We start from the raw sequence: 144,179 nt of genomic DNA on the forward strand, positions 1-144,179 counted from the left end.
TTTTTCAATATTTTCTCAATTTTCTTATAAACTCAAACTTATTAAATGTTTAGAATTTGATATTTAATTTTTCTTTTTTATAAATCCATGTAATACATGAGTCTCACACCTAGTAAATTGAATATATAAGTCCAGGGTCTAAATTGCTATTTTCAGAAAATTACTTTTGTAAAAGGGAATTGGGTTTGGGGTTAAATACGTCAGCATGTCTAACTCGACGGACCAATTATGCCATTTAATAATCGGATCTAATGTCTCATTCTCAGCGACGCAACGTACAGGCTTGTCTTCTTCCCCATTTTGGACCTGCGATTTGAGATACCACCGAAAGAGAACTGATCGTAGCCCTAAATACTTATCCCCTTTGTCCGTTAAAAGCATCCCCTGATCTCTCTGAGAGCCCCAAAACCGAGTAAAAACGAAGTGAAAGTGAGGGTGCCGGAGTTAGGGTTTTCGAAAAAATATAGCTTCCAAGCTCGTTTCTTCGACTTTCCAGCCAGCCCAAGGTACGTTTGAGCTTCCCTTCGACCCTAGTAACACCCTTTTATCGTTCCCGAAGATGTGGAGGCCGGAGCAGCCTCCGACGACCCTCAAACCGCCGGAAAAACGCAATAACGAGATTTTTCATTCTAATCCGTTTTCAGTTGAGTTGGACGAGTTCTAGACCTTGTTGGTTCTTGTTAAAGTTGTCTTTTAGTCCCCTTAATACTTAAAAACAAGTATGTACAGCTAGAACCAATAAAATCACTTTAAAAAGTCTTGAAAACTTCTCATACATACATATAACGGGATTTTTGTAATGGATTAGTTGATTAGGTCTTGATACCTAGGACCAAGAAGCAACATTTTTACTTGATTTTGTCCTAAAACCCCACAAACCGAAGAGCTACATTTTGTGAAGGCTTTTGGTCCGTGAAATCAGATTTTCAAATAAGGTTTTACTGGTAAAACATAGCCTACATCATGTCTTACAAGTTTGGTTGGGTGTGAGTGTTTAAAACAATAAATAAGCTTTAGTTTAGTGTTATGTATGTGCTTGTCTTTATTTGGTGTGTGTAAACCTAAGAATATGTTTGAATCACACATACCCTCATATATGTATAAAAAGATGAATGGTAAAGAGATGTTAAAATGGAGCAAAGGATAATAAAGATGTTAAGTAATATAATATCAACCTAATTGTGTATTAGTAATATGTAAAAATGTTCAAATACTAAGAAACCCATGTGAATGATTACTAGGAAGCTAAAGGTTGGTAAGTTAATATATTATGTTGAAAAACGTGTAAAAAAATACTTAACACTTCACGAAGTAAACACATTGTTAAATAACTAAGTTAAAATGATGAACATATATATTATTAAAAGTGAGTAAAATGGCCATATAAACCTTAATATGTAAACAATAGTGTTTAATGATAAAAGTTAAAGAAAAAGTAATGCATATGAATAATATGATGAGATAAGAGTGGAACGTATACTTACTAAAATCAAACAAAAAATATAAGTATCTGAGATTAAGAGTATATAAAGTAATGAATTAATGCTTATATAATCATTTACGAAAAGGTGTGCGTACGACATTATAGTACATGAATGTTTCTGAAAGTAAAAGTATAAATAAAATACAATATACATATTATCAAGTAACGATTCAAGATACGATCTAAATAGAGTTATTGATATGTGATGTATGTGTTCAGAGATGTAGAAGTTCATCTAGCTCATGTCAGCAGTGTTATTCAAATGACTTGTTATCAGTGGTCATGTTAGCTGATTCCTTTGTGGATTCTTGTGTGAGAGAGTTGGATGCTAGATTTATATGAGTTTTCTCACTATGCTATGTGTGACATTATATGTCCTTTGTGTGGTAGGATGTCTGTGTGTACTGTTATTGTATGGATTTCTGATTAGACTAAATTAGTCTTTTGTTATGATAATTGGATGCTCTTATGGGTGGTTGGCCAAGAGCTTTTAGGCCTAATGGGAGGATGGCTGGGAGTTTGCATGTCAGTTGGGGGTTGGCTATGTATCCTTCTTGCCTATTGAGGTGTTGAGTGTGAGCCCATGGTTGTATACATTGTATGTGTGATGAAATATATATGTTATATTGAGAACTCACTAAACTTTGTGTTTACTCTTTAAAGTTAAATATTTTTTAGGTTGTTCTGGTGAGAAAGGGAAGGGTGCCATGTAACTATACTCACATCTATGTTTTGTTTTGAGATTTCCCATGCACTCTTATTTTGTTTTTTATGATGTTTGAAACAAATGGATATTGATGTTCTTTTTATGAAAATGATTTTTTGGTTGATTTTATTTAAAAAAAAACTTGGTTAAAAATTTAGGACGTTACAACATGATTGTGACACTTTGGTGATATGCCTATTCGTGACAATAACTTTTTTACACTTTTTTCTCGGGTTTAAATTAAAGGGAAAAAAGGAACTAAGAGAATGGAGAGAAACTTTTCTTTATAATCATCTCATTTTGAAGAGATAGATTTTGAAAGAAAAAGTTTTACTTTCCTTCTTAAATTAAATTAAAAAAAAAGAAAATCGTTGTTTTTTATTTTCTTTCCCTTAAAAAAAAACTAAAAAAATATTTCTACACATCTTAAAAAAAACTAAAAACACATTTTCTTCCTCCTTAAAGAAATTAAAAAAAAAAAAACTCATTTGATTTATTTTGTCTTTGATATCTTTTCCTTAAAAAAAAACTCAAAAACAATATCTTCTATATCTTTCCGTTCCTTAAAAAAAAAAAAAGACATCTTTCATTTCCTTCCCCTAAAAAAACCTCTCTCGTTTCCTTCTCCTAAAAAAAAATATTAATAAAAAAAAGGGAAAATGACTTATATGGGTAACTATGTTTCAAAATCGTTCAAAAAATATCATTCAAGTTTGGTGTGTCCAAAAAACACCATCCAAGTAAAGCATTTGTACAAAAAACACCAACGAAATACATTATTTGTTCAAATTTGACCTTTGGTAACCGGCAATTACCGATAAAAAATAAGTAAAGGAAAAAAAACAATAGGAAAATGACTCAAAGAGGTAACTATGTTTCAAAATCGTTCAAAAAACATCATCCAAGTTTGGTATGTTCAAAAAACACCATCCAAGTAAACTTTTTGTACAAAAAACACCAACAAACTATATGTTTTGTTCAAATATTACCCACCGGTAACTGGTTCTTACAGGTTAAATGATAACTTGACTTAACTATTATGACATGGCATAATAATGATTGACAAAACAATAAATGATATTTCCTCCTTTAAAAACCGATTTAGGGTTTCTTCATGAACGAATGACTTGTTCTTCTCCTATGATTGCTCGTCTTCTTCTAAAGTGATGATCTCGAACTCAAGTCCAAAACCCTAACTCTTAACTTAAGGCAAAAAGGGCTCCTTTACCCCTGCCTCAATGGGCCTCCCTCCCCCTAAGGCCCAAATCCATAAAAAGCCCAAAAGGGCATCTAAGCCCAACTACAAGGCATCTAAGGCCTAATATGGCCCAAGAACCCCCAACATAGCCTTAAGCCCAAAAAATGACCTGCTACAATCAGGTGGGCCCGAGGCCTAACTTAAACAAGTCTGTGCATAGTCCCATCATTTGTTGAAGCCTCTGCGATCCGGATGTCGAGCCAGTACGCCCGACATACTCCTAGCGTACGCCCAACATACTCGGCTAGGGTCAAGGAGCCCTTTTTGCCTTAAGTTAAGAATTAGGGGTCATGTTGGGGTTCTTGGGCCATATTAGGCCTTAGATGCCTTGTAGTTGGGCTTGGATGCCTTTTTGGGCTTTTTATGGATTTGGGCCTTAGGGGGAGGGAGGCCCATTGAGGCAGGGGTAAAGGAGCCCTTTTTGCCTTAAGTTAAGAGTTAGGGTTTTGGACTTGAGTTCGAGATCATCACTTTAGAAGAAGACGAACAATCATAGGAGAAGAACAAGTCATTCGTTCATGAAGAAACCCTAAATCGGTTTTTAAAGGAGGAAATATCATTTATTGTTTTGTCAATCATTATTATGCCATGTCATAATAGTTAAGTCAAGTTATCATTTAATCTGTAAGAACCAGTTACCGGTGGGTAATATTTGAACAAAACATATAGTTTGTTGGTGTTTTTTGTACAAAAAGTTTACTTGGATGATGTTTTTTGAACATACCAAACTTGGATGATGTTTTTTGAACGATTTTGAAACATAGTTACCTCTTTGAGTCATTTTCCTAAAAAAAACTCAATAACATCATCTTCCTTTCCTTAAAAAAAACTCAAAAAAGGTGGTAAATATTGAATTGAGGGGTCTATCTAGATACTTAAAAGTTAAAACCTAAAAGAAAAGATCCAAAAAAAAAACAAAGAAGAAACCTCCACCAGTTATTGCTGATGAACAGGATTAAAAATCACCCGTAAGAGAAAGAGAGGGCAAAGTGTGTGTTCAAGAAGCTGCAAGAATGGTGGCACACTTGGGTGTCATCTCCTTCTCCTCTTCTTGTCATCTCCTTCATTCTTCTCCCCAGTTATCTCTCTGTCTGCATAAACCCATAGTCAGTAAGTATCATTTCAATAAAAATATCAAGATTCTCCCTCTTAATTTTTTAACTTTTTATTTATAGTAGCAAAAGGTTCAATCTTTAAGCCTTCTGAAACTAGACCCATTTTCAATTTCATGAGTGTTTGGACCAAATTGTGTGAAAAAAATAGGATATTGACAGTACCCACCATTAATCTTTAACCCGATGAAAATTTTAATCAAGATTCCGGCTATTCTTCTGGGGTTTTAGCTTATAGCAGCACGAAGTTTTAGTTTTTGAGCCTTTTCGGATCAACCCGATTAAATGCCATGTCTTTTTCAACCAAATCACTGTCAAATTAGGAACGACTTTTATGTTTTAAGGAGATTAACAATTGCCCTCTTAAATCGTGAAGTTTTATTCGATTTTGCATCAAGTTGTTTAGCTTTTGCAATCCTAATAAATTAAGTGAATTTTGAATGTATGTTTGTTTATTGTTCTCTGTTTAGTGATCTTTCTAATTTTAAAATCTCTCTGGTTTTAACTTCGACCAATTTATTGAAATTCTTGTGGGCTTGAGAATTATAAGCATCAACACTTTCACTCATTCATATTACACAAAGATTCAATCTTTGAGCTTTCTAAGATCAGCCCACCATATTTTTTCATGGGTTCTAACTCGTTTCATATGTGAAATACTGAAATATAGTGAATTTTCCACCACATCCCATGTTCTTTTCATCTTGACTACACAATATGATTTAGTCTTCTCTCTAATTCCTCTCCGTTTGGTGTTTTTTTTTTGTTTACCCCCATATGGGGTTCCTCTTCCATTTGAGCTTTACATTTCCATCCAAAACCACTATTTTTTCTGGCATTTTCATAATAATTACGTTTGGCTTGCCAAAAAAAGTCTACTACAATGGATAAAGAAATCGATCACTCTATAATTGGTCTTGAGTTTTATCACCAAATCTTGTAGAAAATTAACATTAAAGTTTTTGCTATTATATAGTGGCAACAGTAAGTACAGATCCAGTAAGAGAATGGATTCTAACAGAAGGAAAAGCAAGTCAAATAACAGGGATTAGTCCTGTTGGTGGTGGTTGCATCAATCTTGCCAGCCGATACACTACTGATGCTGGTTCTTTCTTTGTTAAGACAAACAGGTTACTTAGATATTGATCCGTTCTTATTTTGTTGGCTGTCATTGATAGCTCTACTTTCTCTAAGGGCGATTTTGTCATTTTACTTACAAGTTACAACGATGTTTATACACTTGGTTTTAGGAGTATTGGACCGGAGATGTTTGAAGGAGAGGCTTTGGGGTTAAGTGCAATGTATGAAACAAATTCGATTCGTGTTCCTCAACCATATAAAGTTGGTGCATTGCCAACTGGAGGTTCATATATCATCATGGAGTTCATAGAGTTTGGTTCATCGAGAGGTGATCAGGTAAACACTAAGGGAATGTCTGGTTTGCATAATGTTATTGAAAGGAACAAAAGCTGCCAAAGGAATTGGAATCTGATGCACGCGTTTGGTTGGCAGGAAATGAAACAGAATTTAATGATAAAAGTTGAATAGTTTTCAATTCTCTTATACTTCAAATTTTACTTTTGATTTATTTCGATGTACATATAATGAGGGTATTTTGTTCTTTTAACAAAAAAGGAGGTCTGGAATTTGAAGGAATCTAACGGAATTGAATTCCATCCATTTGGCTACCAAATACACCATGGGATGGAATCTCAAATTCCAATTCTGTCAAATCACATTGAAATCCAGGAACCAAACACGCCCTAAAACTCGCTTTCTTTTCAATAGTGGTTTTCAAATTTTTTTAGGTTTTATTTTAATTTGCTTTTAATTTAGGCTGTACTAGGGAGGAAACTTGCGGAGATGCATAAAGCAGCAAAATCCGATAAAGGATTTGGATTTCATGTCAACAATACCATTGGCAGGCATGTTTACCTCTCTTTTTCTTACACACTTGCTTGTATGGTAATGGTACATATTGAGGTTTTCTATCATACATTGGACTTTTGTACACGAAAATTATTAACTTCCTGTCGAACAACCATACCTCACGTTCACTTCTCTTCTGTTTACATGCACTTGCACTTGCACACATATTGTAGTAGGACGGAGATGAACATAAGTTCATTAAATTTGCTAAACTTATAATATATTATTAAAAACTATATTTGTTTTTTCAATTAAATGCAAGATATAGCAACATACTTTCATTTATTAGTTTATGATAACATTTTTAGTTTCATTTCTCCTGATTACAACATCGTCTTCTCAAATCCTACCTAACAAAGCAATTTTCACTGTCATAAAATAAATGAAAGTAAAGTTGCGAAAATGGACTCATATATTCCCGACAACTTTGTGAGTTAAATATAATAGAGAATTTGATACAAGAATATAAGTGGAGAACTTCCAACCGGAAAAACTCATGGGCATGGGAGAGAAAGATACACCTCGACACTTGTAAAAACTTGCTGAAAAATTTATAGTACAACTTCTTTGTTTGACAAGCCTAAAAGTTGATAAGCCAATGTCATTAATTTTCACTTGACAGTTGACATCTTGCATTTATGCAAAATCAATATCCACGTGTAATCCATGAATCCGCTAACAAAGCAAACATATAATTTTTCTTGGTAACACAAGCGTACCATAAGGATGTCATTGTTGTGTTCCAGCCTCCAAAGCTACAGTAGCCATCATTGTTGACAAAATGAAACCTACGGGACAAGTTTTTCTTCCCACCCTATGATGAACACAATTAATGAAGGCAACTACAATGGTGGCTGCCAAGACTATAAATAGAGACTTCATTCTTCAGTTGGATGCATCCCAAATACAGAGAAACAAATAGTATAACACTTAGAGTGAGAGTGTTAGTGAGAGGGTTGGTTTTTTGTAATAGTTGAGTGTGAGAGTTGCTCCTCCTATTGTAACTCTATTTTAGTGTTTAATAGAAGAATTTTCCAACCCCAACAACTGGTATCAGAGCTTGGTTTGGTGTCCAGGGATTTTTTTCACGAATTTCTCTGTTTTTTCGTCAAAATGTTTTTGTCTCAAAATCGATTTCTGGGTACACCATTAGAAAGGTCTCGTTTCAAGGATTTCGAAAATATATTTTTCGTGATTTTTTGACCATGGGAAGACCTCCAAAACGCCGGTCAAAGATTGGTCAAAGTTGCCGGAAATATCGCCGAAAAACCAGTCGTCGGAGAGGTTTCGCCGGAGAAGACGAGTGACGTCATCATTGACGTCAACGTTTGACCATAGTTTAGAAAAGTTGCATTTTAGCCCCTGAAGTTCCAGAAAATTGCAGAAAGGTCCCTCTGTTTCTCAAAAACAGCAGTTCGGTCCCTGTTGTTCGGAAAATAACTGTTTTGGTCTCTGAAGTTCTGAAAAGTTTCAGAAAGTTCCCTGGTTCGCAGAAACGTTTCAGATTGGCCCCCGTAAGTTCCGAAAATTACAGTTTAGCCTCTATAATTCTGAAAAGTTACAAATTAGCACATAGCTTTTCAAGAAAGTATATTTTGAGCCTGAAAAATTCTACCCCACCATTTTTGACGCTTCCGAATCCAACCGAGAGCTCTGTTTTATCTAATTTTTCCTCGAAATATTTGTAAAATAAATTTGCAATTATTTTCAATGGAATCTACAAGACGATTACGATGGTTCGACTTACGCCCACAAATTACAACATGTGGAAGCCAATGATGGAAGATTTGCTTAATCTGAAAGATTTAGCAGAGCCTATAGAAAAGCAATGCGTCAAACCCGACACGAAGACAGACGAAGTTTGGACGAGAATAAACAGGAAAACGGTGGCACAAATTCGACAGTGGATCGACCACAGTGTTTTTCATCATGTATCTCAAGAGACAGACGCGTACAAACTTTGGGAGAAGCTCGAGAATATGTATCAGGCAAAGACGGCACGCAACAAGACCTTGCTGATGAGGCGCCTTGTAAACCACAAGTTACGAAGTGGTATGTCCATAACCGAGCATACGAGTCAGTTCCAGGATCTCGTAAACCAGCTCGGTGCTGCTGATTGGGTTCTCAAAGACGAGGAACAAGCCATATTGCTCTTGAGTTCTCTACCAGATAATTGAGAGACGCTTGTTGTGAATCTCAACAATTCTGCCCCCGGTGGTAAAGTGACAATGGAGATGGTCACAGACGCCCTAATGAACGAGGAAGCAAGAAGGAAAGAAGCTGGTACAGACCAGTCTTTTGCCCTTGTGTCAGAAAACAAAGAAAGAGGCGGGGGCAGAACTGGAGGCCGAGGTCGAGGTAGAGGTAGACATGGTCAAAGTAGAGGAAGATCCCAAGATCGTGGGGAATCACGAGATCGAGGGAAATCGCGAGAGCGAGGTAAATCTTCAAATACATGGTTCGAAGGCTATTGCAATCATTGTAATTATTATGTCCACAAAAGGAGTGATTGCCGAAGGTTCTAACGAGAGCAGCCCGAGACAAGCCAGAATCCAAGCAGAGAGAATGGTGAAACCATGGTCACCATAACACAAGACGTTGCCCTTGTTACATACGAGGAGGAAGCATGCCTACATGTTGGAACTCATGATGATGAGTGGGTGATTGATAGCGCTGCATCATATCATTCGACTCCAAACCGGGATTTATTCACTACTTATAAACCCGGAGACCATGGTACCGTAAAGATAGGAAACACCAGTTTCTCAAGCATTGCTGGTATTGGTGATGTGCATTTAAAGACCAATGTTGGATGTACATTGGTGTTGAAAGATGTTCGGCATGTCCCAGAGCTGAGAATGAATCTTATCTCAGTTGGAGCTCTTGACGTCCAAGGATATGATAATCAATTCAAAAATGGCACCTGGAAGTTGTTGAAAGGTGTTATGGTTGTTGCAAGGGGACGACTTGATGGTACTCTTTATAAAATCCATGCAAAGCTGCTTCAACCAAGTCTCAATGTTGTTAAAGAAGAGACATCACCAAACTTGTGGCATAGAAGACTAGGCCACATGAGCGAAAAGGGATTGACGACTCTTGCAAAGAAGGAGTCCATTTCAATGGCAAAAGACGTTGCCCTGGATCCCTATGAATACTGTCTATTTGGGAAACAACATAGAGTTTCCTTTAGCTCCACAAGAAAGAACCGCTTTGAGTTGCTGAGCCTTGTCCACTCCGACGTATGTGGACCCATTGAAGTAGAATCTCTTGATGGAAGCCGGTATTTTGTGACATTCATTGACGATGCGTCACGAAAGGTATGGGCATACTGTCTGAGGACGAAGGACCAAGTATCGGACCGCTTCAAAGCTTTTCATGCAATGGTGGAAAGACAAACAGGCAAGTAGTTGAAATGTCTCGGATCAGATAATGGAGGCGAGTACTATTCCCGTGAGTTCTCTACATACTGCACGGAACATGGTATCAGACATGAAAAGACTGTCCCACGAACCCCACAACACAATGGTGTAGCAGAACGGATGAATCACACCATTGTTGAGAAAGTTCGATGCATGCTCAACATGACTAAACTCCCAAAGCCATTCTGGGGTGAAGCTATATTGACATCTTGCTATCTAATAAATAGGTCACCTTCCGCTCTATTGAATTTTGAAGTTCCGGAGAAGATATGGACGGGTAAAGACATATCATATTCTCACTTGAGAGTATTTGGGTGCAAGGCGTTTGCACATGTATCAAGTGAATTGCGGAAGAAGTTGGACCTCAAATCCACTCCATGCATCTTTATTGGATATGGAGATGAAGAGTTTGGGTACAGGCTATGAGACCCAGAACTAAAGAAGGTTATTCGAAGTAGAGATGTGGTTTTCTATGAAAACCAGTATTATGATTTCAAGGCATCGGTTAACAAGCAACAAAGCTCCAAAGTTTCAGATATAATATCTAAAAATAAAGAAGATGTTTCCGCTGAAGAAGTCGATGATGCAGATCAAGAAGGTGTTGAGCAGGGGGAGCTTCCACCCCTGGATAATTCAGATCCAATGCCAGAAGTTGCAAATGAAGGAACTCAATTTCGACGATCCGAACGAGTCCGTGCTCCATCAAGAAGATATGCGACTTCAAACTACATCCTTCTTACTGGTGAGGGGGAGCCAGAGAGCTTTCAAGAAGCTCAATCTCATATTGACAAAGCAAATTGGCAGAAGGCCATGGAAGAAGAAATGAATTCTTTGCAGAAGAATCAAACATATGAGTTGGTAAAACTTCCCAAAGGAAAGAAAGCATTGAAAAACAAGTGGGTTTTCAAATTGAAGAAAGACGACAAGGGAAATACTATGAAGTATAAGGCGAGACTCGTTGTCAAAGGTTTCCAACAAAAAGAAGGAATCGACTTTGATGAAATTTTTTCGCCGGTTGTGAAGATGATGTCTATTAGAGTTGTACTCGGATTAGTTGTCAGTCTAGATCTTGAACTTGAGCAGATGGATGTGAAAACAACCTTTCTCCATGGTGATTTGGATGAAGAAATATACATGGAGCAACCTGATGGCTTTAAAGTCCCAAAGAAAGAGCACCTCGTCTGTAAATTAAAGAAGAGCCTTTATGGTCTTAAGCAAACCCCAAGGCAGTGGTACAAGAAGTTTGATTCATTTATGATGAATCATGAGTATAAGAGAACTGTTGCAGACCATTGTGTCTATCTGAAGAAGTTTCCAGAAGGGAAATTTGTCATCCTTTTGCTCTACGTGGATGATATGTTAAAAGTGAGCCAAGATGCAACGATGATCAACAACTTGAAGAAAGATTTGTCTAAGTTCTTTGATATGAAAGACTTAGGCCAAGCACAACAGATATTGGGCATGAAAATTATCCGTGATAGAAAATCAAGAAAATTGTTCTTATCACAGGAAGAGTATGTTGAACGTGTGATCAAAAGGTTCAACATGGAAAATGCCAAGCCCGTTGGTATGCCCTTGGCTAACCACTTCAAGTTGAGTAAGAAAAATTGTCCATCTTTTGAGAAAGAAAAAGAAAAGATGAAGGCAGTCCCCTATTCCTCAGCCGTAGGAAGTCTTATGTATGCAATGGTGTGTACAAGACCAGATATTGCTCATGCTGTCGGTGTTGTGAGTAGATATCTAGCTAATCCGGGAAAACAACATTGGGAAGCAGTCAAATGGATACTTCGATACCTAAAGGGTAGTTCGAAACTATGTTTATGCTACGGGGGAGCAAAGCCAATCGTGGAAGGTTATACAGATGCCGATATGGCAGGAGATCTTGATAGTAGGAAATCTACATCAAGTTACATTTTTTACTTTGGCAGGGGGAGCTATCTCGTGGCAATCCAAGTTACAGAAGTGTGTCGCACTGTCAACAACAGAAGCCGAGTATATTGCTGCCGTTGAAGCTGGGAAGGAGCTTATATGGATGAAACGGTTTCTTCAAGAATTAGGCTTTCCACAAAAAGAGTACATCATTCATTGCGATAGTCAGAGTGCTATGGACCTGAGTAAGAACTCGATGTACCATTCCCGCACAAAACATATTGATATACGTTATCACTGGCTTAGAGAAGCAATTGAGGGACGAGAATTGAAGTTGTTAAAGATCAACACCAACAACAATCCTGCAGACATGTTGACAAAGGTGGTGACACAAGAGAAACACAGACTATGTGATGACATAGTTGGGATGAGGATTGTTGGACGGAGACCGGAGGGGGAGATTTGTTGTGTTCCAGCCTCCAAAGCTACAGTAGCCATCATTGTTGACAAAATGAAACCTACGGGACAAGTTTTTCTTCCCACCCTATGATGAACACAATTAATGAAGGCAACTACAATGGTAGCTGCCAAGACTATAAATAGAGACTTCATTCTTCAGTTGGATGCATCCCAAATACAGAGAAACAAATAGTATAACACTTAGAGTGAGAGTGTTAGTGAGAGGGTTGATTTTTTGTAATAGTTGAGTGTGAGAGTTGCTCCTCCTATTGTAACTCTATTTTAGTGTTTAATAGAAGAGTTTTCCAACCCCAACAATCATACCTTAAGAAAATCACCATAGTCAATTCGAACAGAGACATTGTTAGCCGAGTTGGAGCTTTTTTTCGAATCCGTTCCACCTCAACAATTTTTATTGACATGCCCTTATTGTCCACATCTCCGACATGGCGACATGTTGTATTTTTCTCAAAGTTTTCTTCTTTCCTATCATGTACATGCAAACCAAACCTTCTGTTGAAGTACACAACCGTTACATTCCCATATATATATATATATATATATATATATATATATATATATATATATATATATGTTAACGACCCCCCCCCCCATGGGGGTTTCGGGGCGGGATTGTCCACCCCCACCCCTAAAATTAAAACGGGATTAACCAACTCGGTTAAATGGTCAAATTTGACTTAAAAAGAAAAAAAATCAAGAATTTCAAGATCAATATTTATATTTTATACTTTATCTAACATATTAACCCTAAAATTAAAGTAAGATATCGGATAAACGAATTGTATATTTTTTCTTCTCTTTCATTATCATCTTCAAGATTTTCATGATTAAAATCTTTACGTTTTTGAAGTAGTTTAACATTCAAACATGTATCTATTTATTGATATTTCACATACTTTGTTATGATTTTTAATAAACTTATGATTTTTTATATATATAATTTCCCCACAATTTTTTTATTTATAAAATACCATATCCGAGTACTTCGTGCCTAGGCCGAGTACTCGCTATTCCCCAGTCGACCGAACGAGTACCGAGTAGCGAGTTCCGCAACGTTAGACTACATATTTCCCAAACATCAGGATATACTTCATGTGCTCATAGAAGATGACAAGGATATTATGAGTCGCTTTATTTTACCTTCGTCTCCGAACTCAACTCTAATAGGCTTCGATTTTGAAACTATATTATCAAGAACATTTGCATAATCATACATAAAGTATAAATTACTCTGAGGTATAAAATTATTAAATTGAAAAATGACGTATTTGGATAATTTTTAGAAAAACTCTAATATATCATTATTTTACATGAGATATTTATTGTCGAATCGGATTCAAACACTAAACCCTAATATCCTTCACCCTAGTATAAATTCTTTTTCATAAATAGTAATGTCATGCAAATTTCGGTATACTCTCTAATTTTTCTGATTCAAATGATGATGTCAGTAAAGGTTTACAACACCATCCTCATGCTTTTAATACTCTTATTAGCCACAAAAAGAGAGGAAAATGCTAAAAACGGAGAGGAAAATGTCGTAAACCAGTGTACCAACAGTACACCATGGAGAAACCTCCATCGATAACCAGAACCATATGTTGATTTTTACGATCGTATGATCGCCTATTGCTACTGCGGGTTTATGCTGGTTTACCTTGCATTTCTGGGATCTTATGCTTGCTTGATAGCGACTCCACATTTCCTTGTGATATACCGGCTACTTGCGGTACTCATCATTCTCAAGGTATTTACCTTTATCACGTTCATGGCTGCTTATAGGTCAGCTCTAGATGATTACATATCTCGGATCGTGAATGTTATTCATCTACTATTTGGTTGCTCACAGGTTAGCTCTATATAATAATGTTCATGGCTAATAGTTTATGGTTGGTCTAATGTTAGACCATTCATGAAAGAGGTAGATTTAGTCTTCTGCACAATTTTGGCCGCCACTCAAGTGATGTCTTACATAGCCGGTATAACTATTAATATTGGTCACGAGTATATGAAAACCTTCGGAGTTCTCGTTGCTTGATTACGCTTCTTGTTTCCTTCTATGGACTTGGAACTTCAGTGTTTATTCATTATTCATTGATGAAAAATCATAGAAAATGTATGTTGTCCGGTTATAGGAAGTTGTTTTTGATCGTTATGACTTATCTATTTTTCATTAGTTTGATAAGGAAGTTAGGAAATGAGTCGGATACTAATTATGTTAAGAGACATTATGGATCAAAATACTCATTGAAAGTATAGGCATGAGGTTTTATTTCTTGCTTCTTAATAGTTTCAACAAATTCTCTGTTGAAGCTATTAAGAGGCATGGAGTAAAATCTCATGCTCATACTTTCAAGGAGTATTTTGATCTTCAATGTCTCTCAACATAATTAGTCGCCGACTAATTTCCTAACTTTGTTATCAAACCAATGAAACTTCGATAAGTTATAACAAAAACATCCTATAACCGAACAATGTACATTTGGTATGATTTTTCATCGGTGAATAAACACCGTAGTTCCAGGTCCATAGAAGGAAAAAAGAAGCGTAATCAAGGAATAAGAACTCTTTGAAGGTTTCCATATACTCAAGACCAATACTAATAATTATACTAGCTATGTACGACAACATTTAAATAACGACTGAAATTGTGTAAAAAACTAGATCTACGTCTCTCATGAATGGTCTAACATGACTCCAACCGAAACTTTTAGTTGCATAACAAATAGATGAACAACATTGATAATTTGTTATATGTAATCATATAGAGCTAACCTGTGAGCAACCATGAACGTGACTACGGTAAATACCTTGAGAATGATGAGTCCTCGGTTTATCACAAGGAAATATAAATCCGCCATCAAGCAAGCATAAGATCCCAGAAATGCAAAGTAACTACGATAAACCCGCAGTAGCGATAGACAAGCATACGATCACAAAAACCTGGTTCAATCGATAGGTTTCTCCGAGGCGCACAGTTGGTACACCTGTTTTCGGCATTTTCCTCTCTGTTTTGCCATTTTCCTCTCCTTTCGTGCATAATAAGAGTATGAAAAGAATGAGGATGATGCTTAAATCCTTTACCAACATTGTCATTTAAATTAGAAAAGGTAAAGAGGGTATATCGAATGTAGCAAAATTTGCGTGACGTTACTGTTCATGAAAGAATTTTTTAAATAGGGTGAAAAATATTAGGGTTTAATGTCTGAATCTGATTGGACAATAAATATCTCATGTAAATAATGATATATTACAGCTTTTCTAAAAATTATTCCAAATACACCATTTATCGATTTTTTAGTTTTGATTAATTTAAACATTCGAAAAAACAATCATATAAATTGTCTAACATAATATATAAAATTAAATATATAGAATCAAACAATAACGAATAAAATATAAACCTAAGCAAATCTAGTTTTTTCCGAATATATTTTTCATGATTTAAATATTAGAATCAATATCATAATCCAATTAAAGTTAAATAGTTAATCATAAACATTTCCTTAGTGATATTTGTGTTCCAAACTTCTATTTGTTTTTTTTTTTAGTTTATTCATTTTAGACATATAAGTGAATATAACCATTATCAGTTTTACACAACATTAAAGCTATTTTTTCCCCGAACATCTTAGAGTGCGTTTGGTTGTGGAAAATTTTCTAGTTTTCTATGAAAATTTTCAAATGAAAATGAAAATTTTGAAAACGCGTTTGGTTGATTCAGTTTTCAAAAAACTTCTAAGAAAATGAAAATTTTCTATTTTCCAAGTTGTATGTAAATTAGAAAATTGATTTCCAAAGTTTTCCAAATTTCTATGATGTCAAATGAAAAACTCCACCGGTTCCAACCAAACTCTTTTTCTAAATTTTTCATTGAAAACTGAAATGAAAACTCAACTCTATTTTCTGAAAACATTTTCTTGGAAAATGAAAACAATCTTCCACAACCAAACGCACCATTAATGTCGGTTTTAAGCAACTTGATTGTTGTAGTTTTAATAACCGCAAGTCTTGGCATGTAGCACACCGCAGATAAACACATGGACATCAGATTGGGTTGAGTTTTACTCTGAGCATCGCCTGGCCTTTCAACTTAAGTTAGCACAACAACAATTTGGCGATTCGGCTATATACGAAAAAGGTTTGTGATCTGAAATTAATTCCCGAGGTTCAAGAAAATAATTAATTTGCATATTGACTTTTTGAATTCAAACCAACTATTTCAAGCACCAACTCGAGGTGCGTTCTTGCAATTATCTTTCTGCAAAGAAAAGGATGTTAACTTCACAAAACTTATTAACAATTGCTTCGAACAATATATCTTGTTTTTGCAATGGTTCAAGCTTTTATGATCTTTCTTTTGATCTAAATACAGGACAAAGATTAGTGAAAAATCTTGGAGCTTTGTTTGAAGATGTAACGATCGAGCCTTGTTTATTACATGGAGATTTATGGAGTGGGAATATCAGTTCAGACAAGAATGGGGAGCCTGTTATACTCGATCCCGCTTGTTACTGTAAGTACTCATTTTGATTCCAAAGTTCCATTTTTAATCACACCCTCTTCCATTTCACATATGGACCTTCTTTCTCTTATTTTGTAAATTTATTTTCTTGAATGTTACATAGATGGACATAATGAAGCAGAGTTTGGAATGTCATGGTGTGCTGGATTTGGAGGATCTTTCTACAACGCCTATTTTGAGGTACATACCTACATTTATCTTTTCTGCTTAATGACTTAAACCGATCATATTCAAAATCCAATATCTATCTTTCCCGTATATGAAATTATAATACACTGACCACTTTAGCAGAGCCATTTACAACAAATTTGATTGGTTTGTTCTATGATGGACAAGTGTGGTATTTGACCATTGCCTCTTGTGTTGCCTTTTAGGTGATGCCAAAGCAAGCAGGATTTGAGAAAAGGAGAGATGCTTATTTGTTGTATCATTACTTGAACCATTACAATCTCTTTGGTTCCGGTTACCGATCATCGGCTATGTCCATCATTGATGATTACCTTCGGATCTTAAAAGCTTAATTAGGGGATGCCAATATGGACAACTGAGGTATTTGTCAATCTGTATCTCTTTATGATATGGTATGATACTAAATCAATTAGTATGAATCAAATTTTAGTGTATTTCCATGCTGGTAAAAAAAAAAAAATTAAAGAAAAAAAGATGTTTGGGTTAAAAAGATACTAAAAAAAGAATACATGAATACATGATAAGTAGATAGCCTTACTCTTCAAGTTCCCAAGAAAAACAACGCATTGTTCAACAACATGACATCAGCTGAACTCAAAAAACAAAGAAATCATGTTGGCGATGTATGAATATAGTTTGATTTAAAAAACCATACTGTATAATTTATAAACAATAAAACGTTGTTTAGGTCTGTTTAACATCCATATAACAAGACCGTGATGATTAAAAAGGTCATCTTTCCCAAAAAGAAAGTCCTTTTCTTGCACATTGAATGAAAATCATGTTTAAAACGATTTCACATGTGTAGTTTAACCCATAATGTAATACCGGTAAAAGGTAATTTAGAAGTAGTAGCACTACACTATTAACACTACACTACACTAGTAACACGTTCTCATATCCAGTTTCAACAACAGCCGGCCAAAACTTGTTTTAGACAAAATTGCAAGTTTGGTTCCTGTGGTTTGTCACAAATTGTAAGTTTGGTCTAAAATGTTTTGGAGTTGCACATGTGGTCCAAAAGGTTTCATTTGTTGTGAATTGGTCCAAAGGCTTAACAACCGTTTATGACCTCCGTTTAGGTGAGGGTAAATTTGTCAATTTACATATTCTTCTTAATATCTAATTAATTTAATAGCCCCTAATTAAATGATACCTACCGCCAAATGCTAATTAGATTTTTGTCGATTCCATCTCCTGTCACTTTCACCTTTCATTGCGCACATAAAAAGCCCCAATCTCAAAGTTACGGTTTTTTGTTCTAATTAGAGATTCACTTAGTGTATGAACATACCAATGTGAAATTTAAGTCGCTTAGACAAACCGTTCAACGCAAATGTGGCTTATGGTATGTTTTTTCGTATTTGCTTCGTACATTACATCGTTTCTCTGTGAAATAATGTTTATGAACTTGTTTTTTATTTGAAGATGGCAACCTAACATTGTTTACCATCGAGCTATACCATGGGGGTGAGTTCACCAAGTTTCCTGATGTTAGAGTACATTGAGGGAAGAGTTAACTATGTGGACATGGTGGATATAGACGAGTTTTCAATTCATGAGTTGGATGCCATGATGAGAGGGTTAAGGTACAGTGTTCCTCCAATAATTTACTATCACTTCCTTGTGCCCGGTGGAGACTTTCACTTTGGTCTTCAGCCTTTAGGCAATGATGATGATTTACACAATTTTTCCCGATATGTGAGCGATCATAAACTCATGAGGGTATATACCGAACACGACAAGGCAAAGTTACTTACCTACTTTATGAATCCTAAACCTGTTAGGAAGGTAACTATTGTACAAATGGATGAAATAGATGAAAATGATGATAATGAAAACCCCATAGACGAGGTACAACCATTAACAAGCCCACCTAGATCATCCCTTGTTTTAGAAGAACCATTGCCAACTCCAATATCCCCCGAGTATAATATGATAACGATTTCGAATAAGGACAAAAGGGATGTCATCTTGTAGTAAGAGATTGAGCCTGGATTATGATTATGATGTTGATGTTAGTATTATAGAAGATAGAGAGGAAGAGCTTATAGCAAATGACTTTATTGAGACAGCTAGTGAATTTGATATTGGTTTGTACCCCAAAAAATATTACAATCAAATACTAAAAATGATCAAGTTGAAGTGGAAACACATGCTCAAGTTGAAGTGGAAGAACATGATATTGCCGATGTTAGTGAACATGGACATGAGGCCGACATGGAAGATTACTTGGTTAATGACATGTATGATTACATGGAGATTGAAATGGAAGTTAACACTGAAGGTAACATAGAAAATGACATGAAAGATGGGAGCAAATATGATGGGGGAGATTAGAGTGAGGAAAGTGATTAGGTGGACGAGGACAATATCATTCCTGAAGTTGAAGTTGGTATGAGGGATTTCTATATGAGCATTGACACTGATGCAGAGTTTATAGAGAAAAGACTAACGGATAACATGGAGAATAATGGAGATCAAGACTATGAAGAGTTGGATGTAATTGACAATGAGGAATGGGATTCAGTGGGTGATGATTCTGATAGGGGTAAGAAGGGAAGAAAAGTTATAAAAGAACTATGTAAGGAAACAAGGTGTTCTTTAGGAGAAGTTCATAAAGCTACTTTTCATATAGGACACAAATACAAAAGTAAAAAAGAGTTGAAAGAAAAGATTCAACAACATGCATCGAAAACGAGGAAGAATCATTTTGTAAAAAGATGATAAACAAAGGTTGAGGGCCATATGCAAAGGAAAAGTAATATTTACTGATGTTAAAATGGATGGACCTACCACTAGAAAGAAAAATAAGGACAAAAGCAAAAGTAGGGACAAAGTTGAGTTGTCTTGTCCTTGGGTTATACAAGCTTTGACAAAAACATTGGAAGAAAGTTAGTATGTGAAACATTTATGCCTAAATACCAGAAAAGTAAGATCTGCCATAACAAAGTTCCTATCTAAAGAAATTATGATCTAGTGGAATCTAGCCCAACTGTGCCAACCAAAGTTGTACAAGAACAACTACAAAAAAGTATCAGGTTAGCTTTTTTAAAGACAAGATATTTAGGGCTATAGCAGATGCCAAAAAACATGTGCTTAGGGATTACACAAAGCAGTATGATGTGCTGAGAAATTACATACTAGAGTTGCAGTCCACAAATCCAGACACTATTGTGAAGTTAGAAATGGTTTCAGAACCAAATCTTGTAAATGAAACTTCAAGGTGTTTTCATAGAATCTATGTTTGCTTAGGTGTAATGAAAAAGGGTTTCAAAGCACGCCTTAGGGATTTTATTGGTTTAGACGAGGCATATAACGACCCAGATTTTCTAACATCTAATCTAAGGGATATGTTAGAGTTTTATCTAACAAGTGCGAAATTCTACTCAGATTAAAACATTTACATCGTAGGACAAATCATGGGTTTACAATAAAAATCTAACTATTTACATGAACAAGGAAATACATAAATAGCATCCTATTATCTAAGTCGTGTCTTTGTGCTTGTCTCCTATTCTGGTACCACAATTGCTGCTATTTGAACCTGCAAAACATAAATCTTTACAACATCAAACACAATGTGTTTGGTGAGTTATTCTTTTATATTTTCTTATCTTTATCTTCCTTCTCTTTCTCATACTCTGTCATCTAACTTTTTCTCTAATAGCAGACATTATTATTCTTTCTTCTTTCTCATTTTTCTGATACTCTATCATCTAACTCTTTCATTTAGTTCTACTACTACTTTTCTCTCTATTACTCTTTTATGTTGATCCCACTCAACATATCATCATCTGTATTAAGCCACATCAAATACAAAATCATATGTTCTATCCATGAGAAAAGTTTACATGTACTAGTATCCAAAAGTTATTAAGGTTGTGTTCGTTACATTGAACATGATTAGACTAAACGAGATGAGACAAGCTTTTGAGGGCTATTTTTCATGAAGAGTACAAGGAGGGCATTCATCTCTTTTACACATATGAGAAAACGAGAGTGAGGCCATGTTCCATTTTAATATTTCGTTCCATTGACATCAATCATAATATAACTTGTCATGTCATGTTTTTGCTCAACAAACGGGGCTAATAGTTATGTGGTGAAATGTCATTATTGTACTCTAAAACGCCGATAATTATGATGTTAATGATGCGAGAGTAATCATCATTGTTACATATTTACATAGCAAATCAATCTTTAAGCTTTCTAAGATCAGCCCACCATTTTTTTCATGCGTTTTAACGTGTTTTATATGTGAAATACTGGATTTGCCACCACCCCATGTTTTGATCATGACTATTGATTGTGCAATTTGGTTTAGTTTTCTTTTAATCCCTCAGAGTGTATGGTTGTTTTTAGCGAAATCTCCGATAAAGTCCCAATATTTTAGGTCAGTTTACGGTTTAATCCCAACATTTATTTTTTGAACAGAAAAATCCCGATTATCTAATTTTATACGATAATTTGTCATTTTCTATTGAAAAAAAAATTGTTTCGTTAATTTGGAAAAAATATAAAATAATGGGGACTTTTATATTCAAAAAATAAAAGTTAAGATTAAATCGTAAACTGACCTAAAATATTAAAATTTTATCGGAAATTTCCTTGTTTTTATCGATGGGGTTTCCTATTCCATGTGAGCTTTATATCACCCAAAACAACTTATTTTGTTGGCATTTTCTAAAGAGATATGGTTAGTTTGCAACAAAAAGTCAACTAGGATGGTTCAAGAAGTGGATCATGACACAACAGAAGTACGCAACACGAAAAGTATTTAGGGTTTCACAAAAGACATTTTAATAAATCTAAAGGATAGTTTCAAAGGTTTAAATTGAAGTTTTATATAGGTTGGAACAAAATTTGACATGTATTGCCAAAATTTCAAAAATTAAAATCGATGGAAATTTACAGATATTAATTTACCTAATCAATTACTTGATTTAAGGAAATCATGGATTTTATAGCTAAATTAAATAACTCAAAACGTGAAATAATCCAAAATTGGTGGAATACTAAAAATGAAGGGCCAAACAATGAAATTGGGGTTGACGGGTGGGGCAAACCGCAATTGTTCTGTTGCGAGAAACGGTTCATATAGAGTGGACCTGGTAACCATAATGGATAAAAAGTGATGTGGTTTGAATTAAGTTGAGCCTTTTCCCACCATCTTGTCCCTCTACCATTTATCCATAAACGGTGCAACATCTCAAAAATTATAAGTAAAAATTTTATTTTTAATTCAACTCAAACATCATCAAAATATCATATCAACCATTTAAAAGTATGTCATAGTAAAATAGTTATCAGAGAACAATTCCTAAATCATTAAAGTGCGGAAAAACATGGATGGATGCGCTGCGATCAAGTTGGGCCTTTCCCTTTCGAACTGGAAGTACCTGAAACACTAACTTAAACCGTAAGCACAAAGCATAGTGAGTTCCTCAAATACCACATACCATACATATCATACTTACATCATATACACATATCATAGCAAAACATGCACGGGTCTATTTCACCTTTGAGTCCCTTCTGACTCTCTGAATCCCTTCTGACTCACTGAGTCCCTTCCGACTCATTCGGTATCTTTCAACCGGTACGGGTCTATTTCACTCCCTACAACTAAGCATACAGTCATACCAACAAGAGTCACAAAGACAACAAGCTCATACATACATATCAGTAAGTGTCACAAAGATCACTACTATCCTACTACATAATCCAGTGGATCGAGATTAGTGCCTTCGACCTACAAGTACAGTGAGGAGACCCACCTCAGTCTGAAGGTAGACAAATAACACTCCCGGGCTACTGCTACCACGACTCCTCACACTAAACATTCCAAATTAACCTTAATAAATAATCAAGGTAATAACCCATATAAGGTACAGATTACCAACTAACATGCTTAAAGGGTAAAAGACAATTTTACCCTTCCTTTAATGGGCCCATCAACCCATGGCCCAAGCCCAACATATCTAAGGCTTAACAAGACCCAAGAGACCTAAGGCCCAACAGTGACTCAAAACCTAAGGCCCAACAATGGCCCAAAAAATCTAAAGCCCAAAAAGGGGTCCTGGTGAGTACGCTAAGCGTACCACCCATGTACGCCCGACGTACAACTTACACCACAAAGGAAAAACGGGGGCTCAGACGCGAACACTCAGCGTACACTTACGTACACACCGCGTACGGTCCAGGTTACCAAAACCTCATTAAGCATGTAATTTAAGTCCAAACGTCCAATTTGCAGATCTAGCTCTTAGGGAATGTCTTAAACGATAAATTCATCAACTTGATGCCTTTGCATGGCTCGAAGAGACCCAATGTAACATTCGGACTTTCAGGTATATTATTGTGTGATTAATCTTGAGATTCATGGAGTGACTCGGCGAGTTGTGAGTCCAACTCGTCGAGTAGAGTCGAGTGTCCACGTGGGATTAATGAATGGACTCGACGAGTCAGAAAGCCGACTTGCCGAGTAGGTGCTGGGCAGAGAAACCCTAATTTCCCGGGGTTGGGGCCTATATAAGGGAACTTATAGCCCCATTTGCGCCTCACCAGTCACCCTACTTCCTTGAGAGAAACCATAATCGTCCATTTGAGCTAGAGAGTGAGAAATAGGCTAATCTTGTGGATTTTAGTGCATTGTTGAAGGAGAAATGGAGAGCATCAAAGCTTGGTTCAAGAGGAGGCTTTGAATCTAGAGGTTTTTCAGAGTTTTACTTCAGTTGGAGGTAAAAAGATGCTAACTTGGTCATCTCCTTCTGAAGATTTTGGTTTAGGGGAGTTTCTAGGGTTTCTCCCATTCTTTTTGGTGTCATTGTGATCTTTGAGCATGATTGAGGTTGAAACCTCAGATCTGAGTTGTAGGAGGCCTTGTGAGCCCAAAGACCCGAACTTTATTGAGTTAGAGACAAGACCTTGAGCATGTAACCTTTATTAGAACTTGTATTGGCATTATGGAGCAAGTATGCCATGCATGAACGTAAAGATCGAAGCTTTACGTGACATTCGAGCCTTGGGAGGCTAGATCTAGAGTTTAGGGTAGTAGATCTGCCTTAAAACGTCTGAATAAGAAAACAGACTGAAGGGACTCGCCGAGTCCATGAACTGACTCGACGAGTCGGTTAGGGTTGTCCCGATGAGTTTGATCATGTGATAACTCGGCAAGTTGGGGGTCAACTCGACGAGCTGAGCTGGAGTTTCTTGAAACTTCAAAGGAAAAGAGGGAACTCGACGAGTTGCATGAGTGCACTCGACGAGTCGGGTCAAGCAAGGACTGTTGACTCGAGTTTGACTTCTAGTTGGTCAAACTTGAGTAATGGAGACCATTGAAGGGTAAAATGGTCTTTTACCCACTTCCGGAGTTAGAGAGAGAAAGAGTAACCTTTGGTTTACTTAGATTTGAGAATCGAGTAAATATTAGAAAATATTTACCCTATGTGTTAGGCGGCGGCTAGTTCGAGATTCGAGTAGAGGAATAATTGCTTGCGTGCCTCGAGGTGAGTCTTCTCACTATACTTTACCATGAGTGGTATTTGTGTGTGACTGAGATGTCTTATGTGTTTATCTGTGTATTGCGATATCCTGCATTATTTCTTTGTGATTTATGCTGTGTATTACTCAGAGCTTATAGAGTTAGGACCGGAGGGTCCATCAGAGTTGTAGGACTAGAGGGTCCCACTGAGACACATTGACCGGAGGGTCTTACAGAGCTATAGCCTCGAGTGGCTAATATGTTGTATGTGGTATTTTGGGGAACTCACTAAGCTTCGTTCTTACCGTGTTATGTGTTATGTGTTTCAGGTTCTTATCAGAATCGCGGGAAGGCGCCGGCTCGACTGTACGCACATCTGAGTAGAGATATATTATTGGAGGATCCTGGATTTGTGATAAACAACTTTTGAAATATGTTGATAAATTGATACTTGTGATTTTTGAGCAAATGTGGCATGTGTTTTATTGTGTTTTTAAATGAAAATTTTATTTGAAAATTTACGGTGTTACAAGTTGGTATCAGAGCCAGGTTTCGATCCTGGGACCTGTGGGTTATCCGAATCCCTTCAAACCAAGGCTCTGATACCAACTTGTAACACCGTAAATTTTCAAATAAATTTTTCTAAAATGAGAAAGAGTTTAAGAGAAAACAAGTTGGAGCAGTGTGTACAATCAGCTAGAGCCCGAACGGTGATTTCCCAAAATACCCTTACTTTTGTGCTATGAGATATTTATGAGATATTATGCATGCTAGAGATAGGCTAGGTGATGTGTAAAAATTCACTCTAGTCTTAAATTTATAAGGTCGAAATTACCGATGCTAGAATTTACTACACGACTTAGGCAAGTGTACCTAATTGTAATTGTAATATAGCAATGGTAAGAACGGATGTCGAACACTTGGGGAAACGAGTATGATTTACGTTTAGACTATTTGTCGCTAATTAACTTAAAATATAAGAAACTTGGGGGAATTTTTAGTAACGAGACAAATAATGAGAATTTTAACAATTAAAGTGTAAAAACAAATATAGAACAAGAATTGGTTTTTAAGAATCAAGAATGATAAGGATGCTTTCACTTAGATTTAATTCCACCTTTTAGTAATGAATGATTTATATTAAGTGCAATGGATATTATTAGTTATTTACCGATTTCTAAAATTGGTTAAAAATCATGATCTAATTTTTACCGTTTTGATAATAAAAATAATTAAAAACAATTGTCATGCAATTAACAATTTTATTAACAATATTTAATTCGTATCATGCAAACATTTGATCAAACTATTAATTTTAGTGGTCGTAAAACTAATAGGAATCGTAAGTTGGTCATACGATACAAAATATACATGTTAAATTTTTAGTATTTTATTTTGCCTAATCCTAGGATTTTGTCCATCACTAGTCATAAATATCAATGGTCATGAAAAATTTATGATTCAAGATAATATATTTAAATTGATCCTTTAAAAATATTAACTTAGTTATAGGAAAATTTATTACAAAAATTCAACGTATAAAAATAAATGATCAAATATGCATGATAAAATAAATAACAATTAGTATCCGAATAATATAAATTAAATCATATTTTCAAGGTTTCATTATCCAAGTGAAAGCAAAGGGAATTTTAGCCCATAATTAAAGTTACAACATATATAGAAAACATATTGAGAATGTTAAACATTTCGATAAAACAAACCCGATGTAGTCCCTAATGCCACTGCAATCTTCAATTCCTTAGCTCTTTGACTCTTGAATCCCCAATTGTAGAAAATTGGTTCAAAGGTTGGAAGAAATTTGTGTATCAAAATGCATAATTGCAATGTCTTCTCTTTTCTTCCTCCCTTTTTGTGGTGAAAAATGGTGGTATTTATAGTAAAAATGGGAAGAATTAAATACCAAAAAGAAATAAATTGAGATTGGATCTAATGAAAAAGAATTCAAAAGAATTAAAAAGATGGGAATAAATGGTTGGAAAGTTTAAAGGTGGTGAATTATTGAGTATTGGTTGGAAAGGAATGGGTTTAGAATAGGAAAAAGTGGAGAAAAAATGGTTAAAAATGGAATGGAATCGGAATTGGCAAATCTGGTACTCAAAACGACGTCGTTTAGGCATGAATAGTACCGATCGGATTTTGGGTCGAAACCGGTTCAAGGCGCGGACCTTGATGTGAGACGAAAAGGATCGGAGTTCGGGTCGGATCGGGCACGGATCTGGGCGTGGATCGGATCAGGTGACGTTACGGATGACGTCACAGGCTAAAAAAAAGCGCGGATCTAAACCGGTTCGGATCTCTGGGTCGGGTCGGTAACATCGGATCTTTCTGTGAGGGAATTTGGACGTGGGGCGGCCGGGTCGGATTCGGTTCGGGTTTTCCGGATCTGGGTCGCGAGAATGGATCAGGGCTTCGGGTTTGGGCTCCTGGTTTGGGCTCCGGGTTTTGGGCTCCGAATTTTGTTTCTTTTCTATTTTTTTTTCTTTTTCCAATTTAAATTAAATTAAATTAATTTAATTAATATAAATTATTTAGAAATTAAATAATTAATTCCCAATAATTTATTTTAACTAAACCTCATTAATTAATTTAAATTCTTTTTTTTTTATATATTTTTATTTTGTTTTCTCGTCTTTCCAACACGGCTATTTTTGAATTCTTTGACTTTTTGATCTCGTTTTTCTTCGTGTAATTTCTTTCACTTCTTTTTGCGGATTTTTGCACATTTTCTTCTCCTTTTTCTTCAGAAATGATTTTTAGCTGTAAAATGGAATTTCAAACTTTATAAGTACCTTTTATCTTAAATCATACCAAAATATAGCTAAAAATACATAAATATCGCTCGAAATATATGTATAATTATTGCGATATCACTAGGTATTTCATATTTTAGGACTAGAGTTGCCTGATTTGTGATGCCTTAGCCTAGGAGTTGCTGCTATCTGTGATGTGCTTTTGAGTATGTGTTGAGTAAGAGTATCTAGCAGGAATCACCTAGAGAGAGAGTTCTGAGTCGAGAGATAATCTAGGAGAGATACCTAGATGAGCATTTAAGGAGTCTACTGAAAAGAGTAGTTAGATACCTCAAAAGGTAGGATTGCCTGAGTCGGCGATGTCTTTGAGTTGTGAATAGAGCAAGAGGAATTATATGCCAGAGTGGCCTTATGTTTCATTGGAGGTTATTCGATACCCGAATGTTGCTTGCTTCGTGCTTTGTGGAACTCTTGATGATGGGAGTCAGCTACTAAGTGGATATGACAATATTTATGAGGTAGATGGTTGGCATCATGAGGAGTTCCCCAGCAGCTGATGGCAGAGGAGTGTGAGAACCTAGGAAGAGCCTAGGGAGTGACTTTAGTCAGATGAGTATGCTGATAAGAGGGGAGTTTTCGCTGGAGAGCGACCAGGTATAACGGGATTGGTGATCGGGAAGGTTGAGCAGCTACTTAGGAAATCTGGGACGATCCGTGTGGAAAGTATGGGTAGATGTGGCAGGTAGTATGGGCCCGTACTACTGAATGCAGAGGACCCATACTCGAAACAGGGAAAATTTCCAAAGGTTCTAAGTAGCAGATTGAGAAGAAAGATAACATAGTTCGAGTACCATGATTCGTAGCAGATTGAGAAGAGAGATAACATGGTTCGAGTACCATGATTCGTAGCAGATTGAGAAGAGAGATAACATGATTCGAGTACCATGATTCATAGCAGATTGAGAAGAGATATAACATGGTTCGAGTACCATGATTCGTAGCAGATTGAGAGGAGATAACATGGTTTGGTTACCATGATTCGTAGCAGATTGAGAGTTGATCACATGGTTCGAGTACCATGATTTTTGGCGGTTAGTGCTTCTGGTTTTACCAGTTATCCCGTTGTGATTGATTAGACCGAGATCAGATGTGATAGCGTGTGGGCCCGAGGGCCATGTCGAGCGAGTTTTTAATGAAGCCTACCTTGAGAGCGAAATCGAGTTAGTTTCTGAGAGATTTATTTGGTGAAATGCCAGCTGGAGTCGCAAAACTCAGGGATGAGTAGAGGTGATGCTTATTGGAGGATCGCGGTCTGAGTTGAGCAATCGACCGATAGATGAGACGTCACCTTCTGAGACAAGAGTTGCGCTGTCACCATTTCTGGGAGAGGCGAAGGAGATAAGAGTTTCCGGTTTCAGAGTTGGAGGTAAACCCCGTGGGGTAGCATAGGGTTGCAACCTTTCACCAGAGTATTTGGGTAGTATGTTTGCTGCGAGGTAGTCCTTAGGCCACGATAGAACTATTAGTGGAGACTGAGATGAGGACAAGGAGATGCCTTAGTCGAGTCAAGTATGTTTTTAGCAGCGGTTCCAAGTGATCAAGAGGAGTATATTGGGGCAGTGGCCCTCGTCGTTATGTTGTGTATCGACCATAAGAGTGAGGTCTCGTGCTTTGATGATGATTTCCGTATTGGGAGGCTGGTCGAGGAGTCAGAGGCGAGGTGGGTAATATTGCATTATTTCCGGACCAAGAGACAGGATTATTTCGGAACAGTTTGGGTATCCGGCGGTGTGTCGGTCTGAGGCTTCGAGATGACTAGAGACAGTCACGTCGAGAGGATTCTGAGATTTTTGTTTGAGTTGCGGGATATTTGAATTTGCTTGGTTTCCATCGGGAAGATCATTGATGTGACTACGTGGTACGTTCCAAGAGTTAAGTATGATGTACCAGGTGAGACAGTCTGTGGAATAGACTGTTGGTATGCCAATTGGTGATGGTTTGAACCCTGAGTGGGGGAGAACTGAATACTTTATTGAGAGTATCAGAGATTTATTCAAGAGCAGTTAGAGGACTGTATATAGTGACCTGCGGTATGGATACATGAGACCAGGGTTATTGGTGGTCGAGGCGAGGTGCAGAGCGAGATAATGCATGTTGTACGTGTTCAGGAAAGGATGAGTGTCTCCATGGCAGGTGGCCGTTGGTCAGAAACCTTGTGGTGGTGAGGGATTCTTCAAGGTTGTAATGGTAAATTCGAGGTGGTTGGCTCGTAAGGATAGTTTCGGCAGTTGAGAATTTCTGGTTCAATGTATGGGTTGTGATTGGGCAACCAACTTCAGGGTCAGTATGTGTATTCTTGCATAGGTTTTGAGCAATAGAGGAGGGAGGTTCGGATTGTCGTCAACGTGTTCTGAGTCATTGACGATTCCTCCGTGTTTCAATTGAGAGTCAGAATAATCCGAAGTTACGAGTTGTGCGAGAGGAAGATCGGTGGTGGAGTGGAGATATTGTGAGATTCTGGATGGATACATTGCGGTATCCGAGTATGATGCCATGGGTGGCGGATCAGTGGTTGAGGCAAGACATCGTGAGATGCTGTGATGGTGTACCGAGGTACCCGAGTGATTTATTGTACCAGTGGGAACCCAACAGTTAATTGTCGTCGGAGTGGGACTGTCTAAGGGTGTATCTGTGCTGAGAAGAGTGCCTTGCCTACAAGAACTTACATCAGAAGTGGTGGTGCATAAACTGAGTGGGTGTGTGCACTTATCTACGTTGGGTTGTGGGGCATGAGTTAGTGAACTCAGTGTAGTGATGACTTGGTGATGAGATTTTGAAGTGATGAGAGAGCGAGTGGATCCGAGTGGGGGTAATCACTTAGGATTATCGGGGAAAAACCATGGAGTGAGCCTATGGCGATTCAGTGAGTAAGAGAGTGTTGTAAGACTACGGGGAGCCGTAGCATCCATGAGTCGGTGAGAGAAAGAGTATCGTGTGACTGCGGAGAGCCGCATCATACATGAGTCAGAGAAAGGGGTATCGTGATACTGCGGGGAGCCGTGGTATTCACTAGCTAGCGAGAGAGTATCGTGATATTGCGGGGGAGCCGTGGTATTCACTAGTCATCGAGAGAGTGTCGTGATACTGCGGGGGGCCGTAGTATTCACTGGTTAAAGGGAGAGTGTTGTGATACTGCGGGGAGCCGTAGTATTCACGAGTCAGTGAGAAAGTGTCATAGGCCTGCGGGGAGCCGTAGCCTTCACGGGATAGTGAGAGGGAATGTTATGATACTACGAGGAGCCATATTATTCGCTAGTCAGAGCATGACGCAGAAGAGTTTTAGGCTTGGGTAGCCTTATTCTTTGAGTTTTAGGGAACCTGGAGGTCGGACCAGGGGCGAGACTGGGGTCTCCTTAATGATCGGGAATCGTTATATTCTGAGTTAAGATGTGGTTATCGCAATCAGAAGGAATTGGAGAAGTGATGTATGCGTGAGTTGCGGGTCATGGGTCGTGAGTTGAGTGTTTCATTGGGACGAGTGGTTCCAATTCTGAGTCGGACCAGAATCTCGAGTTAGAGTTTGGCTCTAGTGATGTATTGAGTAGGCGAAAGGAGATTCCAGATCCAGAGAAGGGGTTCCATGTTGAGGGGCATTGTTTGTCATTTGATGACCTAGGCCTGAGTGGATCAGTTCGTTGGTACAGGACGTATCGCGAGATGCATGGAACCAATGAGTAGTAGACGACAGAGGTCGGGGTAAGATGATCTTCAGTTAGGATTGTAGTAATCGCTCAGGGTAAAGCGGACATCGTGACTTCTGTGTCACACTGGGCCGAGATAGTTAGTGTGGGAAGGAAGTCAGTGAGACATGTTAAGGTATGCAATGGGTAACCTTTGGAGGTTCAACTGCTAGGTCGGGAGATGACCTGGTGCTCAGTGTTGAAAGGGATATTGGAGAAGGGAGCTGGGGTTTATGATTGTTAGATGTCAGAGGATAATTCCGAACAAACATGATCATTGTATTATGTCTGAGGACAGGGTGTTGAGAGTTCATTGTTCAGATGGGTTTTGATTGCAGTACAGTGGATGGGCCCCTGGTGTGATGTGATCCTTTCATTCTTTGGAGTATGATCTGAATTGTTTAGCACGTCTGGTATGAGTGATCGGTAGTCAATTTTTGGGCATTGACTTGTTTTATCAGCCGCAACGAGAAAATCAGAGGGGCAGTGAGTTGTTAGGGTCTGTTATTCGGGGAGCGAATAGCATGTTGATATCTTGAGAAAGCGGTCTGGCAGTGAGACAGGCCACTAGAGTTTCCAGATGCTGGAAAGTCAGAAGGGTTATTGTAGCAGCAGATGGGTCTATCCTTCTCTGAGTGGCAGTTCCTGTTTGGATTTAGGTGTCCATGGAGGGAGATAGTTGTGTGGTATGAGATCCTTTCGGTGGTGATTTTCGGTTATTGGGTTCGACCTATGTGTTGTTGAGGAGCGATTTCGAGGGCGAAATCTAATACAAGTGGGAGAGAATTGTAACATCCGGACTTTCAGGTATATTATTGTGTGATTAATCTTGAGATTTATGGAGTGACTCGGCGAGTTGTGAGTCCAACTCGTCGAGTAGAGTCGAGTGTCCACTTGGGATTAATGAATGGACTCGACGAGTCAGAAAGCCGATTCGCCGAGTAGGTGCTGGGCAGAGAAACCCTAATTTCCTGGGGTTGGGGCCTATATAAGGGAACTTATAGCCCCATTTGCACCTCACCAGTCACCCTACTTCCTTGAGAGAAACCCTAATCGTCCATTTGAGCTAGAGAGTGAGAAAGAGGCTAATCTTGTGGATTTTAGTGCATTGTTGAAGGAGAAGTGGAGAGCATCGAAGCTTGGTTCAAGAGGAGGCTTTAGATCTAGAGGTTTTTCAGAGTTTTGCTTCAGTTGGAGGTAAAAAGATGCTAACTTGGTCATCTCCTTATGAAGATTTTGGTTTAGGGGTGTTTCTAGGGTTTCTCCCATTCTTTTTGGTGTCATTATGATCTTTGAGCATGATTGAGGTTGAAACCTCAGATCTGAGTTGTAGGAGGCCTTGTGAGACCAAAGACCGGAACTTTATTGAGTTAGAGACAAGACCTTGAGCATGTAACCTTTATTCGAACTTGTATTGGCATTATGGAGCAAGTATGCCATGCATGAACGTAAAGATCGAAGCTTTACGTGACATTCGAGCCTTGGGAGGCTAGATCTAGAGTTTAGGGTAGTAGATCTGCCTTAAAACATCTGAATGAGAAAACAGACTGAAGGGACTCGCCGAGTCCATGAACTGACTCGACGAGTCGGTTAGGGTTGTCCCGATGAGTTTGATCATGCGATAACTCAGCGAGTTGGGGGTCAACTCGACGAGCTGAGCTGGAATTTCTTGAGACTTCCAAGGAAAAGAGGGGACTCGACGAGTTGCATGAGTGCTGTCGACGAGTTGGGTCAAGCAAGGACTGTTGACTCGAGTTTGACTTCTAGTTGGTCAAACCTGAGTAATAGAGACCATTGAAGGGTAAAATGGTCTTTTACCCACTTCCGGAGTTAGAGAGAGAAAGAGTAACCTTTGGTTTACTTAGATTTGAGAATCGAGTATTAATTAGAGAATATTTACCCTATGTGTTAGGCGGCGGCTAGTTCGAGATTCGAGTACAGGGATAATTGATTGCGTGCCTCGAGGTGAGTCTTCTCACTATACTTTACCATGAGTGGTATTTATGTGTGACTGAGATGTCTTATGTGCTTATCTGTGTATTGCGATATCCTGCATTATTTCTTTGTTATTTATGCTGTGTATTACTCAGAGCTTATAGAGTTAGGACCGGAGGGTCCACAGAGTTAGGACTGGAGGGTCCATCAGAGTTGTGGGACTGGAGGGTCCCACTGAGACACATTGACCGGAGGGTCTTACAGAGCTATAGCCTCGAGTGGCTAATATGTTGTATGTGGTATGTTGGGGAACTCACTAAGCTTCGTGCTTACCGTGTTATGTGTTATGTGTTTCAGGTTCTTATCAGGATCGCGGGAAGGCGCCGGGTCGATTGTACACATATCTGAGTAGAGATATATTATTGGAGGATCCTGGATTTGTGATAAACAACTTTTGAAATATGTTGATAAATTGATACTTGTAATTTTTGAGCAAATGTGGCATGTGTTTTATTGTGTTTTTAAATGAAAATTTTATTTGAAAATTTACGGTGTTACACCCAACATGCTTATCTAACATTCTAACTTCATATAAAGGCTATCAACTCAGTGATGGTTGAGCTTAACCCATCAAGATGCCATTTTTATGACTCTACAACTCTAGAAACACTAAGAAATGACCATAACATGTTATGGAGTAACTCCTACTCACAAGAACCAAACCAAGGGACTAAAACAAGCCAATATAATCCCCAAATCTAGATCTATGCTAAGGAGTCATAAAGTTTGAAGATTTATACCTCCAAAATCTTGCAACGGTGAAGAGAGTGTTGGATCTTCAAGCTCTAAGCAAACCAATCTTCCTCCAATGAGCTCTTCTTCTTCTAGATGCACCAAACATACACCAAAACACACATACAAGGATCAAATCTCTCAAAAATGGGTTAGGGTTTCGAGATAATGCTTTTGGGGACAATGGAGGCTGGTAATGAGAGAACCTTGGGGCATAAAGTACTTAAATAGGGTCCAAACCCAAAAATTTAGGGTTCACCCCTGGCTTACGTATGCCTATCGTACCAGGCAGGTTGACCTCGTGTCCAAGCTTCATAAGGTACGCCCTAAGGACTAGATTACGCCCAACGTACTTAACCTCAATGCACCACAAATTAATATTTAAAAATTCAAGAACTTTACCTAGGAACCCGGGTGTTACAAACGGTTAGCTAAGTCATTCAGATATCATTGATTAGTCTTGTTCGTATTGGTTACTTTTCTATCGACTTATGTCAAGATTTCATATGTAGCTTGATTAGCTTTATTACCAATTTTGTCATTTTATGTGGGGATAAATGTAGAAAATAGCAGCATACTTTCATTTATTTATGTATTATAATATCCTGATTTCAAGTAATTCTATTACATCACTATAAAACCACTTCTACAACTATGAATAACAAAGATTTATAGATCTCACATCTACTTACAATTGTAGGAATATACTAATCAATTTCATGGATTATTAGAAACTAACTTATCGGATTCATATTGAAACTCATCCTCAGTTTCTAGCCCTAAACTCATAATGGCGAGAAGTAGATTATTTTCAATTCAATAATTTTCTATTGAATGGGACATTATTGTACATCTATAAACAAGTAACAGATGAAAGAAATTATTTAGCATCTCCTTCCAATACTCATTAAAAGCGAGTTGTTGTGTCAGAAGAAGGATAGCTATACTGATTCGGTATACTTTAAAGACGCCCTTGGTACATTATTGACGATCTCATAAAGATTTTTTAAGTGAATTTCTATTTACTGGTCCAATCTTTTACGAAATCGATCCCCTTTTTTATTGTACAAGACTATGTGGAGCTCAACATGTTTGGAAGCACAGGAGGACGTTCTTTTGTTGATATTATTACCAATATTCTATTGGGTCATTCGTAGCATTACTATACCTCCCATATTTATTGCACGTTATTCGTCAGTAGTGGTTTAGCTTACGATGTGTTTGGAAGCCCTCGACTAAACAAGTAGTTCACAGAAAACCAAGGAATTCCATTAATCACCAGCCGTTTTGATTCTTTAGAACAACTCGATGAATTTAGTAGATCTTTTTAGGAGGCTTCAATGACCATTAATCGAACCTATCCAAATTTTACAGTGCAATGGTTGACTGTTTATGGCCTAGTTGTACCTACTGTTTCTTTTTTGGGGTTAATATCAGCAATGTAGTTCATACAAGGATAAACCTAATCCATATCATAGAGCTACAACACAATCAGACCCAAACGATCAAAATGTTGAATTGAATCGTACCAGCGGGGGTTATTACTCATTTTTGTACTTACTGTTTTATTTTTCCAATTATTTCTTCAATTAAGAAAAGAAAAGAGAACTAATCAATATTAGCAATGCAGTTCATACAAGGATCAACCTGATCCATATCATAGAACTACGACACAATCAAACCCAAAAGATCAAAATGTTGAATTGAATCATACTAGCGGGGGTTATTACTCATTTTTGTACTTGCTGTTTTATTTTTCCAATTATTTCTTCAATTAAGAAGAGGAAAGAGAACTAAAACAATAGACTAATTTTTCTAGGTATTCTCTCTCTTACCCCATTCGGAAGGATCTTATCTCATAATTATCCATGATTGCTTATGTCTCTAGCATGACCACTTGATGAAATGTCGAGGGAAGTGAGGTAAATGACCGATACTACCAGAATAATTCCTCTTTGGATAATAGGTACCGTAGCTGGTATTCTTGTGATCGGTTTAGTAGGTGTTTTCTTTTATGGTTTATATTTTGGTTGAGTTCATCCATGTAGTAATCAGATGGATTGAGTTGTAGACATGAAAATGTAAGAACTCAACAGATTCCCTTCTTTGTTTGTGTGATTTTTGAGGGAGAAGGTCCCGTTGAGTTCTTAATAATTAGAATTTTCTTTTAGAAATTCATTGAAGAAGTTCTATTTACTCAATAGATTTTCCCCTCCTCTTTTGTTTGTCCACCACTTTTATTTACAGTATACATAATTATTATAAGATAAGAATAAATAAAATACGTAATAACTCTAAAAAAAACATACTAAACTAACACCAGGAATGTTTGACGAACAATATCAAGAATCATTATTATTTCGACGCTAGAAAAGGATTTTTCACACCCTTTTCTTATGTTGAAGACTGGGAAGACAAATAACCCCTTCCAGAAATATTTGTTCCCTTCATATATCTATTCTATTTTGCATTTATTTTTGTATAGGATCTAGCCGAAGTCCATTGTATTAGACTCAAATGCATTTTATGACATTTTAATATGTCAATAGCAACATAATAACATCACCCCAAATTTTTATAAAAAAACAAAAACAAAGAAAGAAAGGGTCAAGTCAAATAGTCTTCTTCACAATCTACATTATGTGGCTAGGAATGTGGTACAAGGAATTTCCAACATCTCATAGAAAAAGAGTATAAACAAACAAAAGACTTTTTAGAATTTTATTTTTTATCATAGATAATCATAATTACTACAATAAATTTGGTTCTTTTTACAAACTTGAGGTCAATAAATCCGCAAGTCTAGAAATTCATTTCGGACAATTGAACATTCTCGAATTGTTTCGATTTAAGAACCAAAAATATTTGTGCCAAAATAACAGGTGCTAAGGAGAACAAAAGGTCATGTACACATAATAAATCTTGAAGTACTATTTCTGCATCTCCTTGACCAAATCCACCCACATTAGGAATTTTTTTTTTATAAAAACTATTATAAAAAAGTAGAGTTATTTCTTTTTTCCTGACCCGGGTCCATAAAGTTATAAAAGATTTTGACTTATTTATCTCTAATTTTATATATAATGGATTTATCTAGACTAATACATGATTTTCTTTAAGTCTTTCTGGAATTGGGTCTTATATTAGGGGGTTTGGGAGTAGTATCCAATCCTATTTATTCAACATTTTCGTTGGGATTGGTTTTTGTTTGTATATCTTTATTCTATATACCTAACTATAGCATTGTACTTTCAATTTTTTTCTCATTAACAGTATTTTGAAAGTCTTCCCAATTATAGCAGTGAAAATTGAAATATATTTGGATAACATTTCTATAATGATTAGCAATTTTCTTTTCGTTTTATTTATAATTTGCCATTAATTTAGTTTGTACTAGAGAGGAAGCTCGCAGGCATGCTTACTCCTCTTGCTTTTACAGGCACGCGCACAATTGAAACACAGATTCAGCCTATTGAAAGCTACCATGAATCTTTTTTTTAAGTCATTGGCATCCTTATATAATTTTAATAAGCTCAACTCCCGAATGTAGCACACCACAGATAAACACATGGACATGATTGGGTAGAAATAATGATCTTTCAACTTAAGTTAGCTCAACAACAATATGGCGATCGACTATATACAAAAAAGGTTTGTCCTCAGTGTCAAGAAAGTAATTCAATCTGCATATTGACTTTCTTAAGTCAACCCTAGCTACTAAATTTCACCAATTCGAGATGGGTTCTTGCAATTTTTCTCTATTCAAAGAAAAGCCAAAAACTCGAAAACAATACCTTCAAATTTGAAATGCTGATATGATTAAAATCATACCATTTCGTATTTGATGGCCTAAAAGTCAAACTGGGCAACCTGTTTTGGAATGGTTCATGTTTTCATGATCTTGGTTTTGATCTAAATGCAGTTGATGTTAGGATCGAGACACTTAATGTTGAATGTGAAGCTACAGCTGGTCAAACATGGCAGGAACAATGTGAAGTTGTGAAGCCACAATTGTTGAATGTGAAGTTTTTTCAAAGGTTGGCTGAAGACCCGGTTGTGTTTTTTGACTACTTCTGATTTCCATCTCTATATAAGAGATTCATCTGTATTTGTAAAACTTGTATCTAGTGTAACAAAGAAAGAGTGCAGATTAGCACCAAGAAATGTAAATTCCTAGTTACCGGTGGACGTAGGTCAGAGAAGGACCGAACCACGTTAAATCCCTCATGTTCATCCTTGTGTTCTTGTTTTTCGTGAGCTGTGTGTGTGTTTAGAGTCGTGTGTTAAGTGTCTCGATCCTAACAAGTGGTATCAGAGCTTTGGTTTTAGCTCCAAAGGGTGATTTTCAGTTTTTTGGTCGAAATTTTTTTTTCGTCAAAAACGATTTTGGTGTATACCGTTGGAAAGGTCTCGTTCCGAAGATTCCGAAAATATTTTTTTCTGAATTTTTTGACCACCGGAAGACGTCCCAAATCGCCGGTTAAAGGTTTGCCGGAATAGTGACCGGAAAACCAGTTACCGGAGAAGACGACACTGTAGTGCCTGAACTCGCCGGAGAAGACGACACTGTAGCAGGAACTGTAGCACGAAGTCAGCAGTGACGTCAGCAGACACTGTAGCAGGCACTGTAGCAGATTTGAAAATTTGCAATTTGGCCCCTGAATTTCCAGAAAATTGCAAGATAGGTCATTGTTCTTTCAGAAAATGGCAGAAAGCAGTAAGCTTCAGATTGAGAAGTTTGATGGGAAAGATTTTGGTTGGTGGAAGATGCAAATTGAAGATTTGCTCGTGCATAAAGACTTGGACGCAGTTTTAGGTGAAAAACCGGAGGCGATGACACAAGCAAACTGGGAGACTTTGGATAAGAAGGCCAAGGCATTTATTAGACTGACGTTGTCAAAGGATGTTGCCTTCAATATTTTGAAGGAGACCTCGACAAAGGGAATCATGGAGGCATTGTCTAATATGTACGAGAAGCCGTCGGCAGCAAATAAAGTCTTCCTGATTCGGGAACTAGTCAACACGAGGATGAGGGAAGGAAGTTCAGTTACAGTACACATCAACAATTTGAACTCGATTTTATCTAGACTTGGGTCAGTGGGAATAAAATTTGAGGACGAAGTTCAAGCTTTACTACTGTTATCATCATTACCTGACAGTTGGTCCGGAACAGTTACAGCCGTTACTAGTTCCGTAGGATCGAAAGAGCTCACTTTTGAGGGAATTCGGGATTTAATTCTAGGCGAAGACGTCAGACGAAGAAATTCCGGGGAATCATCAAGTGAACAATTGAATGCGGTCAGAGGTAGAAGAAATAACAGAGGTAGTGGGAGCGGGAACAGGAGAAGGAGTCAGTCGAGGACTCGAAATGATGTGACTTGTTAGAACTGTAAAGAGGTTGGACATTTCAGGAATCAATGTCCAAAAGACAAGAAAGAAGTTAACGTTGCAGTAGACCATTCAGATGATGATGTTTTGATCTGTAGTGTGGAGAGCAATGTGGATTCCTGGGTTATGGATTCGGGTGCTTCATTTCACGCTACCCACAGCCGTGAAGCACTGCGGAATCTGAAAGAAGGGGATTTTGGTAAGGTAAGACTGGCGAACGATGAGGTTCTTGATGTGACGAGCATAGGTGACTTAGATCTGAAGACTCCAGTCGGTCCATGGACTTTGAAGGATGTCCGGGTAATTCCAAGTCTGAAGAAACAATTGATTTCTGTTGGGCAGTTGGATGAACAGGGACACGAGGTTAAGTTCAGGAATGGGCAGTGGAAGGTTGTCAAAGGAAATATTGTGATAGCTCGTGGACATAAGAGGGGTTCATTATATATGGTCAGTTTACCGTCTGAGGGAGTAACCGTCCCAGTTCAGAAGAAAAACAAAATCCGGTTCATAGAGTCTCGTGGACAGAAGAAGGTTTGCTTTGCAGATGGCAAACCCAGAGTCACAGGTCAGATTCAGGTTGAACGTGTTTGGAACGGTTCAGAAAAACCAGTCAAGGGAATTCATAGCAGTGGGAGCATGGGCTTTGTTTCAGCTAGAATACCCAGAACACAGTGGGTTAAGAGAACCAGTATTCCATCTGTAAAAGTCTCTCCAGATTATCTGCTTCACATGGAGAGTGTCGTTTGTTCTCAGGATGTTCCAGGATCGGGCAGTTCATTTCAGTGGGAGCCGGTGGAGACAGAGAACAGGTAAATTGAAGAGAAGGCCAGGGTAACTACGAAGGAGTTAAGATCAAATACAGATGCACAGTTGAAGCACAGGTGAAGATTGTTCCGTGGCTTCAAGTGGGAGATTGTTGAATGTGAAGCCACAGCTGGTCAAAAATGGCAGGAACAATGTGAAGTTGTGAAGCCACAATTGTTGAATGTGAAGTTTTTTCAAAGGTTGGCTGAAGACCCGGTTGTGTTTTTTGACTACTTCTGATTTCCATCTCTATATAAGAGATTCATCTGTATTTGTAAAACTTGTATCTAGTGTAACAAAGAAAGAGTGCAGATTAGCACCAAGAAATGTAAATTCCTAGTTACCGGTGGACGTAGGTCAGAGAAGGACCGAACCACGTTAAATCCCTCATGTTCATCCTTGTGTTCTTGTTTTTCGTGAGCTGTGTGTGTGTTTAGAGTCGTGTGTTAAGTGTCTCGATCCTAACACTTAACACACGACTCTAAACACACACACACAGCTCACGAAAAACAAGAACACAAGGATGAACATGAGGGATTTAACGTGGTTCGGTCCTTCTCTGACCTACGTCCACCGGTAACTAGGAATTTACATTTCTTGGTGCTAATCTGCACTCTTTCTGTGTTACACTAGATACAAGTTTTACAAATACAGAATAATCTCTTATATAGAGATGGAAATCAGAAGTAGTCAAAAAACACAACTGGGTCTTCATTCAACAATTGTGGCTTCACAACTTCACATTGTTCCTGCCATTTTTGACCAGCTTTTCTGTGGATTCACACTCAACATTTCTGTGGATTCACACTCAACATTTCTGTGGATTCATACTCAACAATCTCCCACTTGAAGCCACGGAACAATCTTCACCTGTGCTTCAACTGTGCATCTGTATTTGATCTTAACTCCTTCCTAGTTACCCTGGCCTTCTCTTCAATTAACCTGAAGGCCAGTTGAAGCTTTCGTTAGCTCCAACGCATCAGTCATGGCTAAGTCTGCCACTGACCTGTTCTCTGTCTCCACCGGCTCCCACTGAAATGAACTGCCCGATCCTGGAACATCCTGAGAACAAACGACACTCTCCATGTGAAGCAGATAATCTGGAGAGACTTTTACAGATGGAATACTGGTTCTCTTAACCCACTGTGTTCTGGGTATTCTAGCTGAAACAAAGCCCATGCTCCCACTGCTATGAATGCCCTTGACTGGTTTTTCTGAACCGTTCCAAACACGTTCAACCTGAATCTGACCTGTGACTCTGGGTTTGCCATCTGCAAAGCAAACCTTCTTCTGTCCACGAGACTCTATGAACCGGATTTTGTTTTTCTTCTGAACTGGGACGGTTACTCCCTCAGACGGTAAACTAACCATATATAATGAACCCCTCTTATGTCCACGAACGATCACAAGATTTCCTTTGACAACCTTCCACTGCCCATTCCTGAACTTAACCTCGTGTCCCTGTTCATCCAACTGCCCAACAGAAATCAACTGTTTCTTCAGACTTGGAATTACCCGGACATCCTTCAAAGTCCATGGACCGACTGGAGTCTTCAGATCTAAGTCACCTATGCTCGTCACATCAAGAACCTCATCGTTCGCCAGTCTTACCTTACCAAAATCCCCTTCTTTCAGATTCCGCAGTGCTTCACGGCTGTGGGTAGCGTGAAATGAAGCACCCGAATCCATAACCCAAGAATCCACATTGCTCTCCACACTACATATCAAAACATCATCATCTGAATGGTCTACTGCAACGTTAACTTCTTTCTTGTCTTTTGGACATTGATTCTTGAAATGTCCAACCTCTTTACAGTTCCAACAAGTCACATCATTTCGAGTCCTCGACTGACTCTTTCTCCTGTTCCCGCTCCCACTACCTCTGTTATTTCTTCTACCTCTGACCGCATTCAATTGTTCACTTGATGATTCCCCGGAATTTCTTCGTCTGACGTCTTCGCCTAGAATTAAATCCCGAATTCCCTCAAAAGTGAGCTCTTTCGATCCTGCGGAACTAGTAACGGCTGTAACTGTTCCGGACCAACTGTCAGGTAATGATGATAACAGTAGTAAAGCTTGAACTTCGTCCTCAAATTTTATTCCCACTGACCCAAGTCTGGATAAAATCGAGTTCAAATTGTTGATGTGTACTGTAACTGAACTTCATTCCCTCATCCTCGTGTTGACTAGTTCCCGAATCAGGAAGACTTTATTTGCTGCCGACGGCTTCTCGTACATATTAGACAATGCCTCCATGATTCCCTTTGCCGAGGTCTCCTTCAAAATATTGAAGGCAACATCCTTTGACAACGTCAGTCTAATAAATGCCTTGGCCTTCTTATCCAAAGTCTCCCAGTTTGCCTGTGTCATCGCCTCCGGGTTTTTCACCTAAAACTGCGTCCAAGTCTTTCTGTACGAGCAAATCTTCAATTTGCATCTTCCACCAACCAAAATCTTTCCCATCAAACTTCTCAATCTGAAGCTTACTCCTTTCTGCCATTTTCTGAAAGAACAATGACCTATCTTGCAATTTTCTAGAAATTCAGGGGCCAAATTGCAAATTTTCAAATCTGCTACAGTGTTGCTACAGTGCCTGCTACAGTGTCTGCGACATCACTGCTGACGTCGTGCTACAGTTCCTGCTACAGTGTCGTCTTCTCCGGCGGACTGCTACAGTGTCTGGTGCTACAGTGTCATCTTCTCCGGCGAACTGGTTTTCCCGGTCACTATTCCGGCAAACCTTTGACCGGCGATTTGGACGTCTTCCGGTGTTCAAAAAATTCAGAAAAAAATATTTTCGGAATCTTCGGAACGAGACCTTTCCAACGGTATACACCAAAATCGTTTTTGACGAAAAATAAATTTCGACCAAAAACTTAAAATCACCTTCTGGAGCTACAACCTTGCTCTGATACCACTTGTTAGGATCGAGACACTTAACACACGACTCTAAACACACACACAGCTCACGAAAAACAAGAACACAAAGATGAACATGAGGGATTTAACGTGGTTCGGTCCTTCTCTGACCTACGTCCACCGGTAACTAGGAATTTACATTTCTTGGTGCTAATCTGCACTCTTTCTGTGTTACACTAGATACAAGTTTTACAAATACAGAATAATCTCTTATATAGAGATGGAAATCAGAAGTAGTCAAAAAACACAACTGGGTCTTCATTCAACAATTGTGGCTTCACAACTTCACATTGTTCCTGCCATTTTTGACCAGCTTTTCTGTGGATTCACACTCAACATTTCTGTGGATTCACACTCAACATTTCTGTGGATTCATACTCAACAGTTGAAAAGATTAGTGAAAAATCTTGGAGCTTTACTTTAAGATGTGACTGATGGAGTCTTGTATATTTTTTGTATTTTTACCTTAACCGGATCCTCAGAGATATCAGATCTCGGATCCTAAACATCCACATTAAGCTCTCAAGCTGCATAACTGTTTGTATTTTGTCCCCTACGACGGACTCTCGTGCGTAGTTTATGCTTTTTGTGTGTGGAAGAGAATTAGTTTCCCATTTACAAGTTACAACAAAGTTCATTTGATTGTTTTATGATAGACAAGTGTGAGATATTGAGTGATACCTATTTTTGTTCCCTGTATATGGTGGTGGGAACTTGATATGTGTCATCTTTAAGGTGATGCCAAAGCAACCAGGATTCAAGAATAGGGGAGATGTTTATCCTCTATGGTATTACTTTAACCATCATAAATATTTGAGCATTACTCAACAACATGACATAAACTAAACAGAAAAGAAAAAATCATAACGCTTCTTCAGTACTGGAACTCTTTGCCATAAAAACTTCATCATGGGTGAATACTGAGCTGCAAATGATAAGACAAGGAATAAAAAATACTATTAGTGGGCGTTCAAAATTTAAGATATAAAATGCAACTCAAAAAAAGAAAGACATGCCAAAGTACATACATATGCCATTCTTTTTAAGCAAATGAGTAGATACTAAGCCTGACCACTGCCAGTTCCAATTATAGCCACACTATTCCCTATATCTACAAACAACAGATATATAGCACATTAGTATTTATCTGCAGAAAATAATAGCATAGCATATCAGTATTCATTTACAAACATGAAAAACACACCATTTGGTAGCACTCAATTACATCCATTCAAGACTCGAATAACATTTATCTAAAAACACCAAAAGTATTACTAGAGTCAGATAAAGATGTAGAAGGACAGTTGATTTGTTTCAAAAAAGCATATATAGATTGTATTATTTACAAACATCAAAAGTTTGTTTAAGTCAGTTTCATGAACATCCATAAGTTGGAAAAAGTATCACAAAAACATGATGATAAAAAAGGTCATCTTACCACATCACAAGCAAGAACTTGTGGCGAAGTGGTTGCGTTTGATATATTTAGGAATTGCATTTTGGTTTATACATATCTCTCTATTTACACAGCTTTATAATCTAAAAAGACTAAACGTGCTTCCCGTGGCGCTTTGTGTTTAAGCGTTTCTTTATTTAACCCCGTGCACTTAACGAAGTTTATAACTCGGATAGATGACATGTTGGTTAACCATATAGGCAATTCTCGCATTCCGAACTCCGTTATGTGTAACTCAGTGAGTGAAGTGAGGTGTTTTATCTCTTCTGGTATCGACTCCCAATGAACCCAACCATACAAGTAAAATGATCGAAGGTGGTTCCTCAACTTCTCAATGCCTTGGAGACTTGGGAAAGAATGGAGCTCCTTTGAGAATGGACCAAGTGTCAACCTGTTTAAGAAGGAAAAACAGTCGAATAATTTACAAGGCAAGGAAGTCAGTTTCTTGCAATTGACAATGCTCAGAGCCTTTAAAGGATGATGCTCGAAGTTCTGCATATAGGGGATTTCTAAAAGACTAGGACAATCCCGAATGCTTAAAAACTCGAGAGATGTAAGGCCTTGTATACTCTTAATGGACACCAGATTGTAGCAGTCGTATATGTCTAAGGAAACAAGAGGGTGGGGATGACATTCATCTAAGTGAATAATCTTTCGGCAATGTTTAATGTGCAACTTCTCGAGAACGGGTGATAACACTGTTGAGCTGGTTGTTGCTGCATCTATCCACTTTTCCAGTCTTCTCATGTGTGATAGTTGGAGGGATCTCAACGATGGAGACAGAGGCTTCATTGATCCAGTACTAAAATTGTCACCTTGGCCTAAACAACTGCTTAAGCATGTCATGTTGTCCATATCCTCCAACTCAAGATCCCGAAGAAGTGGTAGGTGCTCGAGCACTGGAAGATAGGCGCAGCTGCTACATCCAGATAATTCGATCTTCACAAGCTTGTGAAGGGGTGTCCATTTCCCTTCAATGTTGGTTGCCATCTTAGTCACCCATTCCGGAAAACTGTCATTGTAAAAGTTTATAATTGACAAGCTTCGTAAATTTCCATGGGGTTGCAGGCCTTCCAATACATCTTTGTCATTTTGATTGACAACTCTGTGCTCACTCCAACGAAAATAAACCTGGCATAAATTTTTCTTTCCACATATATCTGCCTTGGCAGCATCTTCTTTGCCGCTAATATTTTCGAGATTGCTAATATGAAGCTCTCCAGCAAGGTGCTTCAAAGGACCTAGCTCTGAAATATGACATCTTTTCTCTCGACCCACTCTAAAATCAGGCAATGTTCTTAGAGAAGTCAATCGTCCCACGTTACGTATGGGCTTGTGCCCTAGAAGTATCAAATATCCTGTATACATCAAATGTCGCAGACTTATCAACTTGCTTATGCTTTGAGGCAATTGCTTTAGAAAACAGCCAGACAGCTTCAGAGTTTGCAAATGGTAAAGTTTACCAATAGATTTCGGAAGAACTTTGATTTTGGTATATGACAAATCAAGATACCTAAGATGCACCAACTCTCCAACTGAATCATTGATCTTTTTCAGTGCACATGCCCTGAATTTTAGTACCCTCAAGCACTTGAAACGTTGCAATGAAATGTTTTTCTCAATTGTACCCCTGAATATCAATGTATGCATAGTCCTATTTGTCATATCCTCTTTGAAGACTATAGAATTCATCTTTCTAAAAGTTAGGTAGATACCATCCTCCTGAAATCGACACATTGCGAGATGTTTAACCCGAGGGATACGTGCAATATCATCATCACTTGTTGGATCCACCAAACATAAGTTTTCATGTTTGGAAAGTGATAACGAAAGATCATGCACCAGATCATGCATACAACCAGTGACATAACCATACTCATCCATTTTAACATCTTGGAACAACGAGCTGCTAACCAAGATTTGGAATATATCATTTCCCACATCCTCTGCCTCCTTGTTTCTCCTCTCATCCGCTTGAACCAACCCTACAGCCATCCATAGTCGTATAAGTTCTTCCCTTCGCATGACCTTATCCTTCTTAAACATGCAACAATATGCAAAGCATTGTTTAATGATAGAACTGGGCAAGTTATCAAAGCTGAGTTTCAAGCTATTTTGGACTCTGTCCCCTTCATCTTCTAGATCCCAAACTTTGCTATCTTGGATGGACAACCACTTCTCTTTGTCAGTATTGTAATTTCGCAACATGCCTCCTATTATGTTTACCAACAAAGGCAAACCACGACACTTTTTCACAATTTCATGCCCTATCTCCTCCAATTCTGGCAATGGTGATCGGCCTGCAAGAAAGGCTCTTTCTCTAAAGATGGACCAACACCAATCATCGGAAAGAGTTTGCAAAGCATGGAAATCCTCACTCATGGCCTTGGTTCCGATTCCAAGATTCCGTGTAGTGACAAGAATGCCACTTCCACTCTCTGCATTTACTTTTAGCATACAACTCCTGAAATCATCCCAATGTGCCCGCTCTTCGTCCCACACATCATCTAGGACAAGCAAATATCTTTTAGATCCCAACTTGTTTCGAAGATCTGTAATTAAATTGACCCTCATTTGTGACTTACATTCCTCTCTGGCAAGAGATTCATAGATCTTTGCAAGAAGAGTGTTAACATCAACCTTAACCGACACACAAAGCCAAGCTCGAACATCAAAATGATGCTCGATTTTTGGATTATTGTAGATTGACTTGGCCAAAGTGGTTTTCCCAACCCCGCCCATTCCCACAATGGGAACAATAGTAAGTGTTTCTTCTTTTCTTGATTGGGTTAAAAGTTGTATGATACGCAGTTCATCATTTTCCCTCCCAAAAATTTTGAATTCCTCGTCCAAATATGGATCGGTCTCCCGATTGAGAGTATCTGGAACAGGGCCAGCAGGTTGTTCATTTTGTAGTCCCAAATCGTTTGCTTGTTTATTGATCTCAACCAACTTTCTACAAATGTTTTCGATTTTATGTCCCATTTCTCTACGAAATGCAAACCTTTTCAACCATGGAGGAGACGGCATCATACCTCGTTTCTTCACCTCACGCCTCAACATTTCATAATGAATCTCGTCCAACACATCATCGGCTTCATTGACCACATGTGTGAGCTGTTTCAGCCACACCATCACTGCCTCTGTTCCCTTTTGTCTCTCTGCATCACGTAACTTGGCACGAATCAGGTCCAAGGTAGCGTGAAGGGTGGTCAGCTTTTCTTCGTAACCCCAAGCAATCGCAATTTCGGCAGCAGCTAAAGACAATACCTTTTTCAGTATCGCTTCGGCAGTCATACTGACTAAAGCTTGAGCCATTTTTACTGTTCTGTGTGAGAGAGAAGGAAAGAAAGAAGCCAATATGTGATTCTCAGGAGGGAGATTTCAGCAGTGGAAAGGAAACCAATAATGCAATCGATCCAAAACCAAAAGTATCAACTAAAGTATCAAGCATCAAGTATCTAGTAAAGCAAAAGCAAGCATCAAGCAAAGCAAAAGCAAGGTTTGGGGTTTTTGTCTTATGGGTTTGATGTTAGTAATGTTTAGAATTTCGATATGTTGTGTTATTACAGATTGTGTGTAAATAACCAAAAAAACCCATGGGATGCATGACCAAGTCACACTTGGACTTCGTTGTTAATTTAAAATTATTTTCGACTGATATTGCAATAACTGAAACTATTCGACTAAAACATTAAATTTGAGCAACACACAAGGACGGATTTTGTAATTTTCTAATTAGAGTTTAATTTTGTATTTTAAATATATAAAGATGCAATAAAAACGTGTACCATGTCCTCCATGGACGGCACCACCGTTGATTAAAGTCGAACTTCTCTGTATTAGCTTTTGTTAGATATGGAGATGGCGGCGGACCTGGTGACGGCTTTGGAGAAGGCAACCCTAATGGCAAAGCAGCTTCCACCAACCGCCACCGCCACCGCCACAGGCTCTGGAAATATCTACGCCTCCCTCCACGCTGCTCACCGCCAGCTCTCTCTCTTCCTCGCTCACACCGCACAACCCTCTGTGGATGTAACTGATGGTGATGATGCGCTGATGGAAGTTGCCGACGAAGAGCAACAAGTGGTTGATGGAGCGAGGGAGGAGGATTCGAAGATGACTTTGATTGATTTGGTGGAGGAACGGATGAAAATTTGCTTTGTTCAGAAGAACAAGCGGCCAAAACGGCCGTTATCGCCGACGTCGTTGGCCGCTGGGGAGAAGAGGCGGTGGTTGGAGTACGAAAGTGAATCGGCTAGGGCTGAAGTTGATTACGATCCTCATTTTTAACGAAATTGAGGGCTTTAGATCTAATCTATCAGTTCCATTGTTGAATCCAGAACAGTTTAGGATGTTAGGTTAGATTGGATACCGATTATTACCGATGCATTACTTTTACCATAAAAAGTTATTTCCCGATGAATTACTTCTATACCATAAAAAGTTATTTCCAAATCGAGTATTTGAAATGTTGTTAATTCCCAAATCGAGTATTTCCTTATAAAAGTCATGCAGTCTTAAATCCCAAGACCGAGAGTATGTGTATTTTGTACTTATAACGTGTTTGTAATTGTAATGTGTACCCAAGAAAATCCAATATTTAGAATGAACATGAAGAACACGAACGTGGCCAGTAACGACTTTGTCTCTAACAAAGTGAATGTCAATCTCCATATGTTTAGTCTGTTGGTGGGGTTAGCAGACATAAACACAATCACATTATCACAATACACAATAGTAGCACGTTGTGGAGAATAGTGTAACTCAAGAAGTACGTTGCGGATCCAACAAGTTTCTGCAACAGCATTTGCGACCCCGCAATATTCAGTCTCGGCACTGGAGTGAGATGCAGTATTCTGACGTTTGGATGACCAGGATAGGAGGTTGTGTCCCAACAAAACACAGTAACCAGACATAGAGCGTCTGGTGACCGGGCAGCCAACCCAGTCAGCAATAATGTCACGATATGGAGAACTGAAGATCTTAATACCAGGATCTGAGGTCTCACAAATGTAATGTAAGATGCGTTTAAGAGCTGTGAAATAAGGCTCATGGGGATCATGCATGTATAGACAGATATGCTGAATTGCATAGGTATTGTCTGGGCAAGTAAACGTGAAATACTGAAGTGCTCCCACAAGACTACGATATAATGTGAGGTCTTAACAGATCCATTGGAGTTAAAGCCGGTTTGCAGTTGGTCATAGAGGCACGATCAAGAATTTCATTTGCATATTTTTTTTGAGACAAAAAAAGGCCATCTGTAGTTCTGGTAGCGGAGACACCCAAGAAGTAATGAAGATCTCCAAGACCAGTCATAGCAAACTCAGTAGCTAAAACTGACGTAATGGTGGACATAAGTGGAGGAGACGAGTCTATAAGGATAATACCATCCACATATAATAACAAGTATGCAACATGAGATCCCTGCCTATAAATAAATAAAGAAGAATCACACTTGTTAGTAAAACCAAGGCTAGTAATAAACATAGTGAACCGCTGAAACCATGCATGTGGAGCTTGCTTAGACCATATATGGATTTCTAAAGAAGACAGACATGATCCGGCCTGGAATGATCCTGAAAGCCAGGTGGCTGCTACATGTAAACCGTCTCCTATAAATGACAATGAAGAAAAACATTCTTCACATCAAGTTAACGAATTGGCCACTTATGAGTGACCATGAGAACAGTGTGAATGGTGGTTGGTTTGATAACCGGGCTGAAAGTTTTGTCGCAGTCAATGTCAGGTCTCTGGATTCTACCATTAGCAACAAGTCGTGCTTTATAGCGAGACAAAGATCCATCTGCATTAAGTTTCTTTTTAAAGAGCCAAATGCAATTAATAACATTGGCACGTTATGGTCGTGGAACCAAAATCCATGTGTTGTTTGAGATAAGAGCTGAATATTTCTCTTGCATTGATTTTAGTCGGTTGGAATCTTTAAATGCCTGCAATTAAGTGCAAGGCAGAGGAGATGAGGATTCGACATCCCAAACAAACCCGCCTATCGCATGAACTCGAAAGAATTTGAAAAGTTACAGCGACAAGTCAACAAACTACTTGAAAAAAGGCTTAATACGTGAGAGTATGAGTATGTGTTCTGTTCCAGCTTTGCTAGTTCTGAAACAGGGAGGCACTTTTCGTATGTGCATTGATATTTGAGTTGTCAATAAAATAACTATTAAATATTGATTCCCTATCCCTCGTTTCGATGACTTGATCGGTCAATTGCATAGCTCAACAGTTTTCTCCAAGACCGATTACGAAGCGGATATCAACAGATTCACATGCGACCCGATGATGAGTAGAAAACCGCTTTTAAGACACGTGACAGATTATACGAGTGTTTGGTAATGCCCTTTGGCTTATCAAACGCACCAAGCAAGTTTATGTGCATGATGAACCATGTTTTAAACCCTTTATAAGACGTTTTGTTGTTATTTATTTCGATGACATATTGATTTTTATACGGAACAACATGTAACACACCTTCGACAGGTTTTTACGGTCTCGAAGGAACAGAAATTGTATGCTAACGGAAAGATGTGCTATTTTCTTACTAACGGGGTTATCTTTCTTGGTTATTTTGTTTCGGGCGATGGAATAAGGATGGACGAATCGAAGGTTGATGTAACATCCCAAAAATCGTGCGAATATTTGGGATTATAAAATTAGCATATAAAACGAAATAATGAATGTAAAATGTAAAATTTGCATATAAAACGAAATAATGAATGTAAAATGTATACATGTGGAAAGTATGTAGAAATGAATGTATAATAAAAATTGAATCGAGTTATGTATGAAACTCAGTATAAGCAAAAAGTAAACTACAATGTAAAAATATATGAAATATGGAAAATTCAAAAATACAAAGTTCTCTACTTTGGAACCGTATAAAATAAATTACAGGATGATCGGTTACGAGTTGCAAGTTGTAGTGTAAAGAGGGGATTACAAAGTATGTAACCCAAAAAGAATTTTCCAAAACCGAAGTCTTAGTAATTAGATATTAGTACTCAAAGTTTCAAGAAAAATATGGTAAAAATGAACAATTAGAATATTTCTAAGTATAAAATGTAAATTGTAAAATGCTAAAGTTTCGGGCTAAATAACTATGACGATATATGATCAATTGAAATGATACTTGAACTTAACATGAAGTTAAGATGAAGAAGAAAAGATAGAAACAAGAATCAAGTAGATTGAAGTTTGTACGAAGAAGATACCACCGTGAACGCGAGAAGTTGATAAAAAGTTAAATTTGTTAAGAAAATGTTGATAACTAAAACTGAGTTTAAAACCGAACCAGATACGAGATGATGGATTTTAAAAGTTTACATTCATCTATAATAGCTAAAGAATAGTTCCGAATGGCCGGAAACGTTCTCGGAATAACCGGGAGTAAAATCGTTATTTTTAGAAAATAACAACATTAGTTAATATGCCAAGTTTGAAGGCTTGGAAGACTTACTTCCCGACATCCAAATTGAGCAAACAATATATCATTTGAAAGATATCATGACATACTAAATAACGCAAAAAGAGTCGGGTAAAACGGAGTTCGTATGAAGATGTTACAGACGTTTGAAGTTGACCGAAAAACAGGAAAAAAACACAACACTGACGGCAGCCGACCACCGACCACTCCGCCGGCGAGTGGCGGCGCGTGGACGGTTCCAAAACGTTTCCAGCTCAATTTCCTTCGAGAAGGGATAGGTGGGGCCCACTTGAATCATCGAATAATTGCGTCAAACTGCACCGAACAAGTGCATGGACAATTATTGAAAACTTTGAAGATTATATAGAAATGAATTCTGAAGAAATTCTTGCGTAGCTTGAGTTCCGGTCACCCAACATTTCTTAGGAACAAATACCTTACCCACCATACACCTTCCTAAATAAATATATACAGTATAATACAACCATATACGCATATAAATATGAAGGTCAATCGAGGTGCAGATAGCGGAGTTTCTTCATAAATACTTATAGAGTAAGTAATACTTAGATTATTTTGCATTAAAGCAATTTATCAGTATTATATATAATAACGGATACAATCCAAGACAATCGTGGATCGTATACCGAAATGACCTGGTATTAAAAATATAAGTCCCTATATTGTTGTCACGTGATTTGGTGAAAGCACTCAAATCCGACAATATTAATGACAAAATACTTGTATATTTTATGGAACTCTTGAAATATTTATAAATGACACTAAAAATTTATACAGGGTGTCATTAGGATAAATAAAAGAAATATGGGTTTAAACATTATATGAAATTTAATACGAATATTTTACCGATAATTGTTAGGAAAGCAACCAAAATAGCGAACAACTAGCTGGGAATTTTGTAGTTAGTTAACCTAACTACCAAGGTGAGTACTTGACGACTTTTTTCCCGTTTGGAATATATGGCAGTTGTATTTGAATAAAAATAAGTTTTCAAGGTTATTTGAGTATTTTGTATATAATACATGATTTAATAGATATTTTTATTATAATTATTATAAAAATGAGATAGGGAAAAACAATTATAACTTTTATATAAAAATTTATATAAAAGTGCATCATGGCAATTGTGTGTTTGAGAAGTCAAAAGAAAAGTAGTGCCCATGCATACATTGAATGTGACTGCATAAAAGTTGAGTACAGGTCCAGAAATGGGATTAAGACTCTACTGGGGTGGTACCTCCCTTCGCGAAGTAGATGTCTTTTGCTATTATAGGTTGATTTGTTCTTCCTATCTTGGGCAAATACCACGCTAGAGTGATATATCATGCTAGTGTGACAAAACGGAGTAAACTGTCAGTATATTGTTTTGTTGTATACATTTCATGCATAGCATTGCATGTATATAAATTAAACATATTTACAAATGAGAATATGAATATTATTGTGTCAAAAACTCAAGTAAGAAGAAGCTTCAGGTAAGAAATAAATACTAGTTACAAAATAAAAGTCTAAGGCCTCATGCATGTATATAAATTAAACATATTTACAAATGAGAATATGAATATTATTGTGTCAAAAACTCAAGTAAGAAGAAGCTTCAGGTAAGAAATAAATACTAGTTACAAAATAAAAGTCTAAGGCCTCATGTAAGATATTCAGCTCAACTATGGTTTTGTATTCAGTTTGTAAAACCCAAAAATATTGTAAGAATTATAAACACTTATGGACTTTTGTAAAATAAATTTTGTATACATGACTATTCGTTGTGTTTTTGTGACAAAAATAAGTTTGTAACAGTTTTATAAAGTTGGGGTGTTACAGTTGAAGCCATCACAAGCTGGCTTACACCCATTACGACTCATGACATTTGTAGTTTTCATGGGTTAGCCTCATTCTATTGGCGTTTCATATGGAATTTTAGTAGTATCATTGACCCTATGATGGAATGTATGAAGGCGGAAAGTTCTATTGGATGAAATAGGCTCGGAATGCGTTTGATAAGTTAAAACGAAAAGTCACACATGCTGATGTTTTAGCTTTTCCTAAATTTAACAAACTATTTCAGGTTGAATGTGATGCCTTAGGTATCAGAATAGGTGGAGTGCTAAGCCAAAATCAGAAACCAATTGCTTTTTTAGTGAAAAGTTCAACGAAACGTGTCACAAATATTCTACGTACGATAAGGAGTTTTATGCCATGGTTTGGAATTTGGAATATTGGTGCCATTACTTGTTAGCCAATGAGTTCATTTTGTATTCTGGTCATGAAGTGCTCAAACTACATCCAGGGCAACAAAAACTCAACCCTCGCCATGCTAAATGGGTCGAGTTCTTGCAAGCTTATTCTTTTGTCATTCGACACAAAGCGGGATCGTCAAATACTGTTGTTGATGCACTAAGTCGACGACACGTGCTCACTTCTGAGATGAAAATCCAGGTACGAGGCTTTAACACTTTTCGAGAATTATACCAGGATGATCCCGACTTCAGAACTACTTGGAACAACTATCAAAATGAACATCTTCAATATTTTTCAAAACATGACGGTTATCTCTTCAATGGTGCTCGTTTGTGTGTCCCCGTGAGTTCCCTACGAGACTCAATTATTTTGGAGAGCCATGTTGGAGGTCTTGTGGGTCACTTTGGGAGGGACAAGACTTTAAATTTAATCCATGATCCTTTTTATTGGCCGAAGATGGCACAAGATGTTTCCCGTGTGATCGCACGTTGTGGCGTGTGTCATGTGGCTAAAACCCACCACACCAATGCGAGTTTGTACACCCCGTTACCCATTCCCGATGCTCCTTGGGAGGACGTTAGTTTGGACTTTGTCTTGGATTTACCTTGAACTCAAAGACATAAAGATTCCGTTATTGTAGTTGTTAACAGATTCTCTAACATGGCTCATTTTGTGCCATGACCTATGACGCTAGTCAAATTGCAAGGCTATATTTTTCTGAAATTGTCAAGCTCCATGGAGTTCCCATGACTATAACTTCATATCGTAACTTGAAGTTCGTTAGCCATTTTTGGCGCATACTTTGGAAAAGCATATGCTCAAAGGTTACAATTTAGCAGTTGTCACCACCCACAAACGGATAGCCAAACAGAAGTGACAAATAGGAGTCTAGGGAACTTGTTGTGAAGCCTTATTGGGGACAACCCCAAGCAGTGGGAGCTCATCCTTGCTCAGGCTGAGTTTGTATATAACCGTTTTGCCAATCACGCAATTGGGTGAAGTCCATTCATGATAGTTTATGGGCGAAATCCACTCACTCTGCTTGATTTATCGCCCATTCACCTTATTGACCATGTTAGAGTTGAGGCGGAAAATCATTCCCAGCGGATTAAGAATCTACACCAAAAGGTACGTGATCAGATCATTAAACATAATGTTAGGTACCAGAGTTGCGCCAACAAGCATAGGAAGCAAGTCGTGTACAATGAGGGTGATCTGGTATGGATTCATCTTCGAAAAGAACATTTTCCGATTGGTTGTTTTGGGAAGTTGAAGTCGCGTGTTGATGGAGATTATAATGTTTCAGCTGCCTTTAATGTGGATGATTTATCACCATTTGAAGGGGGTATGGATGCTGTAGCAGACTCGAAGGAGAGTCTTTTCCAAAGCGGGGAAGATGATGCAGGGGCATCCAATCACAGCCTCATATTGGTTGATTAGTCCTCGTTTTAGTTTATTTCTTTATTTATTTAAAGAATAAAGATTTTTATTAGAAGATTATTTTTATTTATGGAGTATATCTCTGATCGAAATCCTAAGAGTATTTTAGTTACTTTCCTGTTTTTTTTAGGGTGATTTTATTTTCCATTTAAGTATGTTTATGTTCCTGAAAGGATTTCATCCTAACTAATAAATGAAAATATTTTTGCCACATGTCACTCTCATTAACTTTGACACATGTCCTTTTTTGGTATTTTTGAATAAATGTTTTTTCCATTTGTGATTTTCTCATTTTTTTTTTATATTTTCTTAATTAACACATCATATTACACCTCAATTAATAATTGTCTTAATTGAAAATAACCAATAATTTACAATATTACAACTTATATAGTATTTAATATGTTTCCTTTTAAATTCAAATTTTAATTTTTAAATTTTAAATCTAAACTTTCAAATTTAAATAAATTTTTGTTTAAATCTTCTTATTTAATTTTTGTTTTATCTAACTCATATAACATACGAGTCTTATAACTAGTTATTGAATATTGAGAATAAAAATTTACCGAGACTTTAGATCTTGTTCTGTGCCATGTGTAGTCTTGACCATTTGAATTGCTAAGTTTTGCATCATGGCCTATTTGTAATTGTAATCGGTCAATCGCACCTTGAAAACATGTTCTTTGCTAGGCCTTTTTTTGAACTATTAAAAAGTAAAATTTAGGTGGTATAAAAAACAAATAAAAATAGCAATAATATATATACCTGAACCGGTGGTAACCAGCGGAGCTTTATAATACTAACCGGGCGGACAAAAACTGATTTCAGGTCCAATACTTAGGGTCGTTCATTATTTGGATAAAACCGAATTGTCCAATTGGACAATTTGGATTGGACTATTTGGTTCGAATATTCGGATCATTGGATTGGTTTTCAACAAAACCGAATTATTATTTTGGATTGGTTTTGGTTTATAAAATAAGAACCGAATAGTCCAAAAAAACCAAATAAACATTTATTATTTATTTATTTATAAGATATATCTATTGTTATTTATTAATTTTGTAATTTATTTTTTCAAATAAGTTTAAAACGTTTCACCCAATAAAAAAAACATTAAAATGCATTTTCTCTAAAAAGTTTTCTATCTATAAAATATTTAACTATAATATATCTTCTTAGTAATTGTTTATAAGTTTCAAATCACAACTAAATAATTTGTTTTCGCTTCTTGTGTAAAGTTGGATAATATTATTATTATATGTCATTTTAAAATGTTTCGGTTTTTGAAAACCGAATTATAAAAACCGATCCAACCGAATTGTAATTGGATCGGATCAGATTAGATTTGAATTTAGTTTGGACTATTTGGATCCATGTTTTGAAAACCAAAATCAATTTGGATTCACTTGATTGGATCGGATCAAACCGATCCATCCAAACGAACACCCCTACCAATACTGACTCAAAATTGTACTTTATTGTTAAAAGACAAAATTGCAAGAATGGCCCTTATGGTTAGGTCGAAATTACCACTTTGGGCCAAAAAGGTTTGGACTAGCACTCATGGTCCAAAGGTTTTCATTTTATTACCACTTTAGTCCAATTTACTTTAAATTTTTTTGTAATGACAATTTTACCCTTGGTTTTTGTTTTTGTTTTTTTAATTATTTAAGTACTTTTACATTTAAAAGAAAAATATATATGATATAATATTTTTCATATTCAAAATCTTTCAAATACACTAAATTCAACACCTTAGTTATCATCGTACAACAAATGAGAAGGCAAACATGCAACAAGTTACGCCGCAAAGCCTTTTTATATGGCAAACCTAATTCTATTGAAGACTACATTTACAGGTCTAGGGGATATAACATTGATATGCATGATCCGTTGTACTCTACTAAGAAGCTCCAATGCATCCGACGCAAGAAAACCAAACGTATCAAATGCAAATGGTATGAACACGTGTTGATTTTTCGTGCACGATTTCTCATGTTTGGTGACCTTGCATGTGACAACTTTTAATGCAGCCTATCCCGCCGTGAAACCCTCGGCTCTCAAGCCTACGAGAGGGGATACCCCTGTAAGGTCCACGCATGCATGCTTCCCTCCAACCCATCCAAAAATCAAAACATCAGTCAGTCTAAGGGTTGACCTTCCTTCTGTTGGGTCAGTCAAGAAATTAACACGAGCCTCTTTCTTGGCGGAAATCCCGGCACACTTAAATATGTCGACCAAAAATGAAAATACATCTTTCTCTCTCTCTCTCTCTCTCTCTCTCTCTCTCTCTCTCTCTCTCCTCCCCCACCGTCTTCCCCATCCTTTCTTGATTTTTCTACCCTGAATCCCAATCTGAAAAATATATTGATTGGATCTTTGTCAAACAACCTTCATCCTTTAGTCTTTATCCTTCAAACCTGCAACTACCACCACATCTGCTCCAAAGCTACCATTTCGACCATCGGGAGAGCCCACCACAATAAACGTCTTCACCATTTCAATAGCACCACCGTTGCCCTAACACTGCCATCACCATCACTACCTGTTCAAACCATAAGTCCGAAAACTCTGCCTCAAAGGCTGTTATCATTCAGGCCACCCAGTTCCCTCAACCCTCATCATCGACGAAACCTTGCTTTCAATCCTCACCCTCGTCTTGTTCAGGCACCAAATTCCAAGATTGTTCCATTTATCGACATCTAAACCAGATGATACACCAAAAAATGAAAGGGTCAGTGACAGAAGTGAAAAGGGGTCAAACCAAATCCATGAGTTCACATTCAGTTGAAGCAAAATCTCCAAAATCAAAACGAAAAATCGTTGCACAGGTTCTTCAGTTAATCTGAAACCCAATCTGTAAGAGAGATGGCGTTCCACCTCAGATTTTTATGAGAGAAGGAGATTGACAAAGTCGTCACCGCCACCACTACAAACCCTGGCTTCGATCTATGTGTCGCCGCCTGAAACTTTAGGGTTAGGTTTTTGTTGTGGGAGCTTCGATCTGAAATCCCTCGCCGTCGATGATATGATGATCCACTGTGAAACCATCTATGCTATGAAGATCCACCACCGTTCTTAAATAGATCGGGGAGATAAGAGAAAGATACAGAGAAAGAGATATCGATTGAGTTTTCTGATGGTGGTGCCATGTATGAATGGTTGTGGATTGTGGTGGTTGGTGATGGTCGTGATGGCAGAGACCGGTAGCCGACGGTGGTGGTGGTGGTGGTAGAAAGTGTTTTTGAGTGTTTATGAATATGTATGTGTGTTTTAAATGTTGGAATTCATAAAATGTTAAGAGAGAGAGAGAGAAGTGTATTTTCTTTTTTATCTTTCTTTTAAATATAAAAGTATTTAAATAAATAAAAAAAACAAAAACTAAGGGTAAAACTGTCATTACAAATTGGATCAAAGTGACAATAAAATGAAAATCTTTTGACCATGAGTGCTAGTCTAAACTTTTTTTTGCCTAAATTGGCAATTTCCACCAAACCAGAGGACCATTCTTACAATTTTATCTAAATTATATTTTTTTTCTGATATTACAATCCTTGAAACTATCTGGACTAGAACTACAAATTGAGCAACACCACAATGATTAAATTTGTAATTTACTTAATTAATGTTTTGATTTATATGTGAATATAGTTCAAATAAATACACCGTTTAACCTGCCGGCAGCCCACCCCACTGCGTCGACACCACAACTTCCATCAATTCTAAGTTGAACTTGCTGGAATTAACTTTTGTCGAATATGGAGATGGAGATGGAATTGGCGACGGATCTTGTGAATGCTTTAGAGAAGGCAACCATAATGGCAAAACAGCTTTCATCCACCGCTACAGAATCTGCAAAAATCTACGCCTCCCTCCACGCCGCTCACCGCCAGCTCTCTCTCTTCCTCTCTCACGCCGCAAAACCCTCTGCAGATGTAACTGATGGTGATGATGCGCCGATGGAAGTTGCCGATGAGGAGCAACAAACGGTGAGTGGAGCAAGGGAGGAGGATTCGAAGATGGCTATGATTGATTCGGTGGAGGAACGGATGAAAAATTGCTTTGTTCAGAAGAACAAGCGGCCAAAACGGCCGTTATCGCCGACGTGGTTGGCCGCTGGGGAGCAGAAGCGGTTGTTGGAGTATGAAAGTGAATCGGCTAGGGTTGGAATTGATTACGATCCTCATATAACCAAATTGAGAGCTTTGGATCTGATTTATCAGTTCCATTGTTGAATCCTCAACGATTTAGGTTTGATTCGTTACCTTTTCCATTAAAACTGAGTATTTGGAGCCGGTAAACATGCTACTATGTACGCAATCACTACAAAATTTGATTTATATATTTTATAGTCATATTAGAATCGAAATTGTTCTATTTTTTTCCAGTTATTCAAGCTTGAAGAGTGTATTACAAAACTTTTTTAGCTATGCGAACACATAATTTGGGAATATGCTACATGATGGATAGCACATTGTACAACTGTGTTCTTACATGTTAAAATAGGTTTACCAATGTTAACCAACGAATTATTTCAAACCAAGGTGTATTGGTTGTAAAATTACGGGAGAATGACTTGTAAGGGTAAGAAAGTATAAGAATTGTAGAAAAAATACCATTGAACTTTTTTTTGTACACATATCGCCAACCAACTATAACGTTTGTATATGTATGACAATTAACTTCACATTTGTTCAAAAAATACTATTACGTTACCAGTAATAGTAGGTCACCATCCACGTGGCAAACCATGTGGTTGCTGACGTGGATTTTACTATTTATTATATACAAATTATATCATTAATTTTTTCTTTTGTACATATTATACAATTAATTTTTTTTGTACACATTTTACTATTAATTTTTGTGTACATATTTTACCATTAATCTTATATAATTTATTCAAAAGAAATATCATTTCAAAAAATACATATTATTACATAAAAATGGGTTTTCTGTCACCTATTGTGACTCCCAGATTTTGTAAGGTTTTGGAGAGAGGATTTGCTTTTAACAATGATACTAAGCACTTCATTTTACAACATCTTACATTTATGTTAGTCATACATCCGATTGAAACCACAAGGTTTGAACTTGAGACTTCCCGCTAGAGTGTACAAACTTTACTCGGCAAGCCACCAAGATGACAATTTAATATTATTATATAAGTATAAAGTATTTTTACAAGTAACCACAAAGTATTTCTATGTATAAATATGTATTTTTACATACATATAAAATATATTTATTATAAATATGTGTTTTTTAATGTATAAATAGATATTTCAATGTATAAATACATCTTTTGAGATTTGAAAACCATATGCTGGTCATGTAGTATATATTATTAAATACTCAATTATCCATTATTTTAGTTGAAGTTTAATACATTTAAATGTATAAATATATAAATACTCTATTATCCATTATATTAGATTTCGAATCCCCCCTCCCCCTTCTTGATTAAGGTTGATGATTAGAAAAGTGCATTGAAATTATTTCGTTGTTTACCGATAAGAAATAACTTATAATGTTAAGTTTATTAAACTTTAGCCAAAATAATGAATAGTTGAGTATTTCTTGGGCACTTGAGAGGGAAGTCTCAAGTTTAAACCTTGTGAGTTTCAATCGATCTATGACCAACATAAATATACGATGCAGTTGTAAAAGTGAGTGCTTAGTATCATTGTCAAAAGCAAACTCTCTCCCCCAAACCTTACAAAATCAGGGAGTCACAATAGGTGGTGGAAAACCTATTTTTATGTAACAATATGTATTTTTTTAAATGATATTTTTTTAAATAAATTATATAAGATTAATGGTAAAATATGCACAAAAAAGTTTAATGGTAAAATGTGTACAAAATATAATTTGTACAAAAAAATAATTTAATGGTATAATGTATACATAATAAGCAGTAAAATTCAGGTCAGCCACTGCTGGTGACCTACTATTACCGGTAACGTAATGATATTTTTTGAACAAATATGAATTTTAATGGTCATACACGTACAAACATTATCGCTGGTTGGCAATATGTGTACAAAAAAAGAGTTCAATAGTATTTTTTTTTCGTACAATTCTGATACTTCGTTACCCTTACAAGTCATTTTCCCTAAAATTATTATAGATGATGACAATGATAATAATGATTGGAAAAACTACAAGTTCAACTGTTCAAATGCAAATATCAGATTTTAAAGAAAGATATATGGCTAATGTTTAAGCCATATTATTAAGTCTCAAACAAACAATACATGGATGGTTACAACTTACAACAGCTTCTTTTTTACAATAAGAATGGTCAAATCTCAACTATGGTTTTTTGAAAGTTAAGAAACACTTATACAATACCATTTCTAACACTGCATTCTTCACAGATGAGAATACTTTCTAAGTACAATTTTCCTACATATACTCAAAAGATATCCTGTTATGAATACTCGATCAAATTATGCAACTTTACAAAATCTTCTGGTGTGAGTTCTTCTGGCCTTGACTGCATTAATAAACAATCCTTGTGTAAAAAAAAAATTGTTTTGGGATTAAAAAAATGGAAATTTCCAGAAAAGTAAGTCACTATATTCTGGGCTCATTAACGATAAAGTTGTTATTTTAACAGAAAAAGACAAAATAGATCCTTAGAATATACGGACTTTTCTAAAAATTTCTCCCAAAAACAAAAGATAGCAAGAAGAGAATAGTTACAGTAGCTGGGAGACCAATATTTACAAGTGCTTCCTCAATCTCAAGGGATGATGTTATGTGTTGGAGTGATTTACGCAACATCTTACGCTTCCCATTGAATGCAGAATTAACCTAAAAATACCACATTTATGACGTATGAGAATATATTTGATCAGACTATTGATTGAGGATCTTGATCAAGTTTTTTTCATGGACCCACAACATCTAATAATAATCATATACCACATTTTTCAGGTCCAATCTTGATTTTAGATCAAGAGAATGGGACCCTTTATGATATCATTTGAGTAGTGGAAAAATGAACAAATTGACAAGTAGAAACCATTGAAAAGAAGGTCTTGGTTGATGAAACTTGGGGATAATCTACTTCTTGCTTCAGTCTAAACACAACAACAGCTGCATCCACCTATAAATATAAAAGAATGTTATTATTACCAATAATGAATCTTGTTATATGGCGACTGACTATTGATTATCTACTCCTTGTAAAATTGTGTGTGTAGTACATAATAGCTGTAACCTTTGAAAATACTGTGTATGATTTTGTAGAGTGATGGTTTCTTATTAATTACTTAATAAGTAACTAAATAGAGTCAAAAGATTGCTTACTTTGGGTTGAGGAAAGAAGTTTTCTCTTGGGACCTTAAATTTATATTCAGGATCTGCAGGAAAAAAAAAAGATGAAAACGTATTCCACCCTAAAATCTCCAAAATTAGGTCAATGTTCTCCTTTTTATTTTGGTTTCATATGTGTTACCTGAATAGAAGTTTATGAAGATATTGATGGGTCGATACTCGGATGTCCTCAAGGATGCGTCCACCATGCGCAAAGCAGCTTCCTCCTGTTCAATTCAATCACAAAGATGACAAAATCATACCAGAAAAAAAACATCTTCTCTATTATAAGTCTGAAGAACTTATTAACACAATAATGACAAGTGGACATTTTGACATGAAAGAAAAACACAAACCTGGAGTAATAAGACCACTTCTGAGAAGACATCGCCCATTGGAAGAAGTTGTTTAACTACATCACTACTTATATTAAATGGTATATTCGCAACTACCTGTAAAAACAACAACTTATTTTGTCAAAAAAAAACCCACAAGGAGAGTATAGAATGTATTCAAGCATAGAGAACAAGTTTTTGACCTTTGCGTATGGCTTTGAATCTGAGGAATCACTTCCCATGAATGATGACAAATGTGATCTGAGGTGGCATCTAGTAAAATCTTCTTGTATCACCTTCAACAAATGTGAACATTAAGGTAGAGTTTAACTTATTTAAGAAAAAAAAAACAAACATAAGTAAATAAATGTGTTTGTTACCTTCACACGGTGTGTACTTGCAAAGCGTTCTGTTACAAGTGCAGCCATGTAAGGATCCTACACATTACAAAGATGAAAAATGAGATATTGAAATGTTACTTTATTATGTGATTAAAAGATCAAAAAGGAAAAACCTTTTCAATCGCGAGAATAGTTGCACCAGATTCAACAAGAACATTGGTGAGAGAACCGGTTCCTGGACCGATTTCAAGCACCACATCACCATCACCCACATTCGCAGCATCAACAAGCTGCTCATTTACTTCATTGTTTACCATGTAATGCTGCATATAAACAAAACATTAACAACTACTTAACTATTAACTATCACTCTCTCCATTTTAAAATACTATAGAGAACCGAAGGCTGACACTTTGGTGTAAACCCAAACAGTTTTCAGATTGATTTCCTTATACTAATAACTCTCAACTACGTTCACCTTGTCATAACTTGTTCTAAAACTCAATGACGTTTAAGAATCTTATCTTACAAGAGCTTCACCATTGTAACTAATGCAATCAATGCCTGTCAGAAAAGAAAGGATTTGTGCTTAAAATTTCCTACAAGAGCTTTAATCAAAGCATTTCGTATCTTGGGTAGCTAGCCATTCGATTTCAAAGATTCAAAATGTAGCTTTTCTACTACAATCAACACAACCCACCAACTGTTCGACGAAATTCCCACAAAAAATAAATGCACATCACGTACTTATTCACCCAAAGAAACTGAAAACGCGTATCGAAATTAGCTCTAACATAACAAAAAACTATGTTTCTAACATAATTTCCGTCGTTTTAGTGGGCGACAGCAGTCTAATAAACCATTCTTTGCAAGCACAAAAAATGCATAGCAAAATATACCCAAAATTTAAGAAAATCACCTGTCCAAGGGCTTTCCGAGGGATACGGCCTTTGGAGTTGAGAGCTTTGACAGTTGAATGGTAGTCGTCAGGTTCTTTGACTTTGATTCTGGTTATTTTGGGTCTGGTTCTAGGTTTATCAGTGTTACTACTTGATACACCACACACAACAGAGTGGGATCTTGTGTAGTGAAGGGGAGGAGCAGATGAACGCACTGACGGGAGATTTTGTAGCAGAAGAGTCATCGTCTTCGCCCAGAAAACTTGGTCGGATTGAACGAATTTGCGAGAAGAATAATAATGGTTATCGACCCGTCCCAACTCCCATGTTAAGCTGTTAATGCAGTTAATGACATTTGAAGTCACTTATTTAGAGAAATTTAGAAACGACTCATAAATAAATAAATTATGAAAAAATATAGTCTCCAAATAAATTAAATTTTTAACAATTCCTCTAGGTTAATGCCACAAAAAATATTATATATAAGGGAAAATGACTTAAAATGACAACCAATAACACAAAACTTGTTCTTTAGGTCACTAAACTTTGTATAACCAACATTTTATTTTGATTTATAATATCAACGATTACGATTTTTATCGATTAAAATGATAACGAACACAGTCATTCCCCTAGCCACATCTAACTAAAACCCTATTGTAATCATTTTTCTCAAACAATAACCGACAACCATCAACAATGTCATAGTGTTTTTGTGACATTGTCATTTTAATCGGTAGAATATATGTAGTTGAAATTGTGGTTTGAGAAAAAAAAAATACTATAATAGGCTATTAGTTAGACGTGGCAATGGCAATGACGGTGTTCGTTGTCATTTTAATCAATAAAAATTGTAATCGTTGTGTAACATCCCAAAATCATGACAAAAAATTTCAATTCTTAAAACCATTCAAAATTCATAAGTTTTACAAAAACAAGATTCCAAAAGTCACAACCACATATCAGAGTATTCCAAAATCGTATATCATATAAAAATCCAGGATGATGTGCATAATTAGGCATTCGCTTTGCCTCTGTCCTCTGAAGTACCTGAAACCATAAAATCAAACTATAAGTCAAAGCTTAGTGAGTTTCCCCAAAGTACTACACACAACCCAAACAGATACACATATTGCATGTTGGGTCCACAGTCTCCCAACTGGAATACCCTGGCCTACACTCTCCCGACTAGATTGCCCATTGGCCCACAGTCTCCCGACTGGATTGCCCCTGGCCCACAGTCTCCCGACTGGATTGCCACCGACTCACACCATGTCTACCAGTCTAACATATAGTTGAATCGATAACTGCTCTAAGCACTGTCTCTATAGGTCACCTATACAATAAACAAGGACCCAAATCTCAATCTACTATTTAAAATACCCAAAATAGCCCAAAGTCAAACTTAGTCAAAGTCAACGGTCAAAAGTCAACCTCCACTTGATCGCCACGCCGTGGCCACTAAATTACAAAATAGTCGAGTCTTAGCCCAGTCGCCACATCGTGGTGAGCTAAGGCCACGTCGTGGGTAATGGGTTCCTAACAGCTTAATGGGTTAAGCCGTTTTCTTCGATTCTAAGGGCTCCAAAGCTCAGATTTGGCCCATATTATGGTCTAAATGGATAAAGTTTCCAACTTTATCCCATTAGACCCTCCACGAGGTAAGGATTCCACTCCCTTATCCAAAAAGGGCAAAACAGAAATTAACTTAATTCATTAAGCACTTAATCTTAGAGACTTCTAGTCCAACACTTCCAGAAATGTTTCTAGCATCATAAAACAACATAAAAACCCTTACTTTCCATACATGCATGTCCAATGCATGTATTGGACTCTTATTAGGTCAAAATGAGGGTTTTTGACAAAAAATTCATGCATAATACTAAAACTCATTACTAATCCAGATCCAAAGCACCAAATGCCCTAAATGGCCTGTAGATTCATAAAGTTGCAAACTTTATGAGATCTCACCGCCTAACAATCGAGAACATGAAGATTTAGGGACAAAAATCAAGATCTAACAACCTATCATGATAAAAATCGAGTCTTGGACACTTACAAAGGTCTAGAAGAATGCTACAACAAAGGATGAGGACTTGCTTGCTGAATCTTAGCTCACTTTTTCTTCTTTCTTCCTTTAATGGCTTTAAAGAACACCAAAACAAGGTTTAAACAAAGGAGGAGGGAATTAGGGTTTTCTCAGGTCTCAAAGAGGCTGATGGAGGCTGAGGGTGAGCAAACTCTAGCCTCCTCGTTCCTTTAAATAGGGAGCAAAACCCGAAAATAGGGTTTTGTCATTTTCCAGCTGCCATACTGTGGCGGCTTAAATGAACACGCAATGCTTTTTGATGTGCCACGTCATGGTGTCTCCCCCACGTCGTGGCAAACCTTAAAATGCTACAAAAAATTTGGAATTTGAATTACCTCGGGATCCAAGTGTTGCGACTAACTCGGGGTAGTGCTCCCACATCTCAACCTCGGGTTCCCAAGTCCATTCGGAACCCTTCTGATGATGCCACTGAACCTTGACCAACGAAACCACCTTGTTGCACAATGCCTTCATATTCTTATTTAAAATTGTCATCGGTCTCTCAACATAGTTCAAGCGCTCATCAAACTGTATGTCGTCCAAAGGAAACACTGCTGAATAATCAAATATACACTTTCGTAGCTGAGAAACATGAAAAATGTTATGAATATGACTAAGCTCCGCAGGCAGATCCATTCGATAGGTTACCCTGCCTACCCTGGCCACTACTCAAAACGACCCAATAAATCGGGGCCCCAACTTGCCCCTCTTCCTGCAGCATATTACGCCCTTATAGGGTGATACATTTAGTAAAACCATATCGCCAACCTGAAATTCTAACTCAAATCGACGCCTATCGGCATAACTCGTCTGCCAACTCCGAGTTGTTTGTAACCTTTGCAAGATTTGTTGAATAAGCTCTGTCGTATGAAGGGCTACCTCGGTCTTCCCCATAACCCTGTGACCGACCTCCTCCCAACAAACGGGTGTACGACACTTCCTCCCGTAAAGAAACTCAAAAGGCAGCGCACCAATGCTAGAATGATAGTTGTTATTGTATGAAAACTCCACCAGGGGAAGGTTGGAGTCCCAACTCCCACCGAAATCTATGACACAGGCTCTCAACATATCCTCGAGCGTCTGGATAATCCACTCGCTCTGGCCGTCAGTCTGCGGATGATAGGTGGTGTTGAAGTGCAATCTCGTACCCAGTTCCTCGTAGAACCTCTGCCAAAATCGTGAAGTAAACTGAACATCCCGATCAGATACAATGGAGACTGGAATACCATGCCGAGCGACGATCTCGCGTACATAAACATCGGCCAATTTCTCGGGCACTCTTGGTCAGACGATCCACAATGACTCATATCGCACCAAATCACTTAGTTGTCCTAGGTGATTTGGTAATAAAATCAATGGTGATCTGTTCCCATTTTCACATGGGAACCTCCAAAGGTTGTAACTTGTCGTGTGGCCTCTGGTGCTCGGCCTTGACCATTCGACAGGTCATGCACCTCTGTACATACCAGGTTATCTCCCTCTTCATACATTGCCACTAGTAACTAAGTCTCAAATCCCGATACATTTTTGTGGCTCCAGGGTGCATTGAAATTTTCGACTTATGTGCCTCCTCTATCACGGTCTGCCTGACCCCACCAAAATCTAGAACCCAAACCCGACCGCACCGGGTCAGAAGTCCACAACTGTCGGCAGAAAACCTGTCAATTTCACCCCTGATTCTCTCTTGCTTCCAATTTTCCTTATTGACCTTCTCAGGCTGAGCCTCCCTGATCAAATCTAGAAGTGGCGAATCGATAGAAATCCTCATACATAAACTCCCAACATAAGTACTAGCCGCCTTGCGTCTCAAAGCGTCAGCGACCAAATTCACTTTCTCGGGATGATACAGAATCTCGCAGTCATATCCTTGACTACACTAAACAATCTGAGTTTTCTTACAACAACAACTATCACTCCAATATCGGTGCGCCGCCATTCTAGCTCCTCTACGGGAGAAAGTGTTGTACCCCAATTTGTTGGGGAAAGATTGGTCATAGAGTCACAGGAAGGACTGAGGTAGTCCTTCAGACTTCAGAGCTTATTCATCAGATTAGGCAGAGACTTCAGACAACTCAGAGTCGGTAGAAGAGTTACGCCGACAAGCATCGATATGAGTTGGAGTTCCAAGTTGGCGACATGGTCTTGCTGAAGGTATCACCCTGGTGTTGGATTAGATGTCTAAGCTCATAACTATTATTGGTATGTATTCGACCCGACTTAGCATGGTCCATTTGGGTTGCATGGCATCGCAACGATTTGGATAGACTTTTGTGAGAAAAAGATATTTATGATTTATTAATATATTATAAGTTCTAATATATTAATATGAAATCATATTATTTAATTAGTATTGATCAAGAATTAATTTGGAATTAATTCTGTGATCAAAAGACACTAATTAAATATATGGGTATTGATTGTGTAAATCATTCATTCTTATATATGTGGGCTTATGATCCATAGTTCTTCATGTTAGGCTAAACCCATGGAGTAACCCATGGATACTCCATGGAGGTTTTAATCCATGGAGCATGAAGAATATGGAAAGACATGAGTTACATAGTGTAACCCTAATAGCCACAATATATAAGGACCCCATGGCTCAAGAAATCGGCCAAAGGAAAAAGAGTTCATACGAGAGGGTTAGCCGATTTTGAGCATAAGGACCTTTTCTCTCAAGTTATTCGAAGTTGTTGTTGGTGTTGTGTGAACCATTTGAGGTGTCACACTTGAGGCACTCGGCTCTTAAGCTCCATGGGATCAAGCTACAACACAAAAGGTATGTTACTCTAACTAGTATCTTATTTGGTATATGAAAATGCATGCTAGTTATAGGTTTAATGCCTTGGAAACCATTTGCATGTATAATTAGTGAAAACATAGATCCAAGGTATTTAGGGTTGTATGTGCACCATATGATGTTATATTATACCAAAACCCTTCACCTGGAAGGGTGTAATACACTTTAGGAAGAGGGGAAAGTTGGGGCATAGGTATATTTGGCCATTTCAGGTGATTTCCAGCGTTGGCAAGGTAGCTTACAGGCTGGATTTGCAGAGCTGAGTCAGATTCACAACACCTTCCATGTTTCTCAGCTTCGTAAGTGTGTGGATGTTGATTCAGCAGTTGTTCCTTTGGAGGATATTCAGGTTGATGATCGCCTGAATTATGTGGAGACCGGTGACGATCTTGGATTGGAAGACGAAGGCCTTGCGCAACAAGGTGGTGTATTTAGTCAAGGTTCAGTGGAAACATTAGAAAGGTTCTGAATGGACGTGGGAACCCGATTCAGAGGTGCGGGAGAATTACCCTAGGTTTGTTCGCAACAACGGACTTTGAGGACGAAGTCTAGTTCAAGTTGGGGAGAATTGTAACATTCGGTTCAGGTGAGCAATTGTCAAGTTTAAAAATTCAAAGGGTTTTTCCCTACTCACGACGTGAGATATTTATGTCACGTCGTGAGGAGATTAGTACAATCACACATCACCTTTGACCTCACGACGTGAGCACATATGGCTCACGACGTGAGACCTGCTTGTAAGGAACCCTAATTTTGGGGGTTTTATTTCCATATTTGAAAGAAGTGAGGGCTAGGGTTAGCCCACCCTCAGCCCCTATCACCTCCTTGCACTCCCCTTTGAAACCCTAACATCCATATTTGATCTTGAACTTATTGGTGGTGATTTTAGCCAAGAAGAAGGAGGGGGAGAGCATATAGTCTATTATTTATGCATTCAAGTCTCACCATCAAGCATTTACACACTTTATGGGCCTTTTGTGAGTATCAAGTTCATTGCTTTTTGAGTCCATAAGCTTAGATCTAGATTTTTATGCTTAATCCTTCATATGCAAGATGATGTAGTGATTGGAATCCATAAAGTTTCCAACTTTATGGATCTCCAGTGTCCCTTGAGTAGTATAGATGCTAGATCTGGAATATGGTTGAGTTTTATGACTCTTGCATGAGATTTGGGGCCATTTTTTCCTTTTGTGCCCTAGTTAGTGTTTAGGACATGCATGTCCAAAAAGCCACGATTTTTATGATATTCTGGAGTAAATAAGACACTATGGAGGATTTGGTTGCTTGGCTAAAAAGATATTAAGAGTTTCATTAAGAACTTATGATCAGAGCGTTCTCACAACGTAAGCACATGGGTGTCACGACGAGGGGATGGTATCCCATGACTGTTATGACTTATTAGGTCACGACGTGACTAGCGGATTGTAGGACTTTCGAGTGCGGATTGATTTTGACTTTGATAAGGGTTTAACCAAATTTGAACTAAGGGTATTTTGAGTTGTATTTAAGATTGGTCACTATTTGATGAATAGGTGACTGGTAGAGCTGATATTCGGAACAGTGTCCTGTTCAGCGATCTTTTCAAACTATGAGGTGAGTTTTCCTCACTGTTCTTGTGGGTAGAAGGCACCACTGCCTGACCATTAGTTTATGTATCCTGGTATATAGGATGGTGCTATACGGTAGTGATATGTAGATCTGTTTGCTATTCTGTTGATTGGTTATATGATTATATATTGCTAAGTATTGGTTATTTGTTATTTATATGTCGACATAGTATGTGGGATTAAGACTATACTGCTTTGTGCTGTCAGTCAACAGACCGGGGCATTCTAACCAGGAGATTGTAGACCGGGGGTAATCCAACTAGGAGATTGTGGACCTGTTATGTATTGGGCAATCCAACCATAAGGTTGTAGGCCGGGGCATTCCAACCGTAAGGTTGTGGGCCAGGGGTAATCCAACAAGGAGGTTATGGACCCGGTATCTGTTGATTAATTGTTTGTGCAGTGGTACTTTGGGGGACCTCACTAAACTTTGGATTATAGTTTCAGGTACTTAAGATGATCTTAGCAAGGCGAAGGCGTGATCGTGCACATCCTTCGGATTTATGTTATTTGGACTTTGCGATACTCTGATTACTGAAATACACTTTTGAAACAATGATTTTGTAAACAATTATGGTTTTGGGTTGTTTTTGAAAATTTAAAATTTATTGTGATTTTTGGGATGTTACACTTTTAAATCAATCCACCCCATAATGAAAACCTCAATCCCTAAGCCCACGAGAGGGGAAACACCTGTCACATCCACACATGTATGTTTCTCCCATCCCTATCCAAAAACTAAAGTTGGAATCCAAAAACCAAAGCTTTAACTGGTCTAAGTATTGACCTTCCTTCAAAGGAGGCAACTTTCATAGCAATGAAAATTTCTTTGAACTTAAATTAGATTACTATAATTGGGTGGAGTTTCAAACTACAATGTTGCAAAAAAATAATAATAAATAAATAAATAAAAAATAGAATGCTACAATAAAAAATTAGTAGAAGACATTGTTATTTATTACTTTTAACCCTTTCCAAAATTCATAAACTGTTTGGGAGATAATTTCATCGGTTACCCACAAAATGTTGTTTCTTTTGAGTTAACTTACCAATAAAATTGTATTGTCAGAAAAGCATAAGCATTTACAGTTTTCTCTCCATTCTTCATATTTATGTTTATATTTTTGGATGGTCAACATCATTTTAAACATGTAACTCTCATACTTAAGCATGTTCTCACTTGTCAAAGTATAGGTCTCAAAAAGCTTGGTCATTTGGGCATATTTTAAAATAATTTACAAGTTTGACCCATTTTATACATTTTAAGAACCTATTTATCCCATCATATCTCAAAAGCTCTAGCCATTATCCTTGATGCATTAACATCATGAATTTAACTATCTTTTGGAACCTAGTTATCCCATCATATCTCATAAGCTCTAGAATCAGATGTGATAATGGAACAAAGTTCAAGAATCACCAATGAATAATCATCAACTGTATGATTTTTTGAAATCCAACAAAATCAACCATAATTTTTATGCTCTTTATACACCTCAATAGAGTGGTCTTGTTAAAAAAAAGGAGAACTCCAACCCTATGTGAAGCTTCCCAATCAATGCTTATCTTTGTTGATCTATTTTAGTAATTTTAGGCTAAAGCAACTACAACCACATGATATACACAAACCCGTTCTTTAATTAACTATTAATTAAATGTTACTTTTTATGAAACAATGAACAAATGAAAATCAAATGTTAAATTTGTTCACATTTTCAGTTTTTGGTGTTTCATATAGAAATTAAGGATCCATTAGGAAATTTTGGGTTAAGATAGAGGATTAGATTTTCCTAGGTTACTCTTTTACACATACATCCTTTTGCGTTTTAACTTTTAAGCAAACTGCTAGAGTAATCGAAGAGAGCACCGACGTTCTCTTTGACAAACTCTAAAGTAGGAGACTATATTGTAAACATTTTGGTCATCAAATGGTTGGACATGTTCAAGATCCAGTTCAATATGTTCCTACATCTTGTACTTTTGGCAACAGGTAACTCACAACAATCTTTTTTAAATGCAAATAGAATGGCTCGATAAACAACAATGTACTTTAGTTTGAATTTTGGTATATAAATAAGTAACTAAATAAGAAACAACAATATACATTAGTTTTCCAATTTTTGTAATTATTGGTAACTTAATCTTTTCCATTAAAATAGATTATTTTTTGTCTTTTTTAATGGATAGATTCTTTATGTTCGTACTTTGTAATGGACTAGTTGTAACTTATTATGTTGGATTAATCGGTTAGTTAATAAAGAAAGTATTATTATATTAGGATAACTTTGATTAAATAATTGTTTTTTCTAGTTTTAGTATTAGATGAGGATTCTATTTTATTAGTATAAGTAGAGGGTTTTTGTAGGTTATTTGTCAATCAAGTTAATAAGTCTCGTTTTTAGATACTCTTTTGCATTCCAAGTTCTTTTTCTTTTCCTGTCGCTGTCACTGTTTGGAGTTCAAGTTTGCAACATCAAATTGCTTTACTGTTTTTATTATATTTACATTTGGTATCAGAGCGGTTACGTTGAAGGGGGTGTGATTCGAGGTTGATTACAAGCAACCCCGATTTCTCTTAATCAGACTTGTGAGAGACTAACCGGAGGCGCGTAATAAACAGACGGGAAGACGTCAAAGCGGGTGGCTTTGAATCGGTTCGTTTTACGAGTGACAAAAGACGGTAAAGGTGGTGGTGACCTTGTCTTATTGTCCGGTGGAAGAGGTTGGGGTTGTCAAAGGAGAGAAAATGATGGCGTTGGTTGAAGGAGGTGCGATAACGTATCAAGTTCCGGTTTTGACTCCAACGAATTATCCGGTGTGGGCAGTCAAAGTTAAGTCGATTATGGATGCACACAACATATGGGAGACGGTCGAACCGAAGGCGTTAGGTGAAGCATCAGATCAAAAGAAGTCAAAGCAAGCTCTTGCCTTTTTGTTTCAAGCGATACCCGAAGACATGGTGTTGCAAATGGCAAGTTACATCGACCCAAAACAAGTATGGGATGGGCTGAAAACACGATATTTGGGTGTGGATCGGGTGAGAACGGCTCGACTTGCAATGTTAAAGAGAGAGCTTGAAAGTTTGCGCATGAAGGAGGGTGAAACGATCGATGATTTTGTGACGAAGTTATCCGGTTTAGCTTCAAAAGCAAGGAGTCTTGGTTACGAGCTTGAAGAAGTTGATTTGGTGAAAAGGTTACTTGATTCGATGCCTAAGTCGTTTCTTCAAATCGTGGCTTCAATAGAATAATGTTCGAGTTGGATTCGATGTTATTCGATGAGGCGGTTGGTAGATTGAAGACATACAAGGAACGTATAAGAGAAACCGAAAAAGTGGAGGACACTCAAGGTGGGTTGTTGTTGGCTAGTGAGGAAAAATCACATGTCTGTAAACATTGTGGCAATGGACGTTCAAATCGGGATAACTTTGGACGTGGCCGGGGAAGAGGTCGGGGGTCCGAGAGAAGTCGAGATGGCAATAAACGTGTATGGGATAAAAGTCACGTTAAATGTTACAAATGTGGTGAGCTTGGTCACTATAACAACAAGTGTCCTAAATGGGAAAAAGAAGAGGCCGGTCTAATCGAAGAGGAACCAGCACAGTTTTGAACGAATGGTATGACTAAACCGATTAATGAGGTGATTGTTGGATTAATCAGTTAGTTAATAAGGAAAATATTATTATATTAGGATAACTTTAATAGTGGTGGTGGTGGTGGCGGCGGTGGCGGTGGCGGCAGCTGGTAGCGGCGTCGGTGGTGGCGGTGGTAGTAGATACAATTCCATTGCAATAATATAAATACATAATTGATAATGCACATATATATTATTATTATATATTTTTCTATCTTTTATTTTTTTCATCATAAAAATATTACAAATATAATTGGATAAGTATATCTATATTAAAAAAATTTAGATTCACTTTTTATTTCAAGAATATATGATTATAGGCAAAATCCGAAACAAAATCGTTTTAATTTTCTCTGTCAAATTCTTTTTCATATTTGAATAATTTATTACATTATTCGATGATAAAATATCCTACCTAATAAATGAAGATTTTTTTGTCACATGTCATCATCTAATTCAATACGACACATGTTATTTTTCTAATTTTTTCAATTTCATTTAAATACACTTGGCAAATTGTGGTGTTTTTGGTTTTTTTATTATATAATAAAAAAAATCTAATCTAAAAATATAATAAAGAAAATAAGGAAACTTAAACGTCTCTATAATTTCTCTGATAATTTGTCAATTAACGTATTAAATTCAATTTAAATTCAAATAAACTTTCCTAATTGAAAACATAGTTTTCAGCCAATCCCTTTTGAATTCACGATAATTTGCAAAAACCTTGCAAAAATTGGCTCATTCACAGCTAATATTAATATTCTTTCCAAATTCAGTTTTGTAAATTATTAAACATGTAATGCTTAAGAAAATATATTAATTTTTTTAGAAAAAAATAACCCCGTGTAATACACGGGTCGCATACCTAGTACTTTAATAACTGTACAACCCCTTATTAAAAAATTGGCTCCGCCTCTCGGACAAGATGAAAGCTTCTCTATTTTAGCTTTCATCTTTTATCCTACCATTCGAAAAATAAACACTCGAATCAATGGCAAGTTGAATGCTTGTTGACATTTATCAGTCAAGCATGCCAATCTGTAAATAGAAATTTATACATTTCCATCCAAGCTATTGTTCTAAAATCAACCATTTCCATGATTCTAGCTGATAGGTGGCATCAATTTTCTATTTGGCAGAAATCTAATGGTCAAGATTTATGAACTTCATTTTGACTTTTTTTTAAATTAGTACGTTCAACATGGAGAAACCTTTAGGTGTTTTCCACAATGTCATCACATGTTTCACCTACCTTGCAATGATAAATGGCTGGTGAGACATTGTTCATTATATCGAGTATCAAACAAACAATGCATTGATAGTTACCACACTTTCTTATTACAATACCATTTCTAACATAGTATTGTTCACAGATGAGAATACTCTCTAAGTACAGTTTTCCAATATATGCTCAAAGGGTATCTATAATTATATTATAACGTGTGAGTTTTTCTCGTCTTGACTGCATTAATAAATAATGACAGGTGGTTAAAAAAGGTTATTTAGGATTAATAAAAAAGGAAAACTTTCAGAAAAAGTACCAATATTCAGGGCTCATTAAACTTTATTTTTATGAACAGAAAATGACAACATACTAGGAATTGTTTACAGATAATGACAAAAAAAACTGAAATTTTCACACATTTAGGATTTTTGGTCGAAACATTTATCCAGTTTACTAAAGAAAATGCCATAACTCATAGAGAAAGAGATATTAGCATCAAATATGAAGCCTCAAAACTACAATAGATGCTTTGGCGTAGCAACTGATAATAATTCACCATAACATGAAATGGTAAATGGATAAATATTTTGACATAAGAAATTATCCACAGCCTAATAATGTAACCAAGTGTACTTTAAAAAACGTATCCGAAAAAAAAAATGAAAATAACTTAAATGAATTCAAAGCATCACCAATAAATTAACCTCCTGGATCACATGATCATGCAAGAGCAGCTCCCTATATCATCTTAATTACTCCATCCGCTAAGCTTTCACATTTGATGGAGAAACAAAACCTTTAGCTTGCAAACAGGAAAGAACCTACAAACCAAAGAAGAAAAAGACAACAAAAGTGATAAAAAAATATTATGAGCATTGATTGAAACAAGTGTATCCGAAATGGAAAAGCAAAAGAAATTTTACCTTAGAACATAAATACCCAAGTTGAAGCTCCTTGACATGGCGAAGATTCATTATATATCCTTCAAGCATCTGTTGTTCCGCATCATTAGGCGTTGCCTCATGATGCTCGAGCTTTGTACAAGAATAATTTAAATGAGCTTTGACTAAAGAAGACACATCTAGCAACAAAAGCTTACACAAAAAAGTTCCACCTCGGATTGTTAGTGATAAAATATTAGGAGCATTGATTTCCATGATATCGACTTCCGATTCAGCATGAGGAGCCATGTATCCAGATAACACCAAATTTTTAAGACTCTTTGAAGTAATATCGAGCCGCCTATAACCATAGCAATGACTCAACAGCAAAGTTTCCAATACAGGACTCCCAGATAATATGTTTTCAATCAAATCTTCATCTAAACTCTGACACCAATATAGACACAAACTCCTAAGACTTTTCCAACTAATCGCCCCAATTGGATTAACCATGCACCCATATAATCCAACCTCAGTCAAATATGAACTGGTGAAAACAATTTGATCCAACACAAACTCATCTTCATATTCGTTATTCGTAAACAACAAGTCAAGCTCTTTAATGTTACATCTTATAGCATAACGAATCCAATTGTTGAGTTGCGATTGAAATTTATTTTTATAACCGGTATACACTTTGAATGACTTGAGCTGCTTCAATTGGCGACATTGAGTTAGTGATGAACTAGTAGGAGCACAGATTTCCATGATATCATTGGATTCGGATTCAGATTCAAATTCAGATTCAAATTCAAATTCAAATTCATCATCTGAAGTAATATTGGGCCACCTGCAATCCTGAAACACCAAAGTTTCCAAAAGAGGACTCCCAGATACTATATTTGCAATCAAGTCTTCATCTAAATACACCATAGAAATACACAAACTCCTAAGATTTTCCCAACTAATTGCCCCACTTGGATTCAATTTGCATCCTGATAGTCTCAGATCAGTAAAACATGAATTGATGAATATAAATTCATTCAACAGAAACTCAGCTTCCCCCTCCCAAATGTATAAGTTAAGCTCTTCAACGTTACAGCTTATAGCATAACGAATCCAATTGTTGACAAGTGATTCAAATCGGATGTCATAAAAGGTATGCACTTCGAATTTCTTGAGCTTCAGTTGGCGACATTGAGTTAGGGTTTTGTCGACCAATAATGCAAAATCGGACTTTAAGTTAGGGTTTTTGAAACATTGATCTGGGGTTGTAAAAATCAGAGTATGTACGGAAGCCCAAAGATGTTCCCATCGCTTGGAGAGGACACCTGTTCTAATGGCGTCTTGTGTGGAGGGTAAACGAGAGAGGATTTCAAGAAGCAAGCAATCCGGCAGTGCACTGATTCCATCCTCTTCCCCTTCTCCATGGTTTCTTCAAATTTAATCCGTTTCTGGGCAATCTTACGTTGATATTGTCCTTCTTCCAATATCTTCAACGTAGCCTCGCTGATTTCCCCATGAAAAGTTACACTCAATTGGCGTATATGTATAGTTGTATACGATGTCTATGAAGTTTTGCTTTACCCCCCTCATCTTTTAAAATATACTATTCAGTCTATTAAAATGAGATATATTTCCATATTCAGATCATTTATTTAAATGATCCACCGTTACCCAAATGAGAAAAAGTACTATTTCGACTTTAGGGACAGATCTATCATCCAGGAGGCTATTCAGAAAATTTTAGTTGATTGCTGAAAATTATAAGTTTAAGTTTAGAACAAATAACAACATGAAGCTTTTGAAATAAATAAAATTATATAAAATAATATTTGTTTAGAAGCTAAAATCGAAACACAATGACAAAACATTTATTTTCTAAATTACAATTATCAAAATTTAGAAATCTTTTATAATATGCTCCATTAAAAAAATCAAAAATAATTTGGCAATATAAAAAGTCTAGTAAACAAAACGACGTCGAGTATTTGATACTATTACGTATTAAAAAAGCAATATCATTACAAACGCATGTTGAGTATTCCATAATTTTTAATTAAATTAAGCTTTTATTAGAGATTCTATAAAACCCATAGCCCATCAAAAATCCATTTGAACCTTTTTTTTTTATAAGAATTAAACTTTATATCGAATCAGTAGCCAAATCACCATTTCATGGGATGCCTTCAAGTACCCCTCGGCCTCGTTTGATCCCTATTGATGATCTATTTGTTATCATTTTCATTGGTTTATCTAACATTTAGTTCTTTACTTATTTGGTTGATTAGTTTATGTAATAAACTATTTATGGGTGGCAATCGTTTTATGTTCGGATTGACAGGTCAGAAAGCTCAACCCAGACACGAACCATGTAACCCGTTTAATTATACGGGTTCGTGGGTCACAATTGTTTGTGAGTCAGATTTGGATTTGTGGGCCCAATGTTCGATGGATGGGTTGAGCTTTAGTGCTTGATGTGTGAGTCTTGAGACTCAAGACTTGATGCGTAAATCTTGAATTGTTTGATTGCTTGATTCTTGAATGCTTGATGCGTAAATTTTGAACTGAAGTTTGAATCGTTGTAAAAGATTGAGAACTAATGGTTGCGAGAATGTGAATATTGAATATGTGATTTAGACCTAGGGCAAAATCGGCCAAGGGAAAAGAAGTCTAAATATGACATATTTACTTATTAAACTTTATTCTCTCTCCTTTATTTAATAAGAATATTTTTTATTTCTTTCATTCTAATAAATTAAATGGGTAACCTGCAAAATTATTTGCAAACCCGAACACAACCCGTATAATAAACGGGTCGGAGGATTAGAAAAACTCAACTCAAACCCAGTTTTTTTTTTCTTGTGTTTTCGTATCGAGAATTGTCACCTATAAAACTATTAATGATTTTAATGTCATGGAACATTTTAGGTAATTGAGTTTCATACGGGTACCAAAAAAGGATTTAAGGCCATAAACAAGTGAAGAAGTGTGAGTGCACCATAGTTTAATTTCCCTACAGAAATTGGAACATAGCCAAAAATAAATTGATAAGCAAATCATTTCGTTATTAATCTGATGAGTAATGTTTAACTTCTTTGGTGGAGTATTATATAAGAACATTACATGCACACAAGTTGCTTAATGATAACAAAACTCTGGGGAAATACACCACGTGTACATAAATCACCAATATAATATATAAAGTTAGTATTTACATATTTGTCTCCAAAAAAGTCAAAACAAACTACATATCTATTGAATCAAGTCAAATCCTGATTATTAAACAGCAAGTCATCAAAACCGCATATCCCAGTTGCATCAACACCATTCTCATCAATTCCCTTCCCCAATTCACAAAGACCCGGTGAGATGAAATCACTAAAAATCTCAAAGTTGTCATTGACCTCGTTTCCTGGTGGTGGTGGTGGCTGCTGAGGAGAAAAACCGGGCGGCTCCGCCCAGTCACTCCACTGCAGCCCAACAGATGGTGGTGGCTGAGTCATGGTGGTTGCAGCCACCTTGTTCTGGTGAGACAGTGTAGGTGGTTGCTGCTGAGTCAAAATGGATGGCAAGTTGTCATCAACACCTAGAAGACTGGCCACGGAAGACATCCAGTCGTCTCTTTCTGGCCCAAGGGTGGAATCGTCATTTCCCATTTCTGGACAAAAATCATGCTGCTGAATGTAACTCTTATTCACACCACCATCATCAAAATGACCATTTTGCCCAAACTGAATAGACTTTCCATCATTAGCTAATCTAAAACCAGCAAAACTTGAATCCGAGCATATCCTATTATTGTCTTCAATGCTTAAAAGGATGTTTTTCTTTTCATTGCCACAAACCCTAAAACTACGGTCGGGTTTCAACTGGATTTTGCTTAGTAGGGGCATATTTGGAAATGTCCTTAATCTTGATTCATAACAGTTCAAACTGAATAGGCTTGGAGTAGTGTTTCTTGATCTTATTGGAAAAGGATTCCAATGGGATTCTTGAGAATTTGCTTGTGAAGGGTTGAAATTGAAAGGGTCAGTGAAATCATATGAAGAACTTGTAAACACTCCTTGAGCTCGTTTCATGCATATCCGATACTTCTGCAAATGAATTTGAAATAGGGTTGAATGCAAGAAATAGCAATGTACTTTCATTGATTTGTTTATTAATTATAGCATCTTACTTCATTACTTCCTATTACAACATTCTACTTTGAAAGATCTACCAAATTATTGCAATATGGTCCAAATACAAACCAATTTTTAAAAGTATAATGCCATATTAACACACATACAAAAAAAAAAAAAAACTAGAAGTACAATGCCATAAGTGGGCAGATTTTTCAAACTTCAATGCCTTAATCAGAAAAGAAATTGGAAGAACAACGTTGTAATAAAAATTGATACAAGTAGGATGCTATTATACATATATAAATGAAAGTATGTTGCTAATCACTCTTATCATTTACGACAAATCTCAATTTTTAATGACTATTAATTGTGTATATTTCCAGATTCTATAAGTGGTAAACGCAATCCTTGTAATTAATCAAAAGATATTCTAGTTTTAAATGCTCACAGGTAATCACAACGAAGCATGCGTAATTAAATTCCATTTTTCTTCTTATTATCTGTCCAAATAAAATCTCAAACTATAAAAATTATAAAGTATAGATAAAAAAAAAACTCGAGAATGAGTTTTTGAAAGTTGAAGAACAACAAACCTGCAAATGACTAGCCACATTTTCTCTTGTCAATCCTGGAACATTCATAAGTTCAGCTATCTTCTTTGGAACAACTTCTGAATCCCAAAACAAAGAAATAAATATAATTAAAGCACAACATTTTATGACGGATTTGCCCTTAGTAATCATTAAAACAAAATCATTTCACAAAGGGCAAACTCATTACAACCCGTAAAAAAATAGCTGTTGGAAGAACATAAAGCTCAATAAGAAAAATAGAATTTTGTCAAGAAAAAGCATCAAAATCAAGAAGAATTATCTTACTATCATTCCCTAATTGATCAATGGCGTCCAAGAACTTTTGATGCATCTCCTTTGTCCAAACAATCCTCGTTTTCTTTTCTACATTTCCATTTTCCTCATCAGTTTCTATCTTTCTTTTATCTCCTGATTTCCCCGATGACGATGATATTTCCCTTTTACTTTTTTCTTGTGCCATTGCATTTGCCCAAAGATTATTAACTTCTTTCACACTTAAAGATTTCAATATATACACAGTTACACCATTTCCACCACCCTCTGAAACCTTCTTTATATCATCAACATCCGGTGACATCACTACATCATTTTTATAAAACCAGGTTATTCTTTATACAAAATATGTGACCTATTTGGCAAAATCTGTTTTCTTGGCATTGATGGCTCAAAAATTCAATAACTTTTATCTTAAACTAAACAAGAAATCTGAAAAGTTAGTAAGAATTTGGTGTATGAACACAGAAGCAAAAATAAAAAAAGGAAGGTAAACTTACAAATGATTTGGAGTTTAAATTCCTTTTCTATATGATCAATGATCCCATACTTCTTTGCATATGTTCGATGAACATTTGTCAAGATTATTTCCAGTGTGTCTTTCTTCTCCCGGATTATACTTAGTGCATCCATTTCTTTTTCGTAGCTAAAAACTATAAGAAAAAAAGTTTAAGAGATTAATACTTTTATTAAGGTTTTACTCATAAAGTTCATAATTTGCATATCCTAAAGGAATATCAAGATAAATTATGAATAAAGAACATACAATTACATTTAGCATGAAATCATATAAGATTCTATAAAGAGAAAATCACAAAAAATTCTTTTTGGTACCTTCATAACGACAGTGATCAAGCATATTGGATACAATATTACAACAAACATGATCATCATTCACGAGCAATATGCATATATCTTTCGCTCTAATAGATTGTGTGGATCTTCCAAATGAATTAGTTGTGCTCATTTTTTTTGATGAAAGAGAGTAAGGAGAATGTAAAACAAGAATTGTCTTAATATGAAGGTAAGATCATTGAGGGAATGTTTTGTGAAAGATCAAAGAGGATTGAGTTCTTATATATATATATATATATATATATATATATATATATATATATATATATATATATATATATATGCATGCTATTAGGAAATATGATGGTTTTTTATGCATTAGAGGTGGGTCCAACATTAATATCAAGGGAAATGGGTAATTAAGATAGAGAAGAAGCGATAACAGAGAAAAAAATAAATAGTAACAATTAAGCACATGAGTGTGTATCTAGGAGGATTAATACATTAGGTATGTGTGTCCCATAAAGAATGCAATGCTTGATTGAAGAAATACTTTTATAAACAAATTGTCACAATCTCATCTCTCCCATGAAAATGCATAGAGTTTCCATTATAAGACATCCCAAACATTTTTATCAAGTTTTAAGCAAAAGTTAACTTATTTTCTCACTGGTATCATTCCAAAGAGATGATATTTACAAGATGCAACTATGTTGTAAAGAACAAGCCTTTTTGGCTTTTTCTTTTGCCTAAAATAAATAAACTTTATCATGTTTTCATCTTTTTTAATTAATCATTACATCCCTTTTTTGTTCCTTCACTTGAAAATGTTTTAAAAAAAATATGAGCTACCGGTCCTAAATATTTTTAAGAAGAATATTTTTCCTTAGTGATAATGTCATAAAATAGCAATGTACTTTTAAAATTATATATTTTTTTCCATAAACACTTGGCCTTTTAATTGAGCTCAATTTATTTTTTTGAGTCATCTCATCAACATTTTGGTTTAATACAACAACACCACGTCATTGCAAAGTATATTAGCTAAAAATCAACAGATACATCAATACCAAAACCATTTGCAAAGTATATTATGTATCAAATGTGTAGGGACAAATGTTGAATTTTTTTGATTTTAAGCTAATATACTATTGAGATGACTCAAGAAAGTCAAGCTGCTTTTAATTAAACGACCTAAACTATACACTTTTTGAAATAAAGAAAATAAAGCTGCAAAATTCCATACCAACCTTAGGAGAGAAAGACCAAGGATATAAAGTTACAAACTTCCAATCAAATTTATAGTGATTCCTGTTTAGACAATAACTTTCAATCAGTTTGAAGCTCAAACAATAATTTTCATTTATATAGCTTGTTTGTAACAAAAAATAATAAGTATATAAAAAAAAAACTTGAATTGAAAAACCAAGGTTAATATATTTATGTATTTGGTATACAAAAGCAGCAAAGATATAACATTCCACGCTTGTCATTATATTTTATGGTGTTCATTACAGCCAAGAACTTAAACCATATACATACATAATCACATGCCCATATAAATACATAAATTATATACATATATGCACATACACAAAGCATATACAAAATATATATCATCATACACACATGCATATATAGATACAAATACACTATACACATACACATAACACTAGATAAGAAAAATAGTTGATTGCTCTGTTCCTCAAGATCTCCAACATGAGGATGTTCATGTTGCAAACGGTTTTATCAAAGTGAACAACAAGATGCCATATTGATGAGGCCTATTGATTGTTCAAGAATTCTTACTCCCTTTGAAGCTCATTGTCAATAAAGTCATCCCTCTTCACGTCTATTGAAAAAATTATATCTTTTATAGTTTGTAAGTATGTCTTTTTGCTAAGCATCTTCGTTTGAGTTCTTTTCTTAGAGTTAATAGATGAGATAATTCTCCATTTGAGGTAGTTCATTCCAATATTTGTGTGTTTATCCATTGATATCCCCAACCTGAATAAAACAATTTGTAACTTTTATTGATGACTTTTTAAGAACTATTTTATCTTCACTTAATAAAAAGTAATTCCAAGTTGTCATGTTTTGAGTAAAGACTCGATTTAATATTTTGAGTATTGATAATGCAAAATAATCTTTCTTAACATCCTTTCAGACTAATATGATCTCAAATGGTATCTTCATCAATTGTTTTGTGTTGATACCCCAAAATGGAGTAGGTGAAAGGAAAATCAGACATACAAAACTCCTAGAGCACTTCAGTTTCACATGAAAGGAAAACAATTTTGTGTTCAACCTCAATCCACCAAGTTTGACCCCTAAGCCATTGAAATGTCCTAGGATATTCTAGATGACAAAAAAGTTATTGTTGTTATTCTCCTACTTTTCGCAAATACCTTGTGTGAGTGTGTCAACTCATGTTATTTTCTATGAACATATTCCTTTATCTATCTCTACCTCTACTCCTTATTAAGTGGAGAATGATGATTTGTTGCTCTATATATTATGCTCCACCTTAAACATCAACAAATATAAAAAACATGAAAGTTACTCTAGCTAGGCAAGAAAGACCTCTTTCTTCATGTTCACCATCAGATCCTCTTCCATCATATCCTCCTCGGGTTACTTCATCCCTGTCATATCCCACAACCAGAGTGATCTCGATCTTCTATATGTAGTTTGTGAAGGTAAAATACAATGTATTTATCCTATTTCATCATCAGTTGCTTATGCATACTATGGTATAGAAGAAATGAATGCCTTAGATACTAATGACACTTGGAATCTAATGGACTTCTAGAAAATAACAAAGTAATTGATATGATTACAAAAGCTATACTGTTGAAATATTTTTAATAAAACATTCATGAGGTCGTAAGCAAGTGAATACGCTTTGGATAAAGTATTGACCCTTGACCAAGTTTCTAAGTTTTAAATATTGGATCAGTTGGAGATAATATATAACCTAAATTAAGCCACTTTTAGGCAAATGGATCAAAAATTTAACATTCAATATAAACCAATACACACATTCAGTTGGCTGTGCTTTTACTAACTCGTGTAACTTATGTCGTGTTAGAGAAATATTTGTGCCTCAAAAACAAACCTAAATCATACAAACTTCAGTGATTCAAACTAAGTTATACCCAAAAACACTGAACATACCAACATTTACAATCACAATACAGATCAAATTTAGTTAAACATGCAAAATTGAACAACCATTTCACACACAAAAAAAATGATAATAATAAAAACATAGATACACAAACCCTTAACGCAAACCCATCCTAAATGAATTGTTACATTCATGAATAACCCAAAAGGAGTACTGCATTACCTTTGAAAAGCAGTTGATGGTGAAGACGACGATACGTCCAACATCAGGGTTCCTATTGTGAATTTTAACTGCGTTTCCTGCTGAACGATCCAGCACATTTGATCAATTGCAACCTTTTGGTTTCTTAGCAAATGGAAACCTTCTGATTTGCCGGGAGGGTTTAACTAAACCCCGCAATTTCCCGCCAAATCCCATTTTCTTAAAAATGAGCAAGATAGACAATATGGATTGCTCTCCGTTAACTGAGATTGCCATGATTATGATTATTTATTTATTATTTATGACTCCGTAGGAATTGGTTTATGAAAAAAGGGGATTTGAGCTGTAAGACAGGGAAGAAGATTGCACAAAAATAATTATGATTCTACAGTGGATTACAATGTATACAGACAAAATTAAGGTTGTTTACAAAAAGTTGCCTTTATAAACATCTTGTAACACCCTGACTCCCAGGTATATATCTTTACAGCTTTATGTCTATATCATAATATCTACTCGACGAGTTGGTGCCTATACTCATCGAGTAGGGACGCGATGGCCACGTGGTTTAAGTGACCACCTCGACGAGTCGGTGAACCCGACTCGGCAAATTGGAGCTGGAATGAGAAACCCTAATCCCAGGGGTTTTGCACCCTATTTAAAGGATCCTTTGCCCCTTAGCCGCCCCTTGCAGCTGTTGTGAGTCCAGAAACCTTAATTTGTGTGTGTACTCCATTCTTGTGTGATTTTCAAGCTTGGAAGGTGATTTGCAAGAAGACCACCTGAAATATAAGAGGAGTGGTGCAAGAGGAGCTAGTGGATCTGACCCTATTGGAATCAGTTTGAAGGTAACAAGTTGTTACCTTAACCTTCTCCTATCTAGATCTATGCATGTTTGAGATTAGGGCTTTCCTAGCATGTATATTAGCAATTTTTGAGTATGGGTTAGGATCTGAAGTTGCAACTTCAGATCTGAGTTTATCTTGGTCTCTATAGCTATAAAGTCTCCATCTTTGGCAAGTATGAACCTCCCCTTTTGAGTTAAACCCCATTATAAGCTTAGATTTGATATTCTAAGCCTTTATAGCTTTGCATGCATGTAAAGTTCGCAACTTTACGTGATAAACATGCCTTGGGGAGCTTGATCTGCAATATGGAGCTTTGGGGTGGCTTAAAAGCATCTAAATGAAGAAATGACTGAAGGGACTCGACGAGTTGCATGGCCAACTCGGCGAGTCCGATGAAGATTGTCATGATAGGAGTTCTGCATGGACTCGGCGAGTCAGTAGGGTGACTCGTCGAGTCAGCTAGGGTTTTCCCGACATTTGGACATGCATGAACTCGGCGAGTTACAAGGTAACTCGACGAGTCAACTGGGGATTTCACGACTTCTCGAGTTCAGAAAGGACTCGACGAGTCGGTGAACTGCACTCGACGAGTCGGGGTCAACATGGACTGTTGACCTTGACTTTGACCAAGGATTGACTAGTTGACTTCTGGGGTATTTTGGTAAATTGGAAATTTATGGAAATGATTTTATGGTAAATATAGGTGGTGGAGTTTGTGGCCGTGGTTCGAGAGTTTGAGTTTATCACTTCGATCCGTCAGTTGAGAGGTAAGTTATCCTCACTATATCAACATGGTCTAAGGCACCAATGTCGGCCCTTATCGGATTTGTATCCGGGTTATTGCATGATATGCTTATTGATTTACATCCTGGTAGTTAGGATGGTGATATGCTTAGTGACCTGGTTAGGTCGGTATCCTGGTATATAGGATGATGCTATGTTAGTGACCGGTTAGGTCTGTATCCTGGTTATAGGATGTTGCTATGATTGATGATCTGTTAGATCGGTTTGACTGCTATATATGCTAGCGTATGATATTATATGCACATGTTTGTTTGAATGGGGAATGGGTTGAGGAAGGTCCTGCTTCGTGCTGTAAGACAAGATACCTAGGGCGGTCCGGATAGACTACATACCCAGAAGGGTATGTCAGTCAGGCCGAAGGCCCGGCGAGCGGTCCGGATAGGCTGTAGGCCCTGCGAGGCGGTCCAGACGTGTCGAAGGCTCGGAGAGCAGTCCAAATAGGCTGAAGGCATGCGAGGCGGTCCAGTCAGGCTGATGGCTCATTATTCATGTTGTTTGCTTATATGTTTATATGGCGTTGGTATTTTGGGGGTAATTCACTAAGCCTTCGAGCTTACATTTATTGATTATTGTTTCAGGTACTTCTGATGATCGCGGGAAGGCGAAGGCGTAATCGTACCGCTCCTCACACTTTATGATTCTATGTTTTGATTCTGGGATACTCTAACAATATACTATTTTGAAAACAAGTTTTGTAATAATCATGGGTTTTGAAATGTTTTAAAAAGTTTAAATTTGGCATGATTTTTATGGATGTTACAAGTTGGTATTAGAGCCTTGGTTTGAGTGAATTGGATGAAACACTCGCGTGTCTCCAGTCTCAAACTGAGGATAATATTTTAAAACGATTTTCTTAAAATGTCTTCAAAATAATAAAGGAGGATGCAAGTGTACGATCAGCCGAAGCTCGCGGATAGACCCCAAAATACCTTACGGATTATTTGATTATGTGATATGTTAGAACAACATGCTAGTACTAGGCTAGGGATCTTCAGGGATTGCATGATAGAATTGTCTGATTATATGATGTCTGGTAGCCTAGGGTTTCCTTATATGAAATTGACATCATTACTGTAGTTTCTTAGTGTATGCATCACGGCCGTACATAATTAAGATCTTATAGCCTGAGAATGTTTAGTTTGGCCTTATTTCCTGTTCTTTTTTGAGGAAGGGCTTAGGGTAGGATCATGTATTTGAAATTCTATAGGGTCCAGCGTTATGTATGGTTAGCATACACGAGTGCTGCAGGGTTGGTGGAAGTTTCATGGAGGGGTTGTTTGGGATGAGTCCGTCGGTTATGAGATATTTAGCCTTCCTCTAGGAGTGAGGACTGAGCGCATGCCATGCTTATGTATAGTATTAGGGCATTGTGATGGTACCTGAGACAAATATGGGTAGGTGTGGAAGGTAGTATGGGCCCATACTACTGAAAGCACAGGACCCATACGCGTAGCAAGGAAGTCACAACCCCTAGGGTTTTGATTGGGAGTTGGTTCCCGAATTGTTATATGGAATATCTGATATCTTTTTGGTATGTTTAATGCATGGTGGTTACACGACGATTCGTGACTGGATCCAGGTCAGGATTAGGAGAGGGCGGACAGGAGGCGCCGACAGCGCCCGAGACTATCGGCCAGATGAGGCCAGATTAGATGGATGACAGGATCCGGGAGATCTATCATGATGAGGTTGCTCCTATGTTACGAGCTCAATTGTCGGAGATGTTTGGGTCTATCAAGACCGCTATGGTGGAGTACTTTGATGATCGGTATGCAGCCCTCACAGAGGCAGCTGCCGCAACAGCCACTGCAGCTGTATCGGCAGCAGGATTGGGAGTCAGACGGGTTTTTCAGTATCGGGACTTCGACAACACGAAGCCCCCTACTTTTGATGGGACTCAGGATCCCATCAAGGTTATGAGATGGTTATCTGATGTGGAGGGGTGCTTCTTCACATGTTCATGTCCTACTGACCGAAGGTCGGATGTGCCCTGAACCTGCTGAGGTCTGGGGCAAAGGACTGGTGGAGGTTGATGACTGGATCTTACACTGATGATCAGAGAGCTGCGGTTACTTAGGAGCAGTTCAGGGATATGTTCCGCGCTCGCTACATTCCACGGGTCGAGCGTGAACGGTTAGCTCATGAGTTCTTGGAGCTGAGACAGGATGGTGAGAAGGTGACGGAGATCACCCGTATGTTCACGGAGAGGGAAATGTTCTGCCCGGAGTTTGCTTTTGAGCAGGCTCAGATGACACGTTATCTGAGCATGCTCAAGACTGACATCCGTCAGTTTGTGGCGCCCCAGCGTTGTGATACTCTTCTGGATCTACAGGAGGCCGCTAGGCGGCGTGAGTTGGAGATTGAGTTGCAGATGAGGGAGCAGCGGCAGGCCCCGACACAATCACAGCCGGCACCAAAGCGGTCTAAGACCGCTGATTCCAGACCAGGGGGACAGCAGGGCCTCACTTGTGGCAAGTGCGGGAAGGGTCACTCGGGGGTTTGCATGTTTAGCAGTGCGTGCCGCAAATGCGGCAAGGAGGGGCATTTTGCACGGGACTGTCGCCAGACAGCCCCGCTTCAGGATATGAGGATCTGTTACCACTGTCATCAGGTTGGTCACGTGAAGACCAACGGTCCACAGCTCGCAGCCAGGCCGGCGCAGGCTCAAGCACCGACTACACTGAGGATTACTGACGGTAGTCAGGGTCCAGGGACGCGCCTTCCAGCTTACAGTCGAGGAGGCCAGAGCAGCACCGGACGTGGTTGCTGGTATATTTCTATCCCTTATCTTACTGATTATATATGTTTTATACTTATATGTTTGTACCTGTGATTAGGTACATTTTTAGTTAACTCCTTACCTGCTTTGGTATTATTTGACTCGGGGGCGAGTCGGTTGTTTGTTTCTCAGACTTTCAGTAGGGAGTTCGGGTTGCCAGTTAGAGAGTTAGAGTGTCCGTTGCGAGTCTCCATCGCCAACGAACACGTGGTTTCCGCTTCCTCGATCTATCGGGGTTGTGCATTGGAGATTTTCGGAGTATCTTTTCTGATAGACTTGATTCTGATTCCCATAGGGGATGTATGTGTGATTGTGGGTATGGAATGGCTTAGTCGCTTTGGGGCTATGATCGATTGCCAGGGTCAGCGAGTGGTGGTTCGAACCCCAAGTGGGGGAGAACTGATTGTCTATGGCGAGGGTACCAGATTGGGATCAAGGTTTTGTTAAGCTGCTAGGGCTCGGCAGTATATTCAGCACGGGTGTGCAGGTTATCTGGCGTATGTGGTAAATAAACGAGCCATAGATCAGGTTCCAGTTTCAGAGTTTCCGGTGGTCAGGGAGTTTGCTGATGTGTTCCCGGAGGAGTTACCCGGAGTGCCTCCGGAGAGGCAGGTCGAGTTTAGGATGGACCTAGTGCCCGGTGTGGCCCCTATCGCCAAGACGCCGTACCGGTTGGCACCAACAGAGATGCAAGAGCTGTCATCACAGATGCAAGAACTGCTGGGAAAGCAGTTCATTCGTCCGAGCAGCTCCCCGTGGGGAGCACCAATACTCTTCGTCAGGAAGAAGGATGGTTCACACCGGATGTGCATCGATTACCAGGAGTTGAACAAGCTGACGGTGAAGAACCGTTATCCACTCTCGAGGATAGACGATTTATTTGATCAGTTGCAGGGTGCGTCTTGGTTTTCCAAGATAGACTTGAGGTCTGGGTATCATCAGGTCAGGGTCAGAGAGGAGGACGTGGAGAAGACCGCGTTCCGAACTCGTTATGGACATTACGAGTTCGTGGTGATGCCGTTTGGACTCACCAACGCGCCAGCAGTGTTTATGGACCTGATGAATCGGGTCTGCAGACCGATGCTCGATCGCTCGGTCATAGTATTCATCAACGATATCTTGGTGTATTCCAAGACCCGAGAGCAGCATGAGGAGTATCTGCGGGATTTATTGGGAGTTCTAAGGCGGGAACGACTTTATGCCAAGTTCTCGAAGTGTGAGTTTTGGTTACGAGAGGTCCAGTTTCTAGGACACCTCGTTAACCAGGAGGGGATTTTGGTCGATCCGTCCAAAATCGAGGTGGTTATGCAGTGGGAGGTTCCGAAATCTCCCTCATACATCAGGAGCTTCTTGGGATTTGCATGGTACTACCGGAGATTCATACAGGATTTCTCCAAGATTGCGGTACCCCTCACTCTTCTGACAAGGAATGGGTGGATTTTCGGTGGGGCCCCGAGCAGCAAAGGGCGTTTGAGACCCTCAGACAACGATTATGCGAGGCTCCAGTCTTGACTCTTTCGGAGGGAGTTGAGGATTTTTTGGTGTTCTGTGATGCATCCATCACGGGACTGGGAGAGGTCCTCATGTAGAGAGGACGGGTGATAGCCTATGCATCGCGGCAGTTGAAGCCGCACGAGACGAGATACCCTACTCATGATCTGGAGTTGGGAGCGGTGGTATTCACTCTTAAGATATGGAGGCATTATCTCTATGGGGTCCGTTGTACCATCTACACGGACCACAAGAGCCTGAGACACATCATGGATCAGCCGAACCTGAACATGAAACAACGTAGATGGCTAGACGTAGTAAACGACTACGACTGCGAGATCCTTTACCACCCAGGTAAAGCGAATGTGGTTCCGGACGCGTTGAGCCGCAAGTCAGCTGGATCTTCCACTCCAGTGACATGCATAAGGATTTCAGTGGATTTTCCACTTGTGGGCTTGATCAGGGTAGCCCAGGCTGAGGGCATGCGTCAGGAGAACTGGAAACTTGAGAGGATCAGGGGTGAGAACACCTGGTTTGTGCGGGACAGCCGGGGATTATTGACCCGTTGCGGTCGGGTCTGGGTTCCGATGTCTGGTTGGTTCAGACAGACTATATTAGAGGAGGCTCATAAGTCTCGCTTCTCTATTCACCCGGGGGCCACCAAGATGTACCGGGACTTGCGATTGAGTTACTGGTGGCCGTGCATGAAGCGAGAAATCGCTTGGTACGTTGAGAGGTGCTTGACCTGCAGGATGGTCAAGGCCGAGCACCAAAGGCCACATGGAAAGCTGCAACCTCTGGAGATTCCCATATGGAAATGGGAGCAGATCGCGATGGATTTCATCACCAAGCTTCCGAGGACGGTGAAGGGGCTCGACGCTATTTGGGTCATCGTGGATCGATTGACCAAGAGTGCTCACTTCCTACCCATTCGGGAGAGCTCATCGACCGAGAAGCTGGCCGATGTGTATATACGCAAGATTGTCGCTCGCCATGGGGTTCCGGTCTCTATCATCTCAGATCGTGATGTTCGGTTTACCTCCCGATTTTGGCAGAAGTTCCACGAGAAACTGGGCACACGGTTGCACTTCAGTACAACCTATCACCCCCAGACGGACGGCCAGAGCGAGCAGACTATACAGACCCTTGAGGACATGTTGAGAGCCTGTGTTATTGACTTCAGTGGGAGTTGGGACTCCTTCCTACCCCTTGCAGAGTTCTCCAACGACAACAACTTTCACTCCAACATTGGTGCTCCACCCTATGAGCCGTTGTATAGGCAGAGATGTTGCACCCCAGTCTGTTGGGGTGAGGTGGGTCACAGAGTGATGGGTCGGACCGAGGTAGTCCTGTAGACTACCAATATGATTCAGCAGATTAGACAGCGGCTGCAGACCGCACATAGTCGACAGAAGAGCTACGCCGAACGACGCCGATCTGAGTTCGAGTTTCAGGTCGGTGACATGGTAATTTTGAAGGTCTCACCCTGGAAGGGTGTGATCCGCTTCAGGAATAGGGGGAAATTGGGTCCCCGATACATTGGATCGTTCTAGATTATTGTCAGGGTTGGCAAAGTGGCATATAGACTCGAGCTACCAGGGGAGCTTAGTCAGATCCACAACACTTTTCATGTTTTGCAATTGCGGAAGTACGTTCTGGACGAGGAGGCGGTGGTGTCATTAGATGATATTCAGTCGATGAGCGTCTGAACTACGTAGAGAGGCCAGTGCCATTCTGGAAAGGTAGGTGAAGGTTCTGCGAAACAAGGAAGTGCCTTTGGTAAAGGTACAATGGGAGCACCGGAGGGGATCTGAGTGGACTTGGGAGCCGGAGGCTGAGATGCGGGAGCATTATCCGGAGTTGTTTGTCGCAGCCGACTTCGGGGACGAAGTCTAGTTCAACTGGGGGAGAGTTGTAACACCCCGACTCCCAGGTATATATCTTTACAGCTTTATGTCTATATCAGAAGATCTACTCGACGAGTTGGTGCCTAGACTCGTCGAGTATGGACGCGATGGCCACGTGGTTTAAGTGACCAACTCGACGAGTCGGTGAACCCGACTCGGCGAGTTGGAGCTGGAATGAGAAACCCTTATCAGGGTTTTTGCACCCTATTTAAAGGATCCTTTGCCCCAAAGCCGCCTCTTGTGAGTCCAGAAACCCTAATTCGTGTGTGTACTCCATTCTTGTGTGATTTTCAAGCTTGGAAGGTGATTTGCAAGAAGAAGACTTGAAGTATAAGAGGAGTGGTGCAAGAGGAGCTAGTGGATCTGACCCTTCTGCTTATTGGCATCAGTTTGAAGGTAACAAGTTGTTACCTTGACCTTCTCCTATCTAGATCTATGCATGTTTGAGATTATGTTTTTCCTAGCATGTATATTAGCCATTTTTTAGTATGGGCTAGGATTTGAAGTTGCAACTTCAGATCTGAGTTTATCTTGGTCTCTATAGCTATAAAGTCTCCAGCTTTGGCAAGTATGAACCTCCCCTTTTGAGTTAAACCCCATTATAAGCTTAGATTTGATATTCTAAGCCTTTATAGCCTTGCATGCACGTAAAGTTCGCAAATTTACGTGATAAACATGCCTTGGGGAGCTTGATCTGCAATATGGAGCTTTGGGGTGGCTTAAAAGCATCTGAATGAAGAAATGACTGAAGGGACTCGAAGAGTTGCATGGCCAACTCGGCGAGTCCGATGAAGATTGTCGTGGAAGGAGTTCTGCATGGACTCGGCGAGTCAGCTAGGGTTTTCCCGACATTTGGACATGCATGAACTCGGCGAGTTATAGGGAAACTCGACGAGTCAACCGGGGATTTCACGACTTCTCGAGTTCAGGAAGGACTCGACGAGTCGGTGAACTGCACTCGACGAGTCGGGTCAACATGGACTGTTGAACTTGACTGTTGACCTTGACTTTGACCAAGGATTGACTAGTTGACTTCTGGGGTATTTTGGTAAATTGGAAATTTATGGAAATAATTTTATGGTAAATATAGGTGGTGGAGTTTGTGGCCGTGGTTCGAGAGTTTCAGTTTATCACTTCGATCCGTCAGTTGAGAGTTGAGTTATCCTCACTATATCAACAGGGTCTGAGGCACCAATGTCGGCCCTTATCGGATTTGTATCCGGTTTATTGCATGATATGCTTATTGATTTACATCCTGGTAGTTAGGATGGTGATATGCTTAGTGACCTGGTTAGGTCGGTATCCTGGTATATAGGATGATGCTATGTTAGTGACCGGTTAGGTCTGTATCCTGGTTATAGGATGTTGCTATGATTGATGATATGTTAGATCAGTTTGACTGCTATATATGCTAGCGTATGATATTATATGCACATGTTTGTTTGAATAGGGAATGGGTTGAGGCAGGTCCTGCTTCGTGCTGTAGGCCAAGATACCCAGGGCGGTCCAGATAGACTACAGACCCAGGAGGGTATGTCAGTCAGACCGAAGGCCCGACGAGCGGTCCGGATAGGTTTTAGGCCCTGCGAGGCGGTCCAGACGTGTCGAAGGCTCGGAGAGCGGTCCAGATAGGCTGAAGGCCTGCGAGGTGGTCCAGTCAGGCTGATGGCTCATTATGCATGCTGTTTGCTTATATGTTTATATGATACGGTTATATCGGTATAACGTTGGTATTTTGGGGGTAACTCACTAAGCCTTCGAGCTTACATTTATCGATTATTGTTTGAGGTACTTCTGATGATCGCAGGAAGGCGAAGGCGTGATCGTACCGCTCCTCACACTTTATGATTCTATGTTTTGATTCTGGGATACTCTGACAATATACTATTTTGAAAACAAGTTTTGTAATAATAATGAGTTTTGAAATGTTTTAAAAAGTTTAAATTTGGCATGATTTTTATGGATGTTACACATCTTTAGAGATTTGCCTGATCACTTATGTTTGGCGTACTAGCTGAAAAGCTAGCTGGTAGCTGAAAAGCTAGCTGTTAAATAAAAAGCTAGCTGATAGCTGTAAAACTAGTTGATAAAAAATGATGGTTGGTAAAATTAGTTGAAATAAATAAAATTACATAGGGCATTTAAGCGAACGTGTTTTATAATTAATTAAGGGGTATATTTGTAAAATTTTAAAAAAGCTCTTAAATGACATACTTAATTTAAAATATTTTATATTAAAGTATAATATGTTTAAAAAATAAGGGATAATGACGTAAAAGGGTAATATATTTTTCGATTTGTACACATCTGGTCACTGAGTTTTTTTTCGTCCACATTTACCCCCTTCAACTTGTTAAATTGTACACATTCAGTCCTTATGACCGGCTACTCCAGGTTAGCCGGTAAAAATGACTTAATAGGATAATATATTTCTCACTTTGTACACATTTAGTCCTTAATATATATATATATATATATATATATATATATATATATATATATATATATATTCTTTTTGCAAAATAAGTCATTTTTGTTTTTGTATTCATTAAATACTTATAAATGATTTCTTTAAGTTTTTCTTACGAAATCTTACGTGGGAAATTCATTAATGAGGTGTTTGGGCCTATTGATGCTTATGTTTATCGTGATCTCGACTACTTTGTTGCTTAGGTCATGTGTTCTGAACATCATAACTCCTTCATACGATCTCAGATTTTTCCCAGCTAACCTGAAGTAATCGGTCATAAGGACTAAATGTGTACAGTTTAACAAATTGAAGGGGTAATTGTGGACGAAAAAAAAACTCAGTGGCCAAATGTGTACAAATCGAAACATACATTACCCTTCAAGTCATTATTCCAAAAAATAACTAACTAAACAAGAAAGTTTATGAAACATTTTAAATAAATAAGGAACAATAAGTTAAATGCATAAAAAAACTATCGAAAAAATTTAACCATTAGATGAGTCATTTAATTAGAGGTCAATTTATTAGAATAACAAGACAAGAATATTAAGTGATATTATAGGTTTACTATTGAAGAAGTTCTTAATTTTTATCTTTATTTTATTTATTTACCTGGTCTATATTTTAATTTATTTTTTTCGTTAGTGGTCATTTATCCAGGTGAAATATCTATTCCAATCTTTTTATTTATTTTTCTTTTACACATCTTTAATTTATATTAATATTAAATTATAAAGCCTTTGCTACCCACACCCACCAAACCACACTCACTTTCTCTATAAGCTTCTTCCACCTCCACCACCACCACCGTCCACCGCCGCCACTTTATAATCTCAAATACATTAAATTATAAAGTCTTAGCTACAACAGAGGAAACATATATCAGGTGGAAACCTACGGTTGAGGAAATACAAATACGTTCATAACCTAAGGCGGAGGAAACATAGATCGGGTCGACGGTCAGTGCTCTTCTCCGACTGAAATAGAAAGAGGGGGAGAAGGAGGGAAATGGTATGCCAATAGGAGGGTGGGAGAATGAGGACTTCGATGATGATGGTGGTTCTAGAGAGAGGGGATATTGGTGACAATGGTGGTTGTGGACAAAGAGAAGGTCAGCAATGGTGGTGGCCGGAAAGATGCCTAGTGGAGATGGTTGGAAATAGACCAGCGGGTAATGATTTTCTCCAACAGAGAGAAATAAAAGAGGAAAGTGGTGGTTTTGAAGAGAGAGAGAGAGAGAGAGAGAGAGAGAGAGAGAGAGGGGGGAGGAGGAAAGTGGCGGGCTTTCGGGTTAAGGTGAGGTGGGATATTTTCTAATATATATAAGATTAATTTAAAATAGAAAAAGAAAAAAATTAATAAAAATATCAAACATAAGTAAAAGAGTAATTTTAAATCAATTACGAAAAGATCTCTATTATAATAAAAAAAACAGTTTTTTTTACTCATTTAAATCTACTAATTAATAATATGTCATTTGTCAATCTTTTGTTTCTCCTAATTAATATTTTATCAAGTGTCATTATACTCCTTCTCTAATTTACATATATAACCACTAAATTTATGGATATTAAAATCATGGATTCGGTTTTTTTTTTTTTTTTTTTTTTGTAATTATACAAAATTACATACAAAAATTTCAACATCTTTATCTTCAAAATAAATTTCATATATTCATTTGAATCAACGATTATAATTTTACATAACTATATATATATATATATATATATATATATATATATATATATATATATATATATATATATATATATATATATTCAAGATCAAATTGAAACACAGTTAATTAAACAAACTCTTTGATTAAAAGAAAAATAACTCAAAACCTTTGTGTTACAATTGTAAATTCTTAATCCTACGACTCGATTAAGACATGTGTATATAGATCTAATTATGGACTTGTATTAGACTATAATTAGGAAACTAAGAACCGACTTATCTTATTGTTTCCATAAAATTGATTGCTCGTTCACCAAGTGTATGGATCCCACGACTTTAAGATTCCAACAATCACCCCCGAATCCCTAAGTCCTTCTAGAGATGCCTTCGATCCCGATCAAGCTTCGCATTTCCTTGAACTTGGTTCGAGCTAATCGTTTGGTAAGAATGTCCGCCTTTTGTTCTTCACTGGGAATGTAATCCACCTCCACTTGTTCGTTTTCAACACAATTATGAATAAAGTGAAATGTGTTTACTCCTTCCATGAACAACGAGATTCTTCGTTAGTTCGATAGCCGACTTGTTATCAACTCTTAGAACCAATTTCTCTTGCGCTTTGTTCATGATTTCTCTGAGCAAATCTTGAAGTCACATCGCTTGACATGCAGTCGCCATGAACTCCGCCTCGCAAGATGATAAAGCAACGGTATCTTGTTTTTGAGAACACCATGTTATCGGAGATGACCCATAGTAGAAAATATGACTAGATGTGCTTTTTCAGTCATCCGAGTCAACATTGTGACTACTATCACTATAACCAATGAGTCAGTTTTGTCCCATCCTCTCGTACTTGATTTCGTATCTCATTGTTCCCGTAAGTACCGTAGGATATGCTTGATTGCGCCACCATGTGATTCTTTGGGAATCTGCATGTATCAGCTAACAACTCCAATTACGTATGCCATATCGGGTCTTGTTTGCAAGAGATATCTAAGACATCCTACCACCTTTCGATATTGTGTCGGATCGATTTTGGGTTCATCTTCGGCCTTCGACAATTTATTTTCCGGTTCTATTGGAATGTGGGTCGGATTGCAACATGTAAACCGGCTGCTTTTAGAATGCGTTGAGCATACGCTTCTTGGTTTATAGTAATCCCCGATTTTTCTTGTTTCACTTCAATGCCAAGGTAGTAAGTCAATTTTCCAAGATTCGACATTTCGAAATTCTTTGACATCTTCATCTTGAACCTTTCGATCATGCTCAAACTAGTACTTGTGACAAATAAATCATCAACATAAATTGCTAAAATTAACATGTTAGCTCCTTCAATTTTCCGATACACTGATGGTTCTTTCATGAACTTTTGAAATTCCATACTCTTCAAAATCCTGTCAAGCTTCGTGTTCCATGCTCGAGGTGCTTGTCTTAGACCATATAGTGTTTTTGAAAGGTGATACACTTTATGCTCGTTGCCTTTCTCTATATAGCCTTCCAGTTGTGATATAAAAACGGTTTCTTTTAATTCTCCATGCAAGAACGTCGTTTTAATATCTAAGTGGTGAAGCTCTCATCCATTAGTTGCGGCTAAGGCTATAAGAAACCAGATAGTTTCAATTCGAGCTACCAGAGCAAATACTTCTTGTAAATCGATACCAGGTTGTTGCACGTAACCTTTAGCAACCAACCTTGCGTTGTATTTATTAATGGTGCCATCTGCATTTTTCTTCAACTTAAACACCCATTTGAGTCCAATCGGTTTCACCCCCATAGGCTTGTTTATGAGTATTAATGGTGCCATCTGCATTTTTCTTCAACTTAAACACCCATTTGATTCCAATCGGCTTCACCCCCATAGGCTTGTTCACGAGAGTTTGAGTATTATTTTTATTAATCGAATTGATTTCCGCATTCATGGCTTTGACCCACTCTAGTTCTTTCTTCGCCTCTACAACCGATACCGGCTCGTCATTGGTTGTTAGGAGAAGTTCTTCGAGATTATCAAGATCAAGCTCATAATCTTGATATCGTCTTGGACGCACCCTTGATATCGTTTTGAAAGTTGTTCATTATCTTGTACCTCTGCTCCGTCTTCAATCTCGTGATCCGACTCAATCGGTTCTATTGGATCATTGTTTACATCCTTTCCTTTATTGTTGTTCGCCTCGTCTTCCAGGTAGTCCCATGGTATTATGAATGAACCCGATTCTTCATTGTTGGTTCCTACTTCTTTAATCTAATCCCACCCTTTGGTTCCATCAAAAATAACGTCTCGACGCACGATTATTTTTTGTGTCGCCGGGTTAAATAACCGATAAGCTTTCGTACCCAGTTTGGAACCAACATGCACTAGTGGTCTTGATCTTGCATCCAACTTCTTTAGATTTACCGGTTCAACTTTTGCATGTGCTAGACACCCAAATATACGAACATTTTTAAATTTGGTTTTCTTTTATACAACATTTTCATATGGAGTTGTATCACCAAGGAATCTTGTGTAGACGCTATTGATTAGATTTGTAGAGTGATTTACCGCTTCTCCCCATAAGAAATTTGGAACATAAATTGCCTTCATTATACTCCATGTCATGTCCATTAGTGTTCGGTTTCTTCGTTCCACAATTCCGTTTTGTTGTGGAGAGTATAGAGCAGTAAAGTGGCATTTGACTCCAGTTTGATCACAAAAAGAATTAAACTCGAGAGAAGTAAACTCACATCCTCGATCACTTCTACACACTTTCAAAGGCTTTCCAATTTCATTCTCCACCAAAGATTTGATTTTTCTGAAGTGTGTAAACGCCTCACTCTTCTCTTTCATGAGATAAATCCACATAAATCGTGAAAAGTCATCAATTAGTGTGAAAACATACCGATTTTGACCCTTGGTTGCCGGCGTGATCAATGACATAAATCACCGTGAACTAGTTCCAGTGGTCGTTTTGCTTTGTATGTCTTCATAGTTCAGAATGACTTTCTGGTTTGCTTGCCCACCAAGCAAGACTCACACAATTGATTCTGATGATCAAATTAGGGTAACCCTTTGACTAGACCTTTCTTGGACATCTTTTTCATTGACTCGAAATTGATGTGTCCAAGTCTCGCATGTCATCGCCACGTATCTTCACTTAGTCTCGAATGAAGGCAAATAGGTACTCCAATATGTAATTTTATTTTATAAAGGCGGTTTGGAGTTCTTTGTACCTTCATTAATAAACAATTATCGGCATCATGCATTGTCAAATAGTTGTCTTTCATTCGAATATCACACCCGACTTCGGTTGCTTGTCCGAGACTAATAATATTATTCTTGAGATCCGATATGTAGTAAATCTCCCTCATCAACCTTTGTTGACCCCTCTTGCCTTGGAAAAGTATAGCACCTTTTCCCTTGATTTTTACACACGAATTATCTTCGAATTTAACCCTCCCGGTTATCCCTTCATAGATTTTGGAAAAAAATGACCGGTCTCCCGTCATGTGATTGCTCGCCTCGTTATCCAAATACCACACATCGTTATCTTGTGAGTCGTATCGAGACGGTATCACATTTTCTTCGTTAAAAAATACAATCTCGTGTAAAAATACGGTCTCGTCAGTATCATTGTATTCGGCAAAATTACTTTCTTGTAATTTTTGGAGTCGGTCCGGACATTGAGACACGAAGTGGCCTGGTTTATCGCACCGATAACAAATAATTTTGGATCGGTCTTTTTTAATTTTATTATTTCGATTTGGTTCGTATGTGGGCTTGTTGGACTGTTCATTGTTGGTCCGGTTGGTATTGGGCTTTCGTCCATGGGCCAACTTTGATTTGTTTCCACGTGGGTCAGATCCGTTTGACCCGGATGAAGACCCAATATTATAACCATTCGCTCCATTTGAACCAGTCGATCTTCCTTTCCTTTCGAACTGTCGTGAGCAAACGAACTACCACCACCGGACGATCGTGCAAACAACACCTTCGATTTCCCTTCTTCGGCGTCATCCGCCTCCCTCACCCTCTCCTCGTAGGCTTTCAACCCCCACCACATCCTCGAAGCCTACCGTCTTTATATCAAGGACCTGCTCAAGGGAGGCCACAATGTGGATGTATTTTCTCAACAACGACTTGAGGAATTTCTTCACCATCTTTGATTCTTCAATCGTCTCACCAAGTGTTGCTGATTTAGACAAAATTTCGGACAATTTTCCGGCGAAATTGTCGATTGATTCCATCTCGGTCATCTTCAACCTGTAAGAATCGGCATTTAGGGTTTGTAATCTTGCCTCTTTCACCCTATCAGCCCATACATAACGTTAATCGATTCCAATAGAGCCTTTGAAGACTCGACATCGCCAATATGCATTATCAAACTTTCTGGAATTGCCTGATAAAGCAAACCCATAGAAAGATAATCTTTCTCCTCATTCTTGTCTGTTCCTGGATCGATCACAGTCCAAGCCTTGTGAATTCTAAGCACCATCTTCATACGTAGGACCAGACAGTGTAATTGGTGGGTATGAGCATCAGAGAGGCAACAGAAGTCGCTCCGATCTCCTTCATCCTTATGGGAGCAGCTCCTCCTCCTTCTCCATCTGACATGTTGACCTGGCTCTTCAACAGGTAAGTAATTCGATCTCAAAGTCCTTGTTCTTGGCTCTGATACCAATTCAAGATCAAATTGAAACACAGTTAATCAAACAAACTCTTTGATTAAAAGGAAAATAACTCAAAACCTTTGTGTTACAATTGTAAATTGTTAATCCTAAGACTCGATTAAGACATGTATATATAGATCTAATTACCGACTTGTATTAGACTATAATTAGGAAACTAAGAACCGACTTATCCTATTGTTTCCATAAAACTGGCTGCTTGTTCACCAAGTGTTTGGATCCCACGACTTTAGGATTCCAACATATATTAATTAATAATTTATTAGCAATTATTAGTTTTTCTATGAAAGCTTAATTCATTTTGTAACCGTGGTTTCCACGGGTTATAACCTAATATAGAATAAGGGAACAGTGTTTACAAACTAATCAAAAAGTCCATAATAATCAAGGTCATTGTGATCTGATGATGATTTGCAAATTAAAACACATTATGAAGTACTTGTGAGAGCTTAAGTTTAACGAGCATGTGATTTTGTCCATTCTTGGAGAGTTCAATCTTCTTGGTTTTATTATAATTTCCATCATTGAGTTCAGTTCCGACCAATACTATCAAACAATGCCATTTGCTACTAATATTTGTTTTCATGTTTTTACTTAACAAGGTGATATAAGACCTACTGTTGTTATCATAAAGGCATAATCCCTCTCTTCATGTATTAGATCAAAGTTTGAAGTTCCAACCCCTTTTTCCATCAATTTCATATGGAATGGTATCACAGCGAAATACCTTACCTAGGTTGGTGCTACCGTAACACTTTGAAAAGTTCTATGGCTCAAAATCATGCCTTCATTCAATTGATATGTTCGAATAAATACAATTCTGGATCCTGATATTCAGGAGCTAACATCTATCAAAATAATTTAAAAACAAAGAGATAAAACAAACTAAAGAGATAAACTCTAAACAATTTGAACCAAAGCTAACCACGTGTACTTTGACACCCCCCCCCCCCTCAAGTTGGAGCATGGGGATCAAAAATGCCCAACTTGAGCACCAGATTATCGAACGTGTTTTTACCAAGAGCCTTCGTAAGAATGTCAGCCAGTTGAAGTTTCGTGTGAACATAAGCAGGAACAATAAGACCATCAACAATCGCATCTCGAAGAAAGTGACAGTCTACTTCTATGTGCTTCGTGCGTTCATGGAACACCGGGTTTTTAGCAAGATGGATAGAAGATTCACTATCACAGTAGAGAGTAACAGGTGGAAAATTTTTAATACCAAAACATGTCAACAACCCCTTCAGCCACTTGACTTCACAAGTAATGGCAGCCATAGAACGATATTCCGCTTCAGCCGAGGAACGCGACACAGTAGGCTGCTTATTTGTCTTCCATGCAATCAGGGAACCACCTAGGTACACAATCCATCCTGACAATGATCTCCTTGTGACTGTGCAAGCAACCCAGTCTGAGTCACACCACCCGTCAGGGTCCAGTTGGGTGTAGCTTTGAGTAAAATCCCTTGACCCGGTGTACCTTTCAAATATCGAACAACTCGCAAAGCCGCCTCCCAATGTTCTACCTGAGGGCTCTGCATAAACTGGGACAATATATGCACAGAATAGGCAAGATCTGGACACGTAACGGCTAAATAAATCAGTCGTCCAACTAATCGACGATAAGCCTCCGGATCAGAAATTTTGGCGCCAGTAGCCAACCCCAATTTGTGATTTTGTTAAATGGGAAAGGCAGAAGATTTAGCGCCCAACAATCCGGTTTCAGCCACAATGTCTAACGTATACTTGCGTTGGCACAAGAAAAGACCAGTTGGACTTCTAGCAACTTTAATGCCGAGGAAGTATTTTAGGGCTCCAAGGTCCTTCGTTTTAAAACAACTACACAAGTATTCCTTAAAAGACCAGATTGCATTGGAATTGTTACCAGAGATGATCAAGTCATCGACATACACCAGCAAATGAAGTTGTAACATCCGGACTTTCGGGTACATCATTGTATGTTTAAATTGTTTGAAGAATTAGGAGTGACTCGGCGAGTTGTGAGTCCAACTCGTCGAGTAGAGTCAAGTTGTCCACGTGGCTTTAATGAATGGACTCGGCGAGTCAGAGAGCCAACTCGCCGAGTAGGTGTTGGGCAGAGAAACCCTAATTTTCCAAGTTTGTGCCCTATTTAAAGGGCCTTAAGCCCTTATTTCCGCCTCCCTTATCTCCAAAGAGCCCTGTGGGAAACCCTAGATCAGTTCCATCCATTTTGAGAGAGAAAGTGGCTAATTTGGGTGTTCTTATGCAACTTTGACAGGGGATTTGGAGAGCATCTTGTCTTGGATCAAGAGAAGGCTTTTGGATCCAGAGATTCTTCAGAGTTTTGCTTTAGTTGGAGGTAAAAAGAGGCTAGCTTGATCATTTCCTTATGAGATCTTGTTTTAGGGAACTTTTAGGGCTTTCTTCCATTTATCTTGTGTCATGGAGTGATCTGTGTATGGTTTGAGCTTTACAGACCGGACCAGAGGGTCCAACGAACCGTGGGACTGGAGGGTCCCACTGAGACACATTGAACGGAGGGTCTTACAATGATATAGCCTCGAGTGGCTAATGAGCTGTGTGTGTGGTATTTTGGGGAACTCACTAAGCTTCGTGCTTACCGTGTTATGTGTTATGTGTTTCAGGTTTCTCAGGATTGCGGGAAGGCACCGGCGTGATTGTACACACCAGTGAAGGAGTTATGTTTTGAGGTTCCTAGATTTGAATCAAACAATTATGGAGTTGTGATTTGTAAATTAAATAAATGAGATTTTCGTGAAATGTGTAATGAGAATTATGCGATTTTTAAATGAAAATTTTATTTGAAAATTTACGCTGTTACAAGTTGGTATCAGAGCCTTGGTTTGAGGGATTCGGATGCACCTTCGGGTAAGTCTAGACTCAAACTGAGGATTTGAGAAAAGTTTTCAAAAAGAAAAGATTTTTCTATAACGAGTAAGAGTTTCTAAGAGAACACAAGAAGGAGAAGTGTGTACAATCAGCCAAAGCCCGAACGGTGATTTCCCAAAGTACCCTTGCTTATTTGTGTTATGAGTTATTATTGGGATACTAGTGATGCATGTTAGGAGATAGGCTATGTATTTCATATTTTAGGGCTAGAGTTACCTGATTTGTGATGCCTTAGCCTAGGAATTTTGCTATCTGTGATGTGTTTTGAGTATGTGCGGAGTAAGAGTATCCAACAGGAATATTTCAGAGATAGAGCTTTGAGTAGAGGAGTAATATAGGAGTGATGCTTAGATGAGCATTGGAGGAGCCTATGGAGAGAGTAGTTAGATACCCGCGTAGGGTAGAGTTGCTTGAGTTCGGTGAAACCTGTTGATTGTGAGTAGAGCGAATAGAGTTGTAACCTAGAGTGGTTTTACGTGCTGAAGGAGATTAGTCGATGCCCGAATGCTACTTGCTTCGTGCTTTGTGGAACTCTAGATGATGGAAGTCAGCTACTAAGTGAATATGACGATATTCAGGAGGTAGATGGTTGGCATCATAAGGAGTTCTTCAGCAGCTGATGGCAGAGAAGTGTGAGGACCTAGGGAGAGCCTAGGAAGTGACCTTAGTCAGATGAGTTCGTTGTTAGAGGAGGGTATCCAGTGGGGAGCGACCATATTTATCAGGGTTGGTGATCAAGAAGGTTGAGTAGCCACTTAGGAAATCTGGAACGAACCGTGTGGGAAGCATGGGTAGATGTGGAAGGTAGTATGGTCCCGTACTACTGAAAGCAGAGGACCCGTACTCGAAACAGGGAGAATTCCAGAGGTTCTAAGTAGCTAATTGAGAGGAGATAACATGGTTCGGGTACCATGATTCGTAGCAGATTGGGAAGAGATAACATGGTTCAGGTACCATGATTCATAAAAGATCGATAGGTGGTCACATGGTTCGAGTACCATGACTTGTGGTGGTTAGTGCTTCTGGTTTTACCAGTTATCCCGTTGTGTTTGATTAGACTGAGATCAGATGTGATAGAGTGTGGGGCCAGAGGGCCATGTTGAACGAGTCTCAATGGAGCATACCTTGAGAGGTAAATCGAGTTAGTTTCCAAGAGATTTTTGATGAGATGCCAGTTGGAGTCTCAAGACTCAGGGATGAGTAGAGATGGTGCCTTATGGAGGATTACGGCCTGAGCTGAGTAATCGGCCGATAGTAGAGACGTCACTTTCGTTGACCAGAGTCGTGCTATTTCCTTTTCTTGTGAGAAGTATAAGAGCCATTGAGTTTTCAGTTCTGAGTTTGAAGGTAAACCATGTGGGGTAGCATTGGTTGCGATCTTTCACCAGAGTATCTGGGCAGTATGTCTGCTGCAAGGTAATATTATAGTATGAGAGGGTCATCAGTGGAGACTGAGGTGGTCAAGGACAAGGACATACCCTATTTGGGGATAGTAGGGTATATGTTAGCAGCAGTGTCAGGTGAACAAGAGGAGTATATTGGGGCGGTGACACTCATTAGATATCGAGTGTGAGGGTGAGGTCTTTGCTCTCATGGGAATTCTCATGATGGGACGTTGGTTGGGAAGTTGAAAATGAGGAGTGTGATAGTTCATTAATTTTCAGACTGAGAGTTGTGACTACTACTTGACAGTTGAGATGTCTGGTAGTGTGTCAGTATGAGATTGGAATGATATTGGGAGACTGGTCGGGGAATCAGAAACGAGGTGCGTGATGGTGCATTATTTCCAGATTGAGATTCAGGACTGTGTCGGGACAGTCGGAGTATCCGGCGGTGTGTCGGTCTGAGGCATTCAAGATGACTAGAGGCAGTCAAGTTGGGAAATTTTCAAGGACTTTATCTGAGATTCGGGATGTTTTGAGTTGCTTTGTCCCCATCGGGAAGATCATCAAGTGTTCTGTGGTACATTCCAAGAGTAAGTGTAATGTACCTGGTGAGACAGTCTGTAGAATAGATGGTTGGTGTGCCAAATGGTGATTGTTCGACCCCTGAGTGGGGGAGAACCGGGCATTGTATCGAGAGTATCATAGGTTTGTTCAAGAGCGGTTAGAGGACTGGATATAGTGACCTGCAGTGCGGATACATGAGACCAGGGTTATTGGTGATCAAGGCGAGGTGCAGAGCGAGATAATGCATGTTGTACGTGTTCAGGAAGGAATGAGTGTCTCCACGGCAGGTGGCCGTTGGTCGAAGACCTGGTGGTGGTTAGGAATTCTTGAAGGCTTTAATGGTAAATTCGAGGTGATTGGAATGTTATTTGAATAATAGGAGGAGGCTAGGTCGGAACGTTGAGCACGAGAGTTTATCCGACTTCATTGAGGTGAGTCTTCTCACTATACTGTACTTAGAGTAGTACCTATGTGTGACCGGAAGGTCTTGTATACCATGAGATGTATGTACTATAGGTTGTTATGTGATATGTATGTGTTATGTATGTTATGTATGACATGGACCGGAAGGTCAGGAGGTTACGGACCGGAAGGTGGGTACCGGTAGGACTGGAAGGCCTACCGGGATTCGGGACGGAAGTCCCCTGAGACGCATGGATCGGAAGATCCTACAGAGTTATGGCCTGGAAAGGCATATGTGTTGTATGTGGTATTCTCGGGAACTCACTAATCATTTATGCTTACAGTTGTTGTGTTATGTGTTTCAGGTACTAGCAAGGATCGCGGGAAGGAGCCGGCATGATTCGTACACACTCATAGAGATTATGTTTTGAGATTCTGGGATTTGTTTGTTATGATGATATTGGATACAATTTGTTGACATTGTTTTGATGATTGAAAGTACGATTTAAAAATGAAAAAATTGTTTTGAAAATTTACGTTGTTACAAGTTGGTATCAGAGCCTTGGTTTGAGGGATTCGGGTGCATCCTCGGATGAATCTGAACTCAAACTGAGGATTTGAGAAAGTTTTTAATAAAATAAACAATTTTTCTAAGAGAGTAAAAGATTTTGAGAAAGGCAGAACAGAGCAGCGTGTACGATCAGCCAGCGCCCGAACGGTGATTTCCCAAAATACCCTTACATTATGTATTATGAGATATGTTATGATATGCATGCTAGAGTAGGCTAGGTATTCATATTAGGACTAGAGTGGCCTGATTTGTGATGCCTTAGCCTAGGAAGATTTCTGCTGCTATGTGATGCTTGAGAGTGAGTAGGTAGCAGTGAGGAGCTTATGAGAGGTCTACCAAAGGGTAGCCTATGCCAGCGAGATGTAGGGTGCTTGTGATCTGGGATCCAAGGAGGAGGAATTAGGGAGAATACTGATGCGGTGTGGACGGTAGTATAGGGCCCGTACTACTGAAGACACCGGAGTAGTGCGCACTCTAAGTAAGAATCCTTTGGGCACTAGGGAACAAGTAGGGTTGAGTTATCGAGTGCGAGTATGCTCGAGAGAGTCTCTGATATTATTTATGTTGTATTTCAGAGACATCATGGTTGGGATACGCCACAGACCTGAGCCGAGCGGCGTGAGTGACGAGGAGCTTCGTCAGATGATCCACGATGAGGTGGCGGCGGCGATTCGGGCCGAGATTCCGGAGATGTTTGGGTCTATCAAGACCACATTGATTGAGACTTTTGATGAGCGGTACGCAGCAGTGACTGAGGCTGCGGCTGCTGCAGCTACCGCAGCTGTAGCTGCTGCCAGGCCTCAGGGAGGTGACTCGTTGTTGTTTCGGGAGTTCAGCAACACGAAGCCACCAGAGTTTGACGGGACGCAGGATCTGATCGCTGCGATGAGATGGATTTCTGATATCGAGGGATGCTTCTACACGTGTTCATGTCCGGAGCATCTGAGGGTACGGTTCGCGCTGAACCAGCTTCGCTTGGGAGCGAAGGACTGGTGGAAGTTCGTGACGGCGAGCTTCACTCTTGCAGAGGTTTCAGAGGTGACCTGGGAGAGGTTCACCACCATGTTCAGAGACGAGTATGTTCCCCCGGTGGAGAGGGAACGGTTGGTTCAGGAGTTCTTGACCCTCAAGCAGGGTACTGATTCTGTTACTGTGGTTACCAGGAAATTTCATGAGAGGGCGATGTTCTACCCTGAGCAGGTATCTACCGAGCAGGCACGCATGATCCGGTATTTGGGCATTTTGAGGAGGGATATTCGGGAGTTCGTATCGAACTCGACTTACCGGACATTTGCTGAGCTTCAGGCAAATGCCCGGAAGAGGGAGATTGAGTTGGAGACTCAGGCCAGGGAGGAGACCGAGTCTCAAGGGATGGATCGGCGGCCGGCACAGTCTCAGCCGGCAGCCAAGCGGGCAAAGCCCGCCGATTCAAGATCTGGAAGCCAGAAGGGCCGCACTTACGGGAAGTGCGGCAAGGGACATGACGGGGTTTGTCGATCAGGGGCTTGCTACAAATGTGGCAAGGAGGGGCATATAGCCAAGGATTTCCCCAAGAGATTCATGGTTTGCTTTCATTGCAACCAGACGGGCCACCGGAAGGCCGAGTGTCCGCAGCTGCGAGGGACATCACAGGGAGCACAGCAGGGATCGGCCCCTGCTGCCGTGCGAGCTACTGAGGTTCGGCCGGTGAAGGCCGAGGCACCGAAGAGTCACGGGAGAGCCTTCCAGTTGACAGCGGAGGAGGTCCGCACAGCGCCCGATCTCGTGGCTGGTATGTATTCTTTCATTTATTTATGCTGAGTTATGAGATCTTGTGCTTATATTATGATATGTGTAGGTACTTTTCTTGTGAGTTCTGTACCTGCTTTGGTGTTATCCGACTCAGGTGCGAGTCGGTCATTTGTGTCTTTAGCATTTAGTCAGCACATCAGTATCCAGCGGGAAGCATTGGGTCGACCGCTACGGGTTTCCATAGCTGACGAGCGAGCGGTGTATGCTACGGATGTGATTCGAGGATGTGTACTCGAGATCTTCGATGTTGAGTTCCCGATAGATCTGGTCCCGATTGCAATGGGGGACGTGTGTGTCATAGTGGGCATGGATTGGTTGAGCCGATTTGGGGCTGTTATAGACTACGAGCGACAGTTGGTGACGATACGAGACCCTAGTGGGGGGGTACTTACGGTGTACGGCGAGGGTACCCAATGTGGGTCAGCGTTTTGTTCGGCTGCCCGAGCGAGACAGAGTTTACAGCAAGTCTGCAGCGGATTTGTAGCCTTTGTGATGGACACACGAGTGGCCGCTGGGAGGCCAAGTTCGCTTGATGATGTTCCGATAGTGCGCGAGTTCCCGGATGTTTTCCCCGAGGACTTGCCGGGTGTGCCTCCCGAGAGGCAGGTAGAGTTCCGCATCGATTTGGTTCTGGGGGCAGCGCCTATCGCCAAGGCGCCTTATCGCCTTGCGCCGCCAGAGATGCAGGAGTTATCCTCGCAGCTTCAGGAGCTACTGGGGAGAGGGTTTATTAGACCAAGTAGTTCCCCTTGGGGAGCGCCGATCCTTTTTGTCAAGAAAAAGGATGGTTCACACCGGATGTGCATTGATTACCGGGAGTTGAACAAGTTGACGGTCAAGAACCGTTACCCATTACCGAGGATCGGCGATTTGTTCGATCAGCTGCAGGGAGCGTCTTGGTTCTCCAAGATTGATCTGAGGTCTGGATATCATCATATGAGAGTGCGTGATGAGGATATCCAGAAGACGGCGTTCAAGACTCGTTATGGGCATTACGATTTTGTGGTGATGTCTTTCGAGCTCACCAATGCACCGGCCGCGTTCATGGATCTCATGAACAGGGTGTGTAGGCCGATGTTGGATCGTTCGGTGATCGTGTTCATTGATGATATTTTGGTGTATTCGAGATCTAGAGAGCAGCACGAGGAGCATCTGAGAGAGATTCTCGGGGTATTGAGGTCGGAGAGGCTTTATGCCAAATTCTCCAAGTGTGATTTCTGGTTGCGAGAGGTCCAGTTTTTAGGGAATCTCGTCAATCAGAAGGGGATATTGGTCGATCCGGCCAAGATTGAGGCAGTAATGAGTTGGGAGGTTCCGAGATCTCCCACCGAGATCAGGAGTTTTCTGGGGTTGTCCGGCTACTATCGGAGATTTATCAAGGATTTTTCCAAGATCGTCGTGCCTCTCACCAGGTTGACCCGGAAGGGCGTTACTTTTTCGTGGGGTCCGGAGCAGCAGACCTCGTTTGAGACTCTTCGCCTGAGGTTATGCGAAGCTCCAGTGTTATCCCTTTTAGAGGGAATGGAGGATTTTGTGGTGTACTGCGACGCATCGATATCGGGGTTAGGTGCGGTGCTTATGCAGAGGGGCATTGTGATAACGTATGCATCGAGGCAGCTGAAGCCTCATGAGACGAGGTATTCCACCCACGATCTGGAGTTGGGGGCAGTGGTGTTCGCCCTCAAGATCTGGCGTCATTATCTGTATGGGGTTCGTTGTACCATATTCACGGACCACAAGAGTTTGAAGTATCTGATGGATCAGCTCAACCTGAATATGCGCCAGAGGAGATGGTTGGATGTGGTAAAGGATTACGATTGTGAGATCCTGTATCACCCGGGCAAAGCTAATGTTGTAGCTGATGCTCTGAGCCGTAGGGCAGGGAGTGCCCCGATTCGAGACATTTGTATGCGATTGATAGTGATGACTCCGGTGTTGGACACCATCCGGGAGGCCCAGGCAGAGGCCGTGATGCCAGAGAACCGTAAAAGGGAGCGGGTGATCGGGCAGGTGTCCGAGTTCATTACCGATAGCCGAGGGCTGATGACCTTTCAAGGTCGGATTTCGGTGCCGTATGCAGGCGGGGCACGTACCATCTTGATGGAGGAGGCGCATAGATCGAAATTCTCGATCCATCCTGGGGCCACTAAGATGTATTTGGATCTAAAGAAAGATTATTGGTGGCCCTGTATGAAGAGGGATGTAGCATGGTTTGTTGAGAGGTGCTTGACTTGTCGCAGGGTTAAGGCCGAGCACCAGCGTCCGCATGGCAAGTTGCAGCCACTTGAGGTTCCCCAATGGAAGTGGGAACAGATTTCTATGGATTTCATCACCAAATTGCCGAGGACCGCGAGGGGTGTCGATGCAATTTGGGTGATCGTCGACCGGCTGACAAAGAGCGCGCATTTTCTTGCTATCAGTGAGAGCTCTTCTGCTGAGAGGCTGGCAGAGTTGTATATGAGAGAGGTGGTATCGCGGCATGGGGAGCCGATCTCGATTGTGTCAGATCGAGATGTACGTTTCACTTCCAGGTTCTGGAAGAAGTTCCACGAGGAATTGGGCACGAGGCTGCATTTCAGTATCGCCTACCACCCACAGACGGACGGTCAGAGTGGGCGGACGATTCAGACACTCGAGGACATGCTTCGAGCATGTGTATTGGACTTCGGAGGAAGTTGGCACACATACTTGCCGCTGGCTGAGTTTTCCTACAACAACAGCCACCATTCGAGTATTGGCATGCCTCCCTTCGAGCTGTTATATGGGAGGAGGTGTCAGACTCCCATTTGCTGGGGAGAGGTAGGGCAGCGTGTGATGGGTAGCACTGAGATAGTGCTTCAGACGACAGAGCAGATACAACAGGTTAGACAGAGGTTACTGACGGCTCAGAGTCGTCAGAAGAGTTATGCGGATAGACGACGATCCGAGCTTGAGTTCCAGGTGGGAGACTTCGTACTCCTGAAAGTATCTCCTTGGAAAGGAGTGATCCGATTTAGGAAGAGGGGCAAGCTGGGGCCCCGGTACATCGGTCCGTTCAGGGTAACTGCGAAGGTGGGCAGGGTGGCTTATCGGTTGGAGCTACCTGTGGAGCTGAGCCAGATTGATGATACCTTTCACGTGTCTCAGTTGAGGAAGTGTATAGTCGACGAATCGGCGGTGGTACCGCTGGAGGATATTCAGGTGGATGCGAGCCTGAATTATGCTGAGAGACCAATCGCGATCCGGGATCGGAAGATCAAGATTCTGAGGAACAAGGAAGTGCCCCTAGTGCAGGTCCAGTGGCAGCGAAATCTGATTCTAGTGGGGGAGAATTGTAACATCCGGATTCCCAGGTATCCTATTTTTAGTATTTTTATTTGAGTTTTAGAGAGGGACTCGGCGAGTAGGCGCTCAGACTCGCCGAGTGGGATCGCACATTTCTTGTCTGATTTAATGAAGGACTCGACGAGTCGATGCGTGGACTCGGCGAGTCCGCGCTGTAAAATGAAACCCTAATTCTCGGGGTCTGTGCCCTATTTAAAGGCCCTTATAACCTCCATTTGCGGCCAATGCACCCCTGAGAAACCCTAGAGAGCAGAGAGTAAGCTTGTGGTGCAAGAGGAAGGCTAATTCACCATTTCTTGTGTGTTTTAGCAAAGGAGAAGTGGTTTTCATCAAGAGGAGGTCAAGGGAGTTGTGGATCCAGGGTTTTCAAGTTCAGATCTACACTATTGAGGTATCGAATCAAACTTCCTTTCTGTTTTGGTTAAGATCTATGATTTAGGGTTTTCTATAAACCTTTTAAGGCTTGAAAAGTTGAGTTTATGGTCCCTTGCTGGGTTAGACCGCAGATCTGGACCCATAGAGGTTCAGAGAACCTTTTTCAGTCTGCTTTATGTTTGTTCATGGAGGATTGGAGACTAGGTTGCCATTTCTAGAGTTATTTCTCCATTTATGACTTGTTGTGGGTTACATGCACGTAAAGGTTGCACCTTTACGTGACATTTGGGCGTTTGAAGGATGGATCTGATAGTTAGGGAAGCAGATCTGACCTTAGAAGGTCATTTGAGTAAGTACATGGAAGCAACTCGCCGAGTCCATAAGTGGACTCGACGAGTCGAGTCGGCGTTGCCCCGCGATTCGTGGCAGGTGTGATTCGTCGAGTGGGTCAATGACTCGACGAGTCAAGAGAGGCTAGAAGGATTCTGAGAACCCGCATGGACTCGCCGAGTCGCCCATGTGCACTCGACGAGTCGGGTCAAAGTTGACCGTTGACTTTCGTTGACCTTAGGGTTCTGGTCAAGACTGATTCAGGAGAGTTCAGGGAAGGGTAGAATGGCCTTCTACCCAATCTGTAGAGATGAGGCTATGAGAGAATCTTGATCTGGAATGTTATTTGAATAATAGGAGGAGGCTAGGTCGGAACGTTGAGCACGAGAGTTTATCCGACTTCATTGAGGTGAGTCTTCTCACTATACTGTACTTAGAGTAGTACCAATGTGCGACCGGAAGGTCTTGTATACCATGAGATGTATGTACTATAGGCTGTTATGTGATATGTATGTGTTATGTATGTTATGTATGACATGGACCAGAAGGTCAGGAGGTTACGGACCGGAAGGTCGGTACCGGTAGGACCGGAAGGCCTACCGGGATTCGGGACGGAAGTCCCCTGAGACGCATTTCGGAAGATCCTACAGAGTTATGGCCTAGAAAGGCGTATGTGTTGTATGTGGTATTCTCGGGAACTCACTAAGCATTTATGCTTACAGTTGTTGTGTTATGTGTTTCAGGTACTAGCGAGGATCGCGGGAAGGCGCCGACATGATTCGTACACACTTATAGAGATTATGTTTTGAGATTATGGGATTTGTTTGTTATGATGATATTGGATACAATTTGTTGACATTGTTTTGATGATTGAAAGTACGATTTAAAAATGAAAAAATTGTTTTGAAAATTTACGTTGTTACAGAGAGGTTTTGGGGTATGCAGTGGGTAACCTTTGGAGGTTCAACTGTGGGGACGAGAGTTGACCTGGTGCTCAGGGTTGAAAGGGATATCTAAGAGGGAGCCGAGGCTTATGATTGTTAGATGTTAGAGGATGCTTCTGAGCAAGCATGATCATTTTCTTGTGTTTGAGGGCAGGGTGTTAAGAGTTCTTTGTTCGGATGGGATTTCGATTGTAGTTCAGTGGATGGGTCTCTGGGGTAATGTGGCCATTTCGCTCCTTGGAGTATGATTGGAGCGCTTAGTATGTCTGGTATGAGTGATCAATGGCAAATTTTTTGGCTTTAACTTCTTTCTATCAGTCGCTATGAGAGAATCAGAGGGACAATGAGTTTTCAGGGTCCGTTATTCGGGGAGCGAATAACATGATGATAGCTTGAGAGGGAGGTCGGGCAGTGAGGCAGGCCACTAGAGTTTTCAGATTCTGGTGAGTTAAAAAGGGGTATCATAGCGGCAGAAGGGTATGCCCTTTTCCGGGTTTGGGAGTTCATGTTTGGTCTCACGTGTCTCTGGAGGAAGTTAGTTGTGTGGTATGAGATCCTTCGGTGGTACTTTTCGGGTTGCTGGGTTCAATATATGTGGCGTTGAGAAGTGATTTCGAGGGAGAAATATATTTCAAGTGGGGGAGAATTGTAACATCCAGACTTTCGGGTACATCATTGTATGTTTAAATTGTTTGAAGAATTAGGAGTGACTAGGCGAGTTGTGAGTCCAAATCGTTGAGTAGAGTCGAGTTGTCCGCGTGGCTTTTATGAATGGACTCGGCGAGTCAGAGAGCCAACTCGCCGAGTAGGTGCTGGGCATAGAAACCCTAATTTTCCAGGTTTGTGCCCTATTTAAAGGGCCTTAAGCCCTTATTTTCGCCTCCCTTATCTCCAGAGAGCCCTGTGGGAAACCCTAGATCAGTTCCATCCATTGTGAGAGAGAAAGTGGCTAATTTGGGTGTTCTTGTGCAACTTTGAGAGGGGATTTGGAGAGCATCTTGGCTTGGATCAAGAGAAGGCTTTTGGATCCAGAGATTCTTTAGAGTTTTGCTTCAGTTGGAGGTAAAAAGATGCTAGCTTGATCATTTCCTTATGAGATCTTGTTTTAGGCAACTTTTAGGGCTTTCTTCCATTTATCTTGTGTCATGGAGTGATCTGTGTATGGTTTGAGGTTGGGACCTCAGATCTGGACTATGAGTGGCCTTGTGAGTCCAGAGACCCGAGCTTTATTGAGTTGGAAGCAAGCTCTTGTGCATCTAGCCCTTGTTGGAGCATGTTTTGGCATTATGAGCCTTATATACCATGCATGAACGTAAAGCTTGCAACTTTACGTGCTATTCGAGCCTTAGGAGGATAGATCTGGAGTGTGGGGTTGTAGATCTGCTTAGAATCGTCTGAATGAGGATTGGGTTTGAATGAACTCACCGAGTCAATGAGACGACTCGACGAGTCGGTGAGGGTTTGTCCCGTTGAATTGATCATGCGATAACTCGGCGAGTTAGGGATCAACTCGACGAGCTGAACTGGACCTTCACGAGACTTCTGAGGAACGAGTAGACTCGACGAGTCACATGGGTGCACTCGGCGACTCGGGTCAATTGGTGTTTTAAGAGTCTTTTCACTTTCATTATCAGAAGATACATAATCCTCCACTAAAACCTCATCAGGATTTTTTAACGAGTTTGGTGTAGGCTTATGCACTTGATTATCATATGATTTACCACTACGTAGAATAGTTACCTCATTTAGATGTGTGTTGTTGTTGGTGTTGGTGGTGGTGGTGTTGCTAGTTGAAGCTCTTGAGTGTTGAGGATTTACTTGCGTGGTGCCCGGAAGGTTGCCAGGTGGTCGCCGATTTATTTGCGCTGCTATTTGTCCCAATTGCTTCTCAAGTATTGAAATTGATTTGGAGTTAATTTCATTTTGCTTGAGACTTTCCTTCAACATGTTCATCAATTGTTCCATTTGCTTATCATGGTATGGTTCACTTGTCTTTCCATGATTTGCTTGAGAAGAAACTGGCCCATGATGTTGATTTTGACTGGATTGGCCCGAATTGTTGTTGCTGACCTTGTTGCCTTGCCAGTTTGGGTTGAAGTTGTTGTTGTTGTTCCGCCAATTTGAACTTGAATTGTTGTTGTTCCTCCATCGGTCATTGTTGCTTTGGTTGTTGAATTGATTGTGTTGTTGTTGTGGTCTATAGAAATTTCGCCTTTCTTCATTCAAGTCAGCCTGATCACCGGAAGAATAAAAGACTTCTTCAACTTTATCATTGTCTTGAGCGAACATGTTCCCTTTTCTGCAGTCTTTAGTCTTGTGTGGTCCTTCACATAAAGTGCAAACAGTTTGAACATTAGATTGAGGGTTTTGTTTAAGTTGACTGATTTCAGTTGTCAGTTTCCGCATTTGGGAAAGGACTTCAGTCAGCACTTCATCGGTTTGATGTACACTCTCAAATCTAAGTTGTTTGTTTTTGTTTCCACGATATTGGACCGAATGAGCGGGATTGCCATTCATTGCCATTTCATCTATGAGTTCATAAGTCTCTTCTGGTGTTTTGTTCCTTATGGAACCTCCGGCAGCTGCATGGAGTGATTGTTGTGTATGAATGTCCAAACTATTGAAGAATGTTTGGACCTGCCTCCACATAGGTAGCTCATGATGTGGGCATCTGTGGAGTAGCTCTCGGTATCTTTCCCATGCTTCGTATAGCGATTCTCCATCTTCAGCTTGAAATGAAAGGATTTCATTGATCATCATGTTTGTCTTTGATGGTGGAAAGTACTTGGTTAGGAATTTGTCAGCCAAGTCTTCCCAAGTGGTGATGGATTCAGCGGGTAATGTTGAGAACCACCTCTTGGCACGACCTCGTAGAGAGAAGGGAAAGAGGCGTAGTCGGATTGCATCTTCAGTTACTCCATCCATCTTGAACATGTCACAAATGTCCAAGAAACTAGTGATGTGTGTATTGGGGTCACTATCGGGTGAGCCATCGAATTGCGCACTATTTTGCACCATTTGGATCACATGCATCTTGATCTCAAAAGTTGTAGCTCCTACTTCAGGTCGTTTAATGCATGATTTGGTCCCGTCAAGTGAGGGTCGTGCAAAATCTCCCATGGTTTTTCGGTCTGTCATCTTGTCGTCGGTTTTGTTGGCTTCTTCAAAAATTAAGGCGCGGTGAGTAACACGATTTCTTCTTGCCGCTCTTTCGATTTCTGAATTAAAAAGCAATGGAGAGGATCGTCTCGAATAACGAGTATGCATGCACAACAAAAACATACAAACGCGTAAAAAGAATTTAACAATTATAAATAAAGACTATAAGAATCAAATAATTTTTTTTTTAATTTTTAAGAAAGACCAAAGAGAAAAAATTCTTAAATAAACCCCTTTTTAAAATGAACAATTTTTTTTTTCTATAAATCTTTTTTATAATTTTTTATATATGTGTTTTTTATTTATTTTCGAAAATTAAAAACAAATAAAAAAACAGTGAATTAATTTTTATATGTATTTTTTATATTTTTTTATATATTTTCGAAGTTATAAAAAAAATCAAATAAACAAAATTTTTTTTTTATATTTTTTTATATTTTTTTTCGAAATTATACTTAAAAATAAAAAAAAAATGTGAATTTTTTTTAATTGTATATATATATTCGAAAATTATACTAAAAATGAAAAAAAATATATCAAATAAACAACTAGAAAGAAAATGTGAAATTTTTATCAATTTTTTTTTAATTTTTTTTTTAATTTATTTTAAAATAAAAATCAAAATAAATAACTAAATATTAAGCGCAATAACTCCCCGGCAACGGCGCCAAAATTTGACGAGCGGTCGTTGTCGCGTCAAAAATAAAACCTTATTTCCACTAATCTAGCGAGTGGTAAGTAAGGGTCGGATCCAGGGGAGCTTATGGTTAATAGTTTAGTTACTATTTTGATTTAACGATAAAGAAATGATGATTAATTTGAGATTTATAAATATGATGACAAACAAAAAAAATATGATTTTAATTCAATTAAAAAAAATGATCGCTTCCGGTTTCAGAATTAATAATTATATGAATTAGAAATGAGTGTTATTAATTTTTCATAGCCGATTCAATTAAAGTCTAAGTCAAAAATAGAAAATAAGTGTAACCGCACCCTCCGTCCTACACACCGCTATTGGATGATTTGGCACGGTGGGAAGATCACTTAAAATTGTTTTAAACTTGGGACAATTAATTGATAAATGAATAAAATAAGTGTAACGATTTTATAATGTTAAAAACATAAAAAAAATCCACAAATAATATTCAACAAATTCAAATGTTCACACCCAAAAATAATACAATAAGTAAGAATTAAAACCTACTCTCGGTTGCGATCACGAGAGGATTTAGCCGCACATTGTAGACTTATACAAACTCATATTTGTATTCTTGAATTCTTGATGTCTTGATTTTGAATCTTGAAAAGTCTTGAATCTTTGATGGCTTGAATTCTTTGGAAAAAGAAAAGAATTTGGAAGACTAAAATTTTCCAAAAAAATATAGAAATTTCCTAAAGAAAGTGGTGGTATGAAAATAGGTTGGTATAAGAGGTATATGAAGTATGTAAGAGTGTATGAGTGTGTAAGAGGGTGTGTAAGAATGTAAGAGGTGTGTAAGAATGTAAGAGGTGTGTAAGAATGTGTGATTTTGAGGTGGTATTTATAGTGAATTTTTGAAAAATTAAATACCAAAAAGAATGAAATAAAGCTAGGAATATAAAGCTTTTAGATTGGATCTAAGATCCAATCTAAATCTTATGAAAAAAGAATTCAAAAGAATTAAAAAGATGGAATTATTTGGTTTTTGTTGGCTTGGCTGGCTCGGCTGGCTCCGGCTTCGGCTTGGCTTGGCTGGGGCGTTTTCTTTTCTTTTTCAATTTTTTTTAAATTAATTTAAATTAAATAAATTCAATTTAATTACTATAAATTAATTAGAAAATAATTAATTATTTCCCACTAATTTATTTTAATTAAACCTCATTAATTAATTTAAATTCTTTTTATTTTTATTTTTAAAAACATGATTTTTATATATTATTTTTATTTTGATTTTATTAAAAATACATTTAATTAAATTAAATTATTTAGAAAATAATAAAATTATTATTTCCTAAATAAATCATTTTAATTAAATTATATTTATTTTAAAAATACAAATTTTCATTTTTTTTTATTTTGTTTTCTCGTCTTTCCAAACCCGAACATCTTCAATTCTTTTGTTTTCAATCTTGATTTCTCTTCGTGTAATTCCTTGAACTTCTTTTTGCATCTTTTTGTACCATTTTCATCATATTTACCACCTACAAACATAATTCAAATACATATCAAAGTAGCACAATTCTTAGATAAAATCGGTTATTTTACATAAATTATAGTATATTAAGCGTGATGTAAAATATACCGATCAAACCTCCCCAACTTATCTCTTTCTCGTCCCGAGAAAGATATTGATTAGTGTGCTAGAAAACTTCTTTGATGTTTTTGAAAACTAAAGATATGAATTATAAACTAGTTTTCACATGGAACCATAACAGAATTAAATAACACCAATCAATACCACCTGATCAAGATATAGCAACAAATGTTAGGATGAGGTCACATTTCTTTCTTTGAAGTGGGGACGTGTTTACACTCAAGGTCGATTTAAAGATATCGCTTTACCATAGGCTTGATCTACCTCTACTTAGTGACTACTTAAATATCAATCAAAAGGACTTTCAGGTTGTAATGTTCGGCTAAGGGTAGGGTAGGGATGTTTTTGGATTGGTGACTTGGGTCTTTTAGACTTTAAGAGCACAACAAAGATAATTATTACAACTCGATAAATACAATACAACTATATACAAACATTAATAACATCTACAACTTATCTAAAATGACTCAAAACGTTTAGATAAGACAAAAATCTTTTTGGATTATGTTCAACTTAAAAATCATGACATTATTTGAATATGTCATTTCAAATTAAAATTGTATTATTAACAAAAACACAAAATTTATTCAAACTAAAATGCTTGGTTCTGGTTTTCTTTTCTTTTTTTTTTTTTTTTTTTTTTTTTTGCACAGCAAAACCCCAAAGTGTATATACATGGACTCAACTTGAAACAAAAATTGCAAACGTTTATAAACATATAAAATATTTCTAACTAACCTTCACTAACGCTATACTTTTATTTTTAACATTTTTTTATTTTTATTTTTTTTTAACACAACAGATATATATCAAAATATGGAAGCTCAAACTTTAGATTTGTTTCTAAACTTTGATTTTCTAAAAATAACAAATAACACATAAAAAATCTCACATCATACAACTTTAAACTTAGGCTTAGATTTTCTAAAAATGTCGAAAATTTGTGTAAAATGTTTCGAACAACGTTAATTTCTTGATATCTAACCTTAAGTTTATAAAACTATAAATACTTACATAAACAAAAAGAGAACATTCAAATAAAGGGATAGCTGTCTTCTTTTTCAATTATATATATATATATATATATATATATATATATATATATATATATATATATATATATATATATATATATATATATATATATTAAACCAATTTTTTAGAACCAAGCAAGAGAAATTTTCTGAAATTTCACAATTTATTTGACTCGCTAAAATATGAACAATATATATAACAAATACATACACGGAAATGATAAAACTTTGCTTATAAAGTCGAAAGACATGGTAGGAAAGTGTTTGGGATATGGCTTAAATCTGCTTAAGAAACGAACAGGCTAAGGCTCAAAGTGGTTAACAACAGGGATTTTAAATACAAATGGGTAGGCTTAAGGCTTAATTGGCTAAAAATAAAAATAAATGAATTGCCTTTATCATTTTGATATTCAGTATTCTTAAAATAGAGTTAAAACAAGTTCTAGAAAGCTGATCTACTGCATGAAATGTATCAGTCTGTTACGGTCCACTTTCTCACTGTTATGCATCCTATTGTTTGTTTCTATATCCATACAAGTAATACTAATTGGTGCTTTAAAATGTTTTTTTTATGTTTCCTGCTATAATTTGGTAAAAGCACACTAACATACTAACACAATTACATTCTTTCCTTTTTGGGATAATTTCTTATTTATATTAAAAAAATCACACAAAACAAACAAAAAATCGAGATCACCTGATAGTTCTTGGTAGAGGAGGCTTTTATATCTTCAAAAATAGGAGAAAAATGTTGAATTTTTTTTTTGGGCTCGATCAAAACCAAAAAATGCAGCATATTTGGTTTGTCGCCTTTTTCTCATTTAAGTATACCTCCCCAACTTTAAACTTTGCATCGTCCTCGATGTAAAACACAAAAGAAAACCATAAAACAATAAAATGAAATAAACCACAAACACACCAAATAAAATAAATCCATCATTTTCGCTGAGGATCGCGATTGCACTTGGCATGTGCAACAAGCCTTTTAAACCCCTAGGTTACCCTAGTGGACGAGTGAAGTCTCGTGAGGGTTTGCAGTGAACATACCCACAAAGTTCTCGGGTTGCCTCCCGAAGTAGCGCTAAGTTTAACGTCTTCAGCCAGACGTGTTACCTCGAAGCAAAAACTAGATGACGTAAGTGGGTTGTTCTTGTAAAAAGTCAACCCGTTCTAATTGTACCTCATGTCGTGTGGCGGATGAAATATAGGGCTTGAGACGATGCCCGTTTACTTTGAATGACTCACCGCCTTTTTCATCTTTGATCTCAATCGCTCCGTGAGGTGTGACGTCGACTACTTCATATGGTCCTGACCATTTGCTTTTCAATTTCCCGGGAAAAAACTTTAATCGTGAATTAAATAGCCACACTTTTTGTCCTTTTTCAAAAGTTTTGATCTTTAATTTTGCATCGTGGAATGCTTTCATCTTGGACTTATATGTGACAGCATTATTGTATGCCTCATCCCGGAGTTCTTCCAGTTCACTCAATTGTAGTTTTCGTTCCTTTCCTGCTTGATCATACTCCAAATTTACTTCTTTGATGGCCCACAATGCTCGATGTGCTAACTCAACCGGTAAGTGACATCCTTTTCCATAAACAAGTCTATAAGGGGTTGTGCCAATCGGTGTTTTGAAAGCAGTCCGATAGGCCCAAAGCGCATCGTCTAGTCGAAGTGACCAGTCTTTGCGGTCAGGTCTAACGGTTTTTTGTAAAATTTCTTTGATCTGTCGATTAGACACTTCCACTTGACCACTTGTTTGAGGGTGGTAAGGTGTGGCAATTCTATGATTCACACCATATTGTTTGAGTAGTTTGCCAAATTTAAAGTTTTTAAAATGTGACCCCCCATCACTGATGATCACACGAGGGATACCATGTCTCACAAAAATATTTTTCTTGACAAACTTACAAACAACATGGTGATCATTTGTTTTGGTGGCCTCGGCTTCAATCCACTTTGAGACATAATCGACAGCCACCAAAATATAAATATTGCCGAAAGAAGTTGGAAAAGGACCCATAAAGTCAATTCCCCACACATCAAATATTTCAACAACCAAGATGGGGTTCAATGGCATTTGGTCTCTTTTTGAGATCCCCCCAACTTGTTGGCATTTCAAACAGGATTTAACAAACACATGCGCATCACGAAAAATTGTTGGCCAGAAGAAACCCGTGTCTAGAACTCTGTGACCCGTCTTTTGAGCACTGAAATGTCCTCCACATGCGTATGAGTGACAATGAGCCAATAAATCTTGAATTTCATGGTCAGGGACACATCTCCGAATTATTTGATCTGGTCCAATCTTGAATAAGTCTGGATTGTCCCAAATAAACCGTTTTGCTTGTGCCATGAAATGTTTCATCTTTTGCTTTGTCCAATACTCTGGTATTTTTCCTGTAGCCAAATAATTCACAATATTAGCAAACCAAGGTAATCCATTGATGTTCAATAATTGTTCATCGGGAAAGGTATCCCGAATTTCTTCCTTGAAAGTGCTTGATACATCAATGGGGAGTCTGGACAAGTGATCAACTACTACATTATCACTTCCTTTCTTATCCTGAATTTCTAAGTCAAATTCTTGTAGTAGCAATATCCATCTAATAAGCCTCGGTTTTGCATCTTTCTTTTGCATGAGATGACGCAAAGCACTATGGTCCGTAAAAACAACGACTTTTGACCCCCAAACATATGAGTGAAATTTGTCTAAAGCAAAGACAACTGCTAACAACTCTTTTTCCGTTGTTGTGTAATTCAATTGTATATCGGAAAAAGTTTTTCTACCATAAGAGATTACAACGGGCTTTTTATTCACCCGTTGCCCCAATACAGCACCAACCGCATAATCACTTGCGTCACACATGATTTCAAAAGGTTGTGACCAATCAGGTGATCGCAATATTGGTGCTTGGGAAAGTTGTCCCTTTAGATTTTGAAAGGATTTCATACACGATTCATCAAAAGAAAATGGTGCGTCTTTAGAGAGCAAATTGCATAAAGGTTTTGAAATCGCACTAAAATTTTTGATGAATCGTCTATAAAAACCTGCATGTCCAAGAAAAGATCTCACGCCTTTGACATTTGTGGGAGGTGGTAGTAAGGAAATGAGTTGTACTTTGGCATGGTCAACTTCAAATCCTCTTTCAGAAACAACATGCCCAAGTACAACTCCTTCTTTAACCATGAAATGACTTTTCTCCCAACTTAAAACCAAGTTTGTCTCCGTGCAACGTTTCAAAACTTTTACCAATTGTTGGAGACATGTGTCAAATGTTGATCCAAAAATAGAGAAATCATCCATAAAAATTTCCAAGGACTCCCCGACCATGTCTGAAAAAATACTAGTCATTAATCTTTGAAAAGTGGCAGGGGCATTACATAATCCGAATGGCATTCGTCGGAATGCGAAAGTACCATAGGGACATGTAAAAGTAGTCTTGGCTTGGTCTTCAGGATGTATAGGTATTTGATTGTATCCAGAATACCCATCCAGAAAACAATAAAACTTTTGACCTAATAATTTCTCTATTATTTGGTCAATGAATGGTAAAGGAAAATGGTCTTTTAAAGTGGCAGTATTTAATTTGCGATAATCAATACAAACCCGCCACCCGGTTACCGGCCGAGTGGTTATCTTTTCACCACTTGAAGTTTCTACGATCGTGACGCCAACTTTCTTTGGAACGGTTTGCGTTGGGCTAACCCATACACTGTCAGAGATTGGGTAGATGATTCCGGAATCTAACCACTTTAACACTTCTTTCTTCACGACTTCCCTCATATTAGGGTTCGATCTTCTTTGCGTCTCTCTTGATGGTTTTGTCGATGGTTCGGTAATGATTCTATGCATGCAAACTGCTGGGCTTATTCCCTTAAGATCGGCAATTGTCCATCCAACTGCGGCTTTGTATGTGTTAAGCACCTTCAGTAATGCTTGTTCTTGTTCCTCTGTCAAATCTGATGCAATGATCACCGGAAGCGTTTGATTTTCTCCCAAAAAGGCATATTTCAAATGCTTCGGTAACAACTTCAATTCCAATGCTGGTGGTTCTTCCAATGATGGCTTTATCTTTGAATCAATTGAATCTGGGAGATCATCAAAATTATTTGACCAAGTTGACGTGCGACCATGGATAGCATTCAGAAACTCTTTTTGATCTTCAATTGATTGAGATCTGTCACTGTCACAAAAAACATCCTCCAAATCATTGGTTATGTCCAGGAGCATATTTGCGGTATGCTCGTGAACACAATCCCCGATGGTATCTATCATAAAGCAATCATTATGATCTGGAGAGTTAGCGTTGGGTCCAAAGGCTTGTAGTCTCAACTTGCGGTTGCCAAAAGTCACGTCAATTGCACCATCTCGACAACTAATTTGAGCATTTATAGTTGCTAAAAAGGGACGACCGAGAATGACATTTTGTTGTTTGTCCTTGAAGTATTTTTCAGAGTCCATAACTATGAAATCAACTGGGTAATAAAAATCTTCCACCTTGACTATGACATCAGGCAACATCCCCCGTGGTAATTTAAGTGACAAATCGGCCATGGACACAGTAATGTTAGTTGGTTGCAATGGGCCAAGGTCATATTTATCATATAAACTACCAGGAAGGACATTGATACTTGCTCCAAGATCAAGAAGTGCCTTTTTGATTTTTATGTTTCCAATTTCAATTGTAATTAAGGGTGCTCCAGGATCTTTTAATTTGGGTGGAAGTATTCCTGTCAAAGTGGCACTAACATGTGCTGTACCGTTTGATTTTGTTGGAATTCGGTGACGTCTCTTTTGAGTACATAAATCTTTGAGGAATTTAGCATAAGCCGGAATTTGCTTAATGGCATCGATAAGTGGGATGTTAATTTTGACTTGTCGAAAAGTTTCCCAAATATCCTCATTTTTTTAAAAACTTGTTTTTCTGGGTTTTTCAAAGCTGTTGGGTAAGGGGTGGTATTTGTCTCCACATGTCCTTCCCCAACTTTAGACAGTTCCGACTCATACAATTTTCCTTTCAATTTATGTTCTGGTTCAATTGGTGTTTTAAGAGTCTTTTCACTTTCATTATCAGAAGATACATAATCCTCCACTAAAACCTCATCAGGATTTTTTAACGAGTTTGGTGTAGGCTTATGCACTTGATTATCATATGATTTACCACTACGTAGAATAGTTACCTCATTTAGATGTGCGTTGTTGTTGGTGTTGGTGGTGGTGGTGTTGCTAGTTGAAGCTCTTGAGTGTTGAGGATTTACTTGCGTGGTGCCCGGAAGGTTGCCAGGTGGTCGCCGATTTATTTGCTCTGCTATTTGTCCCAATTGCTTCTCAAGTATTGAAATTGATTTGGAGTTAATTTCATTTTGCTTGAGACTTTCCTTCATCATGTTCATCAATTGTTCCATTTGCTTATCATGGTATGGTTCACTTGTCTTTCCATGATTTGCTTGAGAAGAAACTGGCCCATGATGTTGATTTTGACTGGATTGGCCCGAATTGTTGTTGCTGACCTTGTTGCCTTGCCAGTTTGGGTTGAAGTTGTTGTTGTTGTTCCGCCAATTTGAACTTGAATTGTTGTTGTTCCTCCATCGGTCATTGTTGCTTTGGTTGTTGAATTGATTGTGTTGTTGTTGTGGTCTATAGAAATTTCGCCTTTCTTCATTCAAGTCAGCCTGATCACCGGAAGAATAAAAGACTTCTTCAACTTTATCATTGTCTTGAGCGAACATGTTCCCTTTTCTGCAGTCTTTAGTCTTGTGTGGTCCTTCACATAAAGTGCAAACAGTTTGAACATTAGATTGAGGGTTTTGTTTAAGTTGACTGATTTCAGTTGTCAGTTTCCGCATTTGGGAAAGGACTTCAGTCAGCACTTCATCGGTTTGATGTACACTCTCAAATCTAAGTTGTTTGTTTTTGTTTCCACGATATTGGACCGAATGAGCGGGATTGCCATTCATTGCCATTTCATCTATGAGTTCATAAGTCTCTTCTGGTGTTTTGTTCCTTATGGAACCTCCGGCAGCTGCATGGAGTGATTGTTGTGTATGAATGTCCAAACTATTGAAGAATGTTTGGACCTGCCTCCACATAGGTAGCTCATGATGTGGGCATCTTTGGAGTAGCTCTCGGTATCTTTCCCATGCTTCGTATAGCGATTCTCCATCTTCAGCTTGAAATGAAAGGATTTCATTGATCATCATGTTTGTCTTTGATGGTGGAAAGTACTTGGTTAGGAATTTGTCAGCCAAGTCTTCCCAAGTGGTGATGGATTCAGCGGGTAATGTTGAGAACCACCTCTTGGCACGACCTCGTAGAGAGAAGGGAAAGAGGCGTAGTCGGATTGCATCTTCAGTTACTCCATCCATCTTGAACATGTCACAAATGTCCAAGAAACTAGTGATGTTTGTATTGGGGTCACTATCGGGTGAGCCATCGAATTGCGCACTATTTTGCACCATTTGGATCACATGCATCTTGATCTCAAAAGTTGTAGCTCCTACTTCAGGTCGTTTAATGCATGATTTGGTCCCGTCAAGTGAGGGTCGTGCAAAATCTCCCATGGTTTTTCGGTCTGTCATCTTGTCGTCGGTTTTGTTGGCTTCTTCAAAAATTAAGGCGCGGTGAGTAACACGATTTCTTCTTGCCGCTCTTTCGATTTCTGAATTAAAAAGCAATGGAGAGGATCGTCTCGAATAACGAGTATGCATGCACAACAAAAACATACAAACGCGTAAAAGGAATTTAACAATTATAAATAAAGACTATAAGAATCAAATAATTTTTTTTTAATTTTTAAAAAAGACCAAAGAGAAAAAATTCTTAAATAAACCCCTTTTTAAAATGAATAATTTTTTTTTCTATAAATTTTTTTTATAATTTTTTATATATGTGTTTTTTATTTATTTTCGAAAATTAAAAACAAATAAAAAAAACAGTGAATTAATTTTTTTATATATATATTTTATATTTTTTTATATATTTTCGAAGTTATAAAAAAAATCAAATAAACAAATTTTTTTTTATAATTTTTTATATATTTTTTCGAAATTATACTTAAAAATCAAAAAAAAAATGTGAATTTTTTTTAATTGTATATATATATTCGAAAATTATACTAAAAATGAAAAAAAAAATATCAAATAAACAACTAGAAAGAAAGTGTGAAATTTTTATCAATTTTTTTTAATTTTTTTTAATTTATTTTAAAATAAAAATCAAAATAAATAACTAGATATTAAGCGCAATCACTCCCCGGCAACGGCGCCAAAATTTGACGAGCGGTCGTTGTCGCGTCAAAAATAAAACCTTATTTCCACTAATCTAGCGAGTGGTAAGTAAGGGTCGGATCCAGGGGAGCTTATGGTTAATAGTTTAGTTACTATTTTGATTTAACGATAAAGAAATGATGATTAATTTGAGATTTATAAATATGATGACAAACAAAAAAAATATGATTTTAATTCAATTAAAAAAATGATCGCTTCCGGTTTCAGAATTAATAATTATATGAATTAGAAATGAGTGTTATTAATTTTTCATAGCCGATTCAATTAAAGTCTAAGTCAAAAATAGAAAATAATTGTAACCGCACCCTCCGTCCTACACACCGCTATTGGATGATTTGGCACGGTGGTGAGATCACTTAAAATTGTTTTAAACTTGGGACAATTAATTGATAAATGAATAAAATAAGTGTAACGATTTTATAATGTTAAAAACATAAAAAAAATCCACAAATAATATTCAACAAATTCAAATGTTCACACCCAAAAATAATACAATAAGTAAGAATTAAAACCTACTCCCGGTTGCAATCACGAGAGGATTTAGCCGCACATTGTAGACTTATACAAACTCATATTTGTATTCTTGAATTCTTGATGTCTTGATTTTGAATCTTGAAAAGTCTTGAATCTTTGATGGCTTGAATTCTTTGGAAAAAGAAAAGAATTAGGAAGACTAAAATTTTCCAAAAAATATAGAAATTTCCTAAAGAAAGTGGTGGTATGAAAATAGGTTGGTATAAGAGGTATATGAAATATGTAAGAGTGTATGAATGTGTAAGAGGGTGTGTAAGAATGTAAGAGGTGTGTAAGAATGTAAGAGGTGTGTAAGAATGTGTGATTTTGAGGTGGTATTTATAGTGAATTTTTGAAAAATTAAATACCAAAAAGAATGAAATAAAGCTAGGAATATTAAGCTTTTAGATTGGATCTAAGATCCAATCTAAATCTTATGAAAAAGAATTCAAAAGAATTAAAAAGATGGAATTATTTGGTTTTTGTTGGCTTGGCTGGCTCGGCTGGCTCCGGCTTCGGCTTGGCTTGGCTGGGGCGTTTTCTTTTCTTTTTCAATTTTTTTTTAAATTAATTTAAATTAAATAAATTCAATTTAATTACTATAAATTAATTAGAAAATAATTAATTATTTCCCACTAATTTATTTTAATTAAACCTCATTAATTAATTTAAATTCTTTTTATTTTTATTTTTAAAAACATGATTTTTATATATTATTTTTATTTTGATTTTATTAAAAATACATTTAATTAAATTAAATTATTTAGAAAATAATAAAATTATTATTTCCTAAATAAATCATTTTAATTAAATTATATTTATTTTAAAAATACAAATTTTCATTTTTTTTTATTTTGTTTTCTCGTCTTTCCAAACCCGAACATCTTCAATTCTTTTGTTTTCAATCTTGATTTCTCTTCGTGTAATTCCTTGAACTTCTTTTTGCATCTTTTTGTACCATTTTCATCATATTTACCACCTACAAACATAATTCAAATACATATCAAAGTAGCACCATTCTTAGATAAAATCGGTTATTTTACATAAATTATAGTATATTAAGCGTGATGTAAAATATACCGATCACATGTACACTTCTTCTTGAAGATCCCCGTGTAGAAACGCATTATGTACATCCATCTGATGAAGTTCCCACTGTTTAGAAGCTGATACCACCAAAAAAAACCCGAACCGTGGTCATCTTGGAGACAGGAGAAAACGTCTATGTATAATCTACACCCGCCTCTTGATGATTTCCATACACCACTAAACGAGATTTAAGTTGTTCAATTTCTCCGTTGGACAAGTACTTGATTTTATAAACCCACTGGCTGCCCAATGCTCGTTTACCGGGTGGTAAAGGTTCCAACGTCCAAGTACCATTCTCCTCTAGTGCTCGGATTTCATTTTGCATGGACTTTTTGCAACCATCGTGTTTCATGGCTTCCTTGAAAGTACGATGTTCCTGACCCGAGGTCACGACTGCAATAAAATGTTGATAACTAGGAGAAAATTTGTCACAATTTATATAATGTGTGATAGGATATGGTGTACCTTTGGAGGACTGTGGAGACGGTATAGAGGAGGACGGACTTTTAATGGCAGATGTGTTAGAGACAAAGTCTTTGAGTAGAACAGATGGGAATTTTTCCCTGTGGCCACAACCCATTTTTTCATGTGGAGTCACAGAAGGTTTAGGAGGTGTCACTATTGGAACCGAAGGTGAAGAGAATGGTTCTTCGCTAGTACCAACCAAAGGAGTACCCGGAGAGAAGTTGTTGGTATGCTCTTCATGATTAGGATGGGGTTCAACAGATAGTGGTTCCTCTCCATATATCAGATCATTATAACTAGGACATATTTCTTCAATGGTGGCATCTTCATTATTTGCGATGTCACGTATATCAGAATATGGAAAGATATCCTCAGAAAATTTAACATCACGAGATACAAAAAATTCTTTGGTATCCAAATCAAACAGTTTCCATCTTTTTTTCCAAAGGGGTAACCCACAAAGATGCATTTTCGACTTCTGCTACTGAACTTATCATTTTTAGCTCGTTGGTTATGGGCGAAACACAAACACCCAAAAGTTTTGAGAGAGTTATACGAAGGTAATGAGGCAAAAAGAATCTCATAGGGTGTTTGTTGTTTTAAAATTGATGAAGGAGTTCGGTTTATTAAGTGAGCAGCAGTGAGGACTGCTTCTCCCCAAAAATCAATGGGTAATTTTGCTTGCATCAAGAGAGCTCGTGCAACATTTAAAATGTGCCTATGTTTTCTTTCTACTCTTCCATTTTGTTGTGGTGTACTAACACATGAAGTTTGGAAAATGATTCCATGTTTAGAAAAGTAGCTAAGTAAACAGTTAAACTCTGTTCCGTTATCACTTTGAGCGATCTTTAGTTTTTGAGAAAATTGTCTTTCAACCATAGCAACAAAAGACATAAACATGTGGAAAACGTCGGTTTTATCATCTAGCAAATAAACCCAAGCAGCACGAGAGAAGTCATCTACTAAAGTTAAAAAATAACGCGCTCCACAAGAAGAAGCATGTTTGTAAGGACCCCATAAGTCACAATGTATTTTTTCAAAAATCCTACTAGTTTCATTCGTACTTAAAGGAAAATTTTCCTTAGTTTGTTTGGCTCGAAAGCATACTTCGCAAGCTTTATTTAAACTACCCTTACTATCACTAACCGGAGAGAGCAACTTCACAATCTTCTCAGAAGGATGACCCATTCTCTTGTGCCACAACTCCAAAGTAGATACTGCACCATTGACCGACATATGTAGAACCGATTCTCCTTTCTTAAAATAGTAAAGTCCGTCCCGTCTAACACCCGTTCCAATCAGCCTCCTCGACCGGTCCTATATAGCACACATATGTGAGTCAAAAGCAGCAACACATTTCATATCATCATTTAATTGAGACACATATATGAGATTGCAGTTTAGTTTTGGAACCAAGAGAACACTTTTAAGCATTATTTTGTCTGACAATCAAACCAAGCATTTGTTAGTTCCAATGACCTTTTTGCCATTTGGTAATCCCACAAGGCGGCCCGAAATTCTTTCAACTTCCCTGAGCCATGAGACATCACCTGTAACATGGTGTGTTGCCCCAGAGTCTATTATCCATAATCTTTTATAAAACTCACCATTTAGGCGCTGATCGGTGATTCTTGCATTACCCATTAGACCAGTTAAGGTTTTCCATTGCTCGGCTGTAAAAAGCAGTGGTGATGTTTCATTGTTGCCGCTCCCGGAGGTAAGTGAGACGGTATTGGCACGAGTGTTTGTTCTTCCTCAGCCTCTACCACCTGATTTTCCTCCACGCCTAGCCATGTTTGTTTTGCTCCGGTCTTCCCACCACTCAGGGTATCCAACAAGTTCAAAACAACTTGTAGCCTCATGTCCCATCTTTTTACAGTGAGTACAGGTCAGGTGTGACTTATCCACCCATTCTCGAACTTTTCCCTTGTCTCCGCCTGCACGTATTGAGAAACCCAGTGCTCCATGAGGCTTCTCATCTGTCACACTCTTTGCATTCCGAACACGTTCATCTTGAATCACCAATTGAAAAGCTTTATTCAAGGATGGCAAAGGATCTTGTGACAGGATACTAGTACGTAGTGCAGCAAAATGGTCTGAGTTCAGCCCCATGAGAATTTATGCAGCATGTCATTGTCCCTTCTTGTCTCGTGTTCAATTCCTGCGGTACAATTGGCACAACAAGAACAAGCAATTATGGGTTCATGGTTGTGTAATTCTTCCCACAAGCCTGTCAGTCTACCGAAGTACTCAGCCACCGACATGTTATTGGCTTGTTCACATTTAGCAATAGAAGACTTCAATTGTTGTATTTTGGGGCCATTCACCAAAGCGTATCTGGACTTCAATGTATCCCACAACCGTTTAGCATCACGATATTTTGAAAGATAACACTTCACCTCTGTGTCGATTGTGTTCATCATCCAGGATACCAACATGGCATTGATAGTATCCCAATCAGCCTTTGTGCAAGGAGGTACAGGTTCAGTAATCGTACCATCTAGAAACCCAAACTTTCTGCGTGCTTCCAAAGCGGTTCGTATGTCACCAGCCCAATCGTCATAGTTGTCTCCTCACAGCTTGGTCGGAGTGATAAAATCACCTGGCCTATCTTGAGGACCAAGGTAGAAAGGCGAGTTTGCCTTTATTTTTTCCGGCGGCGGATTACTGGAACCACTTTTATCCTTCCCACCGTCGTCTTTCCCCATTTTTAAGATTTCTTATTCGCCTGCTCTGATACCATGAAAAGTTCTATGGCTCAAAATCATGCCTTCATTCAATTGATACGTTCGAATAAATACAATTCTGGATCCTGATATTCAGGAGCTAACATCTATCAAAATAATTTAAAAACAAAGAGATAAAACAAACTAAAGAGATAAACTCTGAACAATTTGAACCAAAGCTAACCAACATAAATGCATAATCCCTCTCTTCATGTATTAGATCAAAGTTTAAAGTTCCAACCCCTTTTTCCATCAAGTTCATATGGAATGGTATCACAGCGAAATACCTTACCTAGGTTGGTGCTACCGTAACACTTTGTATCTTGTCCATGGTGCAACACTTATTAGCCTTTGTAAAGTGTTATTGTATTCTCTTAATACAATGTATGTGAAACCATATAATACTAGTATAACTTCGAAAAAATAACAAAATTTATTTACATCGTAAACCAATTTATATAGATATGCATATACACAAGTTTCTATACATGTTACACCTCGTCCATATAGGCAATAACTATGATAATGATAATACAAAATGTATACATCACTAACAACACCATAATTAACGATAAAAGAAAATATCTTTTGAACTAAATAATAGTGCATATTTTTTGTTTTGACATTTCATCAAACATTTTATGTACAATTAATGATTCATTAATTAAATTGCAACAAAATACGATAATATAATGGTAATAACACATTCCATCACAATGCTAATATCAATATCTCGTTCATTCTCATTCTTCGTCATTTAAAAAAAATGAACGTTATTTATGGATGTTTTTACAAACCAGTCTCACAACCAACACTTCAAATGCAAATCAACCAACACTTCTAAGGTAAAATCAAAATATTTCATAATAAAAGAAGGTGACATTCAAGCTTAAACCTAACAATAAATCAGCTAAGTCAAGCAATCATTTCATGTCTATCATGTTTGATATGCGGTAACGATCGAATTTATTTTTATTATTTTTTTCCTTAATCTTTTAGACTGGAGGGTGTGGTTGCGGTTCCGAGTGTGGTTTGCCACCTAAGTCGTGCCAAACACCACGTCGAGTCTGCGGTTCCGAGTGTAGTTATTCTCTCCTCGGCTAGAAAGTGTCGAGTCTCTCTCTCTCTCTCTCTCTCTCTCTCTCTCTCTCTCTCTCTCTCTCTCTCTCTTCTTCCTTTTTTTTCTCCACCCCTCCTTGCCCATGGTTTTAAAATGGATGCCACACCACAATCTTATATGGAGTTGATGTGGAGATGAGGTTGAGAGTTTTGCCATGGTATAACCATGGCATGGCATAGTCTTATCTCCTATAAGATGTCAAAAGCGTCTTGTTGGCGTAGCTAGTTTATGTCCAATGTATATAGAATCAATAATTTGGAAATCGGCGAATGTAGCATGATGCATACGTCCAATTGTACCAAATTCACGAATAATCTCAATTAATTTATATGAAAATGAAGCGAATTGAATTATAATTTACCGACAATACTAACATTTAGCAAAAATAAATAAATAGACACGTCAAACATGGAAAATGGTTTATTCGTCACTTAAAACATACTTTAATTGTTTACCACATTATAAATTGTCTTATTTATGAAGTTTGACATCGTTATTATTATGAAAAGTAATAATCATACTAATATATAAATTATTCATAAATTTTATATCAATTAAACAAAACTTATAACGTGTTAACTAGATCCAACCTAGTATTTAAGCCAGCTTAAAATTTATTTATTTTAACGAAAACTCAATTTGATATTTTACTTGGCCCATCTAACCTTGTACAATTTGCAAGCTACAGTTCATTAGTACCTAAATTATTCGACCTGCTTTGGTTTTCTAGTGAATACAAACCACCGAACAATGAAACTGGATTTTATATTTAATATGCAAAATATATATCATTCATACTTAATTATATTCTGAAAGAAGAGGCCACGTTATGTCGTTATCCCACACACGTATCACTAACTTATTTTATTTGCCTATGTCTTAGGAAACATCCTCATGTTCTTTAAATATTTTCTCTATTTTTGTTTTTGTTTTATGCATATACCCTTGACCAGTAGCAATGTATTTCAATCATGCTTTTTAAGACATTCTTCAGCTTTAGTAAAATAAATAAGAATCCAATGTTTGACCATCTTTCATAATATATATATATATATATATATATATATATATATATATATATATATATATATATATAGGACCAGACGGTGGACAACGCGGACGATCACCAATGATGCATTCAACAAGATTTGGTGAAGTGGGTTGACAAAACTTTCGATTTGAAAGTTAGTTAAGGAACAATATCAAACACTCTTAAGAGATCATCGGAGTTCCTATCAGCTAACTTTGCCAAAGATGGATCTTCCAAGCGTCACAAAGCAGCCAAGTATCCGGACATGGAGAAAGTTGTTTATGAATGGTTTCTCCAACATCAAGAGCATGTGAATATAACAAGAGAGTTAATCATAGAGAAGGCGGTTGAGACATTCATGAGATTGAGAACTTGATTACGAGAATGCATTATCGGAACAAAAAGGATGTGAATGTGTTGTTAGATTATCCTGATGAAAATAATGAATGTTACGAGGTTCAAAACATTGAAGAAATTATCGCGGATACCGTTTAAAATTTGGTTGATGATGATTCAGTACCTTTGGAAATTGTTACTCGGAAAGAAGCATTGCAAGCGGAAAGAACTCTTCACAACTTTTAGTTGCAATACGAGAATACAATGCCTCGACTCTTAAGTGCAATTGGGATATTTAAATATGAACTCAATATAGATTTGAAGTTCATAAAAAAATAAGTGACTATAGATTCATTTTTTACTAGACTATTCTAGAATTTTGGAATATTTTAATAATTATTAATTTATAGTTTCCTTAGAACCAATATATTTACATTGGGATTTCAAAAAAATTATTATTTTATTATTTTATCGATTGGGGGTCCAATTTTGTACTGGTCCCAAGTTGGAACCGGACAAATTATTAATTTTATCGAGGTTGTTAATTTATCGAGTATTAAATTATAGAGGATCTACTTTATTGGTTTTTATAATTATTTTGCATTAAACTCTAAATAAGTAATTTAATTGGTTTATTAAATTGTGAATAAAGTATTTAAGTTATTAATCAATGATTTTATATACAAATCTGATTTGGAAGGAATGATGACAAAGACGGTGACACAAGTGGTTGGTGGTGGGGTGCGGTAGTTGTGGTTTTGGTGGTGGTGGTAGAGTTCGGGTTTAACTTCTTTAAATATGTAAATTAGTGTATAATGAATTGTATTACGTTATGTTGTGAATTTTATGTATTAAACTAAAAAGGATTGTATTAAGTTGTATATTCTCATGAGAAGCCTCTCAGGACCGAAGCCTCTCATGAGAAGCCTCTCAGGACCGAAGCCTCTCATTAGAAGCCTCTCAGGACAGAAGCCTCGCATGAGAAGCCTCTCAGACAGCCCATGCGAGAGGTCTCGCAGACGGCCCCTTTTTACCGGTTTTTCGACTACGACTTCGTTTTAACTCCGTTTTTCATTATTTTAACGTGGGATTTTCACCCAAAACTTTATTTTATAAACTAAGGCCCCAAAATATATAAATCTCCAGGGTTTTTATAAAAATATATTAAAAGAATTAGTGGTTGAACTAATTATTGAGGGAATATTTGCTTTTCCTTATTTTATGACAAAAGCAAACCACCACCACCTCACTCTATGATCAGCCACTCTTTCCCACTACTCCTTGTCACCTTAGTGGACCTTTACACCCTATCTCCAGCTCTTCCCACGTTCTAAGAGCTGGAGGATTGGTCCTCTCTCCTCATTCTCCTTAAAAGCTCTTTCATTCTACACTTAGCAACCAAGAACACTCTCCAAAATTCTCTCATCTTTTCTCTCAACTTCAAGAACTTCAAGGCTTTCTCCAGGGATTTCTTTCTTCAATTAATTCTCGAATCATCAAGACATCTTCTTAGTGTTCTTGGGTTGAACACTTCCTCTATCTCACTTTCATCTACTGAAATCACATAAGGGGAGTTCATACCCCTACATTTACATGTTTTTCTTAAGTTTTAAGGGGGGAATACAAGTAAAATCATCAAGAACACAATTAAACTTTTTCTATCAGATTACATCAGAAAAGATGAACTTCGATCACGGACTGTTTTGGTCAACTTAAATATTTTAGTTTTCAAAACTGTTCCAGGTGCAAGTAGTTCAAACTCTTAGCTTTAAAATGGCTACTTGCACATCTCCATATGATTTTTCTACAATTTATGGTGATTTTTACAAAACTGCCTATCATTTCAAAGGCAAACCCAGACCAGTCTGTGATTATGAACATTTTCACCTCTGTTAGAGATCACTAAAAATCATGATAAAATTTACGAACAAACTAGTCTCATATTCCAAACTCTCAGAATTTGCGGATTTAGATTTAGAGCTTTGATGATTTTTCTATAAATTTTCTAAGAACAGTAACAGAAACTGTATACAACAAAAAGTTGCTGTCAATTTCATTTCACCTTGTAACGTGTTGAGCAAGGTGTATATCTTTATGTGATTATATGTTATTGCAATATATGACATTTTATCTTAATATTTAGACACACATCAGTTTACAAATGGATTTGGACATATAAAATATAAAGAATAACAAGTGATTATAATCAAAGTACAACCGATACATTCAAACATTTAATAAACTATTTTGAATATAGTTTGCATACATTACTACGTACTACCCTTGGTTGATAAACTATAATAGGTATAGTTTATGATACATTACATAATACATACATTTAAAAAGGGTACATTTATACAAAGGATATTTTCATTAAGCAAGGTACGGCCATACGGTACCAAGTTTTCATAACACGTAATTCCGTTAATGACTTTATGAAACATTACATAACACATACATTTAAAAAGGGTACATTTATACAAAGGATATTTTCATTAAGCAAGGTACGACCATACGGTACCAAGTTTTCATTACATTACACGTAAATTCGTTAATGACTTCTGTGAGACATTCGATTCAATTTATAATAACTCACATGTGGTATTAACAAACATAGAATTTACGGGGATTTCACTAAAATCAAACGAGTTTATGTCGATTTAAACTTGCATTGTTTTACTATAAGGAACGAACACTACTTGTACATTTCGGTCTTTGGGTTTTAAGACTACATTTACACATTAAGGAAAATATTGGATTTTCTGGAACGAACACTACTTTTACAAGAAAAGGCTTTAATAAACTCACATAAAGTATTAATGAATATTGGAATTTACGGGAACTTCATTAAAATTAAACGAGTTTATGTCGATTTAAACTTACATTATTTATTATAAGTAAGAAAAGTTACTTATACATTTCGGTCTTTGGATTTAAGACTACATATACATTTTAAGGAAAATATTGGATTTTTCTAAAACAAATACTACTTTTACAAACGAAAGGCTTTTAATAATACCAAATAAAATCTTATGAACTCACCAACCTTTGTGTTGACACTTTTTCAAACAACTTGTATTCTCAGGAAATCATTAAACAGGTAACCAAGTGCTTTTGAGGATGGGACGCTAAGGCGTCTACTATTTCATATTTTGTCAACATATTGTAATTGATTCGTAAACATGTAATTCATACAATGATGTAACTTTTTCAATTATATATATGTTGGTTGTGTTTGCTTGAATTACTATTACAATTGTTGTTATGATACTATACATGAAGTCCTCCACCCCCGGACATTTCCGCCATCCTTGGTTTGGGGGTGTGACAGATTGGTATCAGAGCACAGTTTATAGTGAATTAAGTATATCAAACCACATAAGATATACAAACTATAAACACAATTGGGACTAATAGTCTCTGATTTGTGCATTTTTCAAATAAATATACTTTTAGAAAATAAATGATTTTCTTGATTAAAGTATACATACATACATTACATGCTCGCATGGTATCATAACTAGCGAAAACATAAAGCAAAAGAAGAAGAGTTGAACATTTTGAGTATGCCTTAGTATATGTGGATTAATTCTGGGAAGGATATAGCCTGATCAACTATATCTGTCCGGGAATTGACTTGCATATACCGGGGGATGGTCAGGATGGGCAACAAATCTAACAAACCTAATAACACACTACAAATGATACTTTAAGAACTCAAAACTAAACATTTACAAATACTATAGGAGTATTTTGTGTTACTATAATAAATTATCTGAGAATTAAATAGGTCTTTATTTATAGATCAATAGCTGCTAAGTGGATGCGCTAAGGTCATATGTAACTAAGATGCTATAGACTTAGAATTTATGTATCTTTGTTTCACTTCATGTCCTTGTTTGGTTGTGGTCTTGGAGTTAGGGTCATCTATTCGAAGGAATATTATATCTTAATCACATATGACTGGTATGCACTTTGCAACTAATGAAGTAACCGATAAAGATCTTTTTAAAACATAAATATATTAATTATGTCCCGACTAAATTAGTATGTGTGAAACTTTTACAAACGGTCATATACTTGGAAACAAGAAGCTGCTTTCCAAATGTTAAAACAAGCCCTATGCAGAGCACCGATCTTGTCTCTCCTAGAGGGAACCGAAGACTTCGTAGTGTACTGTGATGCTTCGAATCAAGGCCTCGGATGTGTGCTCATGCAGAGAGGGAAGGTTATCGCGTATGCATCAAGACAGCTTAAGACGCACGAGGTTAATTATACTACGCACGACCTGGAATTAGGAGCAGTAGTATTCGCTTTGAAGATCTGGAGACACTACCTCTACGACACGAAATGCACTATCTTCACTGATCACAAAAGTCTTCAGCATATCCTCAATCAGAAAGAGCTCAACATGCGACAGAGGAGATGGGTAGAGTTGCTGAATGACTACGAGTGCGAAATTCGTTATCATCCGGGCAAGGCCAATGTAGTGGCCGATGCTCTAAGCAGGAAGGAGTACTCGGGCCGCCGAGTAAAATCCTTAACAATGACAATCCATTCCCACCTGACCATACAAATCAAGGAAGCTCAACTAGAAGCTTTGAAACCAGAAAAGGTGGCAGGAGAGACATTAAGGGGAATGGATAAAAACTTAGAAGTCAAGGATGATGGAGCACGTTATATCATGAACCGGATTTGGACACCGAAGTTCGGTGGACTCCGAGACGTCGTCATGAATGAAGCACACAAGACTCGATACTCCATCCATCCCGGGTCGGATAAGATGTATCTGGACCTCAAGAAATTATACTGGTGGCCGAACATGAAAGCTGAGATTGCTACCTATGTGAGCAAGTGCCTGACTTGCGCCAAGGTCAAAATCGAATACCAGAAACCATCCGGGCTATTACAACAGCCGGATATACCTGAGTGGAAGTGGGAACGAATAACCATGGACTTCATAACCAAGCTGCCTAAGACATCGGGCGGGCTTGACACCATATGGGTAATCGTAGACAGATTGACCAAATCAGCACACTTCCTACCGATAAAAGAAACCGACAAGATGGAGAAGCTGACTAGAACGTACATCAAAGAGATTGTACGACTCCATGGTGTGCCGATATCCATTATCTCCGATAGAGATAGTAGATTTACCTCACGGTTTTGGCAGTCTCTACAAAAATCCTTGGGAACTAGGCTTGACATGAGTACGGCCTACCACCCACAAACCGACGGACAGAGCGAACGAACCATTCAAACGTTGGAAGACATGTTAAGAGCTTGTGTGATAGACTTCGGTAAAGCATGGGATACCCATCTACCGCTTATCGAATTCTCCTACAATAACAGCTATCATACTAGCATCAAAGTCACTCCATTCAAAGCTCTTTACGGTCGCAAATGCAGATCACCCCTGTGTTGGGCTGAGGTGGGGGATACACAGCTAGCTAGAGGGCAAGTCTCTAATAGCACCCTCACTGGCCCTGAAATCATAAGGGAAAAGAGTCTCGAGATCGGCAAAAGAGTTACGCAGACAAACAACGCAAACCCTTGGAATTCCAGGTGGGTGATCGTGTACTACTAAACGTTTCCCCTTGGAAAGGAATGATACGATTCGGCAAACGCGGGAAACTAAATCCAAGGTACATCGGGCCATTCGAAATCCTTGCTAGGATTGGGCCAGTAGCATACAAACTTTGATTACCTCAGGAACTCGACAAAGTACATCCCACATTTCACGTGTCGAACCTAAAGAAGTGTTTGTCTGGTGAGACACTCGTAATACCACTCGACGAAATCGAAGTAAACAAAAATCTCCACTTCGTGGAGGAACCAGTCAAAATCATGGATCGGGAAATCAAACGAACGAAACAAAGTCGTATTCCCATCGTGAAGGTCCGTTGGAACGCTAAACGAGGGCCTGAGTTCACCTGGGAACGCGAAGATCAAATGAAACAAAAATACCCACATCTTTTCCCAAACTCTTGATGTCCCAGTCAAATGCAAATTTCGGGACGAAATTCCTTCTAACGGGGGTATGATCTGATAACCGTCAAAATTGAGTCAAGTCAAAGTCAAACAAAGTCAACAAGTCAAAACCAATCGACTCTATTAACCCTTGTATATTAGGGTTTACACTATGTAATTACTGTGCAATGCAATATTTTAATGAGAGAAACATTATTTGGAAAGTTCGTGTGTTGAATTTCCTAAGTCTCAAATGCAGTAAACATTGAACCAAAACGATAAAAATTTTTTTTACTATTGCACACTCATCGGGAGTGTGTACGACACTAAAACACGGTTTAACGGGGTTTACGAACCTTGCGTTGTGAAGCCGGACACTCAAATTAATCACAAACGAAACCTCTCTAAATCGTTTTCACTCTATCTCTTTCTATTTGAAATCTCTCCCAAATCTCTCTCAAAAGTTACTTTAACTTTTTGTAATCATTCGGGCCATCCCGACCCTTAACAGGGTCAAAAACCACTTGAAACGGGGTAAAAACGGGTAAAATAACCTTAAGGAACCAAAACCCTCCTATTAGAAGCGAAAACTCTCATGAGAAGCCTCTCAGGACCGAAGCCTCTCAGGACCGAAGCCTCTCATGAGAAGCCTCTCAGGACCGAAGCCTCTCATTAGAAGCCTCTCAGGACAGAAGCCTCGCATGAGAAGCCTCTCAGACAGCCCATGCGAGAGGTCTCGCAGACGGCCCCTTTTTACTGGTTTTTCGACTACGACTTCGTTTTAACTCCGTTTTTCATTATTTTAACGTGAGATTTTCACCCAAAACTTTATTTTATAAACTAAGGCCCCAAAATATATAAATCTCCAGGGTTTTTATAAAAATATATTAAAAGAATTAGTGGTTGAACTAATTATTGAGGGAATATTTGCTTTTCCTTATTTTATGACAAAAGCAAACCACCACCACCTCACTCTATGATCAGCCACTCTTTCCCACTACTCCTTGTCACCTTAGTGGACCTTTACACCCTATCTCCAGCTCTTCCCACGTTCTAAGAGCTGGAGGATTGGTCCTCTCTCCTCATTCTCCTTAAAAGCTCTTTCATTCTACACTTATCAACCAAGAACACTCTCCAAAATTCTCTCATCTTTTCTCTCAACTTCAAGAACTTCAAGGCTTTCTCCAGGGATTTCTTTCTTCAATTAATTCTCGAATCATCAAGACATCTTCTTAGTGTTCTTGGGTTGAACACTTCCTCTATCTCACTTTCATCTACCGAAATCACATAAGGTGAGTTCATACCCCTACATTTACATGTTTTTCTTAAGTTTTAAGGGGGGAATACAAGTAAAATCATCAAGAACACAATTAAACTTTTTCTATCAGATTACATTAGAAAAGATGAACTTCGATCACGGACTGTTTTGGTCAACTTAAATATTTTAGTTTTCAAAACTGTTCCAGGTGCAAGTAGTTCAAACTCTTAGCTTTAAAATGGCTACTTGCACATCTCCATATGATTTTTCTACAATTTATGGTGATTTTTACAAAACTGCCTATCATTTCAAAGGCAAACCCAGACCAGTCTGTGATTATGAACATTTTCACCTCTGTTAGAGATCACTAAAAATCATGATAAAATTTACGAACAAACTAGTCTCATATTCCAAACTCTCAGAATTTGCGGATTTAGATTTAGAGCTTTGATGATTTTTCTATAAATTTTCTAAGAACAGTAACAGAAACTGTATACAACAAAAAGTTGCTGTCAATTTCATTTCACCTTGTAACGTGTTGAGCAAGGTGTATATCTTTATGTGATTTTATGTTATTGCAATATATGACATTTTATCTTAATATTTAGACACACATCAGTTTACAAATGGATTTGGACATATAAAATATAAAGAATAACAAGTGATTATAATCAAAGTACAACCGATACATTCAAACATTTAATAAACTATTTTGAATATAGTTTGCATACATTACTACGTACTACCCTTGGTTGATAAACTATAATAGGTATAGTTTATGATACATTACATAATACATACATTTAAAAAGGGTACATTTATACAAATGATATTTTCATTAAGCAAGGTACGGCCATACGGTACCAAGTTTTCATAACACGTAATTCCGTTAATGACTTTATGAAACATTACATAACACATACATTTAAAAAGGGTACATTTATACAAAGGATATTTTCATTAAGCAAGGTACGACCATACGGTACCAAGTTTTCATTACATTACACGTAAATTC

At 38.0% G+C, this 144,179-nt stretch overlaps 9 protein-coding genes across 11 annotated transcripts; 4 read left to right on the forward strand and 5 right to left on the reverse strand.

Moving 5' to 3' along the window:
- Nucleotides 1-4,367: 4,367 nt before the first annotated feature.
- LOC145124525 (Protein kinase superfamily protein) lies at nucleotides 4,368-37,917 on the forward strand. Of its 3 annotated transcripts, XR_013715652.1 has the most exons (10): nucleotides 4,368-4,557; nucleotides 5,536-5,689; nucleotides 5,810-5,975; nucleotides 6,396-6,484; nucleotides 16,279-16,397; nucleotides 16,632-16,772; nucleotides 16,885-16,961; nucleotides 17,156-17,330; nucleotides 18,399-18,559; nucleotides 24,786-24,973. XR_013715652.1 is itself a non-coding variant. In XM_079059911.1 (9 exons), the coding sequence occupies exons 1-8, from the start codon at nucleotides 4,461-4,463 to the stop codon at nucleotides 17,300-17,302; spliced, it is 990 nt and encodes a 329-aa protein (XP_078916037.1). In that variant the 5' UTR covers nucleotides 4,368-4,460; the 3' UTR covers nucleotides 17,303-17,330; nucleotides 37,620-37,917. The 3 variants fall into 3 exon arrangements, 2 of the variants coding, with proteins under 2 accessions (XP_078916037.1, XP_078916036.1); XM_079059911.1 differs by lacking the exons at nucleotides 18,399-18,559; nucleotides 24,786-24,973 and adding an exon at nucleotides 37,620-37,917; XM_079059910.1 differs by lacking the exon at nucleotides 18,399-18,559.
- A 5,520-nt stretch (nucleotides 37,918-43,437) lies between these two features.
- On the reverse strand, nucleotides 43,438-47,714 carry LOC145126054 (putative disease resistance protein RGA3). The gene is made up of 3 exons (XM_079061452.1): nucleotides 44,247-47,714; nucleotides 43,837-43,919; nucleotides 43,438-43,733 (listed from the first exon to the last, which is right to left on the reverse strand). The coding sequence occupies exon 1, from the start codon at nucleotides 47,580-47,582 to the stop codon at nucleotides 44,331-44,333; it is 3,252 nt and encodes a 1,083-aa protein (XP_078917578.1). The 5' UTR covers nucleotides 47,583-47,714; the 3' UTR covers nucleotides 43,438-43,733; nucleotides 43,837-43,919; nucleotides 44,247-44,330.
- Nucleotides 47,715-48,065: 351 nt separating this feature from the next.
- Nucleotides 48,066-48,888, forward strand: LOC145126056 (uncharacterized). The gene has a single exon (XM_079061453.1). The coding sequence runs from the start codon at nucleotides 48,123-48,125 to the stop codon at nucleotides 48,555-48,557; it is 435 nt and encodes a 144-aa protein (XP_078917579.1). The 5' UTR covers nucleotides 48,066-48,122; the 3' UTR covers nucleotides 48,558-48,888.
- Nucleotides 48,889-59,171: 10,283 nt separating this feature from the next.
- LOC145126381 (uncharacterized) lies at nucleotides 59,172-59,648 on the forward strand. The gene has a single exon (XM_079061759.1). It carries the CDS (start codon nucleotides 59,172-59,174, stop codon nucleotides 59,646-59,648), a length of 477 nt encoding a protein of 158 aa, XP_078917885.1.
- A 1,939-nt stretch (nucleotides 59,649-61,587) lies between these two features.
- On the reverse strand, nucleotides 61,588-64,664 carry PFC1 (Ribosomal RNA adenine dimethylase family protein). Its single transcript, XM_079058808.1, has 10 exons — nucleotides 64,332-64,664; nucleotides 63,586-63,735; nucleotides 63,452-63,508; nucleotides 63,275-63,367; nucleotides 63,093-63,188; nucleotides 62,879-62,963; nucleotides 62,731-62,783; nucleotides 62,444-62,527; nucleotides 62,122-62,232; nucleotides 61,588-61,912 (listed from the first exon to the last, which is right to left on the reverse strand). Exons 1-10 carry the CDS (start codon nucleotides 64,554-64,556, stop codon nucleotides 61,847-61,849), a joined length of 1,020 nt encoding a protein of 339 aa, XP_078914934.1. The 5' UTR covers nucleotides 64,557-64,664; the 3' UTR covers nucleotides 61,588-61,846.
- Nucleotides 64,665-73,556: 8,892 nt separating this feature from the next.
- On the forward strand, nucleotides 73,557-74,057 carry LOC145126382 (uncharacterized). Its single transcript, XM_079061760.1, has one exon. The coding sequence runs from the start codon at nucleotides 73,557-73,559 to the stop codon at nucleotides 74,055-74,057; it is 501 nt and encodes a 166-aa protein (XP_078917886.1).
- A 24,659-nt stretch (nucleotides 74,058-98,716) lies between these two features.
- On the reverse strand, nucleotides 98,717-101,859 carry LOC145126383 (uncharacterized). The gene is made up of 5 exons (XM_079061761.1): nucleotides 101,643-101,859; nucleotides 100,178-100,455; nucleotides 99,725-99,880; nucleotides 99,249-99,445; nucleotides 98,717-98,918 (listed from the first exon to the last, which is right to left on the reverse strand). The coding sequence occupies exons 1-5, from the start codon at nucleotides 101,857-101,859 to the stop codon at nucleotides 98,717-98,719; spliced, it is 1,050 nt and encodes a 349-aa protein (XP_078917887.1).
- Nucleotides 101,860-130,392: 28,533 nt separating this feature from the next.
- Nucleotides 130,393-131,193, reverse strand: LOC145126384 (uncharacterized). The gene is made up of 2 exons (XM_079061762.1): nucleotides 130,725-131,193; nucleotides 130,393-130,652 (listed from the first exon to the last, which is right to left on the reverse strand). The coding sequence occupies exons 1-2, from the start codon at nucleotides 131,191-131,193 to the stop codon at nucleotides 130,393-130,395; spliced, it is 729 nt and encodes a 242-aa protein (XP_078917888.1).
- Nucleotides 131,194-132,479: 1,286 nt separating this feature from the next.
- On the reverse strand, nucleotides 132,480-133,432 carry LOC145126385 (uncharacterized). The gene is made up of 3 exons (XM_079061763.1): nucleotides 133,327-133,432; nucleotides 132,913-133,248; nucleotides 132,480-132,820 (listed from the first exon to the last, which is right to left on the reverse strand). The coding sequence occupies exons 1-3, from the start codon at nucleotides 133,430-133,432 to the stop codon at nucleotides 132,480-132,482; spliced, it is 783 nt and encodes a 260-aa protein (XP_078917889.1).
- Nucleotides 133,433-144,179: the final 10,747 nt, after the last annotated feature.

Source organism: Lactuca virosa, chromosome 7 (genome assembly GCF_052849685.1).
Source record: "Lactuca virosa cultivar CGN04683 chromosome 7, Lactuca_virosa_CGN04683_v6, whole genome shotgun sequence".
NCBI lineage: Eukaryota > Viridiplantae > Streptophyta > Magnoliopsida > Asterales > Asteraceae > Lactuca > Lactuca virosa.

Coding starts and splice junctions, on each gene's coding strand:
- LOC145126054 (XM_079061452.1), bottom strand. CDS start 47,582: ATGGCTCAAGCTTTAGTCAGTATGACTGCCGAAGCGATACTGAAAAAG.
- LOC145124525 (XM_079059911.1), top strand. CDS start 4,461: ATGGTGGCACACTTGGGTGTCATCTCCTTCTCCTCTTCTTGTCATCTC. Junction 5,976..6,395: donor GTTCATCGAGAGGTGATCAG/GTAAACACTAAG, acceptor CTTTTAATTTAG/GCTGTACTAGGGAGGAAACT. Junction 16,773..16,884: donor ACTCGATCCCGCTTGTTACT/GTAAGTACTCAT, acceptor AATGTTACATAG/ATGGACATAATGAAGCAGAG.
- LOC145126383 (XM_079061761.1), bottom strand. CDS start 101,859: ATGGAATCAATCGACAATTTCGCCGGAAAATTGTCCGAAATTTTGTCT. Junction 100,456..101,642: donor TGAAAGCCTACGAGGAGAGG/GTGAGGGAGGCG, acceptor ATCTCATGAAAG/AGAAGAGTGAGGCGTTTACA. Junction 98,919..99,248: donor GCTCGAATTGAAACTATCTG/GTTTCTTATAGC, acceptor ATTTGTCACAAG/TACTAGTTTGAGCATGATCG.
- LOC145126056 (XM_079061453.1), top strand. CDS start 48,123: ATGGAGATGGCGGCGGACCTGGTGACGGCTTTGGAGAAGGCAACCCTA.
- PFC1 (XM_079058808.1), bottom strand. CDS start 64,556: ATGACTCTTCTGCTACAAAATCTCCCGTCAGTGCGTTCATCTGCTCCT. Junction 62,528..62,730: donor ACTTCTTTCCTCAACCCAAA/GTAAGCAATCTT, acceptor TTATATTTATAG/GTGGATGCAGCTGTTGTTGT. Junction 61,913..62,121: donor ATATTGGTCTCCCAGCTACT/GTAACTATTCTC, acceptor TTATTAATGCAG/TCAAGGCCAGAAGAACTCAC.
- LOC145126384 (XM_079061762.1), bottom strand. CDS start 131,193: ATGCATCTTTGTGGGTTACCCCTTTGGAAAAAAAGATGGAAACTGTTT. Junction 130,653..130,724: donor GTCTCCACAGTCCTCCAAAG/GTACACCATATC, acceptor ATTTTATTGCAG/TCGTGACCTCGGGTCAGGAA.
- LOC145126381 (XM_079061759.1), top strand. CDS start 59,172: ATGGAGATGGAGATGGAATTGGCGACGGATCTTGTGAATGCTTTAGAG.
- LOC145126382 (XM_079061760.1), top strand. CDS start 73,557: ATGGCGTTGGTTGAAGGAGGTGCGATAACGTATCAAGTTCCGGTTTTG.
- LOC145126385 (XM_079061763.1), bottom strand. CDS start 133,432: ATGGGGAAAGACGACGGTGGGAAGGATAAAAGTGGTTCCAGTAATCCG. Junction 133,249..133,326: donor TGGTCCTCAAGATAGGCCAG/GTGATTTTATCA, acceptor CCGCTTTGGAAG/CACGCAGAAAGTTTGGGTTT. Junction 132,821..132,912: donor CCATGAACCCATAATTGCTT/GTTCTTGTTGTG, acceptor GGCTGAACTCAG/ACCATTTTGCTGCACTACGT.